Raw genomic sequence first — 144179 nt, forward strand, 5'->3', positions numbered from 1 at the left:
CGACTGTGAGTGTGGGTGTGAATGGTGGGCATTTATACGCTCTCAGGTCATGTTTGTGCAGGCTATTAAGTCCTCTCAAGATACACAAATGGCTCTGCAGTACAATACTATTGTGCCTTTTAATGTAATATGGTTGGCTAATGTGCCTGAGGAGTATGTCATGAGGAAAAGACACAACACATTCTTGACATTGGCTTTTTACCCCCTATCTCTGGAGTCCTTTATCCAGTGGAGGAGATGTGATTGTGGTGTCACTTAATGTTGTGAGAGAGAGTGTTTTATATTTTGGGTTAGATGGTTATTTTGAGTTCCAGTTACTACATGTTATCTGCTGTCTGCCTCTGAGATTTCTCTTTGATGTGGCGTCTGTTTCTCGTCTGCGAACACTTCCTTATCTTCCAGGTTTACATAACATGATTTCAAGATGGTAGCATAGGAAATATCTGTAAACTAGTTTCACACAAGGCCCAACTACAAGACACAACCACAAAATTACCTGATAATGTCAAATCTGCCTTAGTTAATGTTCATAACAGGTATGCAAATTGCTAAAAAAAAAAAAAAAACATGCGGTGAACTGGGTTAGCCTGTAAGGTCTGTTAGGCTTTTTCACAGCAGACGTTTTGACATCATGACAGTGAGCATGTGCGATACCACAGCCCAAACACTGAAGCAAACCTCCCATGTCAGTGTTTTCTGTGAAACAGGACTATAACTTTAAAGAAAAATGGCAGCTTGACTCATGGCCTACTGATTCTTGTGCTAGTTGGATGACTGTGGTTATTGCACATCATTTCTAAATATCCCTCTGAAAGAAAGAAAGTGAAGTAAAAGACTGCATGTCGACCACATAAATCAAAACTTGCATTCCTTTCAGAGATGACACATAAATTGAACTCATCGTTTCAAGTAAAAAAATAAATAAACAACCTCACTTTAGAGGAACTCACATTAGTTTGAAAGTGGTCTGAAAATAAAAAGTTGAACATCTGTTAACAAAAACTGAAAACCTAAAGATTAACTTGCAAATCCTAATAGTTTAGAAGCTCTAAAAACAACGGCAAACATTCCCTAATTCCCTTTAATTGATTGTTCAAATAATTAAAAAATCACTTGATAAAGACCTTGGTAAACTGTAAGCAACACAGTCTTGACTGTTTGAGGTGAGAGTTTAGAAGGGAACACAGTAACTAAAAAAGTTCAAATAAATTGTTACATGCCCTTTTAAATTTTGCCTTTATGACTTTCCATCGCTGTGAGCCAAGTATCCAGGTGAAAAAATACACAGATAAAGAACCAGTGAGGTCAAATGCTGCCCCTCCTTCCCCTGAGTCCAACAAAATGCCCTCCTGGAATTCATTTTCTGCTGTTCTTTCTGAGAGGAGATTTTACCAGAGAGGTTTAGCAGCTTAACTTAGAACAAAGTGTGCCATCCAAGAAAAGACGAACCTCAGCTTCAACTCTGTAAAAATTTCAAAAACGTCCAGAACTGTTCAAAGTCGAACCACTCTGTTGGGTTTTCCCTGTAAAATATTGTACATAATTGACGACAAACAAATGCTGCCTGACTGGAGAGTATAGTGGAAATCGCCTGCAGAAACTATTTATCGTTTTCTCAGCAAAAACAAATTCACACATGATTGCCCCTCCATTGCTTATATAAGACAGTCATCCAATTGAAAGCCTGTCCCATAGAAAGTTAAGGTCAATGTCAACTTTTATGGTAACAGGTCACCAGGTCGTGACATCAATCCTTGGGGCTCCCCCCTCAGAAATATGCTTGAACAGCAAGTATGTGGTATTTTTAGAGGAATACAGTTACAACTCCCTTCATGCAAACACATGCAAAGTGAAGAAATGCTTCAAACTTTAATGCATCATTCCCCCGTTTTTATCTTTTGCCTGCAGGTGTTCTCACCAGACACAGGTGATAAAGCTACGTAAGTGCAGAGATTCCTTCTTAACCCACAGTTATGCATGAAGACAATAATCTATCTATTCAGTCAGCTCTCATAATGTCAAACAGTGATTTATTTTGTTTGGTTTACATGAGGAAAACTGTTGGTTTCTTTACAACACTCAAGATCACTCAAGATTCACTTTTACAGTGACTCATTAATGTGTACATGTCACGTAATCCTGATAAACCTTGAATGATTAAGTTCTTTGCTGTGTAATACACTCCTTGCTTTGCACCTAATTTGGGCAACTGCTGACCTCTTGTTCCAGAGAAATAATGACCTCCTTATCTGGAAAGCCTGCTATCCTCAACACAAACATGAGTGTGTTATATCCAAAAAGGCTGCACAAGCCAGTTGACTCTTTTTTTTCTCACCTCTTTGGAATTTGCTGTTTTAAAACAGGCCCCTTTCCGTTAGATTTGGCATCATTCAATCTTGCACATAGATGTCAACCCGTGGAGCAGCTCCTCCTCTGTTACACTGTCCTTGGGGCCGTTTGTTTTCCATCATTTGAGCAGATTGGAGTCATGCTCTGCTGTGAGTCATGCAGGGCGGTGGGTGGATGTCTACACAGGGTGTGGTGGGTGAGGGATCCTACTGGCGCTTGTGGCTGCCAGTAGAGAAATAAAGCATCTAATTTGGCTCAAAATTGCATAAATGCAAATGAATGGATTGGAGAAGTTTTTTTTATTTTTTATTTTTTTACAATCATACAGTTAAAAACAGCTCTTGTACTCTCTCATATGTGTGCCTGTGGTGGAAGCAGTCTGATACTGCATCCTCTGAAGATAATCATTATTCCTAATCTCAAAAGTAAACAGGAAAAACAGAAACTGATCCCTAAGCAGCTGCACAAACATGCTGAAGAGCCTTTTTTGCACAGATTACAGTCAGTTAAAGTCACTTTGACAAGTGCATGGAGGCTCGCATGCTGCTTTTGCCTTTAAAATATACAGAATGTGCGGTAAAATACTGTTTGATTATGTAATAACACAGTGTCTGAAACCATATCGTTTAAATGTTCCGTCTTTACTTCCCAATGTGTGCGCCAGATGTGTTCCAGTTGCAACAACGTGGATTTACTGCACACAATAGATCAGCGGAACCCTGAAATGGTTACACTCCTACGATCCGAAAAGAGAGAACAAAAAGAACAAAAAGAAAAAAATCCCACCTCCCACAGCACTCCTTTTCCACCTCCTCCCAAAACTTTGCCAGTTTCGAAAAGTGGTGATTAAACCACCACCAACAGCAGCAGCAGCTAGAAGAGGAGGAGGAGGAGAGGGAGGGGTTCATCACTTTACTTTATACACAGTCGACTATCTGTCTCTGACAAGATAATTGGTTCCCTCAGGCGCTGTTTTTTTTTCTCTCTCTTTCTTAAACTCCGCTTTCCGTGCCGTCTACTACACCTGCCTGCCAAGCTGCAGCGCTGATGGGCGCGGCTGGGACCGGTGCCCACATCTCTCTGTTTTGACTTGCCTGGGGAAAAAAAAGTTGAGCAAAAAGGCTCAAAAGGACGGAGGACTTTAAGAACATCCCACCACGGCGCGTCAACTTCATATAAACACTTTATTCCTCCCTTGGACGCGATCAGTCGGTCTGTCTCTGAGAGGAATCCGGATTTGATTGATTGTTGTTCGAGCTGGCTAAAGGTATGGGACTGCACGCTGGAATAACCTGGACACTACTTTATTTATTTATTTATTTACTTGTTAAGTTGTTTATGGTGGATGTTGCGGATTGTTCTTCACACCTGGCTGTTGCATCTCCGCACTAACAACTGCGCTCTGAGAGTTTGGTGATGGGGGCTGTCAGGCTCTTTTGGGGGGGCTGCAGATTTATTGGCTTTATGGGATGGAATTGTGCAAAGTCCATTAATTCCTATAGAACATTACAAGTCTCTCTTAGCTCGTCTATAAAACTCAGTAGGGGGTTTCTGGGATCATTTTTCTTCCGGTGGTATCTATAGTCTGTTAGAGGGATCTCAGGATAGTTTTACGGGTATTTTTGCTGTGCTATTTACATCCTTCTAAATATATTAGAGGACCTGGCCGTTGCAGTAGCTGTAGCGCCAGCTTTATGTGACATCAGCCTTTTATATCTGCTGTTAGGATCAGTTACAGGCTATAACAGCGAGCTTTGTGCAAGATTTGATAAAGCAGTGGGTTAACTGAGAAATATGAAGAAAACCTAAATGACTGCTGCACTTTACAGGCTAGAAGTTGTGATTTCAGCACACTAGGGTGTAAGGGAAGAGGATAAAATGCCATCTTTGGGTATACTTCTGCTTTTTTTTATTTCTACATTGGAAAAAAAGTGTATTAAAGTGCTGTAGATGAAGCACGTGCGGTTAAATCTCCTTGGTTGGTAGGGTGTGGTGAGAGGATGGTCTTTCAGAGCTGTGGAGTGATCCACTGGCCTCTTTTGTTCCTTTGTTAGTTTGGTCTTCAAAGACTCAAAGTAAATACAAAGTCTATTGAAATCTACAGATGATGCTTTCTAGCTGCTGGCGCCTTTCTTGTGGTATTGACAGTTCACATGAGATTTAAATGTGTCTGGAAAGTTTTTAAATACTGTATAGGTGAGAGTTGAATGTGATTTACCTTGGGCCTGTGATGCAGAATTTTGGTCTTTATCAAGATCATTCAAAGCAGGTTACTCAAGGGAAAACTACTAAAATACTGGATTGTGGTTTTTAAAATCATGAGACCAATGTGATGACATTTTTCCGTCTCCAGTGGCATCAAATTCAAATTAATGCAGTAAACACTGGATGAAAGCGGTCTGGTCTTTAACCCAAATCATTCTTGGCATCACGTCTGATGTTTTTGCCCTTTTCCCATCAAATGTTTGCTAAGATGCCATTTGACCACAGTTTACAAGTCAAAAAATAAACAGGCCTTTAACAGCAGTTGGCGCAGTGTATGTGCATGACCATGGTCAACATTTTATCATCATCTCACCAGATAAGATGGGATGGACGAGTTAACGAGACAGATGGACATCTCAGGAGGCTTGTCAGGAGAAAGGGGTGAGATTTCTGAACTTTATTTATGACATTAAAAAAAAAAAAAAACAGCAAGAAAGAAAGCCATCATAAAAGCCTGAGTTAAAGGGCCAGTTCACCATTCACAAACCTTTTCACACTTGTAGCTATAGATTTATGTAGACACTTTGTTTTAGTTAAATGTCTCTAGCCATAAATACAGTGGAGATGATTTGACTTTCATTTATGGTAAACACAGCATTAAAAAAACAATACATTTGAGAATCTCAGCAGAACCGCGTCTTTCTCAAAAACGATATCCCATTCCCACAGACCTCATTGTGGCAAGAGACATAAAACTAATCTGTGTTTAAAAACCCAAAACACTTTTAGATTCCATTACATTCTTTCCTTGGGTGATGCTTCTGTCTCTCTTCCTTGGGGGTTTACTATCACTAACATCGCCACATGCTTTCACTGGTCACGGTTTCCATTTTACAGGGAGCAAGTCATCTTCCGGGCTTTCCTCCAGTAGTCATAACTGAATATAAAAGGACAGCTCATCTTGGCCTAACGGTTTTTGACACCAAGAGGGACGGAGAGAGGTTAAGGGAGGCTTGATTACATGTTTGTCGCTAAGCGAGAGAAACATATAATCAGCCATGTCTGTCCTCTCTTTCGCCTCTTGTTTTGTACTGAAAGAAACTTTGTCAGCTTCATTTATTTAGTAGTCTCCAAACCAATGGTTATAAAGTGCTTTACAGAAAAAAGAAAAGAAAGAGAGAGGAAACAAGAAGATGGACAAGATAATGTGGTTTGGACACAATAAATAAAGCTGGAAGATCATAAAAAAAGCCAAAACAAGCCAGTTTTAAGAGACTTTTTATGCATTGTTTTGGCTTCTCCTGCTCTCTTCCAAAGTCACAGAGCAACGGCAGCAAAAGCATGATCACTGTTAGTGTTTGGCCTTGGCCCTGAAGCAGACAGAAGTCCCTAAAAGGAAGGAGGAGGAGGAGGAGGACAGGAGCCCAGGAGCTGGGGAGGCAGAATGAAATTGAAATGGAATTTACATTATCTATAACTGAATCCAGGAAAGCTCAACAGGCTGCTGCAAGAGAACAAGATGCCTCCTAGTGGGAGAAGAGTGTCAAAATAAGTCTTAATTATCGGCCTCAAGTTCATGATTACTGACGTGATTTAACTTTCATTTATTTCTGACTACATGCATCACGAGACGAAAGGCACAGAAGATTCTTATTTTGTCAAATCACTTTAACCCCATAAGAAAAAGCATTTTGCTGTTTCTCTCTCTTGAAGTGGTCGACGGCACAAACATCGGGTTCTGAAACAGTAAAAATCCAGCTGACCTTCAAAGTTGCCGTATTGATCTTAGAAACAGCAGCTCTACAAAATAAACATCCACATACTGGAAGTTTTCCAGAGCATTCATGGAGATGGTTTAGGCGTTGTTCCACATTTAAGTTTCACGATGACAACCAAACCATCTCCATGGCAATGGAGCAAACTCTGTGGATGAAGGCCTCTGGATCGGCCTGAAAGCTGCGAAATTCCAGTAAATGTGTCTCTCAAAACTGCGACACCCCCAGGAAAGACAGACATGTCAGATATACTTGTTTGTTTTGATAATTTAGTCTTTTTAATGTGGTTTTCACAAGAGTTTATTGCTTTGTCCAAATAAACCTGAACTTGAACTCAAATTTGAGTAAACAGAGACACTTCACTGAAATTTAATTTTTTTTAAAAATGTAATAAAAACTTATCCTATTATTTATAAAGTTATTTTCTGATGCTTTATAAATGAACTGATGAGAACAGCTTGTTGAGCTGTGAAACATCTCTCTGGCTGGTGAGTGGAGTAGTTAAAAAGGTTATTAACATCAGTCATTAATCAGAGAGGTAACCCCTTATTTCAAGTCCTCCAATTTAGCATTAATAAGCAGTGCAAACACTTCGAAAATGGTTTATAGCACAATATAATGTAGTAGTATGCAGCTGTAAAGACATTTTTAAGCATTTATGTGTTGATTGCATTGATAAAGACCTGTGTCCTCTTACAATCGCATTATATGTGTTATAAACCCTTTATCAAGTGTTTGTTTTAAATGCTGAATAGGGGCACTTAGAGGCTTTAGGTTTCTCACTGTCATCAGCAGAAGTCTGTGTGAAATGACAATGATACTAATTCCTTAACTCTGTACTTACAAATGTTCCTAAAGTTGTTGATTGTAGGGTCTCTCTGAGAGTTTGGAGAGTTAAAAAGACAAAGCACCTGCTCTGATGGAGGAGAATAAACATCATTTGTTCTCATTAATGGCTTATAACCGATGTAAAAATCATTATTAACACCGTCTGTCAATCAAAGTCATTTAAATTCAGCTCATGAAGTATGAGAATCCTCAGCATGCCAGTCACTCAACACTCCGGTCAGCAGCTGCCAACTGGGATTAACATATAGAAGTTTGAATGACACACAGGTTTTAATATAAACTGCACAGTGTACACAGAGTGATGATTTTCTTTCTTTTTTTTTCTCCATCAGTTGTGACAGAAACTATAACCTCCACAACTAGGCTGACTTCTCTACCACCAAGTGAGTGTCTCCCTCTTTTACTCCCACTTGCTTTAATTATTGTCAGTAAACTAAAGGCATAATACAATAATTATAGCCGAGGGTTTCTAAAGGAAGTACCCAATGAGTAACAGCGTCTCCTTGTTTTGCTTTGTGTCTTCTCGTTGCTAGAGGGAACCAGCGGATCAAATCACAGGAATATGTCCAGCAGTGCTGGAGGGCTGGGCTTGGAGAAGAATGTCTTAACCCAGAACAGCAGTGGAACTTATTTCTCCTCATGTGAGCAAATTTCCACTTATAGGCCAAAATTGGGAAGTTGCGCATTTGTCTTTTGAGTTTTAAGATGCTGAATGTTACATTTTTAACCCCCAGTGGAAAGAAACTAAAAGTTTTATTTCTGGGTTTGTGTTTCCCCCGCTTGCAGTTTCTAAGAACTGCCAGGTGAAAGTCCTTCACTGAAAATGTTACTCAAGTAGAAGTATTTGTTATCAAAAAAATATTCCTAGTTTGAGTATCATAAATGTGCTCAATACAGAAAAATGGACAGTGTAAGTGTTAAACTGTAATATACTATTACACTGTTACTATGCAAGTGCAATTTTAGTCAGTGAATGTTTGGATAATTGGTCACTTTTCATGCAAAAACATCCAAATATTTCACAGATTCAGCTTCTAAAATATGACAGTTTGTGGTTCCTCCGGGTCTTAAATTATAGCAAACTGAATAATTTTGAGGTTTGGACTGTCAGTTAGAGAAAACAACAACATCTGAAGATGTTACTTTGAGCTCTGGATAATTGTGATGAGCATTACTCATCAACTTTATCACATGTATGATAAATGCAGTGAAACAGGAAAATACACATCCATAGGTTGTAGCCCTATACAAATCAGTTAAAAATGAGCTAACCGTAAATGCTGCTTACACATATAAGTGACAATTTCATGCAGGACTTTTACTTGTGATGGTTTATTTTGTGTGGTATTAGTGCTTTTACTGAAGTAAAAGATCTGACTACTTCTTGCACCTCAACTGTAAAAGGAACTGATGTGTGATTTTAATTCACTTGAAGGTTCCTGGGAAGGAACATGTTATTTGGTACTAATTACAAAGAAAATATACACAGCATTGAATTGGAGCACGTCCCGTTCATTAATTCCAGTGAACTGCTAGTGTAATGTACTGATAGCCCTGTGGTCAGTGCACAGCAGGTCAGCTGAACATGCAGTTTATCTTACTGTATATAGGGGGTAAAGTTTCCAATAATAAATCAGTTTTTGCTATCATTAAGAATCCCTCTGCAAATCAGTGACTGTTTATAGACCTGACGTAACTCATTAAGCATAAGTAACTGTCTCAGAACACTGTCTATACTTTCCCTGTCATCAATATCAAATTATACAGATCTTGCCAGGAAATTCTTAGAAGTAGTGTTACCACAAATTTGAATTACATTGTACAACATTGGTTCGTTTAATCTATAGCAGTACACTTCATTCTCATCATATGTATTGTTTTGAAAAATCTAGGTAAAATACAGTTATAGGGGTCAAGTACCTTTACTTTTGAGACTCAAAGTAAATTTTTGCCAATAATACCTATATACTCTTACTGAAGTACACTTCTTAATGCAGGACTTTTACTTCCAATAAAGTATTTTTGTACTTAAGTATAGGAGCTGAGTGCTTCTGCCACCACTGATCACAAAATACTTCTGTAAAGTACAACAATCTCAACTTTGTACTTGAGTAAAAGTACTCAGTTACATTGTATCACTGCAGGTGATTTTCATGTGACTCAGGCATATTCCTGTTGGTGTATTCATGCTGCAATGATGATACAGTTGCAGGAAATCCAAAATTAACTTTATGTGTCATCACCCCCCTCACAGCCTCTGTTGGTGTGAACACCAGCAGCTACAGCTCCTCCTCGGGAGTTTACCTAGGAGGTGACTCTTCAGGAGGGGGCGAAGGAGGGGGTGGCTACCTAGATGGAGAGGGGTACAGAAGCGGAGGGGGCGGAAGCAGTTATATCGTGAGCTCGGTGTCAAAGGTCAGGTCCAGCTCCTCGGGTGGTGCCAGGAGAGCACAGACTGCTGGCTCATCAGGAGGCCTGTCGCCAGCTTTCCGGGAGAGGAAGAACATATCTAGCCGCTCGGGAGGTTATGACGGTGAGATCCTGTTAAAAACACAGGAGCTGCACAGTTGGGAAAGTGAAGGAAACTGCTGGGCACGAGGGTGCTGTTTATATTTCTGCTTAACTATTGTGGGTTTTTTTTTTCTCGTAGGAAGTTCTAGTGCAAATTCCTCTCCAGAATTTACACGAAAAGATTATGGAAACTACTGTAAGTGAGAAAGACAGCTATATGGAATTACATTTTTTATGATTGCACAGTATTTTTCCATCTTTATCCTCATGTGTCTGTGTGTGTTTATGTTTGTTTCCTTTTTTTCCTTTTCAGGCTCCAGTGCCACAAGAGGGAGGAGCGAAAGCAGAGGTATTCAATATTAGTTTCTGCCACTCCTCTCTTCATTATTTCTGCACCATCTGACGCACTTTATTGTCCTGGCTTACATTTTATTAAATCAGAATTCCTTTGTCCTTTGTGTGTTGTGATTTTTTCCAGAGAGCGAGATCCGAGCCAGATTACAAAGCGCCTCTCCCACTGCCTGCAGATGTAAGACCATTTGGATCCATTTGCTGTCGATTATGCAATTCCTCAGAAAGCAACAAGGCATCTTTATTTGAGTGTGTCCATTCAAAGAACCGCTAGGATAGGGAAGGACTTTTTACTGCGGGGTCACTGTAGAGCAGTATGTGTTTTTTGAATTATGATACTGTCAAATGCTTTTGCTCAGTATTCAGTATATCACGCATAGGACATTCCTTCTCCTCCTCTTCCCACATGCACGTTTATGTCCATGAAATTTCAATTAATAACACATGTGCAGCTCCGCGGACAGACGGTATATATCAGTGAAGGAAAAAAGAATGGGATATACAGTGAGGATCGTGGGCCTGTTTGCATTGAGCTCACATGTGGAAAACGTTAAGGGGCAGATCTGTGGTGGCAACAATGGCACACATGAGTCACAGTTCGAGGCAGGACAGCATAGTCAGACTTTTAGAGACGCTGATCGCTCCCCCTGCTGATTAAAGTGTATAACTGCTGTTATTTAATCCACATTTTTTAACAGTTAGTCACTCTGTGCCACCTTAACCCCACCTCAGCTGGGTGTCAGATTACCATGTTGCGTTTTCTGTACTTTGAGCAGTAAGGGAAGAGGTATTTAGTAGTTTTACTGAAGTAAAAAAAAAAAACACGTTGTTAGTAGATAGTGTATTTTCTGCCCACATTCCCCATGCTATAATGCAGTATCTGTTATTATTACAGAGTTATTATATAGGTTTTATGGCAGGGCTAAAATAAAAAAACATAAAATGAAGATATTACAACCTTTTATCTGAACCACCTTTTTCAAACTTAACTCCTCCTGTTACAGCTGTAGGGTGGTGTATCTGTCAAATAAAAGTAAAAAGTAGAATATTTCTATTGAAATACAGTGGAGTAGCATTAAATTAGGAGTACCTTAAAGCTTTACTGAAGCACGGTACTTGAGTAAGTGTACTCAGATATTCTCCAACCAAACTCATACACTGCAATGGATTTGTCAGATATTGTGGTGTTGCATATTTTAAGCATTGTTGGTGCGACTGTGGTTCTGCAGGGACGGAGCTGGACGACGTGAAGAAGCTGCTGAAGGGACGTTCCAGCAGCGTCAGCCCCACTCGCTCCTCCAGTGCCTCCATGACCCTGCCTGTCCCTAAAAAGGCCAGCGTGGAAGCCAAGACCGTCTCTGTGGCCACGCAGTCGGGTACATAGTATACCCTCACCAGAGTCACACACACTTGCACATACTCTACATGCACAGACGCTCAGACTCCTTTCAAAGATTTATAGTGTAGCATGGCCTCAGTTTGTGTTTGTGATGACAGATTAATCCCTATAGGCATTTTACAGATGATTAACAACACTTAGTTACTGTTTCTCCAGAATCCTGAAAGACTCTTCCTAACCTGGATCAAAAAATATTTTGTCTGCTGCACAATTAAAATGGCATATAGTGTCTCTTTGCACCACACAAGGAAAATATTAATGCATTATTATCAGGCAAGGTGCCCTGTCATGTTTGTTTTGTCTTTGTTTTTATTAGGAAAGTCACAACTTTTGAAAAAAGTCAAAAGCCGTTTCTATCCAAGCATTGGAGAACATTTTTAAAAATCCAGGCAGAAGAATCTTTCAGGATTCCTTGAATGACTTTAAAAATTACGTCAAGTGTTGTTGAATGACCTCATGTGTTTTTGAACTAGCGCCAGGGATTTTTCTTTTCTTTTTTTTTTTCCAGGAACCAGATGCTTAGCTCTGACTGAAATGTAATGATAAAACACAAGAGCCACAAACTGGGGTGAGGTGTATTAGATGAAGAGAGACACTGTCGTGATTTTTGTCTTTCTGTCTTTTCTCTCCTGCAGTTTCTACTTCATTTGGTCCTGGTGTGAGATCGGCTGGATTCAACACCATTGATACATCAGGCCTCTATGATACCGGTCTGACAAATGGGCAGTTTAATACTGGCGTGAAAAATGGCCAGTATGATATCACTCTGATATCAAGCCAATACGACACTGGTGTGAAATCAGGCCACTATGATTCCAGTCTGAAATCAGGGCAGTATGATACTGGTGTAAAATCTGGCCAGTATGATGCCACTCTGAAATCAGGGCAGTATGATACTAGTATCAAGTCAGGACAGTATGATGTCACTCTGAAATCAGGGCAGTATGATACTAGTATCAAGTCAGGACAGTATGATGCCACTCTGAAATCAGGGCAGTATGATACTAGTATCAAGTCAGGACAGTATGATGTCACTCTGAAATCAGGGCAGTATGATACTGGTGTAAAATCAGGCCAGTACGACTCAATGACCAGTATGAGATCAGGCCAGTATGACACCGCTTTGAGATCAGGCCAATATGACACGCTGGATGCTACGCTTCCATCTTTCTCCTGGTCCACCTCCACGCTGCCCTCCTCCACCACGGTGGTCGCTGGCAACACCAGTAGCTACACATACCAGGTCAGCACCAACAACATGGGAGGAACCACGTTGCTCGCCCCCACCTCACCTTCGTCCCTGTCAGGTGAGACCATGGGATGTTTTTGACAAACTCACAAACAAAGTGTAGTTATTACACTGAGCGTTATCATATACCTCATCGTGCCAGTCCTGATAGATTCGACCATTCAGTGTTGTTGAAATGAACCCAAAAAAAATTGATCATACTAATTTTTCCAGCTCTGTATAACACGAGCTTGACACAAACAGTGCAGTTCCAGCTTCTAAAATGTGAACAGTGAGTTCAAAATCAAACTGTGTCTCTGTTTACAGTTTATGGCTTTCAGAATAATCTGGCACCCACCTCTGGCAGTGTGCTCACCACCAGTGGAGCCAACGTAAATGCTAACCTTGGAGGTACAGTGACATGTTTTCAACAGTATTTTGACACTATCAAGTATCTTGCACATACAAAGTAGCACTTTTCCTATTTGAGTGTTTATCTGTGTGTGTTTTACAGGTTATGGCGTTCAGAAGAACGTGTCAAATGGTGGTGGTGTCGTCAGCACTGGAGTCTCTACAAGTAAGTTCATGGCTGAAATCTCCTCTCATCTGACAAAAGGTTACTACAGTCAAAATAATTCTCAAAAATTATAACAATTCCTGCTTTTTTGTTGTTTTCAGCCACTAGATCCCAAACTGATGAGGCATATAAGAAAGACTATAAGTTCTTGATCTCCGATAAGGAGAACGTTCCAGCAAAGAGGGACACAGAGATGCTCATTTTGGCCAAAGACAGCGGGAAGCAGTTCACCAGCCAGCAGCAGCGGTCTTCTCGTAGGAGGAGGTGAGTCAGATATTCACTGCCCCCTTCTGGAGAAACAATTAATTTTCTCTTGCCTTAACAGGTTTTCTCAACTTCTTCTGGATCTAATTTGGTTGGAATTTTTTGTTCCTAAAATTCCCATGGACCAAAACTGTATTACCAGTTGGCCCAAGCTGCCAGTTGGCTAGAGGCCCCAGACCTCCAGAGGCTCTTCATAATTTGATTAAGTGCACATTTGTTGTAAAACATTTACCACTGCATCAGAATAGCAACAATGTCTGGTCCTCCAAGTCTTTTGGCTCTGGTGTTGTAAAGGAACTCTGTGTCAAAAGCTCTTGTTTTAGTTTCTAGTTTTAATACTTTCATTGTTTTAGTTTATATTGAGCTCATTTGTTGTAAAGTGTTTTAGCAAATTGGTTCTCTTATTTCCTTTTTTCCCAAGTAATGAACACCTACCTACCTTGCACAGAAAATCTTGTGCAAGGTAGTATTGTCCAACATAGGAGGACTGTAAAGCTGCAATCGAAAATTATTTTTACCATCAGTACATCTGATCATCTTTTTTGTCAACTGAAAGCAACAAATTTTCTGTCAATTGCCTGTATGATTAATCAGCTAATCATTTCAACTCTAGAGCACTGGTTGATTTCTGGCTGCCTGGGGAGATAAGAAAACTGTTATGTATTGTGTGGGTCACTTGTGGCCCAACAACAAATAAATGAATACAATAAGTTGCAAAGCATGTTAACACAGTATACAATTACTCTGTTTTAAATAACAGCAAGTAAATATAATTATTTCAGCATCCTGGATTTACACAGTCCTCCTAACCAATCTCAGTATAGAACCAACATGTTAGAACCCAATAAGTATGATAAAAGCAGTGTTAAAAGTATTTCTAATTTCATAGGGTCACTATCAGGAGATTCAATAAAGAAGGAGAAGCTTATTTCAAGCTACAGTGAGACGGCCCCACTGAAGACAGAGACGGGCAACTCTTACTGTGAGTGGTTATTACAAACATCTCTAAATACAAAAGATCACTTTGATTATAAAGATAAATCAGTGATGTTTGTTTGTTGCTTCATCAGATGGATCGTCTGGAGTTATAATGAAAGACAAAGCCACCTACGCAGGTATTTCTGATTGCATGTATGTTGATATTTACATTATGAATATTTTAGTGTTTGAAAGTGAGGATTTTATTCTTTTCTCTGTCTTTAGAGATTCACAGAGACAGCGGCATCTTCGGAGGTGGAGGATTTTGCTGCTGCTCCGACTCTTGTTGCTCTTGGTGGAAATGGCTGCTGGGTCTTCTCCTCCTGTCCCTGCTTCTGCTAGGACTCCTGTTTGGCCTCATCGCACTGGGTACGTTTCACTTGTGCAACATTTCGAGATTTAATAGGGAAAAATAAAAACCTCCCCAATGATAAAACCTTAGGAATCATGAGATTCTCTCTGGAGCTGCTCTGCACTGAGGCGCCTGGGAGTGGCTGTTCTTGGACCAATAAAATGTGTGTTTCAGCTTTTACAGGCTAGTGAGCATTATTTCACAGTGCTGCTAAGAGCTGTGAGACAGTAAATGTACTCCTCTCTTTGGAAATTTGATCTCTGGGTACTGTCCCACTGCCATAAAGTTGGTCTGGCATTCATTGTCAGTGGAGCAGCTCCAGAAATTGTTGCTTGATGACATCAGAGACTTCATTTTGTTTTCTTGCAGCTAGCAAAGTTGTTGATGTGCATTTATCCTGACAGAAATGTGACAAAAAACAACCTCTGATTTAAGATATATTTAACTTGGATGCAAACATGTGCACATCAAAACCTGCAGGTACTGATTGATTAGCACATATGATATAGTTATCTACGAATATATCATTTACAGTTTTAGTAGTCATTTACTGTCTTCAGGCTTAGATTTGTATTATTGTCAGAAAATATACAGTGCTCAACTGTCAGTGTAACTGTGCTCTGTATTCATATTTGAAGATTTATGTTAGATTTCTTTTCAGTACCATATCTAAGTTAAATAAGTTGAATATTAATGGAATAGTAACAGGTTTGTGAATTTGTGGCTCTATTGCAAAGGTTTCAAACTGTAATATTGGGACAGTCAGAGTCACATCTGTCAAATCTGAACACACACACATGAAACACATATTTTTATATTCTGAAGACATCATTCACATTGTGAATAAAAGCCCTTAAGTATGCTTAGAAATAACACAAAAATACTTTCATTATAACTCCAGAACTGGCCTGAGAATAATCACATTTTTAAGTTTTCTTCAGTGTCGAAGTAAGCCAGTGATAGTTGTCTTTACATCCATGTGTATACTGCAAACAGGAATTCCTAATAAGCAGACTTTTAATTATGTCACTTTGCCAAAATGTAAACAGATATTGTGGCTTAAGTGGAAGCACAGCTAACTAACTCACTCCATGGCAACATTACTGGATACTGTACTTAAGTTTGGGCAGCTGCTCTGGACCAAAATACTTTTCTCTCTTTTTTTTATCAATAACGTGGTTCTTTGAGTGAACCTGAACGCGTGCTCCTTCTATGTATAATTTATCTTAAGAAATGTTGATGCCCCTTTCTCAGCTGAGGACGTGAGAAAGCTGAAGAATCGAGTGGCTGCCCTGGAGGCTGAGTCCTCTGTCGTCTCTGCTCGTACCAGTCGGTTTTCAAGTTCTTCCAATGACATCTATGTGGCCGGTGGAGGTGGGACTCACACTGACACCACGGTACACTTGGGCGCTGGAGGTGGAGGTGGAGGGTCAACTTCCAAAACACAAATCGGAATTGCCGCTGGTGCTGGTGGCGGTTCTAGTGGCAATGATGTCGGCGTTGGCGTTGCTGGTGCTGGTGCTGGTGCTGGTGATACCAATGGGGCCAGAGTTGGAGGTGCCGGCACCAGCTCCAGTGGCAGCTCTGGTGGTGCTGGTACCAGCTCCAGTAGTAGCTCCGGTGGTGCTGGTACCAGCTCCAGTGGCAGCTCTGGTGGTGCTGGTACCAGTTACAGCGGCACCTCCAGCAGTTCTGGTACCAGCTACAGTGGCACCTCCGGCAGTACCGGTACCAGTTACAGTGGCACTGCCTTTGGTGTCGGCGTGAGTGGAGGATACGTAGATGCTGTTGCTCTTCAGGTGGCGATCCAGCGTGTGCTCAGAGCTGAAATGCAGTCACATGCATTCACAGGTACCGCACATACTTACTGTGCAACATGAATACACTTGCACACACATATATTGCACACAATACACTCACACACTCTGCATTCATACTCACTGAACTGTTGTTTTCTGTCTCATTTTTTCTGGTATCCTCAGTGTATGGAGAAAGAGGGCCGCCTGGACCTAAAGGTGAAATTTAAATATTTCTGTCATAAAATCTGAACATACACCCTTTTTTCAGTTAATCAACATTAGTTGTGTTTAAATTATATTCATTTGTTTATTTCTTAATCTTTTCAGGGGACACTGGAGCTAAAGGTCTGGAAGCAGGAACACTTAGTGCACAAAATCTATATTCTTTATTTTGGCTCTGTTTCTGTTTTTCTGTCGTTGAGCTTTAGATGGTGTATTCTCATCTTATTTAAATGTGTTTCACTTGTCACAGGTGATCCTGGTTTCCCTGGAATTCCAGGTGAGCAATGATGACTAACATTTTCCCCAAGTCTTTACCAGTATTTAACATTTTTGTAGGATTATTGTGTGGTAACATGATGTCACTTTAGTGACCGTGACCTTTGACCTCAGGTCCTCCAGGCGCGTTAGGACATGCAGGCCCTGAGGGTCCTAAAGGACAAAAAGGAAGCCCAGGTACAGAGATCACAACAGGTCAAACTACATGATACAAGTACACTGTTTAGCTTATACTGAGTGAGTGAGCGTGTATCTGTATCCAAAACATCTGACCAGGTGATCATGGGCTGGAGGGGCCACCAGGTCTCAGGGGTCGTGAGGGCCCAGTTGGCCCCAGAGGTGAGCCAGGACCTGCAGGATTTGGAGTGAAAGGTGACAGAGGTATGGCTCAGATTCACAGCGGTAACACAGTTTTTGCACTAGTTAACTATAAAAAAAATAGCCAGTTTATCTTGATTCAAAAACAATGTGTCACCACAGGATCTAATGTGTTTGATTTATGCAGGTGCTCCTGGAAGTCCTGGGGTTCCTGGGCCTGTGGGACTTGCCGGAGCAGATGGACCAAAAGGTAAGATCACTAAAAATAGATAATATTTAAATAAATGTCAAACACAAACATCCAACTGTCTAAAAAGGAGCATCTGCACTACAAACAGCACCAGGTGGCAGCATAGAGTCAGGTACAAATACAGTCTCATTTACATCCATGTTATAAAATGAAAAACAAAAAAACAAGATCTCTACCCTGATGAAGACACATATGGAATTCAAGAATCCAAATGCCCCTAAATGATTTTTTATATTATACGTATGCTGACCTTTGTACACGTTCATGTTAATATCCACTCGAGTTCTCTAGGGCAACTTACCAAAATTCTTAAAATTATTTGTAATTTGTAAAATAAAGTGATACAAAAAAGTACATCACTATATTCCCAGTTTTACGCTACAGTCTATTAATTCTTAATTCTAGTGTTAGTTAATTAGTACTTTGTATTTTTAGTATGATTATTAATATTTCCAAAGACTATTAGAATGTATTTTTTCTTCTCCTAATTATTCATCTTTGCTCCAGGCGCACCAGGAGTTCCTGGGCTTTCTGGGCCACCAGGTCAGTTTCTCCCTGTTATCACCATTACAATGATTCCTGAGCTGAATTATATTAAATTTACCAGCATCAACTATAAAATACTGTTAGCAGTGCCTTGACTCAGTCCCTGGCATTTTATATGAACTGTTTTGCCACAGGTCAACCAGGTCCTCAGGGTTTCCGTGGCGAGGCAGGGCCTCCTGGGTCTAAAGGTGTGTTATGTGGATATTCTTCACTTCCTAACAAAGTGAAATTCGCAGTTAATTAACTTTTTTTGAATACTATAATGTTACTCAGAGTGTATTCTCACTCTGCAGGTGACAGAGGGCTGGCTGGATTTCAAGGAGCTAAAGGTTTGTAGCAGTAACTACATCAGATTTTTATAGGACTGTTCACTGTGGTCACAGTTTCTAACCATAATTAATAACTGTTGATTTTAGGTGACCCTGGTGACAAAGGCCCCAGAGGACTGCCAGGTCAGAACAGCTCTGTGAATTAAACTATATTTGTAGAGTCAAACTGCCATTTTATATACCTTGTACAGTCTATGTGAGTTCCCTAATCCAGATGTTCCACTCCTCAGGTGATCCCGGTTTACCAGGTCTACCTGGGGTGGCTGGAGAGAAAGGATCCAAAGGGTCAATGGGTGAGTTACGGGATCTCCAACCTCAGATTATTAATTGATTCCCAAATTCTCAGATTATGGAAATATGACCATGATAATTTGCTATTTATGGGGATTATGTCACAGACCATTTCACGGCTTGTTACTTTATTATGACTTGACTGTGATGAATTAAGGTGATGAGTGTGATTATGACAAAAGTTTTACCCATCCTAGAGAGCTGAGCTAAAACTGAGTATAATAATTCTTAGTAAGAGTAACTTACCAGCTCACTTATCTTTATCCCTTTTTCTTAAACTGTTAATGATATGTGAGATGATTACAACTGATTTAAATGTGGCAGTGACAAGACTGTCCACGAGGGGGCAGCAGAGAGGAGTCTACTCATTTTTTCCTCCTCTTACACCCTGCCGCCCCCAGACCAAATATAATATTTGTTTTTCTTTCTTTTTGTCATCAGGGCTGGCTGGACATGATGGTGCAAAAGGATCAAGAGGTAATTATAGAAACATTACAGATACACTTGTGCTATTTTGATGCGCATAAGGAAAAACAAGCCTTTTCTTCCACACACATTTTTTTAGGAAAAAAAAACAAAAAAAAAAACAAACCTCAAATCATTTTGCCCTCAGGTGACCAAGGACCTGCTGGGCCCCCTGGACTCAGAGGACCTGCTGGACCTCCTGGAGATGCTGGACTTCCAGGTAAAACGAACATTAAATTGCTCTTATGAAACATCTTTAGTTATACTAACATTATCATCAGTGGATAATATGATGATATATATTCATAATTCTACCCCCTCCCTCTGCAGGAGCACCTGGGCTTCAAGGACCACCAGGTGCGACTCTAATATTAATACAACACCCATTAAATTAGCAGTTCTCTCCAGCAGCTTAGTTTATATTCTTTGCTTTTAATGCTCTCTACAGTAAAAATGTACTTCTATCTTGCTTTTAGGGATACCAGGAAATCCAGGACAACCAGGTGCCAAAGGTACAGCTTCAGCCTTGAGGGCCCTCTTTCTAAAATACAGTTTTTTCATGCTATTGATTATAAAATTCTGTATCTGACATAGCATGTGTCTGTTTTTAGGTGACACTGGTGAAGCAGGACGAATCATCAATGCGGGTAACAGAACATGATAAAACTTAGATATTGACATATTATTGATTAGACTATAGTTTGAGCATTTCTGACCATGACTTTTATTTCCTAGCTGGTTCCTCTTCAATTGCCATCCCAGGACCACCTGGGCCTGCTGGTCCTCCCGGCCCTGCAGGACCTCCTGGATTATCAGGTCTGAATTTTGATGGCACAGAAAGCAGCCAAAGCTTACCCTTGTCATTTGGCATGTTTTGCATCTTAGCCCTGAATGATAGTGCCATAGCACTAGCCACAAAACGTACTTACGTATTTGTATTTTTTAATTCTTCATCTGTTGTGTTGATTTCCATCCTCAGGTCCCATTGGCCCTGCTGGTCTGCCTGGCCAGCCTGGTAGGTCACTACACTTTTTTTCCCCCCACATGAAGCTTTTAGGTTGGATATGTAGTCCTAATAGAATTTTGTTTGTCCTCGCAGGTCCTAAAGGTGACAGAGGATATAAGGGAGACCAGGGAGAACCAGGAATAACAGTGAGAAGGACTGAAACTATAAGTTCAACTAGGGCTGAGAGTGAGTACTTTGTTTGATGGTTTTCTTTTCTTCTCTGCACTATGTAAAATTTAAATAAAAAGTTTAATTTATAAGCAAAGAAATCAGTTCAGCATTTGATTCTCGGAGCCACTGGTCTGCAGATGTCACTGACTGATACATGGTCAAAGTCAACATTAGCCAAAGGGGTGGCTTACTTTTTAGGCTTAAAATAAGTCCGTCTTTATTTCATTTAAATTTTGTTAACTGTCTAACTTTCAATAAATTAATCAAAAAAGTAAAATTAAGACCAACCAAATGCTACAGACCAATCTAAAATATCTTTGTCAAACTAGTCATAGTAGCTTGTGGTCACTACAGGCTTGTGTTAGCAAAGGTTCACGTTGTGCTAGTTGTAATTTCCTACACTTTTACCCTTGTTTGTCCTTGTTTTTCTACAGACCAGATCACTGTTGGTTACTTAAAATGATGTGTGTTTGTTTCCACTTTAGGTCAGTATGGTGCTGCCGGAGATTCAAGATTAGCTGGCCCACCTGGTCCACCAGGTCCACCTGGGCCTCCTGGACGTCCAGGTAAATAAAACGCAACATCGTCAAAGAAACCATCTTCATTGATTTTGTAGGATCTGTCTGATTCCAGCTGAAAATGACTGCCTTCTGTTCCTGTGGTGTCTTCTTCGAAAAAAAAAAAAATCTTCAAATCAAATTGTGTCACTGACTGTTTTGAAAATTTTTACATTAGGTGACTCAAGACAAGGACCCCCAGGACCACCTGGGCCTCCAGGTCAACCAGGCAAGTATTTCAGCTTATCAAATATACTGGGTCAAACATGCCCAAAGAAGTGAGTGGATCATACAGCTTGGTTGGTACCTTGAGAGGCTCATCTTTACTTCAAATCAAACTTTAACCATCATTTTTGCTCTTTAGGTTATGGAAGACCAGGACCTAAGGGAGACAAAGGAGACTCAGGCTTTGTATCCAGCTCTGGTATGATCCAAAATCCAAACTTGTATGGGTTACACATATAAGCAGCAGTGACAGAAAACTTCACAGAATACAGTGACACCACTGATTCAACACCGCTTTTCTTATAGGAACATATTACACTGGACCACCAGGACCACCTGGGCTTCCTGGGCCTAAAGGATCAACAGGTGATCAGATTTTGTAGAGTGGTCTGACCTCTTTGGCCTCATTTAAAACAACCTCCCCTCCTAGTTCTGTTAACACTTTATTGTGACGTCTCTATCGTTATTTCAGGTTCTCCTGGACCAAGGGGCTACCAAGGTGATTTTTCTTTATTTAATTTTTGCATTTAAATCAATTCTCACTTTGTATTTGTTGCACCAACTTTAGTGACGTTTACCGTGATCATCCCTGTGATCAAACCCTTTCAACATCAATAATTGCGACCGCTCTTTTGTGTCTCAGGTGAGCCAGGACAGCCAGGTATACCAGGCACCCCAGGAAGCCCCGGAACCTCTGAGAGAGGTTGGCCAGTTTTCCAGCAAACACAGATCATAACTAAATCTAAATAAATTTATATTAAACAGCTATACTTGTGATAGCCTGTGTTGCTGAAGATATCAAAAATAATATATAAATAATAATTATTTCCTCCTTACAGTGTCAACTTATGCTGGAGGACATGGGATCCCTGGACCACCAGGTCCACCTGGGCCTCCTGGACGTCAAGGACCACCAGGAATCAAAGGTAAACATAACATCAAGCTGAAATCTGTGAATGCTGTCAGTGTTTTACTGCCTGTGTTTCAGAGTAAATACTATATCTGCCTGATTATGCTTATGTTGTTTTTTTATCGTTTCCAAGGGGACACTGGAGCTCCGGGTATTCCTGGCTCTTCAAGAGGTAGAGACAACCATGATCACTGCAGCTTTAAAGTTTGACACCACATATCCTCTTCAGGGTCTTTACCATCAATTTTTTTCCCATCAGGCTCCATCTCAGTCACTTCAGGCCCTCCTGGTCCCCCAGGTCCTCCTGGTCCTCCTGGCCTGCCGGGCTCCTTCGCGTCCTCTAGCGAGATGCGCCAGTACATCACTGACTATCTAAGTAAGAGCTGTCATGAAACTAGGTCACAAGGTCACACAGGCTGTCAGGAGCACAGGACAGAGTCCTAACAATTTATTTGTTCCATGCAGGTAGAATCAGACAGGCTGGTATCCCTGGACCTGCGGGTCCACCTGGGCCTCCGGGAATCCCCGGAACCTTCACAGGCTCAATAGAGGACCTTTCCAGTCGTGTCATTGCATACCTGCAAAGTAAGCCTGTGCTTTTCCCCAGCAGTTATATCACTTAATCACAGTGTGAGGAGTATGTACTTATGGGGCTTGATTATGAGAATGGAGGCACCTTTAACTGTGTTGTGTAATTTTAGGGTCGGGCTCAAGCTCAGGCATCATTGTTGGTGTTCACGGTCATGCAGCACCACCTGAGGCTTTGTCCCGCAGTCAACTCATTGCCCTGCTTCAGAGTGAGTACAATACATATTCACACCAAGCCAAATGGTCTCAGATACACGGCCTGTAAACTCAATCTGTCTCTGCTGTGATCTGTCTAGGTGAGGATATGAGGAGATACTTGATAGGACCACCAGGACCACCAGGGCCACCAGGGCCAGCAGGACACCCAGCAATACAAGGGCAAACACAACAAATTACACGCCACTACAATGTAGAAGAGATTGCCACATATGTCTTCAACATCATGAATGGTAAGCAGAAAACAGTAACCCTGGAAGTGGTGCTTGGGTGTAGTTCAAAAATCCAACTGTCTTTATTTTCATTTTCAGACAGAGGAATCGCTAGAGGTCCACCTGGGCCACCTGGGGAACCTGGACTACCTGGTCGTCCTGGGCCTCCTGGTGCAGGAGGCTCTGGCTTCAGTACCGCTATGATTGACTATTCTGCACTGAGTAAAAGTAAGATCATCCTATGAGCTTTGCTCATTGACAGACTCTGACCTTGTTTCACCTGTAGAGTGAAGATAAACTGTTTACAGACTGACCTGGATTTAAATCTACTCATCTTGTTGTTTTAATTACACAAAATTTGTCTAAGCTCTCCATTATCACTCTCGAGAGAAATGAAAAATGAAAATGAAATTTTAACCATCTCACTCACTCACTCACCATCTTCATCGTATCCGCCCAGATCCAGACTTCCGCTCATGGATCAGCTCTTCCATACAACAAGGTCCTCCCGGTCCTGCAGGTGCTCCAGGGCTACCTGGCCCTCCTGGCCCTCAGGGGCCTCCAGGAGTCTCCACTGCCACTGTGTATGGGGCAGAAGGCCGTGGCTACAGCTTGGAGGATATTCAGCGTTACCTGCAGGGTGAGTCTGACAGACGGCATGGACATGATCTATAAACAGAGGCACACTGACTATTTACTGTACCAGCTGTGATAATGTGATCTCATGGGATTGTGTATAAGTAACACACCATTTTCAGGGCATTTTGTGTCTCATGTCTACGCATTTTAAGTGTTTCGTGTGTCATTTTATGCGCGTCATTCAACACCACTTTGGTTAGGGTTAGGGTTAACTGGAGAAATGTCAAAATGTGAAATTATTCAGTCGCTGTTTGGTGATTTCAGACTGGCTGTTTTTGTGTCTGACACACTATAGTTCAGCAAGTAGTAAAGATTACATTATATAGATACTGTAATATAATTTGTAGTATCTTAAAGTTAAAAATGATTGCGTTACTTTTACCTAGAAGAAGAAAAAAGTAAAAAAAAATCTCATCATAACTGCCTCTGAGTGAATACTCACTGAAAACAGGATTTAACATTTATAGATAAATAGCAAAACAAATTCAAATTTCTTGTAAATATAAACTAAAGGTAGTGTGTTTGTACGCATTTCTAATTAGTTCTATAAGTCACCAACAGGAGGAAAAAAACCTTAGAGACATGTGTAGTGCCGCTAAAATCCCTGAAAATCAACCCATAAATTCCTGCACACACAGCGAGAGCCTTCATCAACGTGAAAACACATCGCACAACTCTTCTACACACTAGGCTTTAATTCACTGAACATTTTCGTCTATTTCTATCTCTTCGTCGGGTTGGTGCCTCAGGCTGTTTACTGTGTCTTTACATACTAATTTCATTCATCATCTGTGTCATCTTCTTTCTAAACACTGCATGGATCTAATCTTACAACAGACGTTTGAAATTAATTTGTTTTTTTTGTCAAAGTTAAGAGATAGAAGAGATGTCAAAGTTCATCCACATTTGAACTTGTCCATGAAATTAAATTTCCAATTCATCAGTTCTTCTTCAAGTCTAATTCCTCATGTAGGTTCAGTGTATTAAGGGACATTTCTTCTAATCTCACACCCAACAGCGATGTCACAGTGTACTAACACACCCTAGATTACACCTCTATATCACCTGTGAGGTGAGAGTTGGTGTTGAACAAGGTTTCACTCATCTTCCATTTGAATCTCTCTCAGGTTCTGGTTTCAGAGGTCTTCCTGGTCCTCCTGGTCCGCCCGGACCACAGGGCCCACCAGGCACTTTCACTAGATCAGTTTCCTATAGCGGAAACTTACCTCGGGAGAGCATCCGGGCTGAAGTTCAGGAGTATCTGACCAGTAAGCTCCTAACATCCCACACAGAAAAGACACGTGACCCCCTTTAACCTCCACAAAACTGCTTCTGCTGAGTCCAGATATCACAGACAAACTTTTTTTTTTTTTCAGGTGACAGTGTTCGTCGTTACATCACCGGACCACCGGGGCCTCAAGGACCTCAAGGACCTCAAGGAACTCAAGGACCTCAAGGACCTCAAGGACCAAGGGGTCAGAAAGGAGAACGTGGAGAGCCCGGTTACATCCAGACACGCACACAGAGCCAGAGCTACTCTCAGAGTGACTCTCGCTATGGCTCTGAGCACAGAGAGATCGATCTCAGCAAGCTCACCGAGACGCTGGACTACTCCAACGTCGCCTTGAAAGTTACAGACTACATCAAGAGTGAGTGACATTTTGTCTGAACCTTGTTAGACCTGACTAAAGAATAGGATCTGAATACTTGTTCTACCTCTGGCCAACAATGATTGAAGTACTGTTTTCCAACAACCCTCCTGTAGATCAAGGCCTGCTGCAGGAGTATCTGGTTGAGGGTCCTTCCAGGACAAACGTACGAGCGATTCAAGGCCCCCCCGGTCCACCTGGCCCTCCCGGACCACCCGGTTACAGCCGTGTCATTGGGGCCTACGGCAATGTCACAGCTGACCTCATGGACTTCTTCAGAAGTAAGGATACAGAGTTATGATTTTCCACATACTCTATCAGGTTGAATCTTACAGCAATGGAAAATGTTCCAGACTTATGTAAGCTGAGCTGGAAAATGTTGCTTCATCACGACTGAATCTGTGCTTTTGCTCTTGCGCAGCCTATGGCACCATCCCCGGCCCTCCAGGAGGCCCCGGACCAAAGGGAGACAGAGGGTACCCAGGACCCAGAGGAGAGAAGGGTACATTTAAAGCAACGCTGATTTTCCAGTAGTGTTTCAGTGGAGTGACTGAGACAAACAGTCTGAGCGTTTTTTTTTGTGTGTGTGTGTGTGTTTACAGGTGATCCAGGACGCCCAGGTTTACCAGGATTACCAGGGTCATACACTGTCCAGATTCCACACAGAGTGCAGAAGAGGGATACAGGTAAAATCATCAAATGCTGCCAAACCACATAAAAACTCCAGTGTAACATACATTTAACTCATCACTACATTGTTCTTTTTTGTTTTAAATTCATTTACTGCAGGCAATAAAGAGGTTGGTCGTCGTCAGCAGCCTCGCCGTCAGGGCTAACATACTACTGGATCATGTCAGATTTCATTTCCATTTTACTCTTTTTTTTTTTTTTTTAAGATGTTCAACTTAAGCAATGCAAGTAGAAAAAAAAAGAAGCTCTTTATTGTTGCCATGTGCAGAAACGTCAGAGGACATTTTCAGAAAATAAAAACGGGCAAATATATGCGACAGTTAGTGGTCAGAGTTTTTGTGACACAGACTAACTATATTTTTTATTTTGGACATGTGGGTGTATAATGTTTACTTTGCTTAGTTAGAAGCTTGCATTCAAACATTTTTCCGGGGGCAGCTTTGTTTTAAGGAGTATGTATTTTTAAGCGATAGCTAGCGATTGCTGATATTTTAAATTGCACTTTGCATCTTTTTTTCCCCCATCGCTTGTGTGACTGCTTGAGCGTCTGGTGTACTGTTATTTGTTATATTCGTTGTCTTTGAGGATTATATTGTATTGAGGACTATAAAAGTGTTAATTGTTGTATCAAGGTAAAAGACTTGCAATATTTTCATGTTATCCACATAGGTCAAGTCATCCTGCAGCGTCTAAGACCCCCTGGCAGTTATCCATTCACCCCGTTCAAATTACAAAGCAATTTACTTTTTAAAAATTTCCAAAGCAATGCATCATTATCAGGAGCTGACACAGTCCCAGTCAGTGAGGTTGGTTTGTGCAGCATGGGTGGGTAAGGGTGAATCCAGTTGCTCACATGGTTGAAAGACAGAGACTCATAATCACTGAGAAATGACTGATTGGGTTGTATATTTTTGTATAAGAGCGCACTGAAATTGATATATTTTCTTTATACATTTAAGTGTTAGAAAGATTAAATTATAAAATGTTCCCAGATTATGTTTTACATGATTGAACTTACTGACATTTGATCAATATATTTGAAACACACACAAATAAATCTATTTTTGGACTTGTGAGTCTTGATATTTGTTATGACTAAATTGATCTCGAAGATGTTTCAAGACAGTTACAATGTCAAATGAACAGTCAATATTTTATTTACAACAAAAAAAATGTCAATTTTTGTAAAGACACTTTAAATACATTTGATCTGACATCAAAAATGCATATACTAAGAATATCCATTGTGGTAGAATGACAACTGAACGGCACCTTAAAATGCTGTAACTTAACAAAATAAAAAAATATTTCAAATCTATGGGGCGTATGGTGTAATTCACAAGACACAGTCTCCAATAACCCCAATAAAAATCCAGCATTCATGACAAAACACTTGTCAATGATGATGTCAGCATACAGAAATTCTAACATGCACTGATGATATGCAGTGGCAAAATAAACCAATCAGGTATCTTGGATTAGGTCTCTTTTTTTTGTGAACCGTCAATGCTTTGCTCGTAAAATACAGCGAAGGACGTCTTCTTGGACACTGAAATTCATACAGTTACAGATACAGCATTATACCTTTCATACAACACTGGTCTCAACAAGAGCAAAAGCTCACCATAAAGAGCGATTACAGCATCGATATATCAGGAATATGTGTTTAGAAAACTAGATGTGGTCATAAAATACTAAGGATGTATTTGAGAAAAAAGGTAAAATTATATTTTTAAAAAAGGCAGGCAGAAATGTTCAAACAATTCAGTCAGTTTGGAGTTTGAATAGGCTTGGGTGAGACAAAGGTGACTTGCTGTCAAACATACATTGACAGTTTTACTACTGCATATATTTTTTTCTTTAGCTCATGTGGCAAAACAGTGCAAATCAACAGCTTTACATTCCTTTAGTATCCATTCGTGTTCATCCTCCACAACACTGCTCAAAGTAACTCCCAGAAGGTAAAGTGATTTATTTCATATATAAAAAAAGATTTCAGCATTCTCCAGCAGGGAACAGGTCACCTCTGTGTTTAAGTTAAAGAGGAGAATGTGTGTTTCAGGAGTGCGGTACTGAAATTATATGCTAAAGCAATAGTTCTACTTTTGTTCATCTCTGAAGACTGTAAAATCCTCTTGATAAGGCCAGTATCTGATAAACTTCATAGGTACAGACATGTAACGTTTCACTCATTTACAACACAGTACATTTCTTTAACTCACAGCCTTATGATCCCAACATGTTTCTGACTCATGACGGTAACAGACATTGACTACACAGCCATAACAAAATCCACTGACTCGTCAATATATCTCAGTTTCAACCAGCTTTACCTTCCATGCAGAAAAACGAGATCTCAGAGTTGGCTTCATCACATTTCTACATTTTGTGATTATGGGTGGACAATAACCAGCTATTTAGGTGCAACAACAAGTGCGCTTCTATTTACTGCAAGCTGTAAAGAACACAGGGAAGTGCCTAAATGCAGGAAAAAAGAACACGAGGCACTGGAGACCATTCAAATTGTAGCAGGCTGTGCTTACAATAATCTGATAAGCATGATTGGCCTTAGCTACCGACTGCAGACTTTTCAATTTCGAACATGCTCAAAAAAGTGCATATTATCCGTCGGACGATTTCCCAACAAGCTGAGAAAAAAAACTGATTTAAGTGCGTGTGTAGGCACGTCATGCTCACTAATGGTGGAATCAAAGCAGTGAAGACATTTTCACGTTTTATCGGTAATGGTCAGAGAAATGATGTCGCTCTGCTCGGAAAGCGTTTCATGAGTGCAGCCGAGTTTGACGGGTAGTCTGTTCCTGCAGCACGGATGGGGAATGCGAGGCTATAAACCAGAGTTGTGCAGGTTTGGGATGGGGTAAAATTTGGATACTCGACTCTGGGTGGTGGGGTTAAGGCATTCGGATTCACCACTCATCTTGAAGAAGACCTCCTGCTCCTGGAGCTTCCGTGTGAACTCCTCCTCTAATGCCTGCAGGGGGCAGCAGATACAAACAACTGAGTCAACCACCTTGAAGATTACATGACAGAGAAAAAATCTGAGCTGCAGGAGCTGGATACTGAACACGTGAGTATGAGTAAAGAGACATTTTGTAAAGGATATTAAACTCACCTTCTTCCTGGGTCTGAGCTTCTCTCTCCACTCCTTTATCTCTTGGCTGTGCTCCTCATCCAGCTCCTTCAGCTTTTGGGTCTCGTGTTCAATCAGAAGGTGGCATTTCTCATTCTGAAAGAAAATGTAAGTAAACACTGAATTAATGTTCTGAATTAATGAGTAATACCTGCTTCCTTTATCTGCACTGGAATATACTTATGTCTCTTGTTTTTCTCATGATCCTTCTACAAGTCACAGCCCAATATTTATGATCTAGGTATTGAAGCTTGTTCTTCTGTTGCATCTATAAAATATTTTCCAGAACACGTAAAACATAAAAAATGTGTGTGTGTCTGTGTGTGTATCTGTTTGTGTTGTAGCCCCACCTGCAGCTGCTGCAGCTCCCTGATGTTGGAGTCGCACTGCAGCTGAAGATCTCTCATCTGGTTCTCGTGTTTCTGGTGTTGATGGAGCCTCTCGTTCTTCTGCCGCTTCTCTTCCTGGGAAGCGAACTGGACCACACGGGTGAAAATACATCAACTGTTAATGGCAAGTCCCTCCAACTCACAACACTGTGCCAAACAAAACCACTGAGCGATCGGTCTTTTTTTGGCAGAAAGGTCATGTTTTGAAAAGTGGTGGTGCTCGTGCTGCAGGCAGCGCTCACAGGCAGAATGATAGAGTGGTGATTACACAGGAGGACAAGAGAGGGGCCTTTTCATTTCAAGCACGTACTATGCTGATTGTAAACACACAAATCATACTTCTCCGTGTCTCTGTTTTATATGACATTTTAAAGTGTCAGAAAATGCAAGCTACTTTTTTTTTTACCAACAACTTCTTCCTCCTCTGAGATTGCACGCTGGTTTTATCTGAACAAAACTAAACTGACACAACATTTTGAGGATGACGGAGCTGGGGAAGCTTGTGAAATGGTGACTGGAAAGTTACTGGTCTGAAATCCAGACAGGCTGGGATAATTAAAAGTGCTGTGTTAGTATTGGGCAGATCCTGAGTGTGACCGAGTGCCAGAGTGACATAGTGTTGCTAAAAAAAGACCTTGCATGTTCAGTCACTTCTCCTTAAAAGTGACAAGTAGAAATTGTTAAACAAACTGCAGCAGCAGCAGCAGGAGTCCATGCTCGCTGTCCGTACCTGTTTTATCCGCTCTCTCTCCTGCTCTGGGGTGACTGCTGCCGTGGCGGTGATGCGGAGGCTTTTCTTGAACATGGCCATGCGGGTCTTGGCCTCGCTGCGCTGGATCTTGGGCAGACGGACCCTCTCTTGAGTCTGTTTGTTCTTCATCTCCTCTATCAGCCGCTGGTTGTAGCGCTGCATCTGCTCCATCTCCTATAAAATGAAATACGCACATGGTTTTGAGTTCACTAGGGTCTCTTAAACAAGACCCTATGTTTCTCCGTGCAGATTTTTTTTTTTCCTTACCTTCTCGTGCCTCTTCAGCAGCTGGTGTCTTTGCAGGAAGTACTGGTCTTTCAGCTGCTGCTTCAGCTGCTGGTGCTTCTCCTGCAGGTGGCGCTCCTCCAACTCCCACATGGCTGCCTCTCGAGCTACAAAACACGTGTGAGAGGAATGTGTGTTATCAGACATGCACATGCATGTTAGCTTGTGACAAGTGGAGAGAACAAAAACAGGCGGGCAACACTGTCAAGACGTTCGACAAGCTGTAACATGTCCTCTTAAAACAGCACGCCTGTACTGCATTGGTCTGAATGTCAGAGTTAATATTTACACACTGGTGGCGAGAAAAGAAGGCATTACTGACAATGCCAAAGCTTCAAGTCTCTACAATCTGATTTTTGTACTAAAATAAACACAAAGTTGTAGTTTAACCAGTAAATTTAAAAGCTGTAACGTTAAGTGGTGTAGTAAAAGTAGTTTTTTGTCCAGCTGATACCTCTCATCAGCTGCTGCTTGTGGTTGAGGCAGTCTCTCTCGATAGTGGCGATCTCCAGTTTATGCTGCTGTATGATCTTCTTTAGAGCTCCGTCCAGGTCTTGCTGTTGCTTCTGTAGGAATTCCTGCTCCTGAAGGGAGAGCGGTGAGAAACATTCAGAGGGAAGCCATGGGGGGGGGGGTCACACAGAGGGACAGCCAAGAGCAGAGAGAGAGGAAGCAGAATAAAATGTCACACTGCCTGAGATAAAATTATATAATCTAGTCAAGTCATCCACTTCAAGTTCAGCACAACACAGAGCACTAAGATGTCACATCATCAACTGGAATCAGTAGAGGAGACACTCAGAGATCATGGATGGCAACGATCCACAATGGAGGTGAAGAGAGAGAGGGAGAGAAAGAGGAAGAAAAGTTAACAGTTCAGTAGAGATTCAGATTCACTGTTTTATGTAAGACAACATCTACATCAACATTCACATCGTCCAGAGCACAGCCTACATTATGCCTGACTCATTACATAACAACCAATTTTCATTTCTATATTTACCCATAACTTAAAAAGATGTAATGATCTACTCTTAAGATTTCTAAAACCTAGCTGTTGGGAAATTGTAGGCTATGTGTTGCAATTGATCATGTAATCACACAGAATTCACTGTATCAGCAGAAAACCTAGGTAATGTTAGCATATGTAATAGTGTCATAAAAATAAACTAAAACTGGTTAAAGTCTAATACCATAACCAAATTATGCACAATACCAGTGACTTTTACATCAATCCTGTAAGGCAGTTAGTCTATATTTGGATCCCGGCTGACAGAGACAAACATGGATCCAGACAGAGGGGGATCAACGACTACAGCACCTCTGGGACAGAGCACTGCACATGTTTACTGCCAAACTCAATCTAGTCTGACGCAAATATAAATAAAACCATATAAAATACACAGACTAGATGTAGAACATTTGGTGGAAGAAGAAATACTGAGCAGGAGGAGGAGAGAGAACCACTGCACAAACACAGTGATGACAACACTCAAAAAAAAAAAAAAAAAAAAACCCAAAAAAACAAAACACTGCCCATGCTTACATGTGTCATTCTTAAAATAAATCTAACCATCACAGACTACCCTGCCACTTGACTTTGCACACATCTAAGTATGGGCCAGAGACGGAGAGAAAACAGGGCGGGAGTGGGGCGAGGTGTGGGGGACTTACATCCTGCATCTGAGCGTTGAAGAGTGCGCATGAGGACAACTGAAAAGACTGTATCATAACCTGGGCCACTGCCTGCGGAGGAGAGCACACAGCGCACTCGCCCTGATCAGGGACAGACAGCATACAGCAGGAGGATCTCTCTCTCACACACACACACACACACATTAACACCAACACACACATATGCTGATTCTTCCTAAATTATGTAAGAGATGGCCCTTTCCACTTTGGGAAAATCTGTGAGTTTAAGGCGAGCAGCACAGTCCTGCATAAATGTTAGGGAGAAGTCAGTTAATTAGTTATAACGCTCTTCTCATAATTCCAGCATTTCAGTTTAATCCAGCTAGCAAAAGGGCAGCGTTGTTACTTTCCATGCTACTGTTAATAATCTGAGAGTTACCTTTTAAAGAAAAGAAGGTCTTTATCCACATGACTTAGCATCTAGTTCATAAAAGACGCATAGGAAAACAAAGTTTGATGTCTACTAAGGAGACAAAAGCTGTGTCTGTAATCGCTCCCTTGTTTATTAATTCACTGTTTCCTACATAAGAAACACTCAGGAGTACTCTGCTGTGAGCAGCAAACTGAGAGCAGCCACTTATGAATGATCATCATCATCATCTGCATCACCACTGACAAGTGTAACTAACTGTAACTAGATAAGTATTCTCAGGAGTAAAGGACTGCACTGTGAGATGTTAAGTAAACAGCAGCATACATTCTATAGATAGTACAACTACCAACTCATTTCATTATCGTTTATTCTGCTGATTATTTTCTTGATTTATTGATTAATCATTTGGTCTACAAAATGTCAGTTTCAACAGTTCAAAACCCAGAGATATTGTGTTTACTATCAGCACTAAGAAAACAACAACTAGTAACTTGAATTTACTGTATGAGACTTTTAAAATTTGACTGAAACAATTAATCGATTGCTGATAAATTTTCTGTTGAGCTTAATGCTGCTCAACCATACCTAAAAATCAGGCACTCAAATGAAATGTCAGAAGGTTATTACGGTGTACCAGCTGGAAAATAAAGAGCGATTACAGACACAGTGATTCTTTGTGTTTGTGTGTATATGAAAATCTCATGTGGATGAATCAGATTATAGGGAGAGAGGAAGAAAGGAGAAAGAGAGAGAAAGTAACCTCTTACTCCTCCACAGAGTAAGAGGTCGCAGGTGATGGTTTACCTCTGCAGTCTTAAGGAGCGATAGGTCCTCCTTTAAGCGTTTCATGAGCTCTTTTCTCATGTGTTTGGGTGACTGTCCAACTTCCTGTTTGACCTACAGTGTGTGTGCAGAAACTGGTAGATGCTGTATATTTTGAAAATCTGGCCAAAGCTGGCCAACAAGAGTACGAGACATGCACAGCCCACTTTGAGAGGAGAGGTACTGCATCCAGCCACCAACTGATTTAAAGTCAGCATGCTCAAATCCCACGGCCTGAGAGTGATGCTTCTTTGAACTAGTCAGTCAGTCTTATGATTAGTAGTTTGTCAGAGCTGTCAGTTTGAACTGCAGGAGTTAGAGAAAGTCAAGAGAAAGTTGAAAGAAAGATTTGAATGCTACGTGGCAGAAGATTAGTCTCAAAAACAGCTCCTCTCGTATTACTTTGCGTTTGATTGAGTCCCACAGCCATCAGGATGATTATTCTGACTGAAATTAAAAACCAGAGTAACTGAGTTGGAACCAGCTGGTAACTATGACCTCTGAATGTTTTACAGTCCTGACTTACAGCACTGCTGCCAAGTTCTAAATTTATAACTGAATGAAGAGAAGACAAAGTATGCATTAAATCTCCCTACTTATTCAAGACTAAAGCTGCAACTACTAGTTTCATTATCAGTTAATGTGTAAATTATGTTCTTGAATTGATTAATTGATTAATTCTTTGGTTGGAAAAAGTGACAAATGGCATCATAATTTTCTAACACTCAAGGTGGCATCTTAAAAAAGTGTGTTTTGTCCGAAAAATCAAAGATAGTTGATTTACTATCACGTAATACAAAGAAATCCTTACATTTGCGAAGCATGAACAACATTACATTTGGCATTTTTGCTTTAAAGTTACTTAAGTGATGATCTGATTATCAAAATACTTGTAGATCAATACATTGATTAATTGTTGCAGCTCTAAAAGACACTATTCCATATCAGTTACTCTGATGCAAGGCTTTTAAAATTTCCCCTGAATGAACCCAACACCACTCCAAAACTTGGCCACCACATGACCAAAGCCACCTCACACACTCATACAAGAGATATGGTTAGTTAAAATACACAGCAACAGTACATTTTGGATAAACATTGCAAACACAACAAGTACTAAAAAAACTACACATTTTATCAGTAAGCAGTAGCTTATATTTTTGAAGCAAATAACACAAGCTGAAGCAACCACTTTAAGCTGACCTGCAATAAGATATTTTTCAGCACAGTGAAAATATACTCTGAAGTGGCCCCAGAAAGCAAACGGTGAGCAGCACAATCACCACCAAGCCATCATAGTACACAATGGATGCCAAATGGCACTATACTGCCATAAAAATGCCATATAAAGCAAAACACAACAAACAAACTACAAGTACACCCAACACACCCAACAAAGCATTTAAGGCTGCCAAGCAGAGGGAGAGAGGCAGAAAAGTCTAATAAGACTAATAAAGACCTAGCATGTAAAACAAGCCCAGCACACTATCATGATAAGGTTTTAAGCTTAGCCTGAGATTGAACTTTATTAAATAGTTATCCAAAATAGCCTCTGTAGCAACCAGAAGCCTCAGGGCAGATGAATAATGGATACAACAACATGGAGCTTGCAGCATTTAGGAGAAAGATAGCACAGTCTGTCTGTTGCCATCATTTGCACACATACAGCACCAGGCAGAGCAGCAAGGAGCACCACTCCCATAGGATTAATATGGCACGGCCAAGTAAGCCACCGGCTAAGTTGTTAAACACATGCCCCACTGAACAGCTCGTATCTATGACATGCAAATGTTTACAACCCCAAGCCTCCCCCTGTTTAGAGCTGATCAGACCACTAAAGGCACTTCCATGCAGAAAAAAGGTGGTCATGCACGACCATACCTCTTTCTTGCGGTTTTTCAGCATGTTTTGGAACTTGGAGAGCTCCTTGTCTTGATCTGCTTTGATGCGTTTGGCTTCGTCTCGGAGCCGGCTGGTGTGATCCTGTTCCAGTCGCTCGATGGTCTGCTTCTGCTTCTTCTCAAGATTTTCCACCTCTTGGTCATACTGCCGCTTCTTAGCCTGCACGGACAGAGTCAACAGAATCAGACACTAGTGTCAGCTTGACAAGATGACTATAGGGACTTTGTTGCTTGGGAGGGAGGAGAAAATTAACTGTAAAAGACATCTATATAGAGTCATTTAACCTGTAGTAGTAGTAGTAGTACAGACTCAAATGGAAGTTTCTAATAATATGACCATCACTGTGCAATGCTTCACAGTAGAAATACTAAATGACTAAATGATGAGTAAAACGGACAAACAAGTGTTTAGCTTCATGTAAGTTCCTCCGTGAGACTTTTTGGAGTTGGCAAATAAAAAAAACACCACCTCTGTATGAACAAAGTGACTCACAGTAGTTTCCTGTTCAAAGCGCCGGTAGATCTGCTCTCTCTGCTGCTGCAGCTTGTTGCTCAGCTGCTGCTGCGCCCTCTGCTCCTCTTTCTGCAGCAGGCGCAGCTCTCTCAGCTCCTGCCGCCTGAGGAAACCACAGCAACAGTGCAGTCAAGGTGTCGCCATGTTTCCCCTCTCAAGTTGAATAGTTTGTCATTAATGAGACAGGATTATTTTTCATTTCTGAGATGGGATTTTATAGTTGAATATTCTGATCTGGTCTGTTATACATGCTAACTCTGTGCATTACTGATATTAAGGTCATAAACCCCACAGTAAAGAGTCAGACAGCACTTGTATAAACACTCAGAGCAGCACGTCTCATGTCTTTAAAAGGCAGCATGGGAGATGACAGTAACATAATGCAGCATTCATCACAGGAGATAACCCATCTGGCATTTGTAAAAAGCTGTGGGAGTTGTGAAATGAACAAGAACTATTTAAGGCAGGCATGTTAAATAGGTCATGTCCCATATTTAGACCCACAGTATGTCACTCAGATTGGATACAGACGTACCTCAGGAACCTCATCTCCTCACTCTTGGTGTCGTTATCTGTCACTATCTTCGATGTCGTCACGCTGACCTCCACGCCATCCACCATGAACTTACGTGTCTTCTTCAGAGTCTTTTTCTGACGTTTTGACTCCTACAAATGAAACAGGGATGTTTTGGGGCAGAAATTACTAAAATAGTGTTGATAATTGAAAAAAATTGTTTGTAAGTGAGAGACAGATTATGTTACCTGCATGGAAATAGAGCCTCCTTCTTTGCTCTTGGACAGGAAGCTGGAGATGGACAGATTGAGGTCAAGGCTGTTGCTATCAGCAGCAGAGCTGCTTCCAGAGTCAGAGTCCTTCTCCACATCTGGCTTGATCACAGCAGGGCTTCCTTGCTCCATCTTGGTTTCAGAATCAGTTTCACTCTCTGGGACAGAGACGGCATCTTGGGAAGTGCTCTCATCGGCACGGGTAGCTTTCTCTTCATCTTCCTTCACAGGGACTTCTTTGGATGGCAACACTTGTTCTGAATCCTCAGAGGTGTCTTTGACCTCATCACTGACTCCATTTGTGGATTCAGTTGGTGCCTGTTTCTCCGGTTCACCCTCCTCTCTGGTCTGTTTCTCTTGCTCAGGCTGCTCTGTCTCTGCTGCGGCCTCAACCTCAGGCTTTTCCTCTGGCTGACTTTCCATGATCTCCTTCTCCAACACAACATCAGTGGAAGACTCATCCACACTGGACTTTGTGTCTGCCTCTCCATTTATGTTTGTGCCCATTACATTTGATTCGATATTCTCTGTGTTTATATTTACATCTGTGCCATTAGCTGTGTCTATTATTCTGTCCTCCGTCACTTTGTGCTGAGGTATCTCCTCACCTGGTTCTTTGCTTTTTTCTACTACCTGTCCTACTTCTCCTGATATAGATTCTGCTTCCTGTTGTGCATCTTCAGGTTGCTCTTGTGATTCCCTGGATTCCTCTGTACCTACTTCTTTTTCTTCTTCTTTGTCTTTCACATCATGAGGCTTTATTTCTTCTTCTCTTTCTTGGGTAGGTTCATCCTTTGTTTTCTCTTCTTGTGTCTCCTCGTCCTCCTCGGTTTCATGACCATCTGTGGCAAGTTCTTGGGCATCTACAGGCTCAGCAGGAGTCTCTTTGCCTCGACCATCTTCTGGTTTAACCTGTGTAGGATCTTGTGAGACAGACTCCTTGGTGGGCTCTATTAGCCCAGAGGCCAGGTCTTCATTACTGGCGTCAGACACCTCATTGAGTTTCTCCTCCTCAGTCTTGTCGACCTCACTTGTTCCAAGTCCTTCATCAGAGAGCTTATCGCTGACCCGGTCCTCTGCAGGCTCTGCCTCTATCTTTTCTGTAACAGATTCCAGCGTGGAGGGAGTTGGTGGGACTTTGTCATCCTCTGAGCTGGCAACACTAGCATCTGATGGTGCTCGCTTGTGCCCAGGAACAGCCTGAGCCAACAGTTAGAAAAAATATGAAAATGTCATCAGTGATAGATAGAAAAGGTCACAGCACTGTCTTTCACAAAGGTATAAACAATGACTGTTAAAATAAAAAAATAAAAAAATTGGCTGAGACCTATTATGTTTGTTACTGGGTGTACACACACCAATTAAAGTACATACGAGAGGTGTATCAGGCTCTTCTTCCTCCTCTTCCTCTTTGCTATCCTCGATCTCCTCTGTGACCTCAGCTTTGGCCTCAGCTATGAGTTCTCTAAGAGGTCTGCTATTGGTTACACTGGTGACAAAGGGATGCTACATAGATGGATAGGACATCAAAATGAATTAAGAATCTTTGTCCTTCACAGACTGTCTTCTGTAAAGTATGTCAGCACAAGCAAGCAGAACAGAAAATGACACCCTCTACAATGAGACACATTCAGGTTCCTTACACAAGTATATATGTATTCTGTGGGTTATGTTCTAGGTTGTGTATATGGTTGTGTACTGAGAGATAACAGCAGGGTGTGAATGGAAAAAACGCAGCTCACCTGTAGAAGCTGTACTGAGCCCCACCTATTGTCCACATTCTTATCAAGTGCTTTCCGCAGAAAGTCGTTGAATTCTGGTGACCTTTCGACAATAGATAAAAAAGAACCAGCTTGTTAGCCACATAACAGATTAAGTATCACTGGGCCCTGCTTTGTAGTCATTCAGTTAAGCATAACCAATTCACCACGTTTTCACACATTAAACAGTCAACACATCCTTATATCTCCAGTCCGGAAACATTCCAGCGCCACCTCCCTAGTTATCACCAGCGAACCATCTCACCAGCGAGAGGGATGCATGAGAGTGGGCGGCTCGGACTTGGCTATTTTCAGCAGCACTCTCATGGGATTCATCTCGTGATTGGGTGGCTCGATCTGCGCCAACTCTATCAGGGTTACCCCGAGAGACCAGATATCGGCCTTGTAGTCGTACGGACGGTCCTTGGATGTTTCGCACATTACCACCTCTGGGGCCATCCTGCAAAATGAGAAGTCAGTGGGTTTGTAATTAGCATTAGACAAATTATGAGCTGCGAGTGGATGTGTGTATTCAGGCATGTTATTTGATAGCTTTCTGATTCCCAAAGGTCAATTCTCTTTACTTTTCAAGGGAAAAAGTCAATTAAATAGTAAGTGTGAGCACTTTGGTCTGGAATTTGAAAAACAGACTACGTAGCAGTCATTTTATGCTAAGGTCACCCAACTCTTAAATGCATCTAAATTGATCAATAGGTCTTTTTACATTTTCCACATTACATGACAGCTTTTGTGACATTGCATAGAAAAATCATCACCCCCCAGCTATGGGACACACTAAGACAATTATCTGACGGACAGGGGTGAATGCCCTCTTGTATCCAGGCTGCATGACTCACCAGTACGGAGTGCCAATGAAAGAATCTCTTCTCTGTAATGTCTTGGTATTTTTAGCAGACACCCCGAAGTCAGCTGAAAGTAGAAATAAATTATGATTCTTTTCATCAGAGAATCAAACTAAACTAGAAAACGACACTGTGAATGGAAGATATAGAATTACATTTAGCACATTGTAGCATTGTAGCAGAATTTTTTCTTAACTAACCTGCTTTCAACTTTCAAATATGAACCCCATAAGTGGACAGAAAAGCCTCAATTTCCCTTTCATAATGCTTTCTAGTCTATCATCACTGCCAGTACTTCTGTTACCTGTGCAACTATTTCAGCCTGCTCTCTTTTTCTCGCATTGCATACAGTATGTACACATTAGAGGGAAAGAGAGATCTATCATTAAGTCCCTGGTGACTGCTTGATAATTATTGTTTGCCAGGCTCAGTCATGACCCTCTGCCTACAGAACATGAATCATCAGGGAGCCAACAGCTATGGATGCTACAGCAGCAACATGAATACCTTTACTTCTTGAATGTTATGTAACCGATTCAGTGTATCACCAACTCCAGTACATAAGTGGTGTATTTAAAAAAAACAAACAAACAAACAAAAAAAATGCTCGCTTGGACACTGAAAACACATTACTTCATTGTGTACCTTTTTTTAAGCCTGACACCACCTGAATGACTCATTCTAGTTTTATTGAATGTAAACACAGAGCTGTGCACTTGCCACCATTATCCCCAAAGTCATATAGCTCAGCTGGTTGCCACGGTGCTGATGGCAAAGAGATCCACAATTGACTTTACTAATTATCTTTTTAAGCCCATTAGTGTTAGCCCTGCAGGAAGGCTCAGAGTGGCCACCAAGGACATCTGAGAGAGGAATCACCAATGAATCATCTATTGTTCTGTGTGGTAAGTACCTAAGTATCTTAACGTGTGCTTGCTGAATAATCCTTCACATTTAGTGAAATATTACAATGGCAAACAATATTTTTACCCAGTTTCACATCTCCATCCAGGGAGAGGAGAATGTTCCCGGCTTTCAAGTCTCTGTGGATGACCTTGTTCTCATGGAGGTAAGACAAGGCCTCCAAGGTCTGCTTACACACCACACGGATCTGGGGCTCTGTCAGGGGTCTCTCTAGTTCTGTAAACATGCACATGAATAATTCATAAGTCACATTTTTTCACTTTTACAAACACAGATGCAGCCATTTGGATATATTAACATCAAATGCGATGGCCGGGTGGTATCCAATAGCAACTGGAAGACAAAACTCCGCCCTTAAACCAGCCAGCACGTATGACTGGACAAATCTGGCAGAGGAAATTTGTTTTAGGTGAGTCAGACCACAGAGCAGAATGTATCTACATGAAACATTGGAGTGAATTAACTGGTATCCTCTTTGTCTTGTAAGAAAAAGTTGTGAGGTGTTTCTTTAAGCTTCAAAATAAGAGAGAGTGAAACTGCAGGCATTAGAAGTGGACCAACCACTCCTTGAAATCTGAGCTACAATAATTACACAGTTGGACTGGCCTCAGCAAACGGGGAAAGGGAAAAAAATCCCACAGAGGCTTCTGGATGGAATAAAAAGAGTTGGCATTGGAAGATGGAGCAAAGAAAGAGCTCCAGAACTTTATAGTGTTTTTCTGTTTCCTTCGGGACTTACCCAGCATGATGGCATCCACTGCACCACCCGCACAGAACTCAATCAGAATCTGCAATGGTAAAAAGTGGAACAATAGGTAATGTGTACTGTGATGCAAGGAGGCTCCAGTTTACTATCATAGTGCATCATTTGCTTAAAGGTGGATCTGTTATTCTAAGTAGGTGAACAGCATGACCTTTATAGGACAGACATGCCTGTTCTATGTTACTGATGTTGTGGAGCCATTCCAAGAAGCCAATCAATCAGACACTAAACATCCATACTGAGCATCCTCTATAGGCACATTTTCTCTTTTCTTTTTGAGGACAATCTTTATGTTTGTTGGATCAAAACATCAGTACAGGTTCTAAGTGCAAGTAAGGGACAGCAACTGGGATCATCTTCTTATGGTTTCTCAGAAATTCATATTCTTTAGAGTGAAATGCTTAGTGTGTAAATGACTCACTTCCAGGATATTTCAACATACATGATGAAAAATCATTTCCTCATTTTTAGTGAACACTACAGGAGATAAATCTTCAAGCCAACGGTCTCCTTCAAGTCAAAATGTCATAAGCAGTACAGACGATTTCATGTTTGAAGCCTGGACAGTTTAACACCTGCCAAAAACAATAGTTTAAGCTACTGTGTCTAAACCACATTATTTGTACTAAATGAACACGTGAGAAGAAATATTCTGAGGAAGTAAGCAAGTTATCTCATGCCTCATACATTCATCAAATGCAGAGAGATAGTTCATACAATATACCACTTAAAAATAAAAGTATAAACTTGAGCATATGATGCAATACACAGCAGATGCACTTTAAAAGCTGTAAAGATCATGTGATATGCTTAAACCAGATATAATAACACATAGGCTACGGATTTATGAGTACACAAAGCACATTTGGGTTTACTATATGAAGTCACAGTGCATTAGATGAACATGACACTGTTCCCTAATATTGTTATTGAGATGTAAAACTGCTCAGCTCCTGACCTCAGTTGTAGCAGCTGATGTAATGTACCCAACCGCCACTTCATCTACATTGGCTTTGCCGGCACTGTACTTGGCAGCTCATGGTATCAGATGATAGGAGAAAATCAATCAAAGCTACAACCGAGCACCACCCTCTATTCAGGGACTCAAACAATGAGGAGAAAGTGGTTGCTCCCGTTCTGCACGACAATTTTCTGTGCCATGGGAATTAATATTCTTGCGACTCTGACAGGTGTTACATGTGTGCATGAATTAAAATTTACCAGTTATAATCTCAGGTTAAACTGAACATCATGCTTATAAAAATAAATCCTCTCTTGTTTTAAGCTAAACATTTTCCTTGATTAATCTTCAGTAGAGAAAAAGGAACAGATTATACATTAACTTAGTACCCAAAACATGTAAAGCAGAGGCAGTTACACATTCATCATGCTGCTTAAAGAGGGGGGCCAGAGGGACGACCTGCGTGCAGCTTTGAATTATTCACAGGCACTTTCTCCAGCCACCACTCCATTATCTTCCCATAGATGTGGCCAGTCCACAAGGGATGGTCACATGACACCACCTGCCAGGACCTAATTGCTCTGGGGCCTCTTACTGCACACAGAGTGAGATCTACCAACCATGTATTAAAACTGCACTGTGACTTAATGCTCTGTTCTTTTTTAAAATGGGCTCAATGAATTTTACTCTTTTGTCATTAAAAAGAAACTTTAACTGCTGCTCACGATTTGTGGGAGGGCAACAATAACTTCAAAAATTGAGGTATTCAGCTGAAAGTCATTGGCTCCAATTGTTATCAGGAAATGCCTTGACCTACAATACAAAAACATAAAGCTTCATTTATAAATATAATCCAATATTCTAAATGAGATATGGTATAATATGTATTTCTTTCTAGAATATGACCTGTGAAATCTGGGAGGTCAGGCGATCCTATAGCAGGAGCATGCAGTCCCAGCCTCATATTACCTCAAACTGTGTCACATGATTGGTTTTAACTCTTCAACTGTAACAGGCAGGACAGGAAAAATGCAGCTCTATTATCTTTTAATCAAATGATATAAGTGTTCTTTGAGCAACAGCATAACAAATAGTGACTTGTGATGAATTTGGGTGTCTCCATGCGTGACTAGTTCATTGCCTCTGTGTCTCCTTGGCTTCAAATCAACAGCAACACACACTGTTTAAAAAAAAAAAAGGAAAAAAAGAAAAACAGTTCTCTCAGTCAGGCACTTGCTTACTTACCCAAAGCTTGCCTTCAAAATAAAAGGCATCAAGAAGTTTGACAATGTGATGGTGGTTGCAGGAGGCCAGAATGTCAATCTCTACCATGTAATCCTCCAATTCATCCTCTGTCTTTGTGTCAATAACCTTGGCAGCAGCGAGGGTCCCATTCTGTTTGTTCTGAGCCTAAAAAAATGTACAAAATGTATAAATTATTAAAGGAAACAGAACAAAAAGGGTTGGGGGGGGGGGGGGGTATATTTACACAATGATATTATTGGCACTGCAGGGTAACTGAAAGAACCCATCCATCAACATTAACAATTTCATTGAAGACAGAAGCCATTTTGGAGCTAGGGCAATAAACAGTCAAACACTTAATGGCTTGTGTAGCTAAAAGCAATCTCCTGGAGGATCACATCTTTATAAATACATTTTATAGAGACTATAGAGAAAAAAGCGTGGCACCCCTCTGAAGTCTAAATATTTACAATAAACCCATCATCTTCTAACCAAAAACTGATCTTGTGAAACTCACTCACTTCCTCCCCTTCCTATTCTACCCTCTCTTCTTCATTTCCTTTCACTTTGACACACCTGCGGTAACATCAAATGTGAAGTCACAGTGGCAGTTTTTAAAGATTATACCAAATAATAGGTTTCTGATTAGGGAAATGGCGCATTTGTGTCTACAATGGTAACAAGAGCCTAAAAATCTTCATTCTTGATTAGGCTGCGCTCAAAAGACTAAAACGAAAAATTACCACACCCACACATTAGACAAGTAGCTGAGAAGTTATTTTAAGGCCAGCTTTGGACTTAATGTTTATGGATACAGACACAATCTCAGGGAGTTAAGGAAAAAGAAATGGGAGGGAGTGTTAGGAGCAACTGCTGTGGAGTGTGTCAGACCCTATATTTACACAGTTCTAACCTGACACACTCCCCGTCTCTTTTCCTTTGTACTGGCCGACGCCTGTCGAGCACAGGCCATCACTAACACACATGCAGATTCAGTATTAGCTTCATGATGGAGAATGCAGTGATAATTTGTCTGTCACTGAGTTATCCAAGTGGTGCCCGTGGCCTTTGGTCATTATCTACATTTTTCATCTTGCTAAACTCTATACTGTATATTTTACTGAAATAAGAGAGTTTGTGGGTGTCATAATATTGTTTAAATGTGATACATAACCATTTGTTATTAAGACTAGACTAAAGTATAATAATGATAAATCTCGTGCAACCACTCAAGTACTCAATTTGTGTTTCTATTATCATAACATAGGTACATCAGTGTTATTATGTGAACTGGCTAGCTAGATAAACAGAATTGTGTAAGGAATTTGTGTTTGGTCCCAACAAATGTCAATAACACACCTTTTTGCTAATTAAATGATGCCTTACAACTTGTTATGGATGTGTATGTGAGATCTGAACTTTTCACTTTTCACTCTCTTAAACAGCTGATTCACACTTTGCTGGCAAACTTTGTCACCCCGCCCAAATGAGGCATACATCAAAATCCTGTGAAATAGCTGATGAAATGCGTAGTCTCTGATGACAGTAATGTGACCTGATGAAGCCAACTGCTCCCCACCCCTCTATGTCTGGGAACAAGGAGTCAGTAGAGATGTATATTGATCTACAACTTTAGTCTGAGAAGGTATGAAAGTCCTCTGGCTTTCATCATAGTTAGCTAATCAGCTAATACGACTTGGGAAGTGGCAAATGAAGATTTCTTGGCTATTAGCTGCATTATTTGGCCGCAAGAGATAGAGGAAGGCACAACATAAGTCGCACAGAGAGAGAGAGAGCTGTTCAGCAGGGATCTGTGCAACCAGAGAGACATGTATTAATAAACGGATGCAACTTCCTGTGAAACGAACTTCCACTAAACTACTGCAAACCCCACATTTCTCATCTGATAATTGTTTGTTAATTTTGTATTATACACCTCTATCCTTTTTCAAAAGTTGTTCAAAGACAGTGTTTTACAATTATGTTCAAAAAAGAAAAGAGAAGTCAATTTAACCTCTACTCAGAGACAAATACAGGTATATGAGCAGAATGTTTCTCATATTGCTGACCATTTCATAACATAATCTCCGTCCAAAACAAATTCACACAAAGATAGCCTGGAGAGTTAGCAGAGATTAGAGGTGGTGGACACAAAACCATGAACACTCTGTGATATAATACAACCCTACACCGCAAACTACAGCCTCAGAAGGAGGAAATAACAACTCTCTAAATATCTGACTCACTCAACAAAAACTTAAGAGCTCTACAACGGTACAAGGTTAAAATTGCATTATACTGTGCTGGTGTTGTGGGTATTGTGTCCACCTAATGTATAATGTACAGTATGTGTTGGTGAGACACACAGACCATCAGCCTGAAGTGACAAACTGTTGACAAACTGCAGCACTTTATCTACATGCACCTGTGCACCTGTTACGGTGTATACCATTAGTTTGCTCTTGTCTTTGTAAAGACGACCCTTTTTCACAAATAGCCAATACTACCTGACTGGAAGTGGCAGGTTGTTTTTTTATTAGTATCTGTTCTAAGACTTGTTTACTGTCTGTGCATCCTATGATCTCTCAGAATAAACCTTAGACAATCCAGTTTGGCGTTTGTGAGGCCATGTTTATTCTGTAGAAGTGAACCACACCTTCACCAGTTTGACTGGGGCCAAGTGCAACTCAATGACATGGCAAAGTCATATTTATAACCTCACATTGTAACAGGGCCTACCTTAAATCTCCCAAAAGGGAAAATGCCCCTGACACAGTTAGGTGGTGAGTTTAAGCTGTCACTTAACACAGCCCTTGCATTACCCCAAGAGAAAGATTTGGCTAAGCAGGCAGGTTAGGTTAATTAAGGTGCAGTACGCATTAAGAGTGAACTGTCATAGCATGCATTTGAAACGAAAATTTCCATTACTGAGACTCTAATGGCCTAGAGGATGTGGCCTGGACGAGGACTGGTGCTGTCACAGCTGTCATTTTAACGTTATATCGTATCACCTGCAGGCAACAACATGAAACACAATGGAAGCGAGGGTTTTAAGAAATGGTTAGGAAACCTCCAAGGCGGATGTAATACATTACCTTGTACACTTTACCAAACGCTCCATCCCCCAGTTCCCCAATAATCTCCCAAATTTCCTCCGGGTTAACGTCTCTGTGTACATGTTCATACTGCTTCTTTTTCTTGTCGGGCCCTAACTTGAATATCTTGCGAAAATTGAAGAAGGACATCTTTCTCGGATGTGAACTACAGTGCTGTAGATGCGGTCTCTTCGGCTATTTCCGCCACGAAAATACAGCGGTTCCTCCCGACGCGGAGCTAAAAATGTCTATCGAAATAATAGCATTCATGCGTTAAATGGTGGCAGACCGGTGTTTTAGCCATTCAGCTATGATAATGTCAATTATAACTTCCCTCGACGTCAGTTCTTCACAATCACATCATAGCTAGCGGTGTTCACAGGACGCTGGTCGAGGAGGAGGCGAGGGATAAGAGTTCGCTAGTGTTTCCGTTTCAAAAGACTGGTATGAAATGAAACAACAAATACCGACCATATCATCCCAAGCGACACGACATTTTCATCATTTAACGGTACAGATAAAAAATGGACAGTCAATGGACCTCATGCTTCGGTTGGCTGACCACACAGAAGTTAGCGGACCGACGTCAAGTTAGCCAACGTAGCTTTTTGCATTTCCGTTAAAAACGTTCAAAATAAAATCGTTTAGTAATGAACAGTCGTACAGGAGACTTTTTAGCCCCTAAAATTAGCAAAGAAAAAAGTAATAACATGTTTTATCGCAACATAGGGACAAGCAATGTGATATTCGCTGTATTTTGTGCTGTTTTGAGATAGAGTTAACGGAAAAAAATCTATTGCGCTAGCATATATTTGTTTCACTGAATGAAAGCGCACTTCCATGACAAGTAAATTGAAAACTAAAGAGAAAACAGGAGAGGCTGGATGCTTTTGAGTCGATCACTAAACGTAGCCATTTCCGCTGTCGGTTGGTATATCTGTAGTGAGCTTGACACGGTTGGTTAACGGTATCTGTTTCCTGGATCTCCTCGGCAGGACGTGCTCTGCTCCGCGGCTCTGCCCCTCGACTCTACCACGCATGCTACTTGTCGTCATGAAGAGGAAAAAATGGTAGAAGTTGTTTCACGTTTAAGCCCCATTTAGACCCACATTGTATTATAAGGAGTCAGGTGGTGCACACTTAGTGATCAGTTCAGCTAATCCACTGTTATAAAGTAGTAATCAGTAGTGGAACATAACTAAGTACATTCACTTAATGTGCTGTACTTAAGTACAAAATTTCAGGAACTAATACTCTACTTGAGTATTATCTTTCCATGCCCTTTACACTAAATCTATACTTTATTACACCACAGCTGTTACACACCTTCACTAGTTACTTCACAAATTAAGACTTTTCACACAAAGCATGAAGAACTTATAAAATATGATGCTTTGTTATAGATTTAACTACCAAACAGCATACATAAGTAAAGCTTAAACAATTAGTCAATTAATAAATTAGTACACAGACAGATGATTAATTGGAAACTACTTTAATATTCATTTAAATCATTTTTATGTAAAATAAAATGCCATACTTTTCATGGTTACAGCTTCTCAAATGTGAGGATTTGCTGCTTTTCCTTAATCATTTTGAAATTTGGACTTCTGCTTGGACAAAACAAGCAATGTGAAACAGTGGATTTTGGGTAATTGTGACTTTTTGCTTAGTTTCTGTAATTATGAAAACCAAACAATCAGTGAATTAATTGAGAAAATATTCAAGAGATTAATTCATAATGAAAATAATGAAAAAGTATTGTGCTCACATTAATGTATGAGCAATAATAATATAATGATGTTATAGCCTAAATAACAATATACCACTTATACAGGCCACCTTTTAAAAAAAAATTTTTTTTTTTTTTTTAATTTTTACCTTTAATAGTCCTTTTCAGTTTGCAACAACAACAACAAAAAAGTTAATTTAAAAGTACTGAAATATCATCAGGAAAAACAGGAAAAACTGAAAGTAAAAGTGCTCATTATGTAGACTTGTCAATATCAGTGTGTTACAGCATATACTGTATGCTGTATATTATATTCAATACATAATGGATTAACATGTAAGAAGCACTTCAGTGTTGTAGCTGATTGGGCTGACATAAATTACTACAAGACAGTTGTGTAAATAATCTTGTAACAAATTATCAGATCTTATTAGCTGATTATAGAATGTGTCAAATCAGAATTAAATAATACAAATAATAATCATATTATAGAATAGTATAATAATAATAATTCCCTTTGTAATGTAGAGGAGGAAAAGTATAAAATGGCATGCATTGCTCAAACAAAATACAAGCACTCAGAACATCAGAACATTACTTAAATACAATAACTTGAGTAAATGTACTTTAAAATAAAATGCCCCATTTGCTCACATTGTAAATTTAGGGGAACTCAAGTGTTTGTGTTGTCAGTGCCCCCGTGTGGTAAGATTAACTAATTGTTATTCTCTGCTTCACCTCCATGCTCCGGCCTCTTCCACTAGGAGGGAGCAAAGTCATTTACCATGCTGTATGCCCGCTTTAAGTGCTGTCGGAAATCCGAAGTTCCTTTGAAATTAGGGTCAGAGTGGACGGTATAAGCGATGAGACTGCCAGCTTAATAGACACATTGCCACAACTTCAAACATCGATGCATCTAAAATCTACCTCAACGGTTTTGTTTTGTACAAACTATTGCGGGAAATAGGAGGAACCGTTGAAGGCAGCAGTACTATTCTTTTTTCCATCCACTTTTTATGCGAAGGAAAATGTTCTTTTCAACATGTAAGCTGTTCAGATGTTCTCCAAACTCTAAGCTTGAGGAGTTTGTAACAAAGTAACACGTGAGAAACAAGAAACAGGTCCCAAACAGTCTGATTTCAATTCTTATGAGTTTCCTGTGCAGTGTCCAGCTGAGGAAACGGGACCGCCCCGTATTGACTTGTACTGCCCCTCTTTCCGTACTTTGGCTGCTGCCGTCCGGCCCAGCCCCTCCGGAGGGGAGGAGAAGACTGACTAAACGCCACTTTTATTGCGCTGTCATGTTTCACAAGGAGTTGAGAGGCTCCCAGACCGCCTGACAACATCACTTCATGGGTGCACTTAAAGCCTGAGTACGGAGAGCCTCCCCCTCCTCCTCCTCCTAACCTTTTTTTTTTTCCCAAGTTTGCTTCTCCTCACAAGGCAGCTCCCTCTTGGTTTTTGATACTCAGTGTCGTTTTCATGGGTGAACATCTTCTTTTGTACTCTCTGTAGTATCTCTCGGTGCAAATCCTAACTGGTCTGTCAAGATGCAGCTCCGCACGGTCCTTGACGTGAATGTTGTGGATGTGCAGAAGAGAAGGAATCCCTCCAAACACTATGTAAGTAGTGTCTTTATTCTGTCTTTCAGATATCATGCTGTGCAAGTAGCTGTAAATTCAGCAAACACAAGCTCCACATTTCATACCATTTGTATTGAAATTGCAGGCATGCTAACGGCTCTATAATGCAAGTCTGTAGGTCCACCACTTTGGTCCAGAGTAAAATATCTCAACAACTGTTGTATGGATGTGTCACGAAAGTGGAGGTATCCAGAGGATGAACCCCAGTGACCTCAGTAACCCCAGAATGAGGCTTATATCAGTGGCACACAGTGAAATCTAGATAGATGGATGACTTTTTAGGAGTAACTTGGCTTTAGTGGTCCTCTTTCTAGCGCCATCGACAGGCCTAAAATGAATTAGTACAATACATTTACCTTGACATATTAGACGCAAAGCAATTTACAAATGAGTGACAACACCTTGAGTGCAAAAGCAGAACTTGAATTAAGTATTAGTAAGTGCTGTAGTTGGGGTGTTAGAGTTGTTAGGAGAGAAGAAGAAATGAGATTTCAAGAGATTGTTGAAGACAGAGAGGGACGTCCCTGCTCTGATAGTATTTAGGAGCACATTGCACCTCCTTGTGTGCAGTATTTTGATTTGTGTTGATTGTGACCTAATACTTGGAAAACTAGTAACATTTCCATCAGCTCCAGCTGTACTTTCGTGCTAATTAGTCCACGTTAGCATGCTAAAATGTTGGACTAGGATAGTGAGTAAGGTACACACATGGTAAACATTACACCTGCTAAACATCAACATGAAGGCATTGTCACTGTGTGCATGTTAGCATTCTGATGCTAGCACAAAGCAGCCCGTGTCTCTAAAGGACAGCCTCACAGAGCTACTAGCAGAGTTGCAAACTTAAAAAGCCAACTAAATCATATTTAATCATTTTTACAGTCAAATATTGTCAATGTATTTTAAGAATTACTTTTAATTACTGATGACAAAGTCTTTGAAATATTAGAAATATCTCTTTTCTCACATGTCCTGTCTGTTTGATTGACAGCAGCTGCCAACTGACAGACAAAGTGATAATTGCCATACAGTAAATACGTTAAATACTGTTGCTGGAGAACCCATGACGTGTTCACAGAGCACATATGTATGCTGTACCAGGGAGAAAAATGCCCCTGTAACTTAATTTCCATCAGACTTTAAATCTTGTTGACTATGTGCTTCACTCTGTAGTCAGAAAGTATCAGCAACACTAACACTTTGCAACCTACCAGCACCTGCAGCAAAGTGTCAAAAAACTTTTTTTTTACCACCCGAAAGACATAGCCGTTTTCTTTGAGGTACCACATTTCAGACTGGGGTCATGTATTCTATGCCACATAACATACATATGAGCTGGAAGGAATCTGTGTATCAGCAGCAGTTCTTTAAAATAACAAGGATCATATTTATCTAATGTCTTGGAGGGAATGTACCATCCTAGCGTCTTTATGCCCATATGAGCAGCAGGAGCGAGTTTTGCTTTGGCCAGACACATTCCCATGTAAACGTCATCGATAGGAACAATAGTAGTGACCTGGGACATCTTCTGTATGACCAAGGCTGTGTATAAAGACATGAGGAAGCCCCCACCACCGCAGTAGGGGGGGTATGAGTTTGGCTTGTGCACCTGAACTGGAATAAAATACTTGCTCCCTGACCATCTGACAGGGCTCGCATATGAGATCAAATGGCCAGTAAAGAGGTGCGTGCTCCCATTATTGTCCTTAAGACCTTGGAGATACTCAACCATGTTGTCTGTGTTGGCAAAGACATCATCATCCCCATTTAGTAGAAAGCGAACGTAGTGACAGTTTGTTTCCATCCAGTCGAGGAAGAGTATCTGTTTCAGGGTGAGGTTGAAAAATGATTCTTTAAAGTCCCATTGGAGAATGTCGTTGTGCTCTTTTTGCTCCAGTTCCAGGAGTTTGTTCAGTCTCTCTTTCTCATAACCATCACCCATCGTTCCTGAGATAAAGATCCTTCGAATCCACACTCCATTGTGTAACCTCTCCTTAGCCCAGGTTTTACGTAGCACCTCTCGGCGGTCGTAGTTCACAGGGGAGCTTTTAATGACCAGCAGAAGGAAGATTTCTTTAGATTCATCAGCACCTCCACATTTGTCAGGGAGGTCCAATAGCGTGGGGAAATGCCGGCAGTGACGGTAGTAGAGAAAGTCTTGAATCTCAGCAGAAAGGGATCTGAACCCTGAGATTTTGACAGCAGACAGATTTTTTTGACATGCATTTGAGATGTTTCTGGTGGGTGGCGTTCTTTGACTGCTATCCCTTTCCACATTCATTTTGGAGGTGGGTGGTTTTGCGGTCAATAAAGTCTTTACTCAAAGAGAGATAAACAACCACAAAAAGAGCTCCCAACAGCAAGGAGGTTCCTGTTTTGGCAATGCTCCTTGAATCTCTGCTGTGAAAAATAAAACAAATTTCTCATCAACACATTTACACACAACTTAGACATGTATTATTATATAAAAGACTAACTTACTTTCACCACAACAATATAGCAAAATGCCATGGTTAATGTTCATCTCTAACTCACAAGGAAATAGAAATTAACAGACCTCTGTTGACACAAACTACTGAGTCGATTTCATGCTATTAAGGAGTTATAGATTTTTTAAAAGATGATATGGATGCACTTTCTCTCCTTGCTGTGGTTGCAGTTTTGTTATCAGGCAGCTAGAATGATTTGTTTGAAGTGAAGTTTGAAGTTGTTGAAAAAGGCATTGAAAGATACAAGTGTTACTCATTGGCAGGAGACAGACATGCTGGGTTTTGCAATATGATGATAACCATGTCACACTACTTTTGCTTTACTTTCTCCTGACAGACAACAGTCTGTCAGAGGATCTTAAACATAAACATGCACATTTATAGTACTTACTCAAAGGCAACTGAACTAACTGGCTTCTTCAGCTCTGACTGGTGGGGACTAACTAGGCATTTAACCTCTGTAGGGTCATTTGTGGGTCTTTAGTTCACCTAGCTGTCATGTGAGTCACATAAGTCAAGGTGTCAATGAGCCTGTCTATGCGCCCTAGACTGTACGTCTATGCTAAGCAGACGTTTTTGTATGAACATGAACATATGAACATATTAGTTTAGATGGCTAAGATGTATTTTGATTAAAGGCAAGAATTTGTCATCTGAATACTTGAACAGGTTTCTCCAGTGGTTTTAACATCAACACTTTCTCAGTGTGAGCATGTGTGTGTGCCAGTTCTGCAAGTAATGAAAGCGTAGACAAAGGTGAGGAATAAGGAAATAATATTCTAACGTGAAACATTGAGTTTTTCCAGTGAAGCATCTGAACAGGCAGGAAGTGACTCATCCCTTTGTTTGCTAAATGTAACAGACTTAACTGCATTATTTTTATGTGGAAGTTTTTTCTCGTAATGAACATAGTGTACGTTTTTGTGAACACTGTGATATACAACTCTTTGGTCCAAATGGTAAAAATGTAAGTTATAATCCTAATCATCATTTGCTGTTGACACAGTGTCATTATCAGCTTCATTATCTGCTCCAGCTGGCCAGCTTGCTAATGTAACTGTGCAAATAAGGAAACAGCTTACTGGGGACAGATAATACTGCCTGGTATTACCTGTTGCCTGTATACCATTACAAAGGAAGATACTCACACATACTGTGGTTCAATAAAAAGACCCTTTAAATATAAGAAACATCAGAAAACCAAGGGTTTAAAAAAAAATCATACATTTACACCAGAACCAGAAGAGATTTTAGGACTTACTCGAAGTTAATCAATCAATTAGACAGTGTAATGTTAGATGCTGACATATATCAGAGCATTCAAGTCTCTTCTGATTGAATAACATCTCAGCTTGTTTTTAAATATCTTTACAGTTTTCCATATCTTTAACACGAGTTGTAAAAATTTTGGTATCTGTATTTTATATATAAGAATAATTCAAGAACTTTTCAGATTGTAGACAAATCAAAACCAACAGAAACATGAAGCACATAATCCACCCTTCATGCAACAATAATTACCTGAACATACTGGAAGACCGATGTGATCCCACGGTAAGTATCCCTTTGATAGTCAGAGCAGCGATGATGCACAGTACAGACTGGCTGTGTAGCACATTTTGCCCTGAGTTTTGTTATTCAGGCAGTATCTATACAACATGCTCTGAACAAACCACATGTTTCAAATAGTTTGTCTGACGTTAGAGGAACTGCCAGTTGCTGAGAGCGAAACTGGTTGAACTTGCTGGGTATAGGCCAGTCCCTGATGATATCTCTGCTGACAAACCCCAGCATCGTTTGCCCCAAATAGGATTACACAGCAACTAAGCAACCAATCAGTTAATGACAAGCCATAAGTTCACTCATTCACTCATTCATAAATCATAAGTCATTCTTGGTATAGCACTGTTCTTCAATTATCTGATATTGCAACACTTGAACCAATTACTTTTCTCAAATTATAATTACCATTTGGTCACTGGTTACTTACTAAACCAGTATGAAGTGCCCATTGTTTGACTGACAGGTGATCTCATATCTAAAGCACTTTTCCTTCATACAAGCGTGTGACATGTTCACTGCCAACAATTCACTTGGCAGGCCCTTTTTTCCAGGATTTTAATTTGATGATGTTGGCACTCTTTCCTCTATGAGCTCAGCCATGGTGACTGATAGATATTATTATTATTTTATTCACTACTATTATTGATTGGTGGTCCTAGAATTGCTGTTGTTATTATTAATAACATTATTACACCTTTGGGTATTGCTACTATTATTGTCATCATAGCAACTAGTTCTTGGTCTTTCTTTCCTCTCTCCCCCCAATCTCTCCTCCTCTCCCTCTTTCTCCTCTCTCCCCGATTTCTCTCCTTTCAACCCAAAGAGGTGAGGCAAATGGCTGCACACCCTGAGTCCAGTTCTGTGAGAGGTTTCTGCCAGTTAAAAGGGAGTTTTTCTTCTCCACGATTGCCAAGTGCTTGCTCACTGTGGGAACTCTTTGGTTTCTCTCTAAAGTTAAAGTCTAAAGTAAAGGTCTCGAGTAGAACAATGGTTTGTTAGTGTCTATTACCAATTATTTACCAGGATTTTCAGAGTTTTGGTGTGTGACTTGGTGACAGCTGCCTTACTCAGGTTGACCTTTCCTCACTATTGTTTTCAGAGAAAAAGTTAAGTTAATGTGTTGTAAGGTGGACATATTTTCTTTCTGATAAATAATTTATCTGTTTTTTTGGCAAACAGTAATAACCCTAGCTGGGGTTCTGTGTCCTTAATCTCCAACCATTTGTTGTCTGTGAAATGGTAGGAATGTGGTAATTTGAGGTCACTTGTAAAAACTCTAGTCATTGGTGTTTGAATGAAAGGATCTCTGGGAATCATGAAGGTTTTTAGAAAATTAAGAGGCAGTCCATCCAGTGGCTATTAAGATTTTCAGTGGATAAGTGAAAACTTTGATCTACCGGTGGCACTGGAGGAAAAGTCAGGGGATCCTGAGAAGGATATGAATATATGTACCACCAGTACCAGTACAAATGTCCTGCAATAATTGAGACATTTCACTGAAAACCAAAAATGTGGACCTCATGATTACACTAAAGGAAATGTCAGGGGATCAATTAAGTCAATAAGACTAATCCTCTGGGGACCATGAAAGACGGTATTAAGATTCATCCTATACTTATATCTGAACAAAAGCATGGATAAAAATGTGACTTAAAGCATAAAAATATCACATTTTTAATAAACAGTTAGCGTGTTAGCAGTGTCATCAGGAGCATGTTGGCATTCTAATGTTAGCATTTAGCATGAAGCATCACTCTGCCCAAGCACAGCCTCACAGAGCTGCTTGCATAGCTGTAGACTTCTTTGACTCCATAGGTCTGGTCTTGGCGTTATCTTACTGACTTGAGTAATCAGATCTGATAGGCCACGAGACATGTCTCAGCGATACTGCAAAAATCAATTAGTCCATCAGGTACAATTGGATTAATTAACCTGAGAGTTAGGATCAATTGCATCATCCATCTCCTGCTGAAGGAGGCTCCCAGAGGCCACTAAACACAGGACACAGACTTTCCCTTGGGATGGAAGCTGGAGCTGATGGTTGACTGGGAAATCCCCACAAGGGAAGAAGAAGAAAAAAATAAAATCTCATTATCTATGAGCTAAGCAACTGAAAATGCTTATCCGGTTTCAGAGAGGAAAGAAGCAACCCTTTGTCTTTTGTCCCCACTGTTCAAGTGTGACTTCCTCCCAGGGATCCTTGGCACTGGAGCCAGAGAGTGCATGGCAACTAATGCTTGTTTACATACAATGCTAGGGGGAGATCATTTCAAAAGAGATAAGATTTAGTGGTAGTGGTCCTTAGTTTGAGCAGTTTACTGCCTGAACACCCTTGTCAAATACAGACTTTAATGTTTAGAATAAAAATGTGCCTGTCAGCTATATATGATCACCATTCATGGTAATTTAATGCAGATAAGCCCACAGCAGAGTCATAAATGTGCATTCGTCTGTGGTGTTTACTTGTTTTGAATCTGCTGTGAAGAGTGCGATTCTATTGCATATAACTGCAATGAGCTCATGGGGTATCAGTAATATGGGTCGCAAACATTTCTGTTAACGTAAATGTTGCTTAAATATTCTACATTAAATAGCTCATAACAATGTGTTAATTTTAAGTTGTTTCCTGTCACATAAGATATATTGTCATGTTCAAACATGAACGTGTTCATGGTTCTTTTGGTATGTATCTTGACCTCACACACCCTCGCTTTGAGCCATGCTGTTGCCTAAATTCAGAGTGTTCAGTCATGCTGTCTGTATCTAATTAGCAAACTGCTGGGGAACTTGTTCAGCCTCGCTGCACACTTTTTTTTCTGTAATGAACTGTGTGCAGAATGAAGACTGCATTTCAAACTAGTAACTGATGTCCTTGCATATTGCCACCATATGTGTAAATACTGCCTTTGTAAACACTCTGTGCCATACACTGAGATGGAAATGCATGAGATGCAGCCATCTGTTTCCGAACCGCGCAGCGTACACAATTGTTTGTGGGCCCTTTATTGTTGAGGCAAATAAAGAATTTATTTTGGGAGAACTTCTGGCAACAGCGCTTTGTTCTGTAAATGACTGATGTCTGCCAAGGAAATGATATTCCCATCTCAGCTTCTGTATGGGTAAACATTTCTTCTCTGTCATTATTCCTGGTGATAGATAAAAGTGCTGGAAGTTGTTGACATAATGGGACCACCATTTGTTTCCTCAGACAGAGGGCTCTGGTGGACACTGTAAAATACAAAGATGCAGCTTTGCAATAAGAAGAAATCATTTAAAAGAACAGCCTCAAGTTTTGTTATTAAATCTGTAGAATTAAAAGTACAGTTCATACATACATTTTCTGAGGTATTTCAGTTAGGTGCACTCAAAACACATTTACAATTCAACATGCATAATTTTAATAAATGACAAAATACTTGAAAACTATTGGCCCTCCTGTTGACCCCTGATGGCTTTGCAATGTGTGACTGAAACAGACGGACTTAATGAGTTTATTTGACCCTTGGTGACCTCTTGAAGTTAAGTCAGGAGGGAATGCACTTTGTGTCATTACGACAGGTCAAGCTAAAGTGGTGCCGTGGTATCTTTGACAAAGTGACGTTGTTCCTAATGGGCCTCTTCTGTTTGTGCTTCTCTCACTAGGTGTACCTCATCAATGTCACTTACTCCGACTCCACCTCCCACATCATCTACAGGAGATACAGCAAATTCTTTGACCTACAGGTACAGTGCATTACACGGGCAAAATAATGACACACTTTCACAGCTTCAACAGTCACACAGAAAGTTGCTAAGAAGCAGTTCAGTTTTAAATTGTATGTTAAGAATGGCCTCCTCATATTAAACTCTGTGAGGTCTGACCTGACCTTTTGGTCTTTCTGTTCAGCTGCTGGAAGGCAGCTCAGTGAAAGGTCTCTTTTAAGACTCATGCAGCCTGCTTGAAAATAGGGAAATGGGGGAAATCCAGTCAGCAGATGCAGGAAGACATGAGCAGAATGCAGAATGCAGCATGGGTTAAAGATACGCCATGGGATTTTTTCTTAGGAATCCAGTAACCTTCAGTGAAATGTCAGCACAGAGCTGAATTGTCTACACTGCAGCTTGTTATAAAGATAACAAATTCAGACATCTAAATAACCTAAACAGTAATGAGAGATTTTTAACCTAAATCAATGCCTGACTTATCAAGCATTTTCTTGTAAAAGGCTGTCTCTGGCTCTTCCCTGACAACCCTCTCAGCCAGACTGCACTTTACAGCGCCATGGCTCTGGTGGGCTGGCCATGTTTAAGGCAGCAGAGGAAACCCTTTGTTCTCTGGTCTCTTGCTAATAGCCAGGAAAATTCTGCCCTGGTCTGTTTGATGGAAACAGAGCTTCTCTCCTGTCTCTGTAAACATTAGTCTTGTCCATAGATCCCTGCTGCCGGGGCGTGTTTGTCTGGCCATGGTAATTCGCGAAGAACAACAGTCTGCAGCTGTCTATACAAAATGGGTGGGAATAGTGTGTTTTATTTGTCTTTATAGGAACATTGTCATATAGGTGAAAGATGGAGTGTCTAGAGTGAAACACACAGACAGTTATAGACCATCTATGAGTAGTTTTGGATTGAGCAGATGTACAAGACAAAAGCCTCTTCTCACTACTAGATAAGATTGCATCCAAACAGATGCTTATGAATATATAGATTTTTTTGTGGAAATAAATCCCAAAAATGGGATTTGCAATAAGCTTCTCACAGAAGGAGGATGTAGTTTAGGACCAATAGAAGGACCAATCCCAGAATGCACTAAATGAAATAAGGAGGAAGTTGTGGTCAGGAAAGGGTTGGGGGTTGGGGTAATGACCAGTTTTGGAGCCTTATATTTAAGGACTGAGAGGAAGATGCTTTCCGTCAGGAGTTTAGATAAGGTAGCTGTTACACTGTTGCATGTCTCCTTATTCTCTCTGTAATGTTGATCAAAGACATAATACCTTACCTACAGTCTCACTTTTCTAACGTCTATCTTTTCCCAAACTCTGCACAGCTCTACGTCTGTGCAGCACAATTGCGTGTTTTATATTTGCCAGGGGCTGACAGAGGAAAAAAATGCATTTTACACCCTTGGCTTGACAAATGTGACCATGATCTCATCTGATAACCATTAATTTAGACAGCGAAGCCAAGTAAGGTCACAAAACAAGAAACGCCTTTTAAGCAGTGGCTGATCATTCTTATCATGTCGAACATCAGTCAGCGCTGTACAGCTGGTTAGATAAAAATCCTTGTCAACAACAGGCAGCTTCACTGTTTGTCTTTTAAAGATGAAATATCCATTTTCGTTGCCAAGTGGCCATCCAAAAGTGCACTCACTGCTAATGTTTCAAACCTCTCCAGTGCACTAAACATAACTCATAACTGCTCCACGGGGAAGCAATTACCATAAATTATCAGGATTCCTTCTCCTTTTTATCTGATTTTCCTCTCTCTTTGTCTTTCTTGCTGACTGGACTTGAAGTGAAGTGTGCTCTTTGTAATGCATGTGCAGAGTTAAGCACATTGATTCCTTGGTTTGGAGACATTTGTTTTCATGCAGAATACTGCTGAGAACGAATTCCTCCAGACGCTGTTTCTGGTGTCAAAGGGAAATGTTTCTGACCCGCACACATTTGATGTGAGCAGAAACTGGTCACAGGCTCAAACAGAGTTTACAGTCAGAGAGAAGCAAGTGACCCCCCCCAACCCCGTCCCCTCCACACCCTTGAACCACAGCGGACAGAGCACATGGGCCATAGCATTCCACAGGGGGATTGTGGAGTGTGCAAGCTGGCCTGGTTTCCTTTTGGACACAGTCTTCTCCAAAAATCCTGTAGTCGTCATTATTTTTGGATTGGGGAATTGGACCAAGGACAGCTCTACCCTGTCCACGTTATAATTTGTCTGGCCTACATTCCTGATATAAGATGGGACTTTAACAAGGTTATTTTTCTCAATAAAATATTGCAGCCTGCTGCTTTGCAGGCATATTAAGGAAGACAAATGAATAGCTGAGAATAGACTGAAGTCAAAGATTATTTAAAAGAGTGCTCCTTTTTTTTTATTATCATATAGGACAAAGAAAAGTGCTGAATTTTCACATTTGATACCCTGGAATCAACAAATTTATGGCAGTTTGCTTGAAAAATTACTAATGGGTAATCAGAATAGTTGCAGATGCATTTTCTTCTGATTTCCATAATTGCAGTTCTAATCAAAATTGATGCAGTAGAGCAAGAGATATTGTCTTTTTAGTCGCTGACAAGGGAGATGTCACTTGAGCGTCAGCCTCAGCTGATGCTCATGTCACTTAAAGCAGTATATCTGTCTTTACACAGCTTCCTGTGGAGCCACAAAAGGCTTTACACAGCTGTTTTTTTTAACATATGTAGTAGACCTGTTAACAGACTTTCTAAATTGATGATCCGTGGGCTGTAGAGATGAACAGCCCAAAGACTTGAACACTTCAGTGTTGCAACAGTTTACTAGTACTAGAAGAGGCACAAAATGTGTGTTTATATTACTTGTTTTCTGATAATGACGACAACACAGCTTTTGCAACAACATGCACAATAAAATGTGATTCTCTCCAAGTTACTCAGAGACAGTTTCTGACCAAGAGGGCTGTTTCACCATAATCTCTCGGCAGTAAACAACTGTCAAGTAGATGTCAAAACACAACCCAGAGATGGAATCAGATTGTTTTCCCACTCAAACATTCCTCCAAACTCCCCCCTGTCTGAGATTCCTCTCCAAACAGTTTCTTTGTCTGTTGCACAGTGCAGTGTCTCTTTGTCTGTTCCTCCCTCCCGACTCCTGCGAGTGCAATTAAGTTTAAATGCTTCAGATGATTATCATTACAGTTTACAGAAGCTGTTTGGGTTTCTCCTGTCACCATAATTCATGTCCACGATGTCGTAATGCCAAAATAGAGATATGTTTTTGATGACTAAATGTTTACTGTGCTCTCTTCCTCGGGCATTCATTCACAACACTGATTATGAAGGGTGTGTGGTGAGAGACAGGGAAATGTGATTACATCATAGCACCTGTTGCTACATGGACATGTTCATTTTCCCAGTGGGAACAGTTGGCTGCTGCTCAATGCGCTGAAGTATCCTGTGCAGAGTTTAATAGAGCAGTATAGAGTAAATACACCAGCCCCGGGTCTCTGAAGCCTCTGAATTAAAGGTATATGAAACGTGAGACATGTTTTCCTTCAGAGTTTGGCTCCAAGTTGTTGGCCCGTTGCCATAGTAATGGGCTTTCCCACTTGCCCTGTCGAGCTGTGAGCGTATCCAGGCGGGTCCCCTGGGGTGATGTGCTGGATGAGAAGCTGTTCCCTCAGCCAAGGTGGTTTCTGAAGGTGTTGAATGAACGCTCACGTCTTAGAGGGAGTATCCAGCTGCATGCAGCTGGGAGGTTGATAACATGATGAGAGTGCATTAGTGTGTCAGACAAACAATACAGTCACCAGTGTGCTGTTACAAAAACTTAGATTTTTGGAAATTACAGCCCTTGCTGTAAAATTGTATTATTGCCATAGTATTCTAAGCACAAACAGTCTGGCTTGTATACACGTTTGATGTTTTGCCTTTTCAGATTTAGCAACGTTAAACTCAGATCTCAGCGAGATCAGGAACCATGATATGTTTGTGTGCAGGTGTGGTTAACCAGGGCTATTCTTTTATACTCAGCCCTTTTGCTTTTTGCCCTTAAAACACAGTAATGATGGCTGTTCTCTTCAAAAGACATCATTTCTTGTTAGCTTTCTATATTTTGGAGGAAGGGGGAATGCCATGCCCTGAGAGAAATGTGGAGGTTTAGCAGAGGCAGCAAAATGAGTGCAGAAAAGAAAGAACCACAAGAAGAGAAACCAAACCACCTCTTACTGGAGAGTTCCTACAAACAACTCCTACAGGCCCAGACAGAGTGGATCCAACTTTACCCTCCAAGCTTGATTCTGTTTGTCCACCTGGTTCTTTTTGGCTCAGTCTAGAGTGAGACAAGTCTCCAGGTCCCCTCCTCTCAGTTGAGTGTGCTTAAGCTTTGACGCTCACAGTCTTTAGCGGAGCACATCTGGAACAAGGCAAGGCAGAACGAACAAAGGCGGGTCTGCATCTGGGTTTAGAGCGTGCTGTTACTGTAAGATGCTCTCACGTGCGATTATGGTATTGCGGTGATTTATTCAAAGAGGAAACAAGAAACTCTTGTCTGTGATTCGGTACAGACACATACTTAACACATTTACATTGCATATTTTTTTCAGCACTCAAGTACATGCTCATACATCATAAAAAACAGCACGTTTCTTGTACACACAGGACAGATGCACATATATATGAGCAGACACATGCTGAAATGGTTAACAAACTGCTACACTTGAGGGAAATAGTTGTACGCTGTCATCATAAAGACCTTGACACAGCACGCTTTTTATCTGTTTTCTCTGTCCATTTAGCCCCTCACTGTGTCTCTCAATAGATCGATTCTGCAAAATGTTAATTGCCTCCTCTGATGCCTTCTTAAGCTTCTTAAGTGGAGCTTTTAATTTTTTTTTTTTTGGTCAGATAAATGTGGGTGACGTAACCTTGTCTGCTGCCTCACAGATCAAAGTGAAACTGTTGGCAGTTTCACGACACAGTAGCTCTTCAGACAAGATGTAATTACACCCTGTGTTGAACTCATGTACCGTAACAAGGAGGGCGACTGTTCCTGGAGAGTTTGCAACCCCCATTTTTTGTTTCTATTCTCATCTCAGATTCCTCCACTTTCAACTTTCAACTGATAAACTTCTTATAGATAAAAGACAGTTTGTGCAGTTTAGCCATCAAACAGTTGCCATTTTTATTGGCATGTATCTTTCTTGTGGCAGTCAAACAGGCATGTTTTTTTTTAACCTTTGCTGCTGTTGTGTCACTCTTTACTTTCTCCTTCACTTTTACAGATGCGAATCCTTGACAAATTCCCAATTGAAGGAGGACAGAAGGACCCTAAAAAGAGGATTATTCCTTTTTTGCCAGGTGATAAACACAGGGCACCACAGCATGCCCGACACTGATATCATCGTCACATCAATTTTACATTTATTCAAGAGAGCCAAAGAAAGGGAAGAAGTCAGACATTTTCATGCACAACAGATGTTTGTTAGTACACCTACATACTCCATAGCATGGCCTACCACGTTGCATTGTTTTATTAGCTGCCATACTCCACCCAGGCCAAATCAATTTGTGGTCTGCCATGTCAGTAGGAGGCTAGCAGAGAGGGATTTGTCTAATCTGATAAAGTCATTGTGGGCCAGAGCAGAGCTGAGGAGAGCAGTGAAGAGATCCTTTGTTAGACAAGCAGGACAGCTTGGGTCTGTCCAGTGCTGTTTTGATTTGTGCACTATTTTACTGCTGGTGTCTTTCATGTATCTAGACACTGATATTAGCAGTTGCAAAGTGAGGATTGATAAAGGTGAAGGGTGTTGTAAAGGCTCTTATTTATGGATTAGAGGACCCTTTGAGGTTTTTCTGTTTTTTTTTTTATTTTTTAGAATGAATCCTGTATCATTAAAATTTGAAAAATGTATTCGGTGTCTGCTACCTTTTCTGTAGTATTTCATGTCAAACAAAGGGAAACACTCTTACTCTCTACAGATGGACTTCACTCTCACAACATATGAATTAATTAGTTCAATCAGTAGTACATCAGTACAATATCAGGACATTTTAATAAGTACATTTGATTGTCTGGCATTTTAATGGTTATCTTTTGATGTTTTTCCACAGGTAAAGTCTTGTTTCGCCGAAGTCACATCAGAGATGTAGCCGTCAAAAGGCTGAAACACCTGGATAATTACTGCAAAGTAAGACAAAAGCTGCGCTTCTCCTAATGCCCTCAGAACTGTACATTTCTCACAAATTTGAATCCATAATGTCAGCACTTCTAGCCCGACATGTCTTGTCTTCAACAACAGTAAATGTTGACTGCTTATTCTTGGTTTATGTGTGGTTGGGAGAGCACTTCATGCATTTCACTGCTATACTCCCTGAACATTTGCTGCAGTATTTCAAGCAGCCTCAACATTTATCTCCTCCACCAGCCTCAACAGGAAAGCAACTGTTCTATCTGTGCTGGTCATTTCCTGTCACCAATGTAAATAGGCAGCCTATAAAGGAAACCAGGGAAATGGGGGCACGCAGGGGTAAAACAGAATCCACCGAATAAGAATGAATCAGCAGGTTTACAGCATAGCAACGAGTGCAGCCGGCTATCTGACCCTCTTATATTCATTAGGTCAGAGAAGGGAATGTGGGGCAGGTGCGTTGCCAAGTGTGGCAGCAGTTTTCATTTAGAGGAACTAAACGAGATTTGCTGTGAAGGCAAAAAGCTTTAAGACAACAAAACTAGATTTCTTTTTAATATTGTTTCTATAAGTATGTATTTAAGTGGGCTGAAGCACCTCATCTGAAATATGTAAGCAGCTGAGACAGGCGATTGGTATACTATATCACCTCTGCATGTTTTCCTTTGTTTTAACCCTCACTCTTAGCTCAGAGCCTTCTTCCTTCCCCTCCACACCCTCCACATCTCCGCCTGGTCTACTCATGCAACTGACTGTACAATGACTAAGTGTTATAAACTGGTTACTCATTGCTATTCACACCAAACAACAGTGTTTAAAAAAAAACAACAAAAAAAAAAAAAAACACGCAACCTTGTAAACTTAGGTGTTTGTTGCAAACAGTAGCTTTCTCCCTCCCTTCTCTCCCACAGGCTCTGATGAAACTTCCTTCCCAGATTTCCCAAAGTGAGGAGGTCCTGAAATTCTTTGAGACCAAATCAGAGGACCTCAACCCTCCCACAGAGTGAGTAACTATCATTGTATACTTTAGAAATCATAGACAGCATTAGCGTAATCTCTGTTATATGAATTGTCAGGCTATGGCATTGTGTGGTTCAGCAGCTGGGACAGATGCCTTTCACCCTCCTTGACCCATCTTGATCCAGAGGCTTTGCTGTGTCTCAGAGATGATTGATTGATACTGGTTGAGAGGCACTGTGTTTTATTAATAATGATTTCTGGGAGGTGACACCTGATCCCAGAACAAATGCAGAAGGATCAGTGGTGTCATGAGAGCGTGGCTCAGTTCAAGCCTCAGAGCAGATGAGGCTCTCAGGATAGTAATTTGTTATGCTCAGTTCAAAACCATAGATGGAGTAATTACAGATTCGCTGCTGAAATACTTTTTGTTAAAAATCTGTTCTTCTTCTTTTCTTTTGATTTATGTTTAATTAAAAGTATCTGTGATTGTATCTTTTTAACAAATTTACACTCATCAGATGTTGTTCATATGATTGAAGGAGGACAGAAGGACCCTAAAAAGAGGATTATTCCTTTTTTGCCAGGTGATAAACACAGGGAACCACAGCATGCCTGACACTGATATCATCGCCACATCAATTTTACATTTATTCAAGAGAGCCAAAGAAAGGGAAGAAGTCAGACATTTTCATGCACAAACAGATGTTTGTTAGCACACCTACATACTCCATAGCATGGCCTACCACATATTAAACACTCTAAAGGAGATAAATGTGGTGGAGTAACCTCTTGAGTGGTTTCTCCACAAGCACCAGGACCTCCACCTCTAACCCCATATACCCATACATGCTAATCCTACTTCAAAGTAGGATCCTCCTTCAGGCTCGTAGACAGTCCAGTACAGCTTAAATTGAGATGCTGAGGTCTAAAAGTCATGCCACCCAAGTGCTCAGTACACTACTGGGTGATCTGGACCATTTCAAAATGACTTTTAGGGTGTTATTTTGTGTCTCAAGCTCTTAAGAACACAGAAATAGTAATCTTGTGATGCCATAAAACTACACTATGTGAGGTACAGTTAAGAAACATTTATTGATATAATGTTGACTGTTAAAAATGGATCAGGAAATCACTATTAATAACCATGAGGCCGTCTTTCTTTGTTGAACAGGAGAACTAATCATCACATTGTAGGCAAAATTAGGAAGGATAGTTTAAAAACAGCATAAAGAATAGGACTTTTTCTGGTCAGGTAATAATGACTGAGTCTTAGCTTATTCCATCAATCCAACATGTCTCTATTACATGATTAATTCACACAGCAGTGGCATTTTGAAAAAAATGAGTGATGATTCATGACTCTTTTACTGGTGTTTCTGCCACTTGTCTGCCACTATCACCATCAGCAGCCAGGCTAATGTGTTTGTCAAGCCCTCGTCTGCTGCTGCCATCTAATGGCCAACAGATGTCACTGCACAGATGTAAAAAAATTAAAAAATAAATGGCTGTTATGTTGCTTTATCACAAGAGGGAGCCATGCAATAAGTTTGAAAGATGTGAGACATTTCTCTTGTCCTGGTGAATGAAAGATTGTATCACATTACACTAATAAAAGGCAGAGGTAGTATGTATGTGATCTGTTGCACAGACAGGATTTGTTGTTCATTATAATAATGTAGACACACATGCACAAAATAAATACAAATAGTTATTAGCTCCATTGATTGGCTCCTTTAGATTTATATTGTTAAATTGGTTAATATCGTTTTATGAGAAAGATGCTGTATATAAAATGGTGCGGTTACGTAGCTCTGTGGAAAGTTCTTAGGTAGAAGTAGTCATGTCTTCTTATGTGTCTTAAGTGTGAAGATCTGTATCAAAACAGGTTTTGTGTGTTTGTCAGACACCTGACTGTCATGTGTGTTCTGTTAGTCATCAACTGAAACTGTACAAATATGCTATTTACATACCAAGTTGTAGTGAGTGGTTTTAAATTCTTTTTAGTCATTGAACACCTTTATTCAAATAAAATCATCCTCTTTTATAGCAGTTTCAGAGGCCCAAAGGCTGAAAGCTATTGGGTATTTCACAAGAAACCTGAGAGATTAAGAAAAGCAGATGTTATAATACATTTGGATAATAGAAACATGCTTTTATATACTTACCAGTTATCTTACATCCTGGGGTCCTGATCAGTATCTCAAATTACTGTTTTATAATACTGTATATGATAGAGTACATGCAGAGAATATCTAATTATAGAGTTCAGATTTCCTTTATGAGCCACTGGCCAGATATGAAGTTAAAATACAAAGTTTTAGTTATTCTTGTGGTGCTACTGTTGACAATTATGCAGATTCTATTTTGTTTGCAATAAGGTAAGGTGATTTTGTTTCTAGTTTTGACATCATTTGGCTTTAAGGTGTTTTACTGAGATAATACGTGCCATCAGTGCCAGCCCACATTTTTGCTTTATCGCTGTAAAGAATCTTTTACTGCCCTATCTACAATGTGACTTTTCTTTGTATTACATTTTTAGAGTGCTAATAATTAAGTTCAACTTTAGTAATCCCCATGGGGAAATTTGTCCTCTGCATTTGATCCTTCCTAATAATTCAGGAACAGTGTGCATCCACAGCACAGAGCCTGGAGACCGTCTCCAGCTCTGAGGCCAGTAACTGGGTCAAGGGCAATGATTTGAATATGAATAATTCCAATAAACATATGCATATATCCATCATCTGCATTTTAAATAACATTTTACCGCTCACATTGCCAGGTTAAACTGAACCGGCTCGTTGTTATTTATCCATATGTTTATATTTTGCTGAGATGTTGATAGGCCTCATCTCATGTATTTCAACCTTTAGATGCATCTGTACTTTAACTTCTCATTATTCTAAAGGTTGTCTGGATGGTTGCTGGAGTTGTACTGTGGTATAACAGACATAAGCTCTAAATCTAGACTTGAGAGTCTGGGCATATGGGACACTGCGGGAAGTATACTGACTCAGCATATGAAAAAAAAACAAAAAAAACGGAACTTTTCTTTTTTGCACAAACTTTTCACTTGTTTCAGCCTCATGAATTCCCCTCTGTTTGTGAAGAGTTGTGCCTGTGTGTGATTTGCATAGTTGACGCCCCTAAAATGATCATATAAGGCAATTAGAAAATATTTATAATACAGCTGTCTGCACTGTGAAAATGATTCACAAGAGAAAATGATTTAAAATGAGGTTAGATGCTAAAATGCATCTTTCAAAGCCAAAGCAGTCCATCACTAATATGAGAGGTGGGCAAGGACGCGACGTGACAGTCATGGTAATATTAGACGGGATGATATTACAGCCTACTGTAATGTGATGTTACACTGCTGAGTGCAACAAAGGTTAATATTGGACTGAGAACTGCAGACAGGCTCGGAGGCAGCTGATGGAAAGAGAGAGTGAGCGAGAGAGAGAATCCTCCAATAAGTATTGAACTGTGTAAACTACTGAAATGTCCTGGTAAAATTTTAAAAATGATGATCTGGTAAACAGAGTATTAATTGTGTATAAAGTTTGCTTGTTTCAGTATTATACTTGAACTCTGTATTCATTCCAGTTAAGGCGTTACGTTTTCAGGTCAAATGTGGACATGACTCATGAGACAGGTATGAGTCATGAGTTTCATGCCGACATGAGAAAATTGGTGAGTGTGACAAGTTCCCTTAAATCACTCCTACATGCCAAGACATGCAACAAATCTGTTCGTACAAGTGGTTCTTGCATGAGGCTGTTTGAGTCCACCTTGCTCACTGATGTTATGACTCAATTTCACATTGTCTTGGTGAATGTCTGCTCCGAAATGAGCTACTGTACAAACAGCATTTCTTACAAACCGTGGTTTTAGTTACAAGAATATAAATTCTCGGAGATACTTACTTTTATATGCCCTTATGTCACATTACTGAATTCCTTGTTAACTGCGCCACACACCCTGTAGACTTGTTAAGAACCACCTTGATGAATGAGAATCGGTCGTGTAACTTTATTCTGGAGCTGAAAGGAGAATTCGAGACAAGATTGTAATGCTGACATCAAGGATCCACGACAGGAAAGGCTCTGCAGCTAAAGATAAAAAAAGATCTAAAGATCTCCATGCTGTCTGAGTTTGGAGATCAAAACTCTGTTTAAGATGCACTTTCTTCAGAATGTAATCTCTTCATTAAGCTAAAACTTCACACAGTAAGTCCAGCATTCAAAGCTGAACGTTAGACAGCAGCTGTTACAGTAAAAACTGCCTGTGACAAGATGACAAACTGCAAGTTGGTACAAAACTTGTGGTCAAAACACATTCCTCCAGATGTGCATACATGATGGTACAGCTACTCTAATTATAACCATTACATGTCTAACCACAACACTAACCCGTAGGCCTAAAATGTAATGATTAACCTTTTGGGAACCTGCTTTTTTGTGGGCGAGTCCCCACATTGTGTATGTTTAAACACAACATTATTAATTCAACTACACAATTATGCCTTAGAAATTGTTTGAGAGACACAATAGTTGTTTTAAAGTCTTTTCTTTATGGCCAAAAGCTTAATTTCACATCAGTGTTCACCACAAGGGAACTTATTAGTGGTTGATACGTGGTCAAACTAACATTGTTTTCCCCTTACATCACTGTGTAATCATGACCAAACTTTGCTGGAGATTTGGACCAGTATGCATGAGTGTACTTAGCTTGTGTGGGTGCTTTTGTGAGAATTTGAATAAGCAGTGTCATTAGCCTATCTTAAGGATATTCTCACTAAAACTCCTCCTGCGGCCTTTCTGTGTGGAAACCAGACCTCTGCTCTATCATAATGATTTCCTGTTCAATGACGTCGACCCATTGACCCCTGAGCAGGAGGTTACCCCTGCAGGGGTTAATCTGAGGTCGGGCAGGAGAGTCTGTGTAATGTATACATGGAGGAGCAGGGCAGGAGCTTCGGTCCTCTAGCTTGGCTGAGAAGTGTGAGCAAAGGAGTAATATCTCACACATTCCTCTTGTAATAGGCCCACCTACAAAGAGTGAGCTGCAGTTATGTGCTAACAGATGGTTATTCTCAACTCGAGCTTAGGATGGACTCTCACGGGCTTGGATTTTTAATGATGCGTTTGGCCTGTGTAGTCTGTGCACACGTGTATGTGCATCTCCAGGCATGGGCGTGTGCCTCACGAAACCAGGGCTGTATGAACTGTAAAGATTATCTCATAACTGCTGTGACGATTCTTTAACATTTAACCATTTGGATGTATTTTTACTCCCCTTACCTTCCCCTCTTCTACTAGATTTTACTGGTGATAGGAGGAATGCGCACAGAGCCAGAGTGCACAGAGCCAGAGTATTCTTCTCCTGGGAAGAATATTATTCCAGCTCTGCGCTGTGGGTCATAAGCGAGCAGGGCAGGTCAAGCATCTACTTTATCCCCATCATTTTTCCCCCAGCCCTCTATAGTGGTTCCCTCAGTTTCATCTCCACCCCACCAGATTTTGGCAAAAATAAACATAGAATGCATCATATAATACTTCAGAAATGTTTAACATCAGCGACAATTAATACATCTCCCAAGCTGCCTTAATCTAAACAGTACCTGAAACCAACACCGTAAACATACTGTAACTTATCCCCAGGTTTATGCTGCACTAACACTCACCTTTTACCCTTTTTCATTCTGAAATGAATCTGTGAATTACTCCCACTACACATGATGTGTGTGTTATTTTGACTTGAATACCATTTACATTTTCTCTCCTGATGTTGTGAGTTTAAAGTTGTCTCAAGTGATATGCATCATCTGCTTAGACTGTGCTTCTTTTATGATAAACTGCAACCCTGTTTATGTTGGCTCGGCATAAATGTTTAACATTTTTGTGTTTTCTGCCTATCATATCATATAGAAACTTATGAAATTCATAATGCAGTGGGTCTGCATTCATACTTGTTTTTCCACAGTATGAATGTTGTTTGAAGATCCAATATAAACATTGTTTTTACTGAGTCATAATCCAATTTAACAGTGTATTCACGGTTGAATGTGTTGTTTTATTTCAAAGTTAAGTATGTATATAATTTATGTTTTTAATGAAGCTGAACTGATCTGTAAGCTATTATGTGTTTCGATTGGAAATGTCTCATAAGTGATCTGTCTCGTATTTGTTCATGCATCTGGAAACAGAGAAGCCTTGTGCCAAAAATGACTTTATCTTAAGTAACAGAGGGATATAGTTATTGGTAAAAAATGTTTTCATTAAGCAAGAAGTGTTGCTTTGCTTGAACTCGGGTAATCTTTTTATCATGCTCACCAGGCACTAACGTACTGTACCCCAATTTTCTATTTCTTATTGTCCTCTAAAAGCAAAACCAGAGACAGCTTCTTTGTACTACAGAGGAAAATAATCTACTCCAGAAATTGCAGAATAGTTAAAATGATACTTTTCTTGTTAACTGGAATCAATGGAACACAGAGAGTTGATGAACAGGCTGTAGCCTGGCAAATGTTGGACAGGGTTTATCCAAACATGTACTCATATCCATAACCGGCCATGGCTCCGGTCCTGCTGCTGGCCTCTCCAGAGAGCCAGGTGTCTGTTCCCATCTGCATCAAACCACAGCTTCCCCTCAGTGTGGAAGCTCAGTTAACTAAATGAGCACAAGCGCTCAGCTAGTGCTTCGTAAAATGTAGCTACAGACCATACATATGCATACAAAGACTTATATATTTTGGTCTGTTTTGAAACATCTATGCCTTTCCATTGCATAACAAATTCTAGTCAACTGGATTAAGTAATTGTGTGAAGTATCATCATTTATGCACCTGCATTACAGTAAATGAAGCATGAGCACTTAAATTGAACTGACAGCACTTTAATTAGTGAATTTAAATGCATTCATCCTTTGTTCATTGTTTGCTTTATTTGCTTCTAAATGAGCAATTTCTGTCAAACTAAAATAATTGCTGTATATTTTCTCTGGCTGAATAGATGCAACAGCTGAGCAAATGATCTGTTACATTCAAAACAAAACAAGAAAATGCTTTCTTTAAATTGTGTCTACTTGTAAGGAATAAACCTATATTTCCCTTGTTACGTATGAAGGTCAGTGTTTCGAGCAGCAGCACAAGCACACAGACATGTACAGTAAATGTACACATAGCGCACACAGTTCCTCCCTGATGGGCGTTAAAGCACAGAGCGGGTTCATTGACACTAATGCTCATCCATTCAGTGTTTTGTTACAATCCAGGCTTTGGAACTGAAAGACGCTTTCACATCTAAACATGAATGGGACTTACCAAGGGGATATGATACTGTTGTCAAGTAAATAAATGCTGTTCTGTTAAACAGAAGCAGCTGCATCACCCTTATATGTGCCATGTCTATCATGGCAGTATAGTTGCTAAATGATCTGATGATTTGCTTTGTTACTATCCTTGACACACTTACTGTGGTCCTCCACACACCCATACAGTATGTATCCCACCCTGTCTCCCTCCCTCTGGTAGTGGGTCAAGTTCTGCATGCATTCTCAACGAGGGTTTGGCTGGTAGTCGTGTGCCAACTGCACTTGGACTGTCCCAGGCAGAGATTCAGCTGTAACCAGTTACTGGATTGATCAAATTGTATTAATGCTCTGACCTCTCTTGTATTCACACTCATACTGACCATGCTTTTCTGTTGTTGCTTCTTTTCCAGAGACTGTGGAGGCTCTGGCAAACGTAAATCAGGTAAGGAATCTGAAATCTTTTTACCTTGGCCAGTAAAATTAGTGACAGTTATTCTATACTCCATCCATTTTTATTGTGTCTTTTTTGGATTTATTTTTTACTTGAATTATATTGTAATTTTGAGGTCTCTCTCTCTGAAAACTAAAATCTTGGGGTGTGGAGTTAGAAAGAAATGAGTTTAGCAGACCTCTGTAACCCGCTCATCATCTCGGCTTAAGGCTAGCAGCTTGAGACTACTTCCTCTGCTAGCATAACACTCTCTCTTGACGAAATTGTCAGCAGTGGAGTTGCATTATGGGTAATGTAGGCACCAGGTTTTGACAGGAGTGTTTGGAGTAGAGCTGCAAGGACTGGTCTCTTAATCCTTTAGTAGAGTGATAGAAAATTGATCAGCATCTGTTTTGAGTTTCTTAAGAAAAAATGCCAAATATTCTCTGATTCCAGCTTCCCAAATGCGAAGATTTTCTGCTTTTATTTGTCACATATTACAGAAAATGGAATATCTTCTGGACAGAAAAGAAAGCAATTTGAAGACATCACCGTAGTCTCATCAGCAGATTAATCCATAATGAAAATAATAGAAAAAAATATATAAAACCATCTATCCTGAGCCCAACAGTGTCAAAGTGATGCTGAAATTGGTGGAGTAATTTTTTTTAGGAGTGCATGTTCTCCAAATATGCATGACGACCCAATGCTTCTGTATCACAAAGAAATGGTTAAGAAAACAGTGTTTGTGGGAGAGACCACCTGTTTGTGCCTCTATGCTCTGTATTTACTGTTGGATTTATGTTTTGTGTGTGTATAAGTGTGAACAACTCCTAGGAGGACAGAAAGCCCGAGTGACTCAGCTGAGCATGGGGATACAGGCGTAGGAGGCAGCAGGAAAAGTATGAGAGGGGTTTAGTGAACAGCTGTGCAAGTGTTGTGTATTTGTGTGTATGTGTGTGTGTGTGCCCGCCCTTGGATGCATGCAGTCTCAGAATACCCACATGCATTACTAAATTACACGTTAGTCTTGCAATCAGATGCAAAGTTGCTGCAGCCATCCTTCCTGCAATCTGCCAGAGTGACATATGACATAGCTGGGCAATGAACGTCTTAGTAAATGACCTGTAAGTTAATTTTCTGTGGGTGAGCCACTCTGAGGAAAAGCTGTGCCAGAGTTGCCACCAAACGAAATAAGACCCCAGCCTAATTTCGTTATGTGTTCCATGGTATTGAGGCTTTGCGTAACAGGGAATTCCAGCTACATAGTGAAATGGAAAAATTGTCTTATTTCAGCTGTGTGTGTGTGTGTGTGTGTGTGTGTGTGTGTGTGTGTGTTTAGTAGCCTACATTCAGCCTGTTTAAGATATTAGATAGGTTTCCAGTTATATTCATATCAGCTGCCTGGAAAGTTTGTCATATAGTGCCTGATGTTTGCACGCACAGTTTCAGCTCTTTTATTCTGAATGGTTTGGTTTGATATTAAATATGCTATCAGCCATGTAGTGCCTAATATGTACATGTATTTATGCTACCAGTAAATCATTCGATGGAATCAAGTCTACCGGTGAAAACAGTAATAACACATTTTATGTGTGGTGCTCGTGATAATTTACTATTCGGAGTCAACATGGAGCACATACTGTACCAGCCCTCCGTACTTGATCTCTAAACCTTCACCATAGTCCCCATGCTGGACATTAGCGGTTAACGCAGCTGAAAGATTGATCTTTCTCTTTTAAAGCAGGACAGCAGATAAAGTGCAGTGAGTCTGTGGTGAATTTGTGCTGTAGCTGCAGCTTATGGTTTCCATAATTACATGGTGCAGGTCTCCCATAAGAGTTTACAGAGCCCCTGCCCTAAACAGGAGAATGTAGCCCTTTGCCACAAAACTGCAAGTGGTTAGAGGTTCGACTAGGAACTCTGTTTACCTGGCAAGCAGAAGAAATCAGAGGACCATCTTAGGTTTACACACTCACAGATGATTGCTCACTGTTGGTCTCATTATCATCTTTGTCGCCATGACGATATTGTTGTCATTTTCATCACCATTGTGATCGGTTTTCCGTCTTTGTCTTTAGTGCACTTCACTGGTGATTAGTCCTTCTTGTAGGACTGATTAGATGATGGATACCAGTGAAAAAACTGTGTAATATACTCAGGGATTTAATCTCTCACATGTTTTCAGCAAAACTCCCACGTCAAGAGCCCTACAGTATGAGGTTGAAGCAGTCTATATTATTGACTCAGCATCATAGCCACAGTTGCTATCTATGCAAGGTTCAAAGAAAGACATGCTATTTTCAGTCTAACATATAATAGAGTTGTCAGGAGTGACTACTGATACTGAGCTTGTCTGCATAAATCACTGTCAGATAACTGTGATTGATGCAGCCATAACCAAATCCTAAAGGAAACATCTGTCGAAAAGATACTATGGTGATGAAATACTTAAGATTTTATCAACACACAGGAAAGAAAGACAAGACAAGCTGCTTCATAGGTAAAGGAAAACAAAAACAGTATTTAAATGAACTCTGATTTTAGGATCAGCTGCTTTTAGGATGTTGAGGTTCAAGGGTTTTGGATCATCTTCAAAGCATTAGTGATAATCTGTGTTCAAAAAGAAAGTGAGATGAGCTGAAGACAGTTAGAAATTGAGTAGGAGAGAAAAAGAAACGGAGCGCTCGGGGGTGTAGTGCATGTGAAAAGCAGCTGGAGAGGAGAGGAGGTTTACGTGGCAAGTGGAAACCATTTCAGTGTTGCACACTGACTGAGGGAGTGTGTTTATATGTGCAGACTTGCTGTCTTTATTTGAGCTGCAGGTCTCTGGGGGCCTGTAGGGTGTGCATGTGTGCATGAGGTTGTGTCTGTGCGGGTGTTTATATACTGCAGCCTATGCAGGTATGCATGTGTGTGCTTGTCGGGAGGAAAAGGGTTAATCTGTTCATGAGTTAGATGGTGGGTGGGTCAAGAGGTTTGCATGTTTGTTTGTATTTGCAGATGGATAAGATTTTAAACTGGCATAGGAAATCATTAAGGCAAATGAGCACATCCAACAACCGTACACTGTTTCAGCAGCTTATTTCTCAATGAACAGCTATTGAATACTGGGCTTTAGCAGCTTCCTCTCTTTCTAGACTCATGCACAATGAGCTTCACAGTACCTGAAAGATCCTTTTTGTGGGACAAATGCTTAATTTAGCTTCTTTTTTTCAACTGAACATTATTACAGCTGCTAAATATTGCTGTTCATTTCATGGATCCAACTTTAACATCAGTGTAGAATTTTGTTCTTTTTCACTTACTACTTAACTCTGGCAGGGTTGAAGCCCCCCTCCCCCTCTGTTTGGAGCATAGAGCAGATCTAATGCAGGCTGCTCTGTTTCTGATAAGTGACCATTTGTCAAAGTGGACTCACACCCTAGAGTCAGCACTTGAGCTCTATGCTCACAACACCACGGTGAAGCCAAAAAATATTCTCTAATGAATGAGGTCAAAAATGTTTTTCTTTAAATTTATTGTTTTGTAATTTTGCAATGCATGTCGGTAAAGTCATGGAGATAAGTCATGTTATTCTTTGATGCACTTGTTTTCCTTCACATACTTGTTGTCAAGTGTTTAAGGTGTCCAGTTTCTACTGGAAAACCTGATGGAATGGAGGATTGGTTTGATTTCCCTCATTAACTCAGCAGTTTGCTAGATTCCACACTTTTTGGACACCCTCTGTATCACCAAAACCTAGTGTAAATGTAACTACTGAAGCTAAAGGTACCCTGCGGAGTTTCTTACCTTCTTACATGCGGGTTACATGATATACAGTCCTGCGACAGTTTAATGTATTCCACTGACAGTTGTTGGTGGCAGTGTTTGAAGAAGTGTAGCAATGCGCCAACAAAGGCTGCTTGGAAGCAAACAGGGATGTAAACAAAGTCGATTTCAAATTATTCCAAACCTCGACTCTTCAGATGTTTCACAAGGAAGGAAGAAACTCCAAAAGGTACATTCACATATTTGAAGATGTTGTATCTATGTAATGCAACTTTGCTACTACCTTTTCTTTCAACCTCTGTGACATTTACACTTTCATCTGGACCTAACATACTGAAAGGATCAGCAAATTGAGTGAAGATAATGAAGATATTCAGGAGTTTTTAACAGCTTTGTGAAGGCTGTCTTACTGTATGATGATTTTGGGGAAAGTTTTTGCACTATTTGTTTGTGGTCTGCCCCTTCTCCCTCAGGGCCACATACTGATTCAATGACATGAGTACATCTGTACTACATTGAACAGCAGTCCTGTGTCCCTTTCTAATCCAACTGCACATCTGCTGCTGATGAGCCAAACAAAGGCATTGCACTTTGCCAAATTTTACTCCTCTCAACCCAGTCCTGCTCTCATAAAGTTACCCCAGGGTTCAAAATATGGCACTAACACATAAAGGCCAGTGCCAACTATGCTATCAACCAAAAAGCTTGATCCTGAAAAGTCTCTCACGAAGAAACATTTCTTGGTATAAATGGGTAGACTACACTCCCTGGTTTCCTCCTCTTGGTGATGAATTATTGCAAAGTTCCCAACTGTCATCATCTTTGGATGGAGCTGATGATGGGTGAGTGGGGTTGGGGGCGGGGGTTGGATGGAGTTAGGACGCCTGGGAGTGCAAGGGTGGGAGCAGGAAGCACATGTATAAATCTGAGCAAGGAGAGATATAAACACAGAGAGTGGCTAATAGGGCTATCTGATGGCAGCCTAGAAAAAATACTTTTCTTTTCTAAAGCTCATAAATACTATAGATCTACGTTGTGCATACACATACTCTATAGTAATCACATATAAACACACACGCAAACCCATGTGTAGGCCTAACAGTGTCCAGCCTTTTTGTCAGATGATAGATGAACTCTAGCACCCTTTCATCAACACCTCGTGCCATGTTTGTTCATGACATAAAGAACAGAATATTTTTCATATTTTTGAAGACCTTAAATTCCACAGATTTTCACAATTGTTGTCATACATAGGAACTGCCCCTTTTAAAGTTTAGTTATTTGCACAGTTGCCACTTGGGGTCATAGCCGGTGGACTTTTCACTCATTTAGCCATCACATTTAGCCAACAATTTCAACCATTTAGCAATTACTTTTAGCAATTTCAACCATTTATTAAGTCAAGTTGAATTTTATTATCCCATGGGGGGAAATTTGGTTGCAGCCAAGTGTTAAAAAAACACATTTATTACATTGTAAATACAACATAAAGCCAGTATATCAGTCAGAACACAGGGAGACTACTAGCTTTTGATAACTTTGATAACTATATCAACCATAACAGTTTCAACTTCTCCGCTCACTTGCTAATACCTTCCTTGCTTTTTCTTAAGATGAGTCTGTATGTGAATATTGACTGTATTTGTTTTTAATGAAATCATCATTTATGTTTCTTTAGATTAGATTCCCCTGGAACTGCAGTTAGTGGTGGGAAATCGCTGCTCTATAATTCTTGGGTACTGTGCAGAATCACCTTTTTCAGGGAGTGACTGATGGGAGTTCTGTAACTTTTCTGGCTTGATGCATCTCATTGAAACCTTGATTTGTACACAGTAATTTATATAGCTCATTTTATACTCAGCTCTCTTTGCACATATCGCATTTGACATTAGACCTGTCCCCGTCCAAATCTGTTTCACCTCATTTTTCTCACACATGTTCTCTGTGTTCTGGCTCTGTCATCCTGCTGTTGCAAAACATTTCATTTCCTGAACAAGGCTGAAATATTAGCTTTTGTTTTTCAGGCCTATTGACTTTGCTGACAAAGTCTTTACTCACTCACCTCAGGTCTCAGATTTACTGTTCACTCACAGCAGTAGTTAATTGTGTGTTTTAGAAACATCATTTGACATAGATTATGGTTTTATGAGATCATGAACTCCTGAGTTTTATGTCCATCTGTGTTGAAATTATATTGATGGCAAGTGTGATATATATATATATTTTTTTGAAAATACAACATCCAAGATATGGTATTTATTTGACAGGACATTATTTTATTGCAAGTTCAAATTCAGCGTTATGTAAGCAAAGGCACAGAATAAATCCACAGGGTCTCTGTTTGTTGTGGTTCTTATACAGATGGTTTGTTGAATAGGGGGAAGTTACTGATCCTGAAGAGAAGAGTAGCTAATTTAACATGCACTCAGGAAATGTACTGCATACCAATAAATCTGTAAATCTGGACAAGTCAAGGCCACAGGTGATGGCTGGGAACTAGATTTACATGCACTCAGAGTCACACATTTTGTTCCATAACTTAACCATCTCTGCAGCCTTTAAAAATTGTGATTTCTGAAAGCTTTTAAAACAAAGTATTGTCTAAACAGTCATATTGAATAAAATAATAATTATTGACTTAAATAAATTAATGAAAGATATGATTTTAATGATCTGTGGCAGTAACAGCTAAACAATGTTTGAATCATAATAATCTTGTGTCCTTGTTGATCCTACATCATTAGTAGTTGAAGTTAATTGATCTGTGGAATAAAACAAACCACTCAACCACACATTTCAAACAATAGTGTCAAAAGAAATACCACTGTTCGCCGTAACTGAAGTAATTGCTGTCACATTGTACTTTGACGAACAAGAAGGCAGTACCCAGAATTTAAATATGTTTTTTCCAGTGTTTCTGCACCCAACTTTGTGGTTTGACAAAACATCTTGCACAAATAACGTGAAGCTTCATAAACCACAACCCGACCACAGTAATCCAGTGTCAGGCTCTTTGGCAGTCTCAGCATTTGAGATGCTAATGGTGCTGAGTTCATCTTCATAAGTTATTATGTCTTTGACATTTAAAATTTAGTTCTCTGAATTGGAATGCAAAATATTATCCTGATTTAGAGAAATGTTAATCTCTAGTCTGGAGGATTGTCGCCAGGTCAGCTCTTTGAAAAAAATGGCAGCTTAATCCAAATTGTCTCAATCATTCCTTATCTAAGCCTCAAACCTTCCATTTATTGGACTGAATTGTTCTTATTTTCCATCCTCAGGATAAAACAGACTTCCTCTTTCCAGAGACTATGTTTACCACATTTTGAAAAAATGTTTTGTTTGGACTTGTTCGGGTTTTTTTCTTCCTCTGGTGACATTATTTTCCTGGAGATATTTGTTGATTATGTGACCCAAGAGCTCACATGTTTAATTTTTCTTCCCACTAACTAAAGTTACATGGTATGTTAGTAAAAACAGTATTGCAGCAATGTGGCCATAAACAGAGATTGTGATTGCTACTGTGTTTGTAGATATTTTTCTGTTATTCAAACACACCATAAAAGTACATTGTGTATCTGTTGTAGCAACATGATGAGGGTAAACAGATCTAATCTTAATTGTGTGCAGACAGTAGCTTCCTTCTATTAGGAGCTTTGAACTCAGTGGTCAGCAGAAGCTCTTGTTAATGTGTGAATTGAATGTCAACTGGGTTGGTGTCTGGATTCCAGCTGACGCTTGTTAGATCTGCTGTAGTTGATTCAGCTATGCTTGTTTTAAGGATTCTTCACGATTAGGGCTGCACCTGGGCTCAGTTAACATTGCTTTACTCATGTGGAGGGAAAAAAAAATGTTGTGGGTGTTTGTGATGTATCAAGCAGTATGTTTTTTGTATGTCTTCACAAATTAAAAAAAACTATTTCTGCCTTAAGAAGAAGTTATTTTAGTTAGTTGGAGTGGTCCAAACTCTTGTTAAGTGGTGGATATGATCAAGTTATAATTCAGGCACAAACTGTGAATAAACTAAGTCACCGCTGGTGCTTATATGGTTAACTTAGCGAAGTAGAGAAAGGAAGATTTCCATTGGCTGGGCCACATGCTGTAGTCAGAGCTCTAGTGTTTCATGGAGACAGAGGGCCATCCCTCTGAGCACAGCTCCAGCCCCTTCATCTGGTTCTATTTAAGGCCTCTAGTGCCGACTCTTATGATTGGCGTACACAACCCCCTACTCTTCCTCCAGCCCCAGCCCCAACTGAGGAGAAGGAGGCTTTTTAGCAGATGGTTTATTTTCCAAGGGAAACCATTTCTTTCTCTCACTCTACTGTCCTGTCCTCAGCTGGCTTTAGCTCACTTTTCTATCACTGCTACAGCTCCTTCTGCTTTCTCTTTGTGGCTCTTCTTTCCACTGTGTTAATGTGTCTACCTGCATCTACTGGCGTGGTCTCAGCTTTGTTGGACATTAAGGATGAGGCCCCCTCAGTAACACAGAATGGATTTTCTGCAGTTGACTGCCTGATTCTTCACCTTTTAAAGGGGGATTCTTTTCCTAAACTCTCAGCATCTCCATTGCCCTGGATGTTGGGCTGGAGGGGGATGCAGCTCTATGGCTAGACTCTCAGGAAGATGCACTGAACCCTGTGAATATTGTGATTGGCTGAGCTCTTCAGACAAAGTGGCCTATGGCACAACGAGTGCCCAGCAGTCGCTCTCGCGGACCTATGGCTGGCAGCTGGCTGACAGCATGTTTTTTCCCATCAACCCCAGGTCTGGATGCTTCCGATCCCATGCTCCTGGAACAATATGTGGTGGTGGCCAATTACGAGAAACAAGAGCCTGCCGAAATCAGCCTTCAAGCGGGGGAGGTGGTCGACGTCATTGAAAAGAGTGAGAGTGGTGAGTAATCAAAACAAATGCACAACAAGGACATGTTGAGCAGGAATAGGCAGCATGCATGTTGTGAGTATGTCAGACACACAAACAGACACTTCCATGATTCAGCCCATAGTTCCTCAAACACTCTGCCTTTTTCCCTATCTCACCCCGCTCACCTCCTTTGTCCGCAGCTTGCTAGCTATTACTTATCCCCATCTGGAGGCTCGCTTTGGCCTTCAGTCAGCCCTGTTTTTTCCCACTGTTGGTTTAGGCTGGAGGCCAGAATGTTGCCTCTAGCAAGAGGAATGTCTTCCAGACTCGTATTAATTATTCCACCTCATTTTAATGGAAAGCCGGCAAGACATGCTGGATTTACAAATGGCAGCTGCAGAGTCCTTAGTCAGCTGTTTAACCTCTGGAAAGAGCTACCAGACAGGGCCAGCATCATGTTTTAAGATATATGTGATTCAGTCTGACAGTATTGAATGTTTAATGAGTCAGTTGCATGCTGACGTTATGCATAACTTCATAATATTCTAGGAATATGCTGTAATGTTTCTTGTATCTATTGTGTATATGTGTGTGTGTGTGTATGTCTATAAATTGACTGAAAAGCAACATAATACCTATGTCTTTTCTGACACAAGGACACTGGAAAAGCTGCTTATACAGTAGTTTCTTATTATTTGCCATCAATATCATGAGTGCCGAATCACATGTCAACCATCACTGACACCCCAGTCTAAGTACCTGCCTGAATCGCTTTTATTTCAAAGGGAGTTTGCCATATAAAGCACAAGAGTGACTGGAGAGGTATAGGCCTGGTAAGAGGGTCTGACGTTCAGCTTTAATGGTGTGCTGAGACAGTAAAACAGTAATGGGACTCATGTGTTCTTCAGAGGGAGGATGGGGAAGGAGAGTTGGAGGAGGAAACTATGACCAGGAAGGCAATTGGACTTGGATTTCATGATGGGTGTGAGTGAAACGCCATGCCACACTGGCCCTAAGGAAGAGGGTCCCCGGAGTAGGATGGCTTTGAAGTGTCACGTGTCTTGCCTTTGGGTTCATGTATTTGTTTTCACTCCCTGCTCCAGTAGGATTTCAACCCAATGGGGAGCCATAGTGAGGCGGATATTCCAACACCTTGAAGTCCTTTTACCGGGGGGCCTTATATGAGAGCTTTCCTCCATGAACTTGAACTGCATGGTCCTATGCTTTTAAGTAGAGGCCCCCTCACTTTTGTATTTCAGCTGACCACTGTGCAAAGTTATAGCGGTTGGTCCGTGTGCTCATGATCCATGCAGAATGTGATTTATGATTTCCAGGCTTCCGTGTTATTACTGTAGCTTAGTTTCCATGTTATTATTGTTTTGTTTCATCCTCTTCTCTGGTTCAGGCTATATTTTGTTGCCACTCACAGTTCAGCTCATTCATTCATCAGTGGTTTGGTTGGATTGGTCATGAGTTTCTAGAAAGCAAAACAGTAGACTACAAGCTTCTTAAAACACATCCTAAAGCTATCTGACAGTTTTATTATACACTGACAGACACTTTCCCAGAGATCTGAAGTAAATACAACCACCCCTGCGTCTTGCTATGGAGATTGTTTCCAGCAGCACAGCTAGCATTTAACTGAAATCTCAACACCTCCAGCAATGGAAGTCGGTTAAAGCTGCTCCATTTGGCTGGTTGACATCACTCCACATCCCTTTGCCAATACTAACAAGACCAGGTGTGTGCTAAGAAGATTTCAGAGCTCATTTGATTTAGCATCCATTCCCTTGCAGGATAAGTATAAACCCTTTAATGGTTTCTGACAGATTGATCTGTGTATTGCAGAGCTACATAAGTGGTGAATATGCTGAGTTAGAGATACTAAAAAGTGTCTGTTACTTTTGTTATGGATTTTTATTGAGCCTCAAGCTATAGTCACACATTTTCCTTTAAAGCCATGCACATTTAAACCAGTGTTTAACCGGCTCCCCTGCTGAGTGTTTGGATTCACTGAGTGGAAAATATCTGTCATATTGCCATCTAAATTTGTATCAGCATTGTGTATCTGAAGGGGTTTGTGTGAGATTCTTTGCATAAAGGTGTGAGTATGAGAGTATAACAGTGACAGATCTAGAAATGGAAAACTACAGCTCCGTATTATTATTGTTGCCATTCACCCCAAGCCCTTCAGCAGAAGTCCTGCTGTTAAAGCTACTGTACCATAGACTGTCTCTGTGCCTGCTGCCCAGCGCAGTTATCGACTTTTCCTTACCTTGGATTAGATAATATATGCCTTTGACAGGGCAGTGAATCTAGGTCAGACCTATAAGTGAGCTCAGCTTTCTCCACTTTTCCAGCCTGCTGTCCTGAGCCAAGGCAGTATTTTCCGTTGCACTGGTTTGACGATACAGTTTGTGTTGCGGCCTTTGTTTAAGTTGGTACAGTAGTTTATATTGATCGCCGGTTTGTTGGGTTGAAGGTAGGTGTAGTAATGTGGGAAATCAACAGGGTAGAGCAGTGACTGCTTGATGTTCTGCTGTAGCATTCAGTTTCCCTGGAGTAATACTCCTAAGAGGTTACTATTTGCCAAGAGTCATGAAAGTAAACGCAAGGCTTAATCTAAAGGAGCAATATGGAATTAAAAGTTATAATTTAGTATTTTCCCAAACTGCGCTCTAATTAAAATTTGTTTTCTAATTATTAATTCTGTCCTCACTCCCTCTGCAGCTCTTTTATTTGTCTATTTTACGAGGGTTTGCCAGGGGGGGATGCTGGCTCACGAGGAGAGAGTAGTGCAGGGAGAAACTCTGGGAGAAAATGGAAAAAGCCATTTCCTGCCAAAGTTAGTGGTTCAGAGAGGTTGGTTCATTATAATGGCTTAATGGATCCTCCAGGATGCCTCCTCAGTTTACACTATATTGGAGAGATGTTAGCTAAAGCTAAGCTAGCAGGCTTGTTGGTCATTTCAAATGCTCTGTATTCTGTGGTTTAAACTTTGCCCTTTTATAGATTATATAGGAAAGGAAAAATAATTTGCAGTCACTTCTGGAAATATTGTACTTTCTACAGCCTGTTTGCCCACACCTCAAGGGCAGCGTTAGCCATGTTGTTCCTAGTCCTGTGTAGCAAATCTCTCTCGGTGGACCAGTCGAGGTTTAACTTGTCTCCAGTCCAAGTCTAGGTCAGCTTCTATGAATTACAATTTGCCAAATGAACACCAGGAATGCCTGTCTGTTTTGGAGAGGCCAGCTCACATCCGTCAGTCCCTCTGGCTCCCCCAAGACCTCCTGGCACCACCCATGTACAGCATGTATCTCTACTGCTCCACCCAGCTTACTTAGGCAGGGCAGAGCCTTAATAGTCATTTACCAAGACAGTTATCTGTGTAAGATGGGCCTTTTTGTCCCCATGAACACAAATTATTTTAGGTTTGACAAATCTGAGCCATAGAGAAGCTGGAAGGTAACAGGGATATCCTGCAGGTGATGTTTCGACTGCCTGGCTGAAAGCCCATATGCACTGCTGTAGTAAAATCCTGGCAGATGAAGCAGGTCTGGCCCCTCAGCATGGCATGATGGATGTGCAGGATGTCTGCTTTACCTTCACATGGAAAAAATGTACCACTACAATAATGTCTCTGCTCTCCGTCTTCAGGCTGGAAGCAAGATGATCTCAGGGCTCAGCAGGAGCTCAGTGTTCAGAAAGGCAGATTCTTTGAGTTATCCAGGAGTTTACCCAAAGAGCTCAGCACTTACTGTTACTCTCTGAAGGATTATTCCCGTAGAATTTAAAGTTGCCAATAATATAGTATTTGTGTAATGGTAAAAACCCAGACCCAGACAACTGCTAGAGTTCAGGCAGTATATTCTTTTTGGACAATGAGATTATTTTTACTTAATTTACTTGTTTTTACGAATGCTAGCAGCAATGGATGGCAGTATCAGTCTGTTGGTTGGTTCAACCACTAGACTGAAATTTCTCAAAAACTGTGTGTTGGATTACCATCAGATTTGGTACAGGCATTGATGCTTCCTTCAGGATAAATCAGTTTGGTGACCCCTTAGTTCAAAGCACCACAGTGCCTAAATGTAGTCTTGCAGAGCTACTAGCATGCTAGCTTTAAGTCTTGTTGAGCTATAATGCACAGACAAACAGATGGGGGGCTTTAACTTAGAAATGGCAATAAACTATGTATGTACCTCCTTGAAGCCCTAAGTCTACAGTGTTTATTGTTTTACTAGGAACTCGCTCCTCATATCCACCCTACACAAATTCCAATTTATTATAATGTCAGCTGACTTATCTGCACCAAAGATGTGTTGCCATAATACTTAGTTGGTTAATGAGAAAACTGCAGTTTCTTTTCAGATTTTAGAACCAGCAGTACCTTCAAATGTGATAGTATCATGTCATTACTGCCTAATTTTTTTTATCTGTGATATGCAGGAGGATTAAAAGCAAGGCCAACAGTGCGCTTCCAACTGGTGCTTAAACCTTCAGTTTCTAGATTTGGTATGTGCAGTTTCAGCAAGAACATGTTTCCTTGTGTAAAAGAGGAAAAACCCTATAATTCTTGTCAATGAACCACCAAAGACATGATACAGAAAACTTGCCAAGTGTTAAAATGTCTCAGAGCAGATGGAGGACACATTATCCACTCATAGTAATCCCCGTCCACCACATTCTTTCAGCTTACCATGGGAAGTACTAATGACCATCTCAACAAATTAACCTTATCCTGTATTTTTAGATATGGAAACTCAGATGGGAGCTTTGTAACTGGCATTTCAACATACCACAGGCTTCTACTGCTTTATTTTTTTTTCATCTTGTCACAGACTGATACAGGCAGAGGAGATGGAGAACAGGAGCAATAGCAGTACTTAAGAGCACAAATAGTAGTAATAATAGTGTACAGAAATCAGTCTGTGGAGCCAAAAAGGTGCCTCTCTCTCCCTCAAGAAATGACCATTGAGTAAAACCAGCATGTTAAGGGGTGGGCTTTCAGACACTCAAGGACTGCTGTGTCTCCAAATCAGTGGAGCCTAGAGAGCAAACAAGCTGTGGGCTATAGCTTCGTTCAGACCATGAGGGGATCCTTTCAGCGGCTGGGAGGGAGTGAAGGTTGTTCCTTTAGGTCAACATTAGCTCTTGAAAGTCGTTTTGTGCTGTTTTCGCCCCCCCTCCCGCTCGTAGCAGAGCCACCCAGGTAATTGGAACCCAGTGTTTTATGAAAACTGGAAGTGTGTGTATTAGGGCTGGATACCTTCCCCCTTGTGCTTTGATTCTGGATCTACTGTTAATAAATACAGAAGCTGGAAATGAATGGGGTTTTCTCCTGCTCTACTCAACAGTGGTGTCAGATATCTGCAGGACTGCTGAGCCACTGCATTCCTCATCATTTCAGGTCGTGGAAAAAAAAAGCCTCCTCGTGTTGCTGAATCTGTGGTTCTCATATTTATGCTTGATATGTAGAAATCTTCTGTGAGTTACTCCAAAGCACAAAACAATGTTATTTTCAAATTTCAGGTTTATGTCTGAATGATAAATTTATAGGAATGAGTCGGACATTAAGCAGCATTGCAGTGTCACTCTGTGTTATATGTGCCATTACTTAGATATCAGACTTGATTGATTGTATATGCAGATTGCAGTTTTGTTTTATAGGTTATACAATCACCTCATGAGAAACCCAAAATGGCATAAATCTAGTTTTGTGTTGCAGCTGAGAATCTGTTGTTGATTAGTGTAAAAATGAACCACGGGTTTTAAAGCTGATAGAGTTTCCAGATGGCAGATACTGTATGAGAGACAAATAGAGCTTAGAAATGCTGCTTGCTCTCATTATATGTTTGTCCATTGCATCTGTAGTTGTAGGTTAAGTAAGACTATGAGGGCAGTTATATGAAAGTCTCGAGTGACCATCTGTTTGCATGTCTTATCTTCTCCTTGCAGAAATATCTATCCCTGAAGCTTTTGCCTTTTCTCATTGCTGCAAAACTCACATAACCAACCCAGAGTTATTTTCATTATACAAACAGTTGGCTGAAATGTATTGCTCATATTTAGTTAAAAGAATACTAAGACATTTTTGGCAGATTTTATTATTATTTGACAGAGCAAGCTGGTTGTTTCCGGCTGTTTCCAGTATTTGTTCTAGGCTAAATTAACTGGCCGGTGGCTGTAGCCTTATATGTATTGGACAGATAATGAGAGTTACATCGCTAACTTTCTGGCAGAAAGCTAATATGTGTATTTCCCAGAATTTCAAACTTTTGCTTTTTAAGTCTGATCTGTATGTTTCATGCTGCCTAAATTAGCCCTTTTCTTTTTTTAAATTATGCAAATAATTGGAATCAAACAGGCATTTGACTTGATTTGGCCAGACTTTTGCGGCTCACAGCAGACTACTGAGCAGTAAACTTAGTCACAACTTGCCGTCTGCGCTGCTTAAAACATCTAGGTTTTCATGATGTCCTTGTAGTGCATTACAACGCTGTTGTCAAGACAAAATGTTTTCTTTCTTCCTTTCCAAGGCTGTGACATTTGAGGTTGACGTCTGTGGTCGTGATCCTACGGTGTGACGGCGTTATATGAGATCTCCACCAGAAGGTTGTGGGTTTAGCTATTGTCTTATGGAACCACTGACCCCAAACTCTGCTCAAACACTTTAAAAGCTTTTTGATTTACTCAGGATGTTGACTAAGTAGCTATAATCGTAATATTGAATAATGTTTAGCAAAGTGTATTGCCAGTCAGCATTTGGCTGTGTTCTTTTTTTTCCTTTGTGGTTGAAACTCAGTAGCAGCTTTCCAAGATTTTTAACTTTTCCTTACGTGGATAACAAGGCAGGGAGATGTAGAGAAAAGCAGGTTGTGACACAGACTGATCAAAAACAACGAGAGATGATACAAAAGCACTGATAAAGATACAGGTGCAGCTTTGTACTGTATGCTCTCTGTTGTGGGAACCAAGACAGTTGGTAGATCAAAATCAGACAAATGCACAGATACACGTGTAATCGTAAAACACACACGTATTTCCAGATGTAAGGTATGCTTCCCTCAACTTTGTTCCTCCTGCATCTGTACAGATAATCCCTACCATCCGGAAACGAGGACTAGAGAACACGTTCCTCCTCTAATCTTATTTCCATTATCTGCCATTTCACCTTTCAGCAGCTGAATCCACATCTTCATTCACTCACTTCACAGGAGCTTTACTGGAAGTTTTTCACTGTTGGATTTCATTGTTTGTGAAGTTCCATACAATCCTTTATGTGTGATAGAGAGATTTTAATACCCAATGGTGCAAGGGTGAAGTTAGGTCACACAGAGGTAAAATGAGGATTAACTCATCTCAGAAAACCATGCAGACTTACCACTATGACTTCATCGAAATGTTAGGCGTTATGTAATTCTGCAAACTTGCTGTCTTGGCAGCAGGAGACCCACAAAACAGCAGTTTCTTTTGTAATGACCTCAGTTGAAGGTCTGTATCACTGTAACGAATGTACAAGCGATAACCCTGTCAAATTTGAAGTTGACATTATCCAAAAGTTAAGAATCACTTTCCCTTCCCAGCCCTCATGGAGAGATATTCCACAACATAAAGCAGGAAAATAACAGGTGGGTTTCATTTGAAACCTCAAGCCCTAAATGTGACATATACACATAGTTTCCGAAATCTGGATTTTTGTCATCTTGCGTTGCCCATATACATAGACTGTTGAGCTGCTTGTGAAAGATTAAATTACTCTGTGAATAAATGTACGCGATGAAAGACAAAAAGCAGGGTTCTCGTTTAGAAGTATTGTTTTTTTTCTACATTTCACGTAATTGCAAACCTGTCTGATAGAAACCTGCCGCGACCGGGAAATCCGCACTTTCCGTAATGTGTGTGTGCGCTTTTAAAAGTGCTTTTATTGCTTCTTCTCTGAGGTTCACTGAACTCAGCCTAAGCACCTGCCATATGGGGGGATGGTTGAAAAATACAGGCAAGGCAGCCCAAACCATCAATAACAGCATATATTTACTCAAGTCTTTTCAAGTGACAGTGTGTCTTTTGCTGTGTGTGTGCATTTAGACTTACAGCTAAGTGCTCTCAGTTAAACTACATTCCTACAGCTTATTCTTATATTTGCTTACATTTCTATGCGTGTCAGTTTGCTGAGGTGAAAATGACATTTCCCACCAGCTGGCAGGTGTGAAAACGGTAATTTGCAAATGTAAGGATTTTTTATTTGTTGAGTTAACACAGATCTTTCTACTCTTGCCAAGCTGACCTCTCTCTATAATGGTCAATTTATTTTCATTTACCATTAATGTAGTTGATGTTGCCCCATAAACACGACACATCAGATTTAAACATTTTCAGTGACACAGCCTAATGAAGTACTGCATAACATTGGTATAATTAACTCGTTTATAAGTACAATGTCAGTGTAATTAATGTCAAATTAAAGTAAATAATACTAAGGCAAAAGTCTATATTTTGAATCCTTTGGTTCTGAATGTTGTAGACACCATTTTGTTTTTTGTAGCATGGTGTTCTCTCTGATTTATCAACATGGGCTTTTGTTCAAGCCACAGCTTTGGTGCAAAGACTGAGCACATTACATGGCTTGTTTCATCCCTGAGCTTGAGCCAGCGTGGTGCTCAGAGCCAGACACTAACAGCATCCTCCTATCTGGACCCGCCCTAACTCTATGCTAAATAGCTTCACTGTACAGCTGATGAATTAAATAAATCATCCTTCACATGAATCACGGGGATTGCACTTTAAAGTTACAAAAAAGCCCTGGAAATGTTTTCTCTGTTATTGCCTCCACTGGGAAAGTCATGCATTTAGTCTGTCAGCAGGATATCTCTTGTACCTCTAGATTCCAGTTAAATTTGGTGGACAGATAGGCGTACAACCAGAGAACAATTTGATTCAGTCATGTTAATCATCACAATTTGCGATTGCCAACATTACAAAATTATTATGTTTTTATTACCATAATTATGCATGAAACTGCCTGAGAAAGGGATCTGATACCAAATCCTAGGGGCATCCTTACTTAAATAAATAAATTACAGCAAAATCATGAGTGTTGATGGAGGTTGGGGTCTCCACTCTGGTTTGTTTTGTTGAGAGATAAAATGCCATTATCCAGCAGGGGTGAAATTTTGTGTATTGTAATATTTCAAATTCTCTCTGAATGAAGCAGATCCAACATAATGGAATGAGAAAAAGCCTTTAACACTGATGAAAAGGGCCTTCTTGTGTACTTTCCCGTCTACCTCCAACACCCCTTTTAATCTATAGAGGCCTTTAATTGATACTGGACTAATTGGGATGGATGACTGCAAAATTAATAACATAATTACTACATATTTCACTAAATCCAGCCATCTACAATCTTTTTGCTGTCATTTCCATATTAGCATCCTATAATTTTGCCTCATCATTTATCATATCATTAATTTAATCTAATTAAATCTAATCTTATAATCTGCTTCTTAATTATTAATTGTGTGCAAATATAATACCTCACAACACACCATTTCTGTAGGAAAATGTACACTGGAGGTTCGGACCAGCTGTGAAAGTGTGATGGGACACTCCTTTCCTCTTTATAGGCTATCCAGACAGCTGTCAGCCATATTGTATTCCCGTTACCACAACAAACAGCGTACGTGTGGCACACCTCATATAGGACAGTTTTTGTGCCAGCTTTGTCACTTGGGTCTCCTGCAAAGAGCTGGCATGGCCTCACAAATGCAGGCTGACTTTTTGTTTAAGTTTAAAATGTTATGATTATTGCACATATGTTCTTTACATTTACCACAAGGCCTTATGCAGCTCACCTTATCTGGCACAAGGGATCCCTATATTCCACTGGCTTTATTAGGATCAGATTTTAAAGTGAAACATTGCTTTGCATGTGCTCCTCTCCAGCTGAGGCATTTGTCATAAAGCAGTTGTCAAAGAAATGCTGCTAACCCAGAGGAACCCGACTGAATCAGCTGCAACCCTGGAAATGGATATTTTGGCTCGTAACGGTACTTTAGCAACGTCTTGACCGCTGAAATCATGACTGATCCTGATGAAACGCAGGTTGAACAAGACCTTGTCATGAATGGAGCTACAGCCAGGCGGTGTTCCCTCTGATGTTCTTGGCCCTGACTGTGGTTATAGATTCTGTTGGCAATGCAATCAAGTTCCTCATGTTCATGTTCATTTTTAGCTAATCCCTGTGATTTAAGATATTTTATCAAATCAGGGCTCAATGATTAGAACAAAGATACAAGTGATTTAACAGGGTATAAAAGGATTACAAGATGTCTTCTGTCTTCATTTCACATTTCACAATTTTGTTTATTATTTGTTGCAGTTTTTGGGGCAGGGAACTTATCATAGATCCATCTTCATCAGCAGCATTTCAGCAAATCATTTAGACTTCAGATGATGTTTTAATCATTTACACTCAAAGTTTGAGCCATAGCCACTGTCTCTTGTTATGTAATGTGCTTTATGATGTATTTGTTAAACATCATGCACGCTTCATTTGATTCTTTGGTGTACCTACATAGTCCTGGTGATTTTCAGCCTCTTTGTGTTTCCACAGGTTGGTGGTTTGTCAGCACTGCAGAGGAGCAGGGTTGGGTCCCTGCTACATATCTCAACTCCCACAGCGGCACACGGGATGACTTGGAGCTGGGCGCCTCAAAAGCTGGGGAAGGTAAGTCGCTGCTGCTAAGTCTCTTCTGCCTCTGCCTCTGCCCACCCACACACAAATGCGCACAAATACAACCTCACACACTCTGTCAAATACCCACACACAGATACCACCTCTGCCCTCAATCCTCTGTCTTTGATCTGTGACAAAACGGAGCAAACTCTCCCCCTTTCTCACCGCTGCCGGCCTACACTAACGTCTGATGCCAGGCTGGTGTGAACGCCTCTCTCTGTCTGCTTGCCATCATAAGCATGCTTGAACAGAGTGGAGATTCAGGACTGGTTAAACAGCAAGGAGGAATGCCAGGAGGGACCAGACCACAACCACTGAAGTGATGTGCCGTACAGTAATGCACTGTACAGTAGAGATCCAGAGCAATATTAAGTGATATGACCTCCATGGGGTGAGCTCATGAAAGAGGCATGTGTTTCCATCAGCGGCAAGGAATAAAACATGAAAATATTTTAAGAGTTGTGCTCTTAATACTACAGTTATCATTAATTACAGCAGGCTCTGACATGAGTTATGCTATTTCACGCAATGTCTGCTTATCATTGCAGACTGCTGAAAAGTTACAGTACAGTAGACGAGTGTTGACATTAAGTTTCACCAGTTTACACGAGTCAGAGAGGGATCCAAAACCCTGATGGGAAACACACCTATGTAGACTTTGGTTTGCCAGGTTATACAACTGACATGTGAAGCCAAAGACTGCATCCAATCATGCAATCATCTTGATAGCCCTGTCAGATACAACTATCAAGTCATCTAAGAGCAGCTCAGGTTGTCTAATTCTTCAATAGTAGTGGAGAAAACATTTTAATCTCAGGGCAATAGAGCTCAATTAGTGTCACATACTCAGATTTTGATAGTTTTGACAGGTAGTGTAGCCACCGCAGCCTGTTTGTTAAGATTTATGCACCATTATGTTAGAGAAAACCCAAGAAACTGGAGGCACGGAAATAATTAAGTTGCATATTACACTTCCAAACAAACATCACGATTTTCCAGCACTCTGGCCAAAACATCTTTTGCTGTACAATTGGTGTGCTCTATAACAATGGGACCCAAGATCCCCTTGGTGTTGTATATCTTATGACTCAAAGATGGAGGGAGAGAAAGAATGCAGAGTGTTTCACAATATGTGTGATATGTTAAAATGCCCTTTCCACCCAGTTTGGACTTACAGGATACATATTTATCGACAGAAGATTTCAACATTCTCAGAGGCATTTCACAAACGTACGACCACACGCAGACACAAATGCACACACATACACAAATGCAGACGTCTACACCCAACGCTCCTATCTACTCAGTCAGAGATATTTGGGATATGCTGCCAGGGGGTTTTGGGAAGGACAATCTGTCAGTGTAATTAGTGTTTATGTGTCTAGTCAGTCATAGGAATGGCATGAAACTCATAAAGCATCTCTTTGTCAGTCTGGTGGTCTTCAGCAGTCTGTGCCACCACATTGTCACAGAAAAAAAGCACATTTGGGAAAACTGGATTTAGGAATCATGATAGTTTTATTTAAAAAGCCAAAAAAATAGACATGTTGAAAGCTCAGACAGCTGACATGAATGTGACTCTACCCACTTATGGAAGCCAGCCACAGATCCTCCTCTTCCTTATTTTGGTCATATTTTATATAAAAATAAATATAGTACTTGAAAGAATAGTTTCCTGGTAGAGAGTTAGATAAGATACACCTCTTGTATCTGAAGCTAAATTTCATGTTACAGCCAATGGCAACAGTCAGTTATAGACCCTCTGAGGTGCACAACTCCAACAGGCGGCACCCTCAGCTGCTCTGTTAATTGGATGGCATCCCTGCAGCAGCAATGTGTGTCCCAGATGCTCTAACTCGACAGGATGGGAAAACCATGCTAACAACATCCTAATTACAAGCCACAGAGAAGATGTCTTGGTTTAACACTTCCTCTGTAACCTCCATCCATCCACTCTAACTGTCCACCATGTTTTGCTTTGTGGTCTTGTTTTTACGTCCGCCATGTAGCTAATAATGGGGCTCTTTTGGTCGGACCCATGTCATTTGTGTGCTGTGCGTATGTGTAACATTTGTGCTTGCTCTTCATGTCTCCCATATTTGTTTGTTTGTCATCGTCTGGTCGCCATGTGTGTCTGTCAGTTACTAAGCGGCATAAGGCTCATCTGAAGAGGCTGGACCGGAGATGGACGTTGGGGGGTGTCATCAGCAGGCAGCAGAGCCGAGGTGAACTGAGACAGATGCCTGCACCACCTCCCCCCCCCCTTTGTTATTGCTCTCCTCACCCTTTCTTATTTATTGTCTGTTATCACATGGCCTGACTCGTCCCTCTCCACATGCACATATTTGTTCAGTCTTGCATCCCATGTTGTCCTTCAGTAAATGCATTCATCATGAGCCACATTCCACCAAACTAACCACTAACTGACGTTAATATGAAATGAGCTTGGAAAGCAAAGGTGAAATCAGCAACTTTATATACACCAATTATTGATGCTAAGCTCAAATTATGTTACAAAATTGCTCTATGTAAGCGTTTTCATTATAATTAAACACTGTGCGCCAAAACCAATCTTCTCAGAATCACACTACCCACTCATCTGAAAGTAGTTGCGTAATAGACTTTGGAATGCCTTGTGCTGCATTTTAGAGCCATATTTTGCTTTTTTATGAGCAAATGAAGCGTGTATGTAGTTTTCTAATGAGTGTGTGCTCTACCCGAAGTGTGGTAGAAACAGACATTTATCCTGCTTTGGTGCAGATAGCAACCAATATTGACAGATAAACAAAGAGTCTCATTAATCTCTCACTTGGTTAGCAAGAAAATCACATTCTCTATCACAAACTTGCACATGTTCTCCTTACCAAGGCCAAAGTTGTTTTTTTTTTCACAGGAGATGCATTTGGATTGCTGACAAAGGAGTGAGGATAGGCTATTGAGTTCAGCCCAAACTTTGCGCTTGGCAGTGGATGCTGCTCTCTGGAGTGGAGAGAGAGTTGTTTCCACCCTAGGACTAAAATCCTGCTTTGTGTTAAAAAAAAAGAAAGAAAGAAAGAAAAAAAAAGGCAGATATTTTGCTGACTCCACAAGAATAATTTATAACACTGATGCAGGCGATGCATGTTGTGGTTAACATAACATCTGATTCAGAGTTTCCCTTCATTGCACGGCTGGATATTGTTTGAAAGAGGTTGGTGAGAGGAAAACGTTATACCAGCCCCAACACAAAGAGGCCGGAAGAACCAGGCAAAAGGAAAATAAAGTGTACAGAAATATCCTTTGCCCATGGAGCCTACTGTAGTTTTTGCAAGGAAAGGGAATTACTATCCCACACCCATTCAGCTTGGAAATGGGTGGAGAGAAGGAAAATTAAATAATGTGTCACCAAAATGTTGATTCCTGTGTACTAACTGGGAGGACAGCAGACAGTACTGTTAGGCTTTTTTATATTTTATGTGCTCCTCTCCCTTTTGAACACACCTCTTTTTCCTGTGCTGTCTGTGTTTAGACAGGAATTGCTATAATGACAGGAAATGAGGTCTTCTCTGCCCCTTGGCCTCATGGGAATGCATAAATCAGCATGGAGCCTCTGCTCTCGATTATGTGCTGAGTTAGGAGATGTTTGCTGTCACAAGGCCAAGGACAATGTTAGGACACCAGATCGCCCCATGTACAGCAGTTTGCCTTGGTCACTACCCTTTGTGAAGGGATGGTAGAGTGGTTGACATTATGGTACATATGACATGATCACATTTTGCGGGATACACACTGGTACTCCTTAGTTTTTTATGGGCATTTTATACCTTTATTGGACAGTTGAGTCTAGAGAGATGACAGGAAATGAGAGGAGAGGGAGACGAGGAACAACACAAACCGGGAATGTTGTGGTTCTTGGTCAGTGCCTTAAGGAGGGGACACACATTAAGATTGCTGAGTTGATTATGAATATAATCTGGATGCGATTACAGGATGGACCATGGTGGCCCAGGTTTGTTGTAGTCTGGGATCAGTTGGTGTTGACAGTCAGCAGCTAAAAACAGTTCACTTGCCTCCTGTTGCATTTGTAGGCTGTACGGACCATGTCGCCCACGCCTCTCCATCCAGGATCTCACTTAAACTCTGAGCTTTTTTTCTCCTTTTTTGCACTGCAACATTGCAATCTGCTGGTTGCAGTCTATGTTTATTTTGGTACACAAACATGCGACAGTTAGCATCCTGACAGTAATGTATTTACCCACTAATAAGGTTTATGCTTCTCACTGACACTGAAAAATCTGTGCAAGTTGATGGAAACAATTTATGTGTGGTTTGTCCAGTCTCCCAGCCAGTCCTCAGGTTTGTCCCAAACTGTAAATAGTAACATTTTTTTCAAGTCTGTCAGAACAACACATGCATTCCGATATGCACATTAAAAGCATTATTGGTTGCTGTGATTGTTCCTCCTGTCCATGCTGGCTGCAAATAGATCCCTTCTTAAAATAAGTTTTGGGGGGACAAAATCAACAGTCTTAGTTTCAATCAAAATGCACTGAAGTTAAAGCCAGACAAATCAAGTGGATGTCTCTCTCGCTCTAAATTTCGTCTTGGCGTTTCCACAGACAGTGTTTCCTTGTTCCTTGTTGATCTGTGGTTGAGGGATGATAACAAAAAGAGGTACTACAAATACTGTAATCTTAGAGGATGCTTGTTTGATGTCTGATTTGTTGAACTCAGGCTGCTGAAACCTTGTAGATTCAAGATTCAAGAAGCTTTATTTATCCTGAGGGAAATTGCTGTGTATAAGCTTTGGCTGAAGTTTGGAATACATTTCTGCAAAGAAATGGAACTATGTATTTTGTCCTCCATCACTTACACTGAAATTACTTGAATTTGGATGTCTTTGTGGGAAAGTATGCACAGGAGGAACAATTAGTGACCAACAATTCTTTCAATGTACATATGGGCTTGTGAGTATTATTTTGAGACAGACTGGAAACCCTTTGGCCACCAGGGTTCTCAAGTACTCCTTTTTTGTCACAATGCATTGCCCATGATAATGACACTACCTCAAACAAGTGATGTTATTGTTATGTAATAAATTGCTGAAAAAAAATATCTAATATACAATACGTCATGCTATCTTTGTAGCTTCAGAGAAATACATACTGCTAACCATGGCAAAATACTTGTTTCTAAATACAGGAATTGATTACGTTCTGTTGTTATTCGCTGCCTTATAAAGTTCTCTCAGTTTCATAAAAACATTATAGACATATCTCATGTGCCAAAGAACATTTTAACACACACACACACACGCACAGCACATTTACTCACACATCTGGCAACAGAACGAACTGCCAGAAAACATAACAGCTCCAGTCTGTATTAAGGAAAAGATACACCTCTGCTCTGTTAACCCTTATCTCTTATTACTGCAGTATGGTTATATAAATATATCACATCTGTAAAAAAGATTTATAGAATGTACTCTTCTTTCTCATGTTCTTTCCAATGATTATATTGTTTTCAGAGATTTTACACCCCTCTAATACTTAGCTTTGTTGTCATTCTCTGCTCTGGCTTTGGCAGAAGAGAAGTACGTAACAGTCCAGCCGTATTCCAGCCAGGGCAAGGATGAAATTGCTTTCGAGAAAGGAGTCATTGTGGAGGTGATTCAGAAGAACCTGGAAGGCTGGTGGTTTATCAGGTAAGCCTCTGCTTACTTCCTTTAGACATTTTTTTATTCCTTTCATTACAAGAAATTGTATTTTTGATCAGTTTTCTTTTTCAACTTACTTCACAGGTATCAGGATAAAGAGGGCTGGGCTCCAGCCTCTTACCTAAAGAAGGTGAAGGATGACTTCTCTCCCCGCAAGAAGACTGTTACAGGCCCAGTGGAGATAATTGGAAACATCATGGAGATCAGTAATCTGCTTAACAAGAAAGCCTTGAGTGAGAAGGATGTGCAGACTGAAGGTGTCCCAGAGAGCCCCCAGGTGGCCAAGAAGGAGATCAGCTTGCCAATCCCCTGTGCTGATTCCCCACAGGATGGAAAAAGCAAAGCAGAGCCTGCTTCACCAGCGATAGCCCGCATTGCCCCTCATCGGGTGGAAATTGGTCAGTTATATCAATGTTTCAGCTTCTGTCTTAACTTGAATTTCTGTCAATCTATAAACAAATTTTTAATTTCTAAATTTCTTGAAGCCTGTAGATGTCTGTTCTTAAATGTAACCAGACATGTTTGATTCGTGTCTGATTGTTTCGCAGGTTCCCCAGTTCTTAGGCAAAAACCTCCTCCTCGAAGAGATGCAACCCTGGTAAGAGTGTTTGATATTTATCAATCCATGCATCCTTCTTGTCTAACACTCTTTTTTTTAAGTTGGTTGATAAAGATCATTGAGCTTGAAAAAATTCTAACTATGTGCTACCTTTTTTGAGCAATTTTAAATGCCAGTGTGCAGACCTTACTTTTGTTCTTTAAGAATAAACTGACAAATCTATAACTACACTATATTATCCTCCTCCTAAGACTAACAAGATAAATGTGAGGGGCTGTGAGATGATTGGTGGGGTAGAAAAGAAAAGAAAGAAAAACAAAGTTGTGCTAGAAGATGTTTTATTCATTTTTTTGGACTGTTCTCTAATCTTTGCTTTTTGTGTGATAATAAATAACTTCACCTCATGGAGCCTCAAACAATTATTTAAATGAAACCATCTGAGGAGTCTAAAGGGGAAATTTCTTTTTGGTGGAACTGCTAACAACTCAAAGACATCTGAAACATGACAAGGGGCCTGAATCAGACACAAGGGGTCACAAGTCAAAAATGCTGGAGACTGATGTAATGTTTGACAATACACTGGATTTCACAAGCTTATCGTATGATTTTAATGTAAAATTTAAATCTGAAAAGTAACTAGTAACTACAACTGTCAGATAAATGTGATGGAGTACAAATATAAAGTAGCATAAAATGGAAATATTTAAGCACAAGTCCCTCAAAATTGGACTTAAGTACAGTACTTGAGAAAATGTACTTTACTCTGAAACTAACACTGACAATTTCGTTTTTACCCAGGGATTTCAGTTGCCCTCCCCTCCAGAGCCCCCTACAGTCGAAGCAGAGTATTACACCATTGCAGATTTTCAGTCCTGTATATCTGATGGTATCAGTTTCAATGGAGGACAGAAAGCAGAGGTAAGAGCTCTTTTTTCCTACAGGTACTACCCATATATGTCTTTCTGTAATTTATTCATCATTGCTCAATAACAACTCTTCTCCAAGAGAAAAGTTAAATCAACTTGAAATGATATCTTCATACAAAGACTCAACTTTTTCTTGAACTTGTATTTTAGGTCATTGAGAAGAACTCTGGTGGTTGGTGGTATGTCCAGATAGGAGAGAGGGAGGGCTGGGCTCCCTGTTCCTACATTGATAAACGTAAAAAGCCCAATCTGAATCGCAGAACAAGCACTCTTTGCCGACCTAAAGTTCCACCCCCAGCTCCGCCTGTCAAAAAACAAGACTCAGTGGAGACTGCACCTCCCAGCAGCCCTGGGTCTGAAGCTCCAGAGTCCCCTGTGTCTCCTGGGAGGCCGGTGTATGAAGAGCCAGAATATGATGTTCCTGCCATTGGTGATCTCGACCTGGAGTCTGAGTTTGAGTTTCTGAGAGGAGAAGGTTCCTTGGTAGATGGAAAGAATGAGGACACTTCCTCTGAGAAAGGATCCCATCTGTCCTCCAAGCCCTCTCCAGCTTCGTCACTCCATAGTGCCTCCTTCAAGATGGGTGAGTCATTTGAAGATGGCCATGAGGCAGAAGGGGAGGCGGAGGGAGAGGAAGAGTGTATCTATGAGAATGACGGCTTTCGGCCCTTCAGAGAGACCCCGGAGAGGCAGTGCAGTAGGGACTCAAATTCCTCCAAGACAAGTGTCTTGTCAGAAACTGGCAAGACTGCAAACCCAAGTTCAGGTTTATGGAGACCTGCAGGAAACAAGCTCAAGATCGACTTGAATGGGAGCCCATTTTCAACTAAAGCTGAGGAGGCATCCAGTCCTAAATCTGCCTCCACGGAGTCCACCCCAGATCTGCCCAGACCAAAGAAAGACCAAGAGGAAAACAAGGCATCCTCTCCCACCAAGTCCTCCTGTAAACTAAAGCCAGTGGTGAGGCCTAAACCACAACTTGCCAAGGCCTCCAGTGCTGAAAAGATGGACATAAGCACCTTGAGAAGACAGCTGCGGCCAACAGGGCAGTTGAAGAATGGCACCAAAACTAAAGGTGAGGACTCTGAGACAGCTTCAGTCATCTCCTCCGAGGACTCCTTCTCTTCTCAGAGCACATCCGATCTCTCCTCCATCTATTCTAAAGGCAGCCGGGGAGACTCTGACCTGGAAGGGTGCACCCTGTATCGCACCACAGATCCTTATGAGAAAGTCCAAGAATCTGAGGTCAGTTTCCCTGCTGGAGTGGAGGTGGAAGTTCTAGAGAAGCAGGAGAGTGGCTGGTGGTATATCCGCTGGGGAGATGCAGAGGGTTGGGCTCCAACTTACTACCTGGAGCCAGTAAGGCAACAAGATGACATGGCAGGGTCTGAATCTGATGGCACCCCAACTAAACCTGGAAGCCTCAGCAAGTCCAACAGCCTGGAGAAGAATGAACAAAGGGTGCAGGCCTTGAACAACATCAACCAAAACCTAAAAAAGGTCACCCCACCCATCCCCTCAAAGCCTCCAGGTGGCCTCTCCAAACCCTCGGGCTTGTTCGGTTCACGGAAGCAGAATAACACCAAACAGCAGCAGGTTGTCAGGCCTCAGTCTGTCTTCATATCAGCCCCACTCAGGGATGGTCCCAGCCCTGTTGGCTCTCTCAGGAGAAATGAGTCCCTCAACTCCACAGACCACCCTCGTGCGAGCCCCACAGTGCGTCGCAATGCCTCCTTCGGCACTGTGCCACACAGCCTGGTATCAAACAACATAGCACTACCCACCAGGAACAGATCTGGTACTGGTAGTTCTGAATCACTTGGCCTCAGCTCCCAGAAGAATGCACTCCCTGTATCCACAGTGAAACCTAAGCCCCACATCATCCATAACAACTTGAGAGAGGTGTATGTCTCCATAGCAGATTACCATGGTGATGAGGAGACCATGGGATTTCCTGAGGGGACAAGTCTGGAGGTCTTGGAAAGAAATCCCAACGGATGGTGGTACTGCAAGGTTCTGGACAATGGCAGACCAAGGAAAGGATGGGTTCCCTCAAATTACCTCGAGAAAAAGCACTAGCACTCATGTGTGGAGCTGGCAGAACTCTGAGCATGCGTGTAAAGACTACTCAAACAGATGCATTTATTTTGTGAAAAAGGCTAACCCTAAGACATTAAATAAGGATTGAAATCTTACCCGGTACCTTTGCCAAAATGAGCAGCCAGATCAAATTGTGACTTTGAAATGAAATGAGACAATAAGTCTACATGAAACAGTGCCCGAGACGTTGCATCAGAGGCAATATATTGGGACTTAGTGACACAGACAAAGAGAACACCAGAAAGCGGAAGAATGATTTAGTGCTATTCTTCAGTGGTTACCTTTAACTTGAAATAAGGTGTCATTTTGTGTCCACTCCTTGAACCTTTCTCTGTAAGTTTATAATGTATTTTTTTAAAAACTTTTTAAGCATTTAAAGCTTACTGCATGTTTGAAATGATTCATTATACTGACGATGCCTTGAGCTGTTGAAATTAAACCCTCTTCTTCTCCTGTCTTTACAGAAAATCTCAGTTGTTGGCAAAGCTGCTTTGTGTTAGTCTCATTTTGGTGCTGTCTGTTTGCATGTTTTTATATCTCTTTATACTGTATGTCACCTTTATGTGAAATATTTTATCCATTTAATTGTGTAATTTTGTCCTAATGAAACAACTTGTGAGCATCTCTGATTATCACAGTATTTTCTAACAATCCCAGATGGTCTTCTCTGAAACTTATAGCTTTAAAGTGTTTTATTGGTTTAATTTCAGGCTACTTATCCAAATTTAAATTTCCCTCATGTCAATAAAAATCATATTTATTCATTACTTAAATATCATATTATTACTTATTTTATTTTATTATGTTTTGTACTGTTTTTTTTTTTAAATCACATCTGCTTAAACATTTCTAAGAACTGCTCTTTCAATCATAACATTTAGAATTTCTGCTGGGCAGTAAATTTGACATTAACTCTCGCTGCAGTAGTACTGGGATGCTCACTTTTGTTTTTTGTTAACTGTGTGACCAGTGATAACTGAAGTGCCAAAAGAATGAATTAAATAAATGCACTTTTGAACAATTATTGGTGCTTTCTTTTTCTTTTTCAAATTTATATCACCCTACTGAAAAAAACAGCACAGACCAGCCTATGATGGTAATTGTTTTAGCTGGTCTTAGCTGGTGTTAGGCTGGTTTACCAGGCTGGACAAGCTAGTCTGGCTGATTTTGCTGGTTTGTCAGTTATGGCTGGCTAGCTGACAGACCAGCTGGACTGACCAGCAAAGGCCAGCTGGTCAGCTGATTAAGATGGTTAAGATGGTTAAAAGGCCATTCTGGTAAACCAACCAGGTTGTACTGGTTGGCAAAAGCTAGACAACTCTCACAGCAGTCCCTCTTTCCCATGAGGAAAAAGCAACTCAAGAATATGAAATAATATGTATTCTTCAGATTGACTATTTTGGTGCTGTCTGTTGCATGTTTGTAGTATCTCCTTATACTTTGTGCTGTGGCAAGCTGAAAATGTGACAAAATTGGTAACACACCTTAGTCTCTGGACACAGCAGTTATTGTGTTAAAATATACCCTATTAATTTATTCTATATAATATATCAAATAAATATCACAACGTCATAACTGTCAAATGTTAAATGTTTTGAGCGTGTGTAACGAAAACATTTACTCTGCGAACTGAATGTTATGTCAGCATCAGTGTATCATAACAGTGTATTGCTATACGCTCCTGACCGTAGAGTTAGAGCGCTTTACTTAAATTCGAGGAACCACGCCTAACCTGCCCCTGATTGGCTATTTCTCGTTGCCTTTTTGGTTGAATTGGTTACGTTTAGACGTGAAGAATGATGATTGGTCGGGACAGGTTAAGAATATCAGCGGTAAGGCAATCAGGGACAGGGTGGTGACAGGTGTTCGCCCACCTCGGCTGGGGAAAAAAATATCGCAAACTCTAATGCGATACAGTTGTCTGGAGAGTAAACGAAAGGTTTTGCATTTCGTTTCGAAGAGGCTGTCGTCAGCTTGTCGCCACAGAATGGAAAAGTGTCTTCTTCACCGTAACTGGCAGCAGTTTAAAAAATATGAGTGAGTTTGAGGCAATGACCTGAGGGCCAAGGCTGTTCGTGCGGAAAATCTTGCAAGTTGGGGACGAAGAGACCCATGCTTTGGACATAATGAGGAGTGCAAACACGCTGCCATGTACTACAGCCCACTTGTGCACAGCAAAGCTCCTCGGCAACTGCAGTTTGCAACACCGGCATCGCGGCTATTGCTAGCATGACTGAAAGCATCGCATTGCCATGGACTATGGATGTGAGTATTACAATGAAAAGGTTTTGGTAAATGATTATTTTCTAGGCCTTAAAATTCTTATTTGTCTTGCATCCCTGGCAAATGTAAAAGCACCCCGTGGAGTACAAGGAACCCTGATTGGGAACCACTGTGTACTCAAAGACATGAAGCAGGTCCGAATAGTGCTTTAAGTGCATCACCAATGTAGCAGTAGAGAGTAATTCTCATCAATCAGTTGTATTATTGGAATTATATTAAGGAGGATTCTTGGTTTTTATTTAACCCTGTTTGTGAGTCTGTGTGACATTTACACTTAAGCTTTTGTAAATCTTACATTTTTCTACAGTGTGATGTTAAAGTCAATATACACACAAAATAAATGTCACATTCAACATATTATACCTTGTAGCACATTACATTAAAAGCATGCAGGCTGTATATTCATGCACTTAATTCAACACAGTTGAGAGATGGATTATGAGTTAAAGATGTAATATCAATGGCCCCCCTGGCCTCAGTTCAAGTCTGGTTTGGAACCTTTGTTGTGTGTGCGCCCCGTTTTCTGTCACCTCAGTACTGTCTGCTCTTAAAGTAAAATGCAAAAATGCCCCTTAAAATCCTTTGAAATGTAAAAATAAAAGTTGATTTTTTTCAGGTAACCCCAGATCCAAAAAATTACAGAAAGATGAGAACTAATGATGAAATAATGAAACTGTATTTTTACATTTGCACACATTTAGAGAGGAGACATTGCTTTGACAGCACTAAACCAAAATTAGGCTCATTTCATCAATGTTGTAAGAGTATTTTCAATTATCCAGATGTGGCATGTTGTGTGATAATCGCCACTTCTGTTAATGAAAGTCATGTGAGAAAGGAGTAATTATCTGCTGTATTAACTGCAAATTGATGTGGTGTGGTATAATAAACAATATAATGAGAACTTCTCACAGGCCATAAATGTTAAGCCTCACAGTTGTATTGCATTAAAAGCTTTCTGCCTTGGAATAAGTAAAAGTTCTCAGTATTGGATGTGTTTATATCTAGTATAAACCCACATCTGTGTATATACAATATCACTGAAGCGTTTGACCAGCTGGATGCTGTTATGCAAATTAATTAGATCACACGTGCTTGCCTGACATCCCTTTCATTTCTTACCCATTTTGTAGTGCCAGGTAGTGGTGCATTTCAAATCTGGAAGCTTCTGCTTCAGGAGAACCTGCACATTTGACTTAGGTTTTGATGGCTTTTCAGTCTGTGGTTGCTGAGCTGCTTAACGTAGCATAAACTGACAAAGCAAAAGTTTAAGTTACCAGTGTGGAGTTGTGCTATAATATTGTTGCCATCAGCTATAATCTGAGAAACACCAAATCAAAACACTGATGCAGTTTTCCAGTGTCAGACACTGCATATTGCTGATATATTGGATTTGGTGCCTGAAATATAATAAGATTTACAGCCCACAGGAATTTAATCTGAAATATGTCCATCCCACTGTCTTTTTCCTCTGTTGGGAATTCTACACTCACACTACAATCACTGGCTTGAGTTACGGGTGTTTGTTGATCATCTTTATAATGTTTGGCTACTGGCTGTGTGTAATTGTGTTTATATTTGCGTACTCATGTGTAGGATATGTGTTTATTTGTGCTTGCAAATAATAAATTGTAGATGTAAGAGGGAAAAGCAAACGTGCAGTTGAGCTAAAGATGCCCCAGGAGTCTTAAAGGTTCAGATATGGAGGATGTGCATATCAGTCAGAAGTTGTATGGTGAAAATCAAAACTCAGAATGTAATTTACATTGAGAGTGGAAGTTCATTCTTGACCTTGACAGCTGGGCAAACTGATGAACACTGAAGGGTGTGATTTAAAGCTCAGAAAAAGAACCACAGTAGGAGGTAGACCTTGAGTATTATGTCAAATTGAAGTATGTTATAGTAGGAAAGGTAGCAAGAGCTAACCTGTTCCTAAGTCTGGCAGTTATTGTACATTTTCGTTTTCTTTTTTCAACATATATTCCAACATTTTACAGGTGAAAATTAAGTATGTAAATAACAACCATGACTATGAATAAAAATGTCTTCTTAGTCTGTTCTCAGTACTGTAAAATTTAGAAAATTAGAAATGCTTATTGGATGTTGAATGGGAAATTTAAAGGTTCATCCTATTAGATGCACTGAAAACATTTTTTATCCCTGATTTCCCCTCACATTGTTCATGGTTTTGTTGTTGAGTGTTTTTTTCTGTGCTGTGCTCAAGGTGTTGCTGCTTCTGGCCACTGGAGGGCAGCAGCAGTCAGCATCTCAATGCAGACTGAGCACAGCATCACAGTAACCTTCACCTCTGTCTTCAACAGCAGTGTAATTAGATAGTGTAGGGATGAAATCTCTCAATTGATATCGTAGACTATGAACAAAGTTGTGCTTTTTAATATAATTGCGGTTCTCCTCACAGTCTGTCCCTTGACACTGCAGATGTAACTGAAGAAAAGATTTTACATCACACTGGACAACAGAAGCTTACAGCCTTAACTACAACAGAGGAGGAGACAAACTTAGACTGTCTGATGTCTAGTTAAAATTCAAAATCAATAGTGTCGTGCTTTTTTGGAATACAAATTTGATACCTTAATAGATGATGTGTGTGTTTGACCAAACAGCTGTCTAGAGGAGATACCACAACACAGCTCAAACAAGTCTGCCAAGCCCTTAAGCCTTCAGAGGGCCGGCAGCCAGGTTCACTGAGAGGTCTGAGTGGAAAGTCTGTGTGTACACAGACACCAGTGAGATATACTGTATTCATGTCACTTTCACAGATCCTGGCTGTGTATTTCCCTCTCACCTCTGAGAACACTTGGCCATGAACGGCAGCCATTGCTGCCTGTTTCATGTCCGGACGTCATGGGTTGTATTTGTGCCTATTGGAGTGCAGCATAAAACAGTGCTGCATTAGAACCAGGCCTGCAGGGTAGTAAATAACAGATGATGTTCACCCTGGCCAGGTCTACATACCACAACTCTAAACAGTTTCCCTCTGAGTTATAGCTGTTTACTAAAAGCCCTTGCCTTTGTTATTCATATAGTATACGGCAGGATGTTAGTCAAGTATACTACTGTGGAGACTGATTGTGTTGGGTGTTAGGCATCTGAGAGATGGCTGCCTTTTTGTTTTCCAACTGTTGTCCAATATGAATTTTCTTGCGTAAGAGGTTAATCCATCATCAAACATTTGTATAATGTACACTTTGGGAAAATGTAATGGCACTAATGCTCTCTCATTCTCCGTCTTCTGTGCCAGATTGACTTCAGTTTCCTGCTGTGCATAAAACATAATGAAGACTGTAGCTGTGAAATGGAAATGGTCATTTTAACATTTTATTGCAATTTGAGTCAAATGCATGAACCTAAGTAGGAGACAGGTTCTTGTGTGTACCTAAAGAAGATCTGCATGGGCTCAAAATGTTTTTTTTTTCATATAAGATATAAGAAATAAAAACAGGCACAAAGCCACTGATTCAGACTTAAACTTTATTTAACAAACTGAACATAATTAGCAAATTCAGAAACCACTTTAAGAATGCTTTTAACGTCAAATAGAAATCCTAAGTCCAGAAAACCAAAGTTACGAGCTGATTTTCTTGTCCAAAGTGCACAATGCCCACCCTCGCGTACTTGCTGGTTTTGTTTTGTTTGGACTGCAAATATTTGGTCACATTTGAAAAACAGGCCGTCAGAATTACGACCATATGGGGAACTAGTCACGCCTGCTTCATTACAACACAAAGTCAAGATAGAATTTAAATATGCACAAGATGGACAAACATAAGCTTACCAATTTATAGGTAACCAATCCCAATTTTACACATTTCAAACCCTTCTGATACCATATTCTAGCTTGACATGAAAGCAAACGTTTCACTTTTTGGGAAATATGCTTACTCACTCTCTGGCAGAGAGTTAGGTGAATGGATTGATACCACTCTCACATTTGTCCGGTAAATAGCTTCAGCTAGCAGGTGATTAGCTTAGCATAAAGACTGGAAACAGGAACCGCTAAAGCTCATTAATTAAAATGCTAGCTCGCTTGTTTAAAACCTAAATATAAAAGTTAGAGGTGCTTATAGATGGATTGTGTTACATTGACAGAGCCAGGCTAGCTGTTTCTTTTCTGTAGTCTTTATGCTAATTTAAGTTATCCGACTGCTAGCCAAAACTTCATTTTTGGTGTACTCATACAACAGTGGCAGTAGTGGAAGAAGTATAAAGGTCTTTTACTTAAACCTGCAATTACTGTTTTTTGGCCATAAGTGAACACAACGCTGACATATCATCACCTTTTAAGCTTATAGGCAAACAGTTACAGAGTGACACCGTCACTGGTGTCGTGTTTCTGGTCACCTGGTGAATCTAAATACAATATTCCTTCTCTTTTAGCTCTGTTTTTGGTCTCCACCACCCCTGAGAGAAATATCTGGCTCTTTAGTTGCTAAATACTCAACTAGGCTGACTAGCTAGCTGTCAGTTATGTCTGTCTTCTGTTTGGTGCTGCACAGGTAGTGTACAGTGGGTTTTCAGTGCTTTTTTCACCAAAACAGTGACCTGACAACAACACAGCAGTGAGGGTGAACCAGAACAGTAAAGTTCTGGGCTGGACAGCTAAGCATCAAAATGAAACTCACTGTAAAGCTCCATAAATCTGCAGGAGTTGCACATTAAGGTGATAACTCTCTGTGCGTTCATTACAATGAGCAACCCCTTTCACAGTCACATTGTCATTTGATATACTATTATTATAAAAATATACTAATATTATAGCCAGTAAGTAAAAGTAATATGCAGTGTCAAAATACTTAATTACCAGTAAAAGTACTCCCCTCAGAAATATGTCCCGTCAGTGTTCTCATTGTGATTACTATTCATGGTGCAGTAGCATGTTAGTAGCATTTCAGTACTGTAGGTCAAAGATGACCTTTGACCTCTGACTTGATTCTGTTTATTATATTTTATAAGCTAATATGTTTTGTATGTAAAATCTTAATCTGGAAACTAATAACTACAGCATTCTGCTAACTGTAGCGGAGTAAAAACCTACAGAATAAAAAAGTATTAGCATGTAGTATATAAAGTATTAAGTAGTATAATTTGAAAATACTCAGGAATAGACCAAATACATCAAAACTGTAATTAATTACATTACTTGAATAAATGCACTTTGTTTTATTCCACCACTGGAGAATGGTATTGATCTACTTGTCTGTCTCTGCCACAAAGTGAATGAGTGTATTTCCCAAAACATTTATCAAAACTATACCTTCAAGTGAAAATCAGCTGACACAACCACAGAGTCTTTTAGGAGAATCAAGTTTTCTATAATCTTTGACTACGCAACAATGAAATATTTTTATATTTTGGACACTGTAGCCATACATACAAAACAAACAGTGAAAATTCTTTATAGTAGCATTGACAAAATAAATAAACCTCATAATGTACAGTTAATATTACACTCATCAATACCACTTCTCTATCAAAAATGTTTCACAATATTTTATTTCTGCTAGGTCATATTTGGTCATGAAGAAAAACAAAAACAGGTAGACATGTAGGCCGGGCATCTCTTAAGCACAACTAAATTCCAGTATAGTGACAGAGGGACAAGGCGATATTTAAACATGTCATCTTAAGCAGTGAACAAAGTCAAAGTCATTTCAGTGTGCCTAGTATCATAGTGATACTAGGCACACTGAAATGTTTGCTTTAAAACAACAGTTTTGTATTGGTAGGTTGTGTGGTTACACCTGCTCACGTCAGAGACATCACAACCACATAAGAGTGACTTTAAGATGGATATGAACCTTGGTATTCCTCCAGTTTTTTTTGTTTGTTTTTTTTGTTTGTTTTGTTTTTGTTTTTTGTTTTTTTATGGTGAGGAGCCTAACAGACCAGAGTTTGTCGAGACTTCTCTTTTTAAAGGCACACAAGAAATTTTAACTGTGACACAAACCTTGTACAACATAACTGCTAATTTTCCCTCCACGGTGGTGAGATGACAAGCTTCAACACAAAAAAAAAAAAAGCACTTATTAATTTACAAGTTACTGAGTAATGTTTCAGCGAGGCCAAAACATAACACCTGAAAGAAGCTTGTATTTCTTAACAATTCAAAGCAGTACATAATGCATGAGATTAGTCACGTGAAAATGTCCTTGGAGGTTGCTTTTACCGATGGAGAGCAGCACTCAGAAACTGATATGCAAATGAAATTCTCACAATGTCCCACAGTAACAAGCTACATTCTTGTCACTGACTGCACACTTGTGAATTTCCACTTGAAGACTCAGTGTACTGAAATACGTCATCAGTGAAAGCAAATATGTACATAATGAAAGAGGAGTGTGTAACCTGAAGTAAGCAAAGCCATCTGTAACTTCGTGTTTCATGGGTTTCTCGCAATAATGAAGAGGTTGACTCGTCATCCTTATGTGCTCTTTCAGCATTTTAAAAATACTTTGCTGCCCACCAATGTTTATTTAGGCGACCTTTGTCCAACTGCAGCATCCAGCAGGCTTACTGAGCAGGAAGAGATGGCGGGGATGGCTGCCAACAAGCAAGACGTGCAGGTCCCACATTTTACAGGCTTTCATACAAACTTCTGATGTATCCGGTTTGCCTGAGTGAGCAAACACTTTCTTTGCACTGAAACAAAAAGGTGCCCCTTTGTCTACTGTCTACATCCCTAACTTAGAACATCCTCTCTCCTCTCCTCCCTCTTCTTCACTGATTTACATCCTCATTTCACCGAAAGCGTGACCTTCTATGGTGGCGATGTTGACACTTTTTTTTTTTCCCCTTCGCACAATCTCGCCCTGCCTGGAGCTCACAAAAGCACAGCAGGTAGTCAGATATCTGACAAAAGCACTTAATTTATTATACAACTCCGTTAACGATTTCTTTACCCTTTAGGTTCAGGGCATTTTATTGTGTGTTATTGCAGGAGGAGCATTTTCTACTCATTCAAAAATGGCTTATTTTAGAAATGCTTCAAAGTTTTCACCACCAAAAACTCTCTGTTTTTGCTCATTCCTCACTGGTATCTGGACACATTCTGGAAATCAAACAAAACTATCATGTCTTGATCTTCCCTCGGATTTAGCAGAGAATTGATCCTTACTGTAAAACAACACTTTTTGACCCAGTGCTTTCCGACAAGCAGAGACAGAGCAGCTGCAGAAACCACAGATTTATTTTCCTTGTTTCTTCCGCAGCTCTGGACAATTTTACTTCTCCTAATACTGGCTAGCAGCGATGCTACAGCCAGCAGAATGAAGGGTTACTCTGCAGGAAGTAGGACAGATGCTTCTTCAGATTACTCTTTCTTTTCAACAGATGCACAAAGCACAGAGCCACTGGACAATAGAAGGTCAAGGTCCAATCTGCTGTTTCTGTTGTTTACACTGTATTTTTTTATGTTCTCTGATGAATCTCATTGCTGTATCTTCACTGGTAGGGACCACTGTGAGCTTTCCAATGATGTGCGTTAGATGTAACATTGATAAAATGTTATAATGATGAAGTTTAAAGTCCTGCTGTAGAGTACCTGAGCCAGAATGCACACACAAACAAGCAGGGCTTTCACTTGTCATGTGCCCATCTTTACAAAGTCTTGCATGGCTTTGACAACCTCTCTGAGCTGAACCTGATGATGCGATGCATTGTTTAACGCAGCCCTACGTGCTCCTGTAGGTCTTAATGATATCTTTGATTGTCCTCCTACAGATGGGGCAGCACGCGTTGGCCATCTTCTTGAGTTTGACACCACAGGCGTAGCAGAGACACATGTGCCCGCAGGCATAGAGGACCGTGTCCACCACATTCTCGTAGCAAATGGTGCATTCGTCGCTCCACGAGCCTGAGCAGGATGGGAAGGTAGGTGACTCCGGGTGGCTGGAGAATGGGGAGCATGGGGTGGTACCTGAGGTGATGAGAGAAAAGACATTAGGGCTGTGTGAGTGAGTGTGAGAGAGAAAACTAAATGAAAAATTGCCACAAAATGGAGGAAATCTCCCAGGTAGTTCAGGCAGACAACAACTCTGACACCCTCTGTTCGCTGCAACAAGCATTCAACACCCTGCCCACTGTTTTTCTCTACTAATGAAGCGACTTTATGGAGAAATAATTGTGCCTCGCTCCCTCTCGCCACCATTATTTGTCAGGAGTTTTCCTGTCATACTGTCTGCAGCGTGGGACTGCGGTGATGTTGGGGATCACTGCTTCACATCACCAAGGTAAATATTTGCTTCGTGTGCTAACATGCACATCGTGAGTCGATGTCTCGGTGCTGTTTAGTCATTGCTTGTGTGCTGCTGGCTGTTTTATTGCTCTCCTGCATGCCTGCATTTTAATCAGTTTCATAAACAAAAAAATTGATAAACAGAAGAAAATCACAACAATCTGGACAGGGAATACATAGCATGTGTAAATACTTGAATTGGAGACCATCACCTGGCTTTTATAGATGCTCTCAATATGAAAATTTGCTCAATCTCTAACTATAGTGGTCTAGATATCTTTCTGTGCAGGAGATTATTAGCCTGCTCTGATTGTTTACACAATACCAATAACCTGGGGGAACTCAAAGAGAGGAAAGATAGAGAATAAAGACTGAAAGGAGAGAAATAAATTGGACGACATGGACAAACCTGTGGAGGAAGAAAAGACCGTGTGGTAGTTGGAGTTGAAGCTTGAGTTGAGGTTGATGTTCAAGGGTGTGTTGAGGTTGGGCTCTGAGTTGCCGCTGCAAAGCATCGTGGGGGTGTTGGGTGTACAGGATGGGGAGCTGGGGACTGATGGGCCTCGGAGGTCTGGGTGCAGAGATGAGCCTGAAGGTACAGAAGTGACATGTGGGTCACACCAAAGACTCAAATGAAGTCAAATATTTCCATCATTTACACTAAATTGTCAGGTTTGGTCATTACAAAATGGAGGAGACTGGATGTCTTGTAGCATCTCTCTCACTGTCTCAGTCTGTCATACTCACTTTAACACACATACATTACATCTGCTCTATCACCAAGCAGATGACTTGTGAGTCCACAGTGTCTGTGTGTGGGTGTGTGCGTGAGTGAGTCAAGAGCCTATGAGTTGGTGTAGTCTCGTCAGAGACACCAAACACCCCCACCTCTTTCCACCTTCCTCCTTCATGAGCCCATGATCCCTCTGGGTAGGGTACAAAATGCTTCCACAGACTCTGTCTGTTTTCTGTCCCGTATGATCCGTCCCAAGCTGCACCCTATAACCACCGGCTCTGGCATCAGTTCTTGTACTGGCAACTCATCTCTCCTCACAGATGAAAATACAGACCCTGATTCCACAGACAAATTCTGATCTAGTTTGCCTGGCAGGCACACTCCATTGTTGTTTACACCCTGTCCTTCAGTTGACCATGGCAGAAATATTTCTACACTGTTGGCCTGGCCGTTTACTTGGCACCAACATCCCTCCATGTGTCAAATTATCTAATATTGGTAGTTTACATCCCATCCCACAATTGTCTTGTCCAAATTTCCCTAAAATGACTGTGTGGAGTGGGGAAATGGCTAAAAAAAGATAAGTACCACAGATGGTAAGAAATGACAGAAAAAAATGAAATACTGTAAGTTTAAAAAAAGAAAAAGACACAGTTATGTGGTCTGTTGGTAGCACAAAAATGTATACAGTTTGTTGCATAATTCTAGCTACGTGCTCTGATCCATTGCTATGAACTCTGATGCCTTCTATTTGGACCACTTCAACCACTACAGTCTCAGTTTCAGCCTACATAAACAAACCATAGTAGCTCTTTAGTCATGCAACAACCAGTTTGCTGCTAAAAAATCAGCAAATGTAGCAAAGTCTGCATGAGCATAGGACTTCTGGTAATCCCTACAAAAAAACTTTCCGGTATTTGTTTGCATTTAACTTTAGCATGTGGGATTGGTGACTGTACCACTTTGCTGAGACACGCTTTTTCAGAGTCATCTGTTAATTTAAATGCAACAGTATGCATGCAGTAGCATTTATACACTCTTCCGTTACCTATTTAACATGACCTACGTGGCAGCCCGGCTGTTAGCAAATGTCTCGGTCAACTCTAATAAGGCAGAATGGATAACCTTCATGTCTATTCACGTACCCTTTCATCGAGGATATCTTTCATCTTTCATGTATTATAAATTTACTGCTGCCTGTGCAACCAGGAATGAGTATGTGAATGTCTTTAGCTATGCAGGTAGCACAGGGGACTTATTTGTGGTGGAGCATGTGTATGGTGGCTTTCAACACTTGCTTAACCTCAAACCTATAGAATTCCTCCACACCCCATCAGGCTGTTTTGTTTTCTGTTGCTGTCTGAAAGAATCAGATTTTTACATTTTTGTCCACTGACATAATATCACTCAGTATGGAGAACTTGGTAGCAAACGACAACATTAGCATTTATTTTTATCGTATTTGTGTCCTCCTGTGAATATGAGTCTGATATTCACTCTCCTTTCAGCTCTGATTTTGGTCTCTCTAGCTCCTGGTTTTCTTTGTCTGCCAGTGGGTCTGGGTTAAGGTTGATATTCTTACTGAAGTTTCTCTGAATGCTGTTGTCTTATAGACCAGCCAGCAGAGTCCAGATAAGAGAAGATCTGAATTTATAAAAATGCTGATCTCATATAATCATCTGGTCATCCTTGAGCTCATTGCTTTGAGCTCATATTCAAAGCAATATGAGCTCATATTCTGTGGAATACCTGCTTTCTAGGAATATTTTCCTGTAAACACCACTACAAATGGAGATCAGTCAAAAATAAAGCACAGTGGCTCTTTGTAGCAAAGATACAAATCTGGCAGTTTCTTATCAGAAAGCACAAAGTATCTAACGATGAAAATACAAGACATGTTAGCAATAACGTGATTCCTGGACTTCAGTGGAGTCTTATGTCACAATAACGGTACATTACATTAGTGAGGACTGGCAGATTATTTTGCACGTGGTGAGGCTGTTCAGTCTCATATGGGTGCTCATCTGGCAGAGCTACTGGCTCATGTATGTTTGTGATGTTCTTTATATTCAGAAAGTGTCCTTTCTTAGAGGAGAAGACCGTTCAAGGAAGACTGCATAAGTTTTAGTTTTGTTTTTGAGGATGGAACAATTTCACATACAGATATAGGTAGGCTAGGCCTATACAGTTTATTTATTTTGGTTTATAATGTAAAGACATTTATGTTGACATTGTTTTCTAAAGCCCTTTTCTAAATAATAAAAAGGGAGTTCATATTTATCTGACTGCTTTTATTGATTGATGAAAAAGTAGCCATGTGCAGTAATATAGAAAACTGGGGATGCAACGCATCCTGATGCATTGTGATATTGAATTCTATTGAATTGTTGACAGGATAATCGTAATCAAATTGTGAGATCAATAAAGATGCACAGCCCTAATTTTAAGTAGGGGTTACAATGCAGTGGTTTGTATATTTTATCATGATACCATTATTAGGGACTGTGCAATAATCAGTTTAATTATAATTTGCTATTGGCTTGATTTATTTAGATGTACATTTTATTTATTACCTTTGAAAGCACCTTTGGCAGGGCTGGTAGCATATAGTGGGGGTTTTTGGGGTTCGTAAACTGTAATCTCAACACAGTAATCTCAAAGATGTTGAAATGCTTTGTAGAGCTGTGGGGAGCAGCGGAGTCAGGTGATAATGCTCTGTAGGTTTCACATATACGTGGTCATTTGATCAGTTGTTATTGTAAAAACATTAATTATAGCAGCTTTAAGATCTCATGCAGAAACAACCATATATAATAACCCAGAGCGGGCACCTGTAATGAGGATACACATGACAACTGTAGGCCACTATTGATTCTCAGTGTCTTAGATGAAATGATAAAATCTTAATTTCTAAGATAACACAGACAGGATGACCATGTGAGAGTAGCAGAGTCCCATCTGTTCCACTTCACAGGCACGACAACACCCAGCCATGACAAACTGTCACTTGCCTCAGTGGCTAGATGTTTCCATGGCAACTCATGGCGTGCGGCTGCAGCGAGTGGGTGAGCAGAGACGTCACAAATGCACTCCCCACAGCTGGAGTGGGTAATGGCTCGAAGAACGTGCATACCCCAAAGAACCGGGGAAGGGTGGGGGTGGGGGGGATGCACAACGAAAAGAGTCCTTATAGAGACGATTGGACGACCACTGTTAAGGGAACGGGCTGTGGGTGGAAAACCCAGCATCTCAAATCTCCATGCAATTACATTTTAATAATGCATATGGAGGGAATCATAAGGAGCTATCATGGGCCCCCTCCTGACACATAATGCTGGCTGCTGGGAGCCCACGCAAGACAGAAATAACCTCCTCAGCCCTGGTCTGACTGACTACATGAAAGAGAGGAGAGAACAGGAGAGACTGTAATCCAGAAATGAATTAGAGGAAAGAATTAGAACAATCAACAAACTCTTAAGGAAAAAAACAGTGCATTTTTACCATCTGTGAAATTTCTCAGAACTTCACCTCTAATTATAAATTTACTGTAAAAAGAACTATAACCTGCTTTGACAGAAACATTATCACCTTAGCCAGAACACAGAACTGTTGGAAGAAGACGTTTTTCGAAGAATAAAGATAGCTGCTGCAGCTGTAAGCAAATCAAAAGCACTCACATTTGTGCTTGCTGCATTCTGCAGTATTTCACAGACACATCATAATAAACTAAGTCCAAGTAATGCTTCAGCTCTATCTTATGAAAAATGGAGAATTTTAAATCCTTTAAGTGCAGGACTCTTCAAACTCAGCAAGTCATGCTAAATATTTAAAACTGAAATTGGATTTACATTAAATGTGGTGACACTTATTTACTTCTTCACTGAAGATGTGTGCTTTAGGTCAGATGTTCTTGACTTATCAAACTTAATTTTTTCACCTAAATATGTGTTTTGAAATTCTAATAAGATACTGACTGCATGTACAAAGAACATGGCATGTCCAGAACAGTTTAAAAATAAAATGATTGGAAGATCTTCACTGCAAAACAAACCAGTGAACTATGTTTCTTCAACACATCATCAGTGTGTCTCAGCCATTTGCATGGTACGTAGCAGGTATGGTTTGATTTATCATCAACACCTCCTGAACCTGTTAGCCATTAGATGCTGTTATTCTGTTAATTTTTAGTCACAGTCCTAAAGTGCGCATGCGGTCACACCTTCAGGGAGCAAGGATCTCAACATTGCACATGATTAACGTCAGGGTACTTTTGGTTAATGTTGCAGTATCATTGTGTGAAATCTGCCAGAATCAAAGCGAGCTGACAGAAATTGTGCTCAACTGAAGGTACAAAGTTAACATTCATATGCAAACTGTGGGGGTAGAATGTAAATTCTCAAGAGATATATGACTTGATAAAAAGTCACAGAGCAGCCCAGACGGCAAAGGAGGGGGAAACTATTTCATGACTCGCCTGAGTGGGAGTTCATCCTCCAAAGGTCATTCAAGGATCACAGACTGCATTAACTTCTGAATGGAAAGTTACCAATGACATCTTGTAAAGATCTGTTGAACATGTTTCAGTTCTTTGAACCGAGGTTTAATTAAATAGTTAAAGCTAATGCTAATAGGAACCTATTGAACTGTGTAGTTTTACTTGGATGAAATCTGGAATTCTTTTATCTTAAGTAGATGAGTGTAAAATGTTATAGTGTAATTAAAGCCTAATAAAAAATAATTCTGATTTGTCAAACAGTAGAATGCACTCAAAAAAGGATTGCGACTTATCAGTGACGATGTCTCAGTCACCTCACTGCAAACAGGTCTTAGGTTAAAGTCTTAGTTTTCTCTTTGGCTTGGTTGTGGGTTTCCTTCATCTCCATGTTCCCATGTCCAAGAGCATGGGGAAGATCACACATTGATTTGAATAGAAATAAGAAAGCACTAGAAATAAAGATTTGTTAGCAATTATGTTTGATGGATGACTTGTTTTCTGAGGGAATAACAGGTCTCTTATTGTGAAAAGCCTCCTTTTTTAAATTTAAAGACTTTGTTTTGTATTCTCATATTTAAAATTATGAAGCAGCTGACATAGAATTGAAAATCAAGCAAACATACCTAAAATCCTGAGTTGTGTGATGGTGCCGTGCAGACCGTAGAACATCCAGAGTGGCCTGGAGTTATCGACACACAGCTGCATCCCTGCACTGATGCCATTATGGCTCATCATGACCTCCCCATCTGAGTTCACCACAAAGCCCAGGATATCTCCACTGTGGAGCTGCACTGCCACCCGACACACGGCCCAGAATTCCTTGCGGTCAACCAGGGACTCTGGGTTGGATGGGAGATCACTGGGTCTCAGAGTGGCTGGGTCGCAGGACGTCACGCCATAGGAAAGAGAACCAGGCCGCGTGACACCTGCCTTCACCTTCACGTACACAGTCTCTGAGCAGCGCATTGGCCGGCTTGTGAACACCAGGGTCCTCTCGTCACCGCGGTGATCTAACCGTGCCACCGTGTGCTTATCCAGCACAGTAACATGGATGCCATGCATCGAGTGGAAGTACAGATCAGTGTCCAAATGGCTGGGTAGCAGCGAACACTGCTGTGAGTTTTGAGAGTTTTGGGGCACATGGCAAGAGGCGGAGCTTAGAGGTTGTAGCCTTTCCTCTTCCTCGTCATCTTCCTCCAAATGCATCTCCTGCTGCTGCAGGCTCAGGTCACACAGACTGATGGAAAGGCGAGGGTCATCGCTGTTTCGCTGAATAGAGGCCTGGTGGGTGGCTGCAAAAGAACGAGGACGCAGGCAGTCCAGAGGGACCATCTCACTGTCTGTGGAAAAAAAAAACAGGAATGTTATGTAATCACTTTTTTGTAGGGTTTTGAAATAAGATTTCAAACTGAATCACCACACAATTTCTTTTATGATTTTTATTTAGATAGCATCATAACTTTATTTGTAAGGTAGCTAATGCAGTCTCATTTACAGTATTTGAAAGTGATGAAGAAGTGTCCAGAGATGCAAAATTTTATTCATATACCCGCTTAGTATTCTGCATACTCCCATGTACAACACTGGTTTGTTTTATATTCACTGTCTGTACGATGTTCATTCATCATACCTGTCACTGTAAACAAATGGTGGCTCCTGGCTTCTCTGCTCTATAACATATTCATTCTAATGCACATTCTGCACCAAAGCTTGTAGTTCAACAATGTGACCAAATACATCAGTGTTTACATGTTTAGAAACATATCAGGATTTTAAGTGGAGGGCATACCATAGCTGCAGGCCAGTGGCTACATCACAGTAAAAGGGACATAACCGCTTTATGTAACTGAGGAGATGAGAGATGCATATGAAGCCACTGGAAGACAATAAAGCTCAGCTGTGTTTGAGCCTCCCACTTTGCCTTTAGCTCAGAGTACTGTCATAATAAGGCCCATTTTCGTACTTTTTCCTTATTATTTTCACTTCCATGGATTGTTACCAAAATACAGAACCCAAGGTGTGAAAGTGCAGACATTTTTCTGAGCTATTAAATTCAAATGTTGGATTTTTAAAAAGGCTACTCTTTAACAAGGCCAGTTCATCTTCAGTCAGACCCAAAAGTGTATGTGCAGAATACAGTGGGTTTCAAATAGCTGTCGTAAGCCGCCATGAGTCGTAGGTGTTTACATAACACACTGTCTCAGCCGCAGTGAGACAGTATTCTACCTCTGTACACTGTTAACATTTTCAGTTATGTGTCTGGATGCTAAAAGCAGCTTCTTTTCCGATCATTGAAAGGGGAAAGGCATTCTAAAAACTCTATCACATGTCTGCTCATGCAGTGTAGCCATCTTACAAATAGCTCTTCCTATGCTAATTCTGCTCGCTGTAAAATAGAAGCCACATGGGAACATCATGGCAAAAAAGAAAACGGAAAGAGAGCGTGTCTTTCCATGCGCACGGTGGTTACAAGTGGATGTGCATCGTGGCACTCTTGGGGACACACTGCCAAATTTAACACAGCCCTCTAACACAGGCTAAAATTAGCCTGATTGGACATTTGAGGAGAGTGGGGAGGGACAGGCCGAGGGATGAGTGACATGATGGCTGAGTTGTGTGGCTCTTAGCCTCCATCTGCTTTGGGCTTCCCCTATGGGAAGTGTCTGGAGAGAGAGAGAGAGAGTGCGACAGAGGAGGAGAGGATGAAAAATATGGTGGGGTGGACACTTGAGAGAAAGGGCATACCTCACCAGCTCCTCTTTATCACACAAAGACAGCACATCTCCGGCCAGCCGCTGATAAACTGCTTGAACTTAATTACTTCCTCAGTCAAGAGTGTCCACAACCAAGTATGAAGCTCTTATTATTAGCAGCCTTATCATCTTCAAGGCAAACTTAGCTGACTTTGGGACACATGAGATAATTTCTATTCTTGCCATTATGGCTTCCTGCGGTTCACAGTTTCTGTTTTTGAGAGTGGTGCAGCAGTCAAAACAAGCTGTGAGGAGAATAGTAACATAACAGGAAAGTTTCTATCTATTGCGACAAAAAGATAGACAAGAGATAAAAGAAGACAAAACCATGAAAGATAAAGACGTGAGCCAAATAAATATGTATGACCTCTTCCTGGGTTTGGTCTCAAAGGAGTCTGGGATAGAATTTCACACATAAAACATCTGACAGATATGAAAAGCACTGAGTCAGTGAGATTACACCGCTTGAAATACACAATTCACTATGTGTTTATGTGTGTACATCAACATTCACAACATGTCTGGCACATTCATAGCGTGGCTGCATGCACAGGGGTAAAGAACTGTTCTCACAGCAAACACACACAACAGGGACATGGCTCCACTGGTCCTGTTCGACCTGTTTGCTCTTTCTATATCATTCAACACAGTGATACCCAAACAGGGTGGCTAGTTGCCATTTGGGGAGGGGGGGTATGTGGGAAGATTGTGCGCTTAACTAGTTAGGAAAAATGGAAATTACAATTTGATTTAAAAAAACAAACTGTATATCGAAATACAGAGTCAACTTAAGCACAATGGGATGGTTTTGATTAAGGTTGCGTGAAAACTATTGAGAAGTTAATACAGAACAGTAAGGGACATATGGTTGACAAATAACAGACAAATGGTTGAAATATCCAACCTCTGACTCTAAGCTGTATGAATGCTTAATCCAGCTGACTCTAACATTGGTAATTCAATTGTATGAAAAAAATATTGCGATTACATCCACTAAGGTATTACAAATAATTAAATGATATCCACTTTACTGAGACTTTACAGAGATGTGGGGGTTTGGAACGACTGCCCTGACATGTTACAACATCTGACACTTAACAAAATAATATTGTAAACACTCTTTTGTCCTCCAAACCTCTCACTCATTAAAATGTCACTCTCACACAGACAGGTGCAGTCTTGTCTTTTGAACTGCATTATGTTAGAAAATTTAGTATAATACCTGCTGAAAATTATTTTTTGAGTTTTAGCATTTGGCAATGCTTCAGAGGTTTTTACAATTGCATATACTGAACACAGTGGTGATATTCTCTTTCAAAATGTCAAACTTCAAGTCTGTGAGGCTTTTGAATAGTAAGGTGAAGTCTGAATCACTTTTTTTCAGGCACCTAAACACTGCAGACGTGATTAACTGCATGGCTGAAACTGCCCTGTTAAAATTAAGTGGTGTTTGAACAGCTCCAGCCACTCAATCTCAAGAGAAAAGCTCTATTTAAATAGAGGAACACATACCAGACTGACACTGTTCTGCAGGGTCAATGACTGACCTCTTGGCTTTGTCTTTTTATTAAGTATTGTAGCTGTGAGAAGAAAAAAAAATTAAATAAGCTCAACTCTTGCTTGAGCATTAACAAGGAATTTCTTGGCTTTGTGGAAGTGGGAACACACCCAAGCCAAAACATACACCTGCAGAAAAAAAGAGTACTCAATGGAGAAAGTTTACCTTTTCAGACAAGTTGCAACTTACAGAGACTCTTAACGCAAACTGGAAAAACCAGTTCCTGAAAGTTAAACAAGATTTTGGCAATGGAGGATGTCTAGGATGCAACTGAAAAACTGGCACCCTGTTTCCCTATGAACACATGTGAGAATGACAACTCAAGTACTGTGGTTAAAAAGCCGTTTATAAAAATACACTGCCAAAAGACACAGCCTGGCTCCACCTCATCTTGAAATACGTTTCAGAGGAGCCTGTGTGTATTCCAGCAAACGTTTTTGATCTGAATCATTCAAATCAGTACAGGATTTTTATGTGTCCTATGTCTTTTTTAGTCCTGAACAAGTTTCAGTCAGACAATGGCATGGGAGGGTTCACTTTATTCCTTGGCCTGGTGGAACAGGATTAGGAGGCTTTTGGGGGGTTTTACTGAGGCTACAACCTCTATACAAGGTCAGCTGCATCAATTGTGTGCATGCGTCCATGTGTGTGTTTGGGGATTTGCCCTAACTATGCATGCCTAGGGGGGCTATGCTGGGCTTTATCAAGAATGAGTGAGTGAAGTCATCTGTCATGAAAAAGTAGGTTGGGGGGTGGGGGGATGGTTGTGTGTCTGTCCCAAAAAGGAGAGGGATGAGGCTTCGCTTATCAGAGGAAAAAAAAAAAGAAAGAGAACGGGCTCCAGGGTAAAATCTGCATTGATGAGCTTTTAAGGAGTGGTATCCCGGTCAAGATAATGGCACAAGTATCCTAGTGTGAAGCAACAGGGGCTAAAAGGATAGAGGGTGCTGTGATATCTATACACAGGAGAAACCCAACAGTTTGAGTATGTGAGATGCCATGTGCAATAGGAGACACATATGTGGAATATTTGAAAGATCGAGTCTCTGGTTTAGTGCCAGATGTTTATGAGTTTTGGATCGTGATCGTGGAAATAAAATGGGACATGCTGAGGTGACGAATGGCAGCAGTGAATATGACACCCATCACCTCATGGATGTTACAAGGGCACGCTGTTTCCACAGGCCCGTTGAAAGCCACTTCTGAACTTGACTTAACTATAGTGTCACTACAGGCATTAAAGACCACACACTTTCACACAGCCCTGCTTTGAAGGTAACGCCCTTTTTAAACAAATACTTGTCCTGAGTGTTTTTTAGAGTGGAGTGGTATAACCCTGTCTCCCTAGAATTACGTTTATATACAACAAATTTGCAACTGCAAATATGTTTAGAAAGAAATGCAGACGTGACCAGATTATGTTGTCTATTGATATAATGAGGAAATTATGCTAATTTATGTCTTCACGTTGCCAATCTTACAGGCATTACATTTAATTATTTGCAGAGGCTTTTGACTAGTGAAGAGAGAAGTATAAACACTAATATGTTGATTCTGAAAGTATCAGAAAAATGTTTCAAATGTTGTTAGCAGTTCTACCTAGAGAATTTTTCCCTCTAAACTTGGTTGGTTGGTTTCATTTAATTAACTGGGAGAGGTAAATGTCACAAAAAACAGCAAAGATTTGAGAAAAATCTAAAAGTTGAAAGGAGATTTATCTATCAGACTTTTTGTTTGTTTCTTCTTTCCCCCACCACTAATCATCTCATGACTCCTGCAGATTGATCTTGTTGACCCTCTGGATGGTGCCTGACCCTTAGGTTGGAAACCACTGGACTACACTATTTAGCTGTGTTCAATAGTAAAATACCACTTATTCATTAATACATCTGTAACAATTAAATAATGTTGTATATAATAATTATCAGTCATATAGGGGACAGTTTACTATGAAGTACCTCTACTTTTCTTACCAAGAAAATGGACTTTAAGTAATACTAATCTCAAACACATTTCACCAATTATAGATTCATCTCATTGTTTTGGTCAAAGTGATATGAAGAGAATCTCTATGAGAGATTTGCACACTGACACACACAACACACACATACAATACACAGAGAACACAGTCACGTCTTCACTGGGACTAGACTCTGCTCATCTGAAAGTGATTAGCCCCTCTGAAGGCTTCCCCCTGTACAGCCCGACTCCCAGGATCCAGACCTGACAGGCTCCATTACGATTTCTATTTTGATTTCTCTGCAAATCTGTTCGATTCCATCTGGGCCGATTAAATCCCAGCTGAGGCACAATAGTCTGTCCAGCGGCATTTATTTTGGTTCAACAAATCAAATAAATTCCAAGCACTGAGATCACTTGAAACAGAGCTCTCATAAATACATAGACCCTAATCCCGATGTGTACATGCTGGCAGATGTTAGGTCAAAGGACAGTTCTCCAACATTTTAGTTTATACCAGGCCTCTCATTTCATTGTAACCAACTGTCTGACAGAATGGCTTAACTTCAGTTATAATAAGGGTCCAAAGGAGAAATAAAAGGAAAATCAAGATACTCTAGCAGCCAGATTTGTCCATGACATATCAACTAAAATATCTGCAATGGGGGTGATGAGCCTGGTTAGTTTTTGGTTTAGTTAGTTACAGCATTAAAACCAAGCAAAGTGTGTGAGCGAAAGTTACTACAATTAATCAATCCTCCAATAATTATCATCCATCTGCAGTGCGTCTGCAGCTGTATGGAGCTTTATCTGTGTTTTGGTTCACTCTTGCCACTCTCATCAGTGTCATTTTCGGCCACAGCAAGCAGCTGTTTTCAGTGAAAAAGCTCTAAAAAAACTCCACTGTATGCTTCCTGCTTAGCACCAAACTGCAGATAGACACAGTTAGTGACTATCTGGTGAACATAATGGAGCATTTAGCAGCTGAAGAGCCAGATATATCCCTCAGGAGTTGGTAGTTGACCAAAAACAAAGCTAAAACTTCATATTTGACATAAGATCATCAGGTTGACAAAACATGGCTCCAAATGAATGATAATGTTGCTTCATTAACTGCTGGATATGTAAATAGGCAACTGTTTGCTAACAAGTTCGCCATCATATTGACTTAAAGGGTGAAGGTAGGGTGAATGTTTACAGATTGTTTCCACTGCCCATAAGTGACCAAAAACCAGTCATTGCAGGTGAGAGCATGGTTTGGTGAATAAGTTAAACCGTAAAGATGTATACAGCTGTAGAAAACTGCTGGCCTCCACATACACCTTCTTACCAGCCTTATTAGAGCAGAGGATAAGGGTGACATGAACATACCACTTCTACTAAGATACTGCTCAGTAAAACGTGATTTTTATGGAAAGGGCAGCCTTAACTAGTCACCCCAAATCACATTTGATTGGGTATATTTATGTACCCACCTGCAATAATCAAATATATAGAAGATAGATGGATTTTGATATGAAAATAATCAAAAAATATTTTTCAGAAACATATTTACCATGTAACAAGATGAATGATTTACACAGGATCATAGGATTAGAGCTTAGAGAATTCTCAGAGAATTCTCTTTGTGTGTGTGTGTGTGTGTGTGTGTGTGTGTGTGTGTGCGTGCACGTGCGAATTACCCCGACATACAGTAATGGTTCAGTGTGTGTCTTGAAGACAGTGAATCGGCTTTTCTGACAATATTTCAATCTGTGAATCTCTTATTTAGTGATTTCTTGGCGTCTTGCTCTGCTCTTAACTCACACCAGCCTCGCAGGCACGGTTACCATGGTTGCCTTCAACCTTTTTGTCCTGTTGATTACAGCCAAACTACTACAGATTGAGAAGGCTTATTATCTTAATAAAAGTAAACCACTACCACAAGTAATTTCCCTCTTCCTCTTCTACTCCTTCTATTTTCATGGAACATACTATATATCCATAAGTGGTAGTAGCTCCCACCTCAAGTTCTGTGTTTGTGTTTTTATCTTTAAAATCTTCATGTTGTGGCTTTGAATCATAGAAAACCAGTCTAGAAACAAATTTTAAAACATCTAGGGCATTCACAGATCAGATCTTGTATGTCAAAGATTATTAGAAGTGCCTTTGCAATATAATTTAGGTGATTAACTTAAATCTGCTTTCCAGATCCAAACTATACCCTCTAGTCTTATGACTTGTGTACAGTACTAAATATCTGTAGGAAATAAATCCACATGTGTAGCTGCAGACATCAAATAAGATGAAACTACTACCAGAGAATTAGAGCTTCCTCTAATGCCATCATGTATGATGATTTTACGTATCCTTGATTTTGTCATTTTTTAAATTTTTTTTAAATAATCAATGTGACCGTACAACACAGACACAAAAGTTGTTAGATTTAGCACAGAAAGATAGCATGTTAATGTGGGACCTGTGACTGGCTGAATACTGAGGAGCATAGTCACAGATTTGGCAGCAAACATGGCGCTGGAAGCAAAGAGGGACAATGTACCTACTTTGAAATGGACAAGGTTACCACAGCCTTGGGCCACAATCATGTCTGGCCTTACGATTTTTACCCTAAAAAGGTATCAACATGAGTGTTACTGGTCCTCTTGACCTGAACATAAGCTGCAGGCTTCAGTCATTTCCAAAAGAGGAGAACTTGGGACAGGGTATGTAGTCTTGCAAAATCTTAATGCGACTGTAATCAGGTTTAAATGTCCAGTCCCTTGAAAAAGTACCACTTTTCATGTGATTTATTAGTCTGATCAGGATACAGAGAGGTAGCATTGAAGGAAAGAGAGCAAGAGAGAAAAAAGAGAGCAGGAGGCTGTAGTATGATTCACGATTTTAGTCTAATTCTGCCAAAAGAATTCAGCTCAAGGAAATTACTAAGTGTTTATAATATGGAGACATTACCATCTCTCTTTGCCTTGCTCCCTCACTGTCTGTTGTTTGCCTTTGGCAGTAAACTGACTTTTGACAGATGACTTTGCATATTGTTATTACCATGCTGAATTTCCAGTTTATTGTTTTTGGAGGATTTGGCTGTAAGCGGTAGACCAGAAATCGAACATATTAGTACAACATCCATTTGCAGTACTTTGGGGTAATCAAACCCTTCAGGCCTATCATGTGTCTTCATCAATCAAAATTAACAAAACAGTTTAGTTCTGCTCCCTTATGCAGTCCCATGGAAAACAGGTGAGGAGTACTCATACACAGAACAATGCAATGAGTTTTAAGTTTTATGTGTATTCAGTGATTTATAGTCTACATTCTGTCCTTCACTGTGTCATACTGAGCCATTTTTACCTGCATTGTTACCAGGCTGACCCTACGCTGTATATCTGACCACTTGTGTCAGACTACACCTCTCTGACCTTACTATATTTAAAACCATTTTACCACAAATCAACATAATCTATGTTGACAAGCAAAACAATAAGTGAGATCTGTAGCAAGTGAGTGTGAGCGGTGAGCACACTGAGTGAACACAGACAAAAATAGACACAAAGAAAGGAAAAGTACAGTACAGTCAGGTTCAGACAACCCAACGTGTTTGTGCAGCACAGAGCTTTTCAGCATTTCCACGTTATCTCTTTATCTGTTGATAAAACAAGCATGAGTCGAGGCAGATGGCCGCCCACCCTGAGTCCGGTTCTGCTCGAGGTTTCTTCCTCTTAAAAGGAAGTTTTTCCTTGCCACTGTTGTCTAGTGCTTGCTCATGGTGTGAACTGTTGGGTCTCTCTTTGTAAATTTCTTGAGTACACCTGCTCTATACGTACACTGCCTCGAGATAACTTCTGTTGTGAAATGGCGCTATATAAATAAAATTGACTTGACTTGAGTCAAAGGTACAGTGATCTTTAACTACTTACAGATGGTTTCAGTTTTAGTTTATGAAGTTAACATGATAACAAGAGCGCATAATGGTGTCAGATTATGAAATACAGAAAAAAGAAATATCACAACGGTGCACCAATGAATTTACAACAAGACTGAAGAGCCCACAGCCATGCTCTGTCAAGCTGTGCCAACAGATTGCTGTGCTTAGAGCTAAGTGCTAATGTCAGTATGCTAACATACTGATTAGAGCTGAAACAGTAAGTTGATTAATTGATTAGTTGTTTCACAGAAAAATAATGGGCAAGTATTTTGACAGTCATGAAGTCATACATACTAACATTATTAATTAGCACGAAGCACAAAGAACAACTAAGGCTGATGGGGATGTCATTAGTTTTGAAGTTAAAGCATTGTAAAAAAAAAATGTAATTTTGATGTGATGGTGCTGGATGAGGGGAACATTAATACTTGCACCTTATTGCTTGGACATGGCTCAAGACATTTTACACAAAACCAAATGGTGGCACCACAGAAAAAGTCAGAAGATCCCAAAGTCATAATCTGGGAGCCATTTATGTAAAATTTAATGCCAATACATCTTTGTGTCATTTGAAAAAATGATTAAAATCCATACAATAGTTGATGAAACATTTCACTAAAAAACAAATATATCCAACCCCATGATGGTGCTACAGGAAGAGTCACTTAAGTCCTTGAGACCACAAATGTCTGCACAAAGTTTCATTGAAATCCATCCCACATTTATTGAGGTAGACTATTGGGAGTGACATTGCTATCTGTAGTGCCACTAATATAGCTAAGATCTATGTTTATGCAAACTGTTTTCGAAAACACCAGCTCCTGCAGCTTCTTTTCCCTATGTCCCTGAGGTGGAAACGTTACTGATGCCTCTCAGAATTTTAGTAGGCATGAATAGCATACAGCCGAAGGTTTTCCCCACCATGATGCTCTACTGGCCTAATGCATTGCAATGCCGTGTGTAGAGATGATTGATGTCAACACCCTCCTCTTAATCACCTGAGAGGTACGCAGCCTCTTGACAGTCTGGCAGCCATTTTGGATTCTTCTCTAATGACTAGAGAGACAGGTTGCAGATGATGTTAGCTGATGCCGGTCTCACGGATCACTACCGTTCTGTCAGTGATTAAGTGACTCATCTAACTCTAGTAAACAAACCCCCAGTAGAGCATCTTGCATCCATCAAAAGATGCCTTTGACTCGCTCCGCTTATCTAACTTGGAAGGAATCCATCATACCTGTACAAAACGGTGGATGCTGTGTGGTCTCTCGGGATTTGTCCCATAAACAAACACATTCTATTAGGACTGCAGCCATACATGTGTAAAAGGGGGCACCATTACTTTTTTGACTGCAGAATGGTATAGCATTCCCATATGTGTTTCGCTTCTGGGAAATGCTGAAAACACTTGCAAGTTATTTGTGACCTGATTTCTGGAACTTCTACAACAACCAACCTGATAAAAATCAAAAAGTTCACAACAGAAAAAGAAGACTTACCTTTCAAACTTTGCTTTTTTAAAATATAGCTGTTGGGAAATGCAGTTTTTGTCTCAAAATTGTACCTACAGCTAGGTTTCTTGTCCTGCTTTGAAGAAATGTAAGTACACAAACAGAGATATTTGTGAAAATATAACTGGCAAATTGAGCTTTGTAAACAGTTATGCTGCTTGAGACATATTATACACTTGAGGAAACCTTTTGTCAGTCCCTCTATGGGCTAATGTGTCTCAGTGTAGCGCTGCAGACGCTCAACAGCACAGGCCATTCTGTACAAAAACCCAAGCAAGGCACTTTATTGATAGCTGCGTGAGTAGGACAAGTGTGGTGATGTAACAGATCTTTCTTAAATTGCATAGGCAGCATTGTTGGTCTGGACAACCCCTGAGGCTCAGTTTGATTTCAGCAGATTAATTTAGCTTCCTCCCTTACGTAACACCATCTCAGCTTTCAAGCAGTCTCACTGATCTCAGGCTCACCTTTGACTCCTTGCATGGGTGGCTAGCTACTGAACTGCACTCCCTTGATAGCAGCTTAGAGAGGAAACAACACTGCTCTTGAAAAGATCCTTAAACATCAGAATAAGACCTGATAGCAGGAAAACTGTTTGGCAGCAGGCTGCATTGAGAGACAGTACAAGTGAAACGGCAGTGATGGATAGCAGCTTTGATATACAGAATGCAAGGTTATAAAAGATCAAACTGACATAAAGGTATGAGAATCCTGTGGAGCATGTGTTTGATGTGGATTATCCACAGGCTAAAAAAAGACCCCAACAAACTTTTGACTGTAGCACAGCTAAAATGGATAACTCTTATAGTAGGTCATTCCAACTGAATGAAAAAAACTCTTTTTTTTTTTTTGGTTATAAAAATGGTTCAGACAATGATACAACAACAGGTTCAGAATGAATTTAAGAGGCCCCAGTTTTACAGAAATGTTCATCCTAGAAAGGATCATAGCATTAGTTCAAGCAGAACATTCAAAAAAGATTTTTATCAAAATAGCAATGACACATTGTGCCTGTAACATTGTCTTCAGTAGACATTTATACTCAGGTGGCGTTTCGTGGAAACATCGTGACAGTTACGCTGATGTGTGCTGACATGTGAGCAGGGACACTTTTATAATTAATCTATGAGATATTTAAGGCAAGGAAGCTATTCACAGAAAGGATGTGATCAGACACAGTTATGTTCACTACATGGGTCTTAAAATACGAGAGTGAAGGCTGGTTGGACTGAGCTGTCGGCTGGGGAATGAGGTCTCAACACAAGAATGGTTCAGCTTAGAGATAGAATGGTTAAAATATTCTGGAGTGGTGGAAATCTGCCACCACTGCTCATCTATGTTTACTCTCTCAACATGAACTCAGAGGCACACTCTAGGAAATACTGCACTTTTATTAAGTTGGGGGACTCACAGGAGAAGGATAAAAAATTACCCTGACTTTTAGTCCCTAGTGTGGGTCAAACTCTAGAAATGCTGGATCCTCCCCTACCTATAATTCAGTACTCGTAACTCAGTGCCACCTTTCTCCAGTTTGTAATGGAGCCTTTAATACAGTCTCAAGCCCAGCTCGATATAGCCCTAATGACACCATGGCTATCATCATATTTTCTCAGGCTTTTAAATGGAACTCCACCAATTTTACACATCAAAACATTAGCCACAATTAGTGTAACACACCTGAACCTCCATCCAAATGGATGTTGGTGGTTGAGTTGCATTGTGAGTAACCACAAGTGTATGTGGAATTCAGAAAACATGATGGTTTTGCTTTTTTTAATTCTTAAATTGTCTGTCATGACTCTGACTGTGTTATGGGAGTGAAATGGTAAATTGGTGGAGTACTCTCTTTTAAAAAGCTCCCTTGAGAGCCATAGAAGATGTTACACAACTGTTTTACAGGCTGAAGTGTACTCTTAGTGACAAGTAAACTGATCTTCCTCTAAAACTGGTGGAGTGCTCCTTTAGTAAACATAAAGCCCTTAAAATGTATTATCTCACTGACTCTGCAATTCATATTACTTAAGTCAACAGATTTATCACAAGTTTTTTCTCATATTTTTACTGTCTTGCACATTTATCACAAAAGCCAAATCAAGGTCACCTAACCAAGCCATTCTCTACACTCCACAAAGCTTATTCACAGCTCCATGCTCCATTTGTTCCCTGTAGAAAAAAAAGTGTGTGTGGGGGGGGAAACAACTACAGCAGATCTGTAATTCCCACCTGGACAGATTGTGTGATAACAAGCCCACAACAGGTGAAATTTGGCCCAATTTATCAGCTGGTATAGCATTAATTTCAGACCCTTGTGTAAGCATCATTAAGAATCAAAATGCATCCTTCTGCTAAAGGAAAATATGCACATGTGCCAGTTTGCAACACCAGACTTTGAAGTGTCCACCCATATTTCAGAGACTAAGTGTCTGCTGAACTGCAGCCAACTGCTGAGACAATACCGAGCCTTTGAGATATACCATGCTCTCGAGTGATGACGCTCTTGGGCTATAGAGGAAAGCTGATAGCCAAGTGATCCTTCGGCTGACTGAGGGCCGAGGCTTTTCAGGTTTAAGCCATCAATGTGGGGATGAAGGTGATCGATGTGGGAAACCGAGTAGAAACAGTAGGATTTAGGGCTGCTGGCCTCGTTCACAGGCAAACGTTGCATAGTACAACTTCAAGTAACAGAAAGTCTTTTTTAATTGTAAAATTTACCATTAAGTTTGGTGAACGTTACACTCTTTTAAAGATAGGAATCTGTCTTAGGGGGTGAGTGCAGATCACGTGTCACATGCAGTTGAATTCAGACTTGGATCCCAAAGAGTGAGACATTCCACTGATTTGATTGTCTTGGAAAAAACACCCCAGACATGTCATTACCTGACATCATCCCTCTTCTTGTCTGTCCTCTTGGGATGACCAACACACTTCTCTTGTTCCTTAACAAGAGCTGTGTTGCTGGTCAGCACCGCAAGGCCAGTGAACCTCAGATAGTCGCACTCTGGCGCTGGATACCAAACAGCCCATCATGAGATAGCACGCTTCTCGCTGTCAACCACACCGCAAGAAATGAGGTTAAATGGCACTATCTACACAATATGGGAGCCTACTCTATTTTTATTAACGGTGCTGACAGCCTCTATTCTTTTGGAGAGAGGCAGTGCAATTCTTGGAAATGGTTATAAATAAGTACTGAGGCGTCCACAAGGATTCCTATTTATCTATTTTGCATAGTTTCATATTGTTTTCAAAAACTGGAGACAGCTGTTTTGAACGCATGATGTGTTTCATAAATGCATCTCAATCTACAGTCCAAACATTCTTCAGGTTATTTGGAGTGGTGAAAAACTGCAGTTGATGATAATTTCTTTGATGTAATGACCCTTTAAACAGCACGGAGAACTTGTTAGAATGGATCTCAGACGCTCTGAAATTCCTCCTTCAGGGGAAATTTCTTTGATACAAACAACCGTGGTAACTATACAATCTACCTAATCTCCCACCATCTTTTTCCACTGAGCTATTTGGTGGGTGTGGGAAAAGTAGGGCCGCTGTATGTGTGGTAAAGCGTGATGGTAAAAATCACCCAGTGAAAGCCAAATACTGGTGCTGAGTTCACAATTTAAACAGAGTCACCATTTCTCAGAAAGGACCTGGTTCTGAATGCATTACTTACCTAGCAGCTGGACCCCCCTGGTGAGGCCATAGACGTCTATTAGAGCCCACAGAGGTTCAGAGACATGTACCCCGCTGAAGAACAGCATGGGGCTCGAGTCGTTGATCCGGTAAAACACCCGACCCTTCTTGTCCACCCAGAAGGAGATGATGTTTCCTTCATTGGAGAGCTCCTCAGGCAGGGCTTTTGCCCAGAAGCCACTCTGGGAGACAAGGTCAGGGCAGGCGTACTTGGGCAAGGTGTCTGGGTTGATCCTCGATGGGTCTTTGCATGTAAAACCAAGACGCAGGGCGCCGCTCCAGCAGCACTGCTTTTTAGTGATCTGGAGAGTAGATATTTTTAATCAGTGAAGACAATCATCTTAAGATGAATAGTTACTTTTGGTTTTATCTTGTGTGTTAAAAAGACAGAGATTACCAGTCATGCTAGCAGCTCTGTGAGGCTGTACTTTGGGTGTTTTTATTTTAGTGGGTTAACATGCTAACATTTGCTAATTAGCACTAAACATATAGCACACCTGAGGCTCATGGAAATGTCATTATTTTGCAGGTATTTTGTCATTAGCCAAAGTATTTAACAAATATTTGACCTGATGATAGCACTAGATGAAACACAGAGGGATGACCAAAATTATTACAATTCATCCTCAGGGGGACATGATGTCTGACCCAAATTTCACGGCAATCCAATAGCTGCTGAGATACGAGGGGGCTTAAAAAAGTTTGTGGAAAAAGTACATAGCTAAAAATCATACTTTGGGATTTTGATCTCAATGCACGTTGTGTACAATGTTCTCGTTGTACACAACGTACATAACGTTAGTACGCTCTTGTACTAACGAGTCATAACATGTTCTAACATGAACCCTTAAATGCATGTTGCAATGCAAAAATAAACATCATAACTTAAACCATTATTCCAACTGTCCTTTTTCCACAAACTTTTTGAAGCCCCCTCGTATTTCAGTCTAGACCAACATTGCCATCCACAATGGCAAGCTGCTAGCATGGCTAAAAACAACACATTTGTCTTAAGAAAACTAAAACCAGCTACCTTGGTATGTTTATCACCTGCAAACAATTTTTGTCTTATTTCGAACCTCTATTTACTTTGCATTTACCGTGCAAGATAACAGTATTCCTCACATGGCAATGCTTGCCCTGCTCTCTCACTTTCGAGACATAGATGGCCTGATAGGTGAAGTGGAAACTTGTTCTAAGCTGCTGTTGCTTTGGCCCACACAAGAGCAGAGAGAGAAAAGAGAGAAAATCAAAACAGGGGAGCAAGGACGGGGGATGAAGAGAGTGAAGGAGGGAGGGAGGAGAGAAGGAAAAACAAAAACTCACTGAGAGAGAATGAAAGAGGGAGAGTAATGATTTTACTTTTTTTAATCAAAGTCATAATTAGTGTATTAAATGCTCACTACTCCACTGTACATACTAATATCACAAAGTGCAGTATGTACTTAAGCTGACACTGCAGTATATTGGCAATAGTATACAAAAAATGGTGGACAGTATTGTTTTGAATGAAGTAATGATTTTTACAGGAAATGATGAAGCCAGCAAGATGACTAATGTTGGTCATGGTAGCTTTTTAAAAAAAAAACAAACAAATTATTATTGCTTATTGCAGATACAGAGCTCTTGCATGCTTATGCATCAAGTATAATGCTTGTTTTGATTAGTGAAACACATCAAAATGAGGATGAGGAAACGATTTCATTATGCAAATTGAAGCTTGCATATTGAAAATTTAGTGAAACAGGTTGATGTGATTTTTAATATAAACCCAATGTTGTTTACCCTCAGTCGAACTTGCTCATACACAGCGATAGGTCTGTTGCTGAAGGTGATGGCGTTGCAGAAGCTGGCCTGTCTCTTGACAGTCCTCTGGGACATGTCCATGATGATCTGTGAACCCTTGGTGCTGGGGTGGAAGAGCAGAGGGAAGGAGGACAAATTTCCACAGGGCTGTAGGGGCAGGCAGCGCTTGGGCTTGTGGTGGCATCGGTGGGATGTTGCAGGAAATGGCCCATTCAGTGAATCTGTGTAGAGAAAGAAACTTGGTCACTTAGTTTGATCTTCGGGTGGGGAGCAAAAAATACATTACTGGAAAAAATTCCCAGACTTTAGATTAAGAATATTAGATTAGATAGTCTAAACCACTGCAGGCTTCATTTAATATAATATACTGACATCATGTCACATGTCATTTCCTCTCACATATCTCACCTGCTCCTGTAATATCCAATCAGGTAAAAAGGTATTAAAATAATCTAATACTTGTGTTCTGTTTCCAGCCTCTCAAGGTAGCACCGTACAAGCATACACCTACTGAGTAGACACGAACAGTGTATAAGGTAAATTACATGCAAAAATGTCCTTGAACGGAAAAAAAACACAAGGGAGGAATTGCTTCTTTGGTTGCATAATTACGGAGAACAATACAGCTGTGAAAGGTTCATACAAAACGCTCTAATTTCGGTAAATGGTCATTTCCAGTAACACCCATCGCTTTTTGTTATTCTACATCTTGCCAAATTTTAAACTGGAGGGAGTTTCAATTGTGGTTTGTTCCTTTCTGTGCTGGATCACATCTGTACAACAGTAAGTAGAAAGTAGTAAAGGAAGCAGGAAGACAAGGGTAAAGAAACCGAAAAAGATACGCTAACATGAAAGGTAAAAAAAAAAAAAAAGTAGCTGTTACAGTAGTGAGGCATGGCTGTTAACATCCAGTTGTGGCTCTTCTTAATAAGCATGTATGAATCACAACATTGTTGCCTGAGAGTCATGTACCCACTAGCTGCCTTATCAGAATTTGAATAAAAAAATAGAAAAATTGTAAAGTGATTTAGTGGTATTTATTGTTGCTTTGTTGGTAAGAGGAAGTGGCAACATAAGAGCAGACCCACGGGGGAACATCTGACTCAACACGTAGCAGAGTTTTTACAGTTTTTCCCAAGCAACCATGTGAATCATGACTGCTCCCACTTACCGCAACTCATAATAGAGCCAGACATCCCTTTTTCACTAACGTCCTTCGTTTTGGTCAGTTTGGTCAGTTTAGACTGATAAAAAAATTGATCAAAGTCATCATGAGCCTGATTTCAGACTCACTCCCCATTTTTGTTTCCACATCTCTCTCAAAGCACAACGCCAAGGTCACTGTGGTTTTGTGGAGGAGGCATTTTCTCACAGACATGGGGTTCTCATTAAATGTAAGGCAGGGTTATTTAGAATTGAACAAATACCATCTCATCAAGTTATTTTATTGTTTTCTGTCCTGCAACACTTTAGCCCTCTCTACAATGACATTTAAAGGTTTGAAAGTACCATAAAATCTAGCCAATCTGCTAATACTGAAAGCTAAATAAATAATTTAGGCCTAATTAACACTTCTTTGTCCTTGAGAACGTCTTGTATTTTCACACCTATATTTGGAAGACTGTGTGTGGGAGCTGCTTGTTGTTTGTCTCTGAGAGAAATATATGAGCTTTTACTGAAAGACAGCTATTCCTGCTGTCCGCTGAGTGACCTTGGAGGGTCAAGAGGTTCATAAAGTGCCCTGGAGACAAATAAATTAAGACTGTCAGGATTGGCAATGACTGATCGCCAATGACTTCTGACACCAGGACGGTTATAAGATCACCATTGTTTCTATTCCAGGGCAGAGATCGAGGTGTGAGCTGTGGATGACGACATGAAAATTGTAAAATTGTATTAAACTAGAAATACTCTCCTTTGGGCATCGTTGTTGCATATTTCTACAGAGTCTTTCCCTTTAAATCACAATCAGAGAGGCTCTGCCAAGTGTTCTGGGCTCAGTGCAGTGTATTTGTTAAGATCTTCGCATGCTCTTGTCGCAGCAGAACAATGCTGAATTGTGCTCTGTGCACAACAGTGGTCTTAAATGAAGTCATAACAAATCCTTAAGCCATATTGCATCCATGATGTCATATCAGACGTGATGTCTTCGGGAAAACAAAACAGGACTGTATTGTACTCCATCAATAGCCTGAATAGAGTATTTCCTGTGGGTTCTGAAAACAGAAGCAACACCTCACAGGCCTCTGCAGGCACCGTAGCAACACTCCTGCTTTACCATCTAACCAGAGAATCCAATATCTTCTTTCATTCTCACGACATTAATATCATTTCTGCTGCTGTAAAATTGAATTCTCAAGTCTTTTTTTCAGGAGCCGCTTTATTTTCACATTGCAGGCAAGTTGGAATGGGTTTACTGCATTCAGAGCGCACAGAGGACTGTGTAAACCATGAATAAAGTCAAATAAGTAAATAAATGGATAAATAAAAATACCATATTTGATTTACTGTAAATGACAGTTTGGTTAGAGCCAAAAGTGTCGATGATACAGTGGCTGTTGAAGTGTGTTTAAAAAGTCATGCGACCTGAGGGAGATGTCAGGGTAAACAGTGACCAGAGCCCTGTCGTGATAAAAGAGAGGTGCCATGCCAAACGTCAGATGAGCAACTTAAGGAAGGATAATGTTACTTAATGCACCACCGCACACAATGTGACTGTCCTTTACTGTCATTAATTGGAAAAGGACAAACAGTGCAGAGACAAAGAGTGGCCCTGGTCAGTGTCACCTGGCCTCCTACGCTCCTCTGTGTTTTGTCCCCTCAACAGAGGCCCTAATGCGGTGTGACGTTAGTATCGAGAAGACTAGCACTCACAGGCAGCAGCCTAAGGAGCCAGAGGGCAAGTGTATGTTTTTAGCTTTTGCAAATATGTCATAACTTCTGTGGTTTCAATAAGAGGTAAACAAAAGTGATTCTCAAACACTTCACAAAAGTTTTAAAACCTGTTGTTTGTTCCTGTAAGCCTAATTATATACCATTAGTGTTTATAATTAATTTAGTGACATGTTATGAGAATAGAACAGAGACGATGCTGTATACAAGCTCTAATGTCTCCAGGTAGCTGTTACCTTCACAGTCCGTATTGAACAGTAGTTGGTAAATTATACAACAGTATTACTAGGGTGGATGAAGTCTGGGGCCTCTAGGGAAGTTCATAGGGTTAATTTTACGTTTAATTACTGTACATTTACTGACTTAAAGCATGGACTGCCTTACCTACCATACCAGAAGAGCCTATTTTGCACGTACAGTACAGTGTATGTAGTGTTAAGTTTAGGGCTGCAACTAACAATATTTTCAATCAATTAATCTCTGGTCGTATTTCTCTGGAAAATAGTAATAAATAAATAAATGAATAAATGCCAAGTTTCCCAAAGCTCAAAGTGACGTCTTCAAATTTGTTGTTTTGTTTGACTAACAGTCCAAATATCCCCAAAATATTCAATTTACTGTCTCAGAGGACTAAGGAAACCAAACAACTTTCACATTTGAGGAGTGAGAACTACTGAATTTGAAACATTAATTTATTTTCTGTCAATCTACTAATCAATTACTCACTACACAGCTCTAGTAGTGTTTAATAATAAATCATCAATGCAGCTTGCTCAAGAGGTTTTTTCTTAGCGAGAGGATAACACAAACCAAGGCTGAAACACAAGTTTCTGTTGAGTGAGTAAACAAGAGCCAGTTGTCTCTGTTACTTGGAATCTCAACACTTTTAGAATCATTAAAACCTTTAAAACCCTCAACACATAAAAGTAATCACCTTTACCTCTTTGCTAAGGTCACCCTATGATGCCTAAATGTCAGTAATACAATCATGCAGGTTTGCCAAACGTGGTAAGGCTAGAGCTGAATGATTCATGAGCCCTTGAGCTGGACGAGGGCCCTGACACATGACAGGGATTATAGATATTTACATTTTTGGGGCTCTGACTGGGCTCTTGACAGAGGGCCAAGAATTTCTAGTAGCGCCCCTGCCTGCACCTGTATTGTTATGTCACACCAGTGGCCCCCTCACATTGAAATTGGGAAAAGAACTATGTGGTTTGGCCCATGTCCATCTGTCCAACTGTCCATCTGGGAAAGGAGAAATGTTTACTGTTGCTTGTTCATGTAATGTATACCATTTAACATAATCAGAACAACTCAAAACCAAAATTTCATTATGCAGTGAATGTGTCTGATTTATGGCCAGTCTACATCAGCTGATGTGGTATGATGCCATCTAGTTACCCGTGAACATCTTTGCCAATGTAAAAGCACTGAGGGCCAACCTCATCAACATTCAGAGATGGGCAATGCATCCCACAAAACGTAATAAAACATTACAGTTACCATCAGTTAGGGCTGCAAGTAATTATTCCCATCAATAAATCTGATGATTATTATTCTTGATAAGTCGATAAATCTTTTGTCTATAAAATGTCAGAAAACAACTGACCAACAACTTTCCGCGAAGACCAAGGTGACATCTTTCTGTTGCTTGTTTTGTTCAACCAACTAAATATCTTCAATTTACAAATATATAAACCACTAAAAAGTAGAAAACTTCACATTTGACAATTTGGAGCCAGTGAATGTTTGGATTTTGTTCTCTTGAAAAATGGCTTAAACTATTAAATGATAATCAGATCAATTGTCACTGATTAATTTCTGGCAATCAACAAAATGATTTATCAACTAATTGTTGCAGCTCTACAGTTAATACATTAATGTTTAATACATCAGCTTTTGTCATAGTGACTTCTAAGTAGTCTGAATATTAAGTAAACAAGTAATATACAGAGTTTTATAGTTGCTTAAACACAAGGTAGTTTAATATTCAGCACATTCAGCACAAGTTAACAGTACATGTTGTGATCAATTATCACTGTCAGAAAGAAAATAAAAATGAAAACTGCTTAGTTTTACAAAAATAGTTTGCAATGAAATCACCAAACTGTATCTTGTACTAACTAGTTGGCTGGAAAGTTGCAAGAAATATTTATATGATTAAAATGCGAAAATGAATAAAATGCACCTGTTAACTGCCATTACCTGCAGATGTGTATATATGACCAGTTGATAGCCATGAGTAGAAACATACAACCATCAGAGTACATAAGTCTGTGATACTGTTTGCCAACGTGCTGAGTGTGATCACCCTCAACTGTAGGCCACTGAGACAAATAACAAGTCAGGTTGGGAAAAGTTCTGTGTAAGCTCCCAGCTTGATTCAGTTTGTCCCGTTTGGTTACTTTTAATTATAACATTCATGTAAACAGGCTCCAGGGAGAAGTAGAACAAGTCTGAGAGACTTGCATCTCTGGGGTCTTTCTATTATTTGATACTGTGGTGGGGTTATCAAATTTTGAAAAAACACGACTTCCTGTTCATATTCTCTATTATTCAGAGCCAGTCGTGACTTACAGAAGGTGGTAAAACTTGGCTGAAGCAGCTACTTTCACTTCTCATGTATTTTAGGAAGCCAGGACGCCTACAATTTCATGCACACGGGCTTGAGGCTGCACGAGCACGCTTACAACTCCCATTACATGGTTATAATATCACCGGGTTCATTAATAATAAAGAACCACTACACGACTCTTCTGCCCCTTTGATGCCAGATGGGTCCTTACCGTAGATGGTATTTCTGGTGATCTGACCTCCCATGGCTGGATGCAAGGTGCGTTCACCTCTTCTGTAAACTACCGGCTCGGATCCACAGTATTCGCACGTTCAGCGGCGCGTCCTCAGCAGCGGCGACATTATACGGACGCGACGCCGTTCACAAAAAGTCCCGACGGTGGTTACGGTGGCAGGTTGTGACTGTGCAAAGCCTCATCGACATTAAGCAGCAGCCGACAGATACAACACAACGCGTAGCGGCTCCCCTCCAGTCCGTGCGGAGATCACGCTGAAATTAACATAAAAGGTGGTAGTGGAGGTGGAGCTTCCCAGGAATATTAACGCTGTAGCGACCAAACAGAGCCTGTACAAGCAATGAATCACCATTATATCCCTGTAGACACTTAGAGGACACTTATCTCTATATACATTTAATACTTAGATTTTTATTTTCTATTTTTAGTCACCATGCTTTGTCCTTTCTGTAGTTTTATGCTGTAGACGCAGGTTGTGTTGGGTTTTCCCCACCCCACCTGTTGACTAACCTGTTTGCTGCCTCCTCTTTCACCTTCTAAATACAGGCTGGCATTGCCTATTTTTAGATTAATTTGAAGAAATGCAGACTTTCCTAGAATCACTGGGATGGGGAAAATAAAAGTGCCTGGAGAAAAATCTACTGTCAGCAGGGTCTAAAATTTATAGCCTACTGACAGAAACCCACTGAAACCCCCTGTATGGACTTGTCTAGAGGAAATGAATGAAACTGATAGATAATGCGGAGATGTCACACTGCAGGGTGTTTCTTCCAACCACTGAGAGTTTAAGGGTTTGTTGGTTTATGTTCATCTAAAGCCAGTATCTTTACCCTACACAGAGGTGTTTCAAGGCTTAGTTAGCAGCTTGTGGGAAGATGAATGCTGATGTGTTATGACAGTAAAGTAGCTACGATGACCAGGCTGAGACACCACATGGTCTTCTTTGGGGTTAAGAAGCTTATTTTCCTCTTTATGTGTCAAAACCTGCATCGAAGTATTTTACATTCAGTGTAGTGTTTCAGAAGATTTAGATTCCTGGATCACTGCCAAATGTGATGGCATAATCCACCATAAGAGTTAGTTTAATAAACATTCCTCAAAGATAAAGTTTCATGTTTTTCACTTTTTCTTTAAAGTAAAGGAACAACTTGTTAGGGTATCTCTTAAATGTCTCGCTTCAGAGGTTCAGAGTTGGCAATGATGGCCCTGGTCCCCAGCGGGCACCTCTCAGGATCTGCCCTGTCGCCTTGTCGTTTACATAACTTGTGTCGGCAGCCAGGCCTGTGAGACTTGAAATTGGCTCGGTAGCATGAGCTATATTCTCATGTTGTTTATACAAACTGATTGCGGTCAGCTTGACTGTCTGTAAGCAATTTGCAACCAGGGTAAAGCCATATGACTTGGGTTTTTTTTTCATGCAGCATTTTACATAGTGATTTTCGATAAACAGCAGTCAAACAGATTTTATTTGTCACAGGAAATTGAGATGAACTAAGAATATCAAACCAAAAAGTGTGAACAGAACACTTAGGAATTTATGGTGTGGACCCTGTAGCTATGACAGTCACACTTAATGGAGTTTGACATGCCACCTGATCACTGGGCTGTCAAAATTCGACTGGCTCTTCTGTAATACAAGGAGACATATTCACTGTGAAATGATAAATCATGATGCCTTGTGGCCTGAAGTAATATCAAAGCAGCATGCCACTAATCACACACTGAGGAAGGTTGCAAAATATCAATTACAAAACACAAAAACTGAAATATTTTGGCCTTAATTCAGCTTAAACACTCTCTGACATTGCTGCACACTTTTACAGTGTTCCTGTCTGTGATGAAAATATCCACTGACATGTCTTGTACACTCAGACTGATGCGGCAGTATCTTCTGTAATCTTTCTACATTCCTTTGTGGACATTTTGTGGTTGGTTTGAATCTCTTGTTGTTTGTTTGACTTTCCAACAAGAAATGCTAACAGTCACTTCAACACAGGCTCCACTCAGGTCCAGGAGCTGAAGGGGTGAAAGGTCACCTGGGCCTGTGCCCGGCAGGCCTGTTCAGTAATCCATGCACACACAGACGTCACAGAATAGGACTGAAGTTTCAACACTGGCTCAGTTTTTAATTTTTAAAAATTCAACACTGCTACATTCTCAACACTCTTCAAATCATTATTATTGCCTAATTCTTTATGTAATAGCTTTGAAGCTTTCACTGGATATACACTGTATACCCTGACAGAACAGACTGACACCTCCTCCCACAGTAGATTATTTGTAGATGGGCGCCAGGCAGGCAGCAGCTGCCTGGTGGGGTGTGCTGGCGTGGGGCCTCCGCAGACATCTTGACAGCCTTGTTTGAGGCAGCCGTGTGCACGCTTGCTCTCTTCGGGGATGATCCATGTTGAACAAAAACACCATTCAACTCGGAGTTTGGCCCCTTGCCCTGGAGCCATATGCAAAACATTACAAAGCAACACAAGAGCATCATATGATCCTCAACAGGGGGGTGTCAACAGAAAAGGAACCCCACCCAGCAGGCATGTATTAGAGGTGAAATCAAGTTGTCACAAAGATACTGAGGAAAAGTTTATTGATCATGAGATTGTCATCAGGCACACTGTAGCTAGAAAGGGCTCACAACGTTCATCTAAAATTACCAGAATCCAGTTTATTTATTGGCAAAGTACACTCACAGAAAGAATTTGACCAGAGTTGTTAGGGGCTCAGTGTACCTACATGCAGTGCCAAAATGTGCAGATAAACAAACAGACATTCAGTTGTTATACAAAGCAAATAGGTGTACAAAAAGTTCCTAGTTCATTACATTTCATTGTCCCACTTAACTGCATTCCACAACTGGGTTTCAGTAGAGTTTCCATCTTATTGATCCTCCTTTAGTTCCAAGCTTACTGCTGCACAGTTGTCCAGAGGCCTCAGCTGTTTTCGTGCTAAGGGTTGTAGATCTAACAAGAAGATCATAACAGCATTATGAGCTCGGTTTAGATTTTATTTAGCCTGGCGTTCGATGGTGTGCAGTGATCCAGAGACTGTGGAACTGAAGGATCATCACTGAGATCATGATGTGTTTAAAGACCTGAGGGATTATGGATTGACTCACTGAGAAGCCGACATCTCACTACAATCCTATAAGATGAAATTGTACAACGTTCATCCATGTCTTTAATCATTCAACAACTAAGCTAAATTGCAGCCTATTGTAAAAGCCTCCACTGTTGGCATACAGTACAGCCTGTGGTTCACAGTAGTGTTGCCATGCCTTCCTGGTAATTGCTGTTGACATGTGACCAAGATGGATAAACTTGTCCATCAGCACAACCTGACACAGTCTCCTGCGTCAGGACAAATGTTTTCCATGTAGGGTAACTGAGAGGCAGGACCACAGGGGAGATATGGGTAGTGGCATCAGAATATTTAGAGTGAATATATTCATGTTAATACTGTTTTCAGTGATACTATCATTTATTTGGTAAGTCTGCATAAGTTAAAGTACAAGCACTTCTTCATTTTATATGACCGGCATGATGAAATTATTAGGTATATAATTTCTGGAAATAATTACATTTGGAATTATTGTTTACACTGCTTATAAGAGAACTGCTCTCATTTGCGGTGCTCTGTCTATACCCACTAGTAAAGAAATAAATTCCACATCAGTCTTTGTACTTGTAGGACTTTTATGTGCACTTGCACCACATCGGTAAGGTTTTATTGTTACAAGTGTATCAAGTAATGTACATGCTGTACTTTTACATGTGCTTACATTTGAGAGACTGATGCTCTGCTGTACTTTGTGTACTAGCAAAACTGTACACCTGAGACTTTAACTCAAATCTGCTTTAAAAGAAAAAATGAAAACTGCAGATGTGACTTGACAGCTAGGAGCTTTAACTTACTTGGCACTTGACTCCCGTAAGACTTGATTTGACACCCAAAAGAACATTCAGTGTTTGTGTCTCAAATTCTGGCCTGGTAAAATTGCCTCTTGTGGGTGTGTATTCTGTCCTCATGACCCAGGACTACTCTATGTACCCAATATTGTCATTATAGTTCTTTCTCTGTATGTTGTACATATGACATCCATTGCATGTCTTTCCATCCAGGATCCTGGGATCCCCTCTTTATTACTCTTCCTGACGTGTTATCTGGGGCAGGGTTTTTCCATAAGTGACAGTTATAAGCTGGATAGCTACACATAAAAACATTTTCAGCCAACTGCTCTCGCACTGGATAAAGGATTTTTGTCATCAGATGTCTGCCCCTCTCACAGCCCCTCTTGATGTCCTGTGTCCACCCAAGAGCATCACAGAGATGCACTGATTTTAAATGTGAAACTGCTTTATTCAGTGTTGCTACTGAT

General features: G+C 40.4%; 5 protein-coding genes across 12 annotated transcripts; 2 read left to right on the forward strand and 3 right to left on the reverse strand.

Annotated features, from left to right (window-relative positions):
- Positions 1 to 3200: 3200 nt before the first annotated feature.
- col17a1b (collagen, type XVII, alpha 1b) lies at positions 3201 to 27266 on the forward strand. Its single transcript, XM_051076644.1, has 56 exons — positions 3201 to 3616; positions 4931 to 4995; positions 7511 to 7561; positions 7712 to 7819; positions 9433 to 9711; positions 9829 to 9885; positions 10003 to 10038; positions 10168 to 10218; positions 11270 to 11416; positions 12075 to 12746; positions 12995 to 13078; positions 13182 to 13244; positions 13346 to 13508; positions 14291 to 14490; positions 14579 to 14623; positions 14712 to 14855; positions 16093 to 16689; positions 16821 to 16853; positions 16965 to 16982; positions 17110 to 17136; positions 17250 to 17312; positions 17412 to 17516; positions 17641 to 17703; positions 18211 to 18246; positions 18384 to 18437; positions 18543 to 18578; positions 18666 to 18701; positions 18809 to 18871; positions 19311 to 19346; positions 19483 to 19554; positions 19665 to 19691; positions 19811 to 19846; positions 19946 to 19981; positions 20070 to 20150; positions 20314 to 20349; positions 20434 to 20526; positions 20997 to 21077; positions 21247 to 21297; positions 21433 to 21492; positions 21600 to 21659; positions 21766 to 21792; positions 21937 to 21996; positions 22133 to 22219; positions 22337 to 22375; positions 22463 to 22579; positions 22669 to 22788; positions 22905 to 23000; positions 23088 to 23240; positions 23319 to 23447; positions 23680 to 23859; positions 24986 to 25126; positions 25235 to 25507; positions 25624 to 25788; positions 25929 to 26009; positions 26110 to 26193; positions 26297 to 27266. Exons 2-56 carry the CDS (start codon positions 4941 to 4943, stop codon positions 26341 to 26343), a joined length of 5754 nt encoding a protein of 1917 aa, XP_050932601.1. The 5' UTR covers positions 3201 to 3616; positions 4931 to 4940; the 3' UTR covers positions 26344 to 27266.
- Positions 27267 to 27338: 72 nt separating this feature from the next.
- Positions 27339 to 47407, reverse strand: slka (STE20-like kinase a). Of its 4 annotated transcripts, XM_018696825.2 has the most exons (20): positions 46476 to 47407; positions 43381 to 43545; positions 41151 to 41199; positions 40478 to 40627; positions 39482 to 39554; positions 38890 to 39084; positions 38607 to 38688; positions 38239 to 38370; positions 36841 to 38064; positions 36614 to 36744; positions 36058 to 36181; positions 35545 to 35724; positions 33646 to 33738; positions 32448 to 32519; positions 31228 to 31357; positions 30756 to 30880; positions 30468 to 30662; positions 29699 to 29824; positions 29331 to 29444; positions 27339 to 29189 (listed from the first exon to the last, which is right to left on the reverse strand). In XM_018696825.2, the coding sequence occupies exons 1-20, from the start codon at positions 46623 to 46625 to the stop codon at positions 29043 to 29045; spliced, it is 3657 nt and encodes a 1218-aa protein (XP_018552341.1). In that variant the 5' UTR covers positions 46626 to 47407; the 3' UTR covers positions 27339 to 29042. The 4 variants fall into 4 exon arrangements, with proteins under 4 accessions (XP_018552341.1, XP_018552342.1, XP_018552344.1 ...); XM_018696826.2 differs by lacking the exon at positions 32448 to 32519 and having other exon boundaries at positions 46476 to 47406; XM_018696828.2 differs by lacking the exon at positions 33646 to 33738 and having other exon boundaries at positions 46476 to 47405.
- A 576-nt stretch (positions 47408 to 47983) lies between these two features.
- On the forward strand, positions 47984 to 102147 carry LOC108897283 (SH3 and PX domain-containing protein 2A). 4 transcript variants are annotated; one of them, XR_001963263.2, is made up of 15 exons: positions 47984 to 49829; positions 57545 to 57625; positions 62862 to 62937; positions 63691 to 63767; positions 64679 to 64770; positions 72449 to 72480; positions 81004 to 81132; positions 91718 to 91831; positions 93982 to 94065; positions 97409 to 97526; positions 97623 to 97936; positions 98087 to 98136; positions 98896 to 99015; positions 99174 to 101456; positions 101588 to 102147. XR_001963263.2 is itself a non-coding variant. In XM_018696831.2 (15 exons), exons 2-15 carry the CDS (start codon positions 49758 to 49760, stop codon positions 101100 to 101102), a joined length of 3288 nt encoding a protein of 1095 aa, XP_018552347.1. In that variant the 5' UTR covers positions 47984 to 49580; positions 49723 to 49757; the 3' UTR covers positions 101103 to 102147. The 4 variants fall into 4 exon arrangements, 3 of the variants coding, with proteins under 3 accessions (XP_018552347.1, XP_050932376.1, XP_050932377.1); XM_018696831.2 differs by having other exon boundaries at positions 47984 to 49580; positions 49723 to 49829; positions 99174 to 102147; XM_051076419.1 differs by having other exon boundaries at positions 99174 to 102147.
- On the reverse strand, positions 50891 to 54020 carry LOC108897285 (N-acetyllactosaminide beta-1,3-N-acetylglucosaminyltransferase 3). 2 transcript variants are annotated; one of them, XM_051076422.1, is made up of 2 exons: positions 53861 to 54020; positions 50891 to 52247 (listed from the first exon to the last, which is right to left on the reverse strand). In XM_051076422.1, the coding sequence occupies exon 2, from the start codon at positions 52129 to 52131 to the stop codon at positions 51097 to 51099; it is 1035 nt and encodes a 344-aa protein (XP_050932379.1). In that variant the 5' UTR covers positions 52132 to 52247; positions 53861 to 54020; the 3' UTR covers positions 50891 to 51096. The 2 variants fall into 2 exon arrangements, with proteins under 2 accessions (XP_050932379.1, XP_050932378.1); XM_051076421.1 differs by having other exon boundaries at positions 50891 to 52250; positions 53861 to 54010.
- Positions 102148 to 106877: 4730 nt separating the features above from the next.
- On the reverse strand, positions 106878 to 140041 carry neurl1ab (neuralized E3 ubiquitin protein ligase 1Ab). The gene is made up of 6 exons (XM_018696911.2): positions 139772 to 140041; positions 134070 to 134311; positions 132265 to 132586; positions 117515 to 118231; positions 112070 to 112249; positions 106878 to 111342 (listed from the first exon to the last, which is right to left on the reverse strand). Exons 1-6 carry the CDS (start codon positions 139803 to 139805, stop codon positions 111098 to 111100), a joined length of 1740 nt encoding a protein of 579 aa, XP_018552427.1. The 5' UTR covers positions 139806 to 140041; the 3' UTR covers positions 106878 to 111097.
- Positions 140042 to 144179: the final 4138 nt, after the last annotated feature.

The sequence above is a fragment of the Lates calcarifer genome, linkage group LG16_LG22 (genome assembly GCF_001640805.2).
Source record: "Lates calcarifer isolate ASB-BC8 linkage group LG16_LG22, TLL_Latcal_v3, whole genome shotgun sequence".
Classification (NCBI taxonomy): domain Eukaryota; kingdom Metazoa; phylum Chordata; class Actinopteri; family Centropomidae; genus Lates; species Lates calcarifer.

Coding starts and splice junctions, on each gene's coding strand:
- col17a1b (XM_051076644.1), top strand. CDS start 4,941: ATGGACGAGTTAACGAGACAGATGGACATCTCAGGAGGCTTGTCAGGA. Junction 18,702..18,808: donor AGGCCCCAGAGGACTGCCAG/GTCAGAACAGCT, acceptor TCCACTCCTCAG/GTGATCCCGGTTTACCAGGT. Junction 22,580..22,668: donor GTACATCACTGACTATCTAA/GTAAGAGCTGTC, acceptor TGTTCCATGCAG/GTAGAATCAGACAGGCTGGT.
- slka (XM_018696825.2), bottom strand. CDS start 46,625: ATGTCCTTCTTCAATTTTCGCAAGATATTCAAGTTAGGGCCCGACAAG. Junction 38,371..38,606: donor GCTCAGTACAGCTTCTACAG/GTGAGCTGCGTT, acceptor CCATCTATGTAG/CATCCCTTTGTCACCAGTGT. Junction 29,445..29,698: donor GGGAGCTGCAGCAGCTGCAG/GTGGGGCTACAA, acceptor ATTTTCTTTCAG/AATGAGAAATGCCACCTTCT.
- LOC108897283 (XM_051076419.1), top strand. CDS start 49,758: ATGCAGCTCCGCACGGTCCTTGACGTGAATGTTGTGGATGTGCAGAAG. Junction 64,771..72,448: donor GACCTCAACCCTCCCACAGA/GTGAGTAACTAT, acceptor CTTCTTTTCCAG/AGACTGTGGAGGCTCTGGCA. Junction 97,527..97,622: donor GAAGGCTGGTGGTTTATCAG/GTAAGCCTCTGC, acceptor CTTACTTCACAG/GTATCAGGATAAAGAGGGCT.
- neurl1ab (XM_018696911.2), bottom strand. CDS start 139,805: ATGGGAGGTCAGATCACCAGAAATACCATCTACG. Junction 134,312..139,771: donor CACCAGAAATACCATCTACG/GTAAGGACCCAT, acceptor TTCTCTACACAG/ATTCACTGAATGGGCCATTT. Junction 112,250..117,514: donor CACACAACTCAGGATTTTAG/GTATGTTTGCTT, acceptor CTGTACCTTCAG/GCTCATCTCTGCACCCAGAC.
- LOC108897285 (XM_051076422.1), bottom strand. CDS start 52,131: ATGAATGTGGAAAGGGATAGCAGTCAAAGAACGCCACCCACCAGAAAC.